This window comes from Malaclemys terrapin, chromosome 14 (assembly GCF_027887155.1).
Source record: "Malaclemys terrapin pileata isolate rMalTer1 chromosome 14, rMalTer1.hap1, whole genome shotgun sequence".
Taxonomy (NCBI): Eukaryota; Metazoa; Chordata; order Testudines; family Emydidae; genus Malaclemys; species Malaclemys terrapin.
The window spans coordinates 22,904,812-23,048,990 of record NC_071518.1 but is presented as its reverse complement, the minus strand read 5'-3'; the positions used below and the strand labels follow the sequence as shown (position 1 = coordinate 23,048,990).

The 144,179-nt window shown below is 41.7% G+C and overlaps 3 protein-coding genes across 9 annotated transcripts; 1 reads left to right on the top strand and 2 right to left on the bottom strand.

The window, feature by feature from the left end:
* Positions 1–16,920: 16,920 nt before the first annotated feature.
* C14H19orf12 (chromosome 14 C19orf12 homolog) lies at positions 16,921–33,504 on the bottom strand. The gene is made up of 3 exons (XM_054049187.1): positions 33,357–33,504; positions 21,270–21,446; positions 16,921–18,451 (listed from the first exon to the last, which is right to left on the bottom strand). Exons 2-3 carry the CDS (start codon positions 21,427–21,429, stop codon positions 18,186–18,188), a joined length of 426 nt encoding a protein of 141 aa, XP_053905162.1. The 5' UTR covers positions 21,430–21,446; positions 33,357–33,504; the 3' UTR covers positions 16,921–18,185.
* A 42,889-nt stretch (positions 33,505–76,393) lies between these two features.
* LOC128848735 (uncharacterized protein F13E9.13, mitochondrial-like) lies at positions 76,394–119,432 on the bottom strand. Of its 7 annotated transcripts, none has more exons than XM_054048848.1 (8): positions 119,347–119,432; positions 118,970–119,045; positions 117,189–117,271; positions 103,912–104,092; positions 91,754–91,904; positions 89,387–89,514; positions 80,952–81,125; positions 76,394–76,484 (listed from the first exon to the last, which is right to left on the bottom strand). In XM_054048848.1, the coding sequence occupies exons 2-8, from the start codon at positions 119,040–119,042 to the stop codon at positions 76,399–76,401; spliced, it is 876 nt and encodes a 291-aa protein (XP_053904823.1). In that variant the 5' UTR covers positions 119,043–119,045; positions 119,347–119,432; the 3' UTR covers positions 76,394–76,398. The 7 variants fall into 7 exon arrangements, with proteins under 7 accessions (XP_053904823.1, XP_053904827.1, XP_053904826.1 ...); XM_054048852.1 differs by lacking the exons at positions 118,970–119,045; positions 119,347–119,432 and adding exons at positions 112,497–112,572; positions 116,349–116,640 and having other exon boundaries at positions 117,189–117,262; XM_054048851.1 differs by lacking the exons at positions 118,970–119,045; positions 119,347–119,432 and adding an exon at positions 112,497–112,572 and having other exon boundaries at positions 117,189–117,274.
* A 119-nt stretch (positions 119,433–119,551) lies between these two features.
* Positions 119,552–134,236, top strand: CCNE1 (cyclin E1). The gene is made up of 12 exons (XM_054048846.1): positions 119,552–119,828; positions 120,134–120,184; positions 120,314–120,404; positions 120,722–120,790; positions 127,937–128,079; positions 128,165–128,300; positions 129,741–129,887; positions 131,199–131,294; positions 131,649–131,783; positions 131,869–131,980; positions 132,062–132,219; positions 133,569–134,236. Exons 2-12 carry the CDS (start codon positions 120,171–120,173, stop codon positions 133,689–133,691), a joined length of 1,224 nt encoding a protein of 407 aa, XP_053904821.1. The 5' UTR covers positions 119,552–119,828; positions 120,134–120,170; the 3' UTR covers positions 133,692–134,236.
* The last annotated feature ends 9,943 nt before the right edge of the window (positions 134,237–144,179 follow it).

Here is a 144,179-nt window from a genome sequence, read left to right as displayed (position 1 = left end):
AATAATATTCTGCTTATAATCTAGAGTGGCTCTGTGCTAACTTTTCCCTCCTGCCTCTCAATTGTCCTGCACACCCCAGCTCTACCATGCCTGGGGCTTTCCTCAGCAAAGATACAGATGACTCGCTTGCACTATACTGAGTGGGGCTGTCTGATGTGGATGACTAGGGCAACATTTCCAAACTTTAACAGCCTGCTTGGAATACTATTTACGGGAACAGTGCAAATAATCATTTCACGTTATAGTCCGCACCAGCAACAACCAAAAAGCAGCCACCCTTAACAGTTTGGTTTCAGATGGAAGAAATGTCTCAGCCAAGTGAGGCAGATGCTCCCCGGAATTAGAGCAGCTTTGCACCTCTCATCAACAGAAAGCTGCCCTAAAGCCAGCTTAGCTACCTTGCAAGGACTTCCTAAGACTTCCTCAGGCGCTATATCCATGCTCTGCCCTCCGGAACTCCCACAGCCGCTGGACAACCCAGCAATCCCTGGCTCCCACTGGCAGCTGGTGCAAGCTAGAGCAGTCTTCAGAAGGGTTTATTAGCACTGGGGAATACTTTGTCCAAAAGCAAGAGACCCTCCTTTAGCAGCTGATGGGTGGATCCTTACATACTATTAATTCTGCTGCACCTGGCCCAAGCCAACCACAGCCGGTTCAACAGTGGCAAGAAGAGGTGTGCTCACTTAAGCCCAATCTCAGGCTGCAGTTTTCAGGTGTTAGGATGGGTGTGGAAGGAGTTAAACAAGGCTGCATCAGGCCAGATTATACCAAACCGCTAGGAACTGAGTTACCTAGAGACCTCCCAAGAGCTCCTACCTTCAGACTGCCACATGAACCACTTGGGAGTACAAGCAACATGGTCAAATATGCTCTTGCGTGCACAGCCTGGTGATATAGCTGAGATCACGCTGCAAGTAGAAGTGCATGAAAAGGCTCTGGTTTGTATGCTGGGTGCTTTTGCTCCCTCACCCCGAAGCTGCCACTTCTTTCACAGGGAATCAAGAGCATGCAACAGCTTAGGACAGGAAGTGAAGGGACATAAATAGTGCTCTGTGTTTTTTGCTAATGCAAAACAACAAACAGTGTATGCCACCGAGCCAGGTCCTGCTCCTAGCATGATGGAGGGGTGGCTGGGCCAAAGCTGAGCCAGCACTGCACCCCTGTATACCAGGTCACAGTGCCCACCACTGGCAGCCAAGCTCCACGGGACAAAAGCTGCAGCTGTGGGGTGAGAGCAGGACAGGCTCGTTCTGCAACCAGTGCTCAGTTTGTGCCAGGACTGAGCCCTGGCACTTGGAGGCTTGGCCATTCAGAGCCCCAGCATCTCTGGGCTTGCCGCATCAGTTATAAAAGTAAATCGTTGCTTGAGCCCCAGCACTACTCTCATTACAAATTAAGCACTGTCTGCAACCCCCACACCCAAGGGCTTCCACCCCGCAGGGGGCAGGACGAAACAAAACAACCCATTCCCACAAAGTAAAATGAAGAATTATAAAAAGAATGTCACAGGGCTCTGAAAAGGTCTCCAGTAGAAACTGCTGGGGCAAACAGTCCCAGAGCTTGAATGACAGTGAGCAGCCGCAACTCCCATTAAACCCAGCAGGAATTGAGTGTTCAGCTGCTCTTGCGACGTGGAAATAGTTAACCCTTGTGAGCAGGTTGTCCCAGCGAGGCTGCCAAAGCCGCAGCTTGTGCACTACTGCCACAAGTTCAAGGAACTTGTCTTTACTTTGCAAATTCTAGTCAAAATGAATTATGTGCCTCTTAAGAGGACTAAGATTTTCCATCCAATTCTAATTTCTAGGGGAGGGCAAAAACAGGACCAAACATCAGACTTTTGTTCTATCAAAAACTATTACAATTTGGTGCCTACTCTTGGACTCATGAATAAACTGCATACTCTGCAGTGTAGTAATTATTCAACACTTGGCTTTCACCCCACTGCTAAAGATCACTTTGTAACTCACTGCGGGGAGGATCAAAAGCACACATCCTCCAAGGCAGCCAATCCTTTTTCTTCTCCTAACTAAATATATTTCAACTCCTGTTATTATAGTTATTTCATCACACCACATGTTTTGCTTTTATATTTTTACCCATAAAAACGATTTCAAAATGTTTTTGTGTGACCACTTACACAAACAGGCTTTGAAAAAGGAAAATGTTAGCTCGGGTGGGCAGGCCTCTCATCTTCCCGACAGTGTACCAAGAAAGAACTGCTCACATCCCTGTTATCAGAAGAGTTACATCCAAGGTAGAACAAATGCGCCTGTGTATTTTTCATATACGATGCATCTTCCATTAGCAGCTGAAGATTCTTTGGTCTTGTGGTTAAAGCATTAGATTGGGTGTTAGATCTGGGTTCTGTTCAAAGCTTGCCACATAAATAAACGGACGGAAGTAATGAAATCAAGCTCCTTAACTTCTTGAGCACCAACACACTAAGGTGGTGGGGCTCGTGACAGCGCCTGTGTCCCCCCGGTGCCACATCAGTCTGGCAGCAGCTCAAGGAGCAGCTGGTAATTGGCCACGATAGTATTTTTAAGTGCAAAGCCCTTCATTGTGCAGTATTATGTGATGCATCCAGACAAACCAAAATACAAACGTGCAACATACACAATATACCACAGGCATTAAATACTGCCCCAGAGAGCTGTACCGGGGATTGGGGCAACCATCCACAAGCCTGGACACTTACGCAGGGAGTGCTGTGGGCAGAAGCAGCATGACTCGGCTGCCGCAGTGCCAGTGGAAGTGACAGAGTTTTCTGCTGTAGATGCAGGCTGGCAGGCCCAGGATCATACTGGAACAATAAATACTCCAGACACAACCATTCTGAATACTCAGTCATTCCGCAGCAAATTCCAGATAGCCCAAACAAACAGTCTCTAAGGCCACACTTCACTCCAATGGCAAGTCAGTTTATAGCCAGTTCTAAACAATGGACTTAAGTAGAACGTCTCCTGTGGCAGGTGGGCCGCAAAGGAAGCCTTTATCCTGTGTGGCCTTGTCTGCAGAAGGCCCTTTTCCAGAGTAAATTCCCACAGTGCTACTCTGCTGGCGGTTGTAAGGCTGGGAGCAATCGTGCAGCCACAACACTGGCTTTGCAATGGAGCTACAGAGATGCATCATCACCAAGACTTCACACAAGAGCAGGAGTCCACCGGCATAGGTCAGATTGCGGGATGCAGGCCCAGGGCCTATAGGAGGCATTACAATCTGGGTGCAAAAAGTGTAAGTATTTATCAAGGGTGGTGCCTGACTAAAGCCGCCCTGCCCATTCATCTACTATGTGAAGTGTAATCTGTGATGTCACCGATGTTCATATAAAACTGTAGTAACAGCCATTAAAAAAGCCGTTCCAGTGGAGCGACATCATAGCTTTGGTTTACGTTGATTTTTATTCCATCGTGGCACAATGTATCAATAAAGTGAAAAATCCAGCAGAAATGCTTAGTACTGCTGCTTGAGAGCGCAGGGGGCTTCGTTTTTTCTGTCATTAGGGTATTGCTAATGAGGAAATAAAAAATGGCCTATCCCTGCTTAAAATCTATTACCTTCTATTGCATTGTCTTAGCACACGGGGTCTCACTGCTGTCGCAGCCTGGTCCTTACCTCTCTATAAAAGTGTAACAGGGTAAAACAGGCGTCGTCACACCTGTTATGTCTTCAGAAAAAACAGCTATTCTTGTTTCAGGCCAAAGTCTTAAAGAAACATACCATGATGCCCCAGGAATTTTATATTTTTATAAAACTTTAATATTCAGTGTGTGAGTATCACTAAACACAGAAGAGCTCCCTTCCCAGATCCATTGCTGAGTTCTATATTACATTCTAGGATTTAAACAGGAAGCCAAGATTTTCAAAGGTGATTCATGATTTTAGGTGTCCATCTCCAGATGCAGTCGAGGGGTTGATTTTCAGACGGCTTAACACTTTCTGAAAGTCAAACCCGTTTAAGGTTTCTCAAATTGGGAGCCTAAAATCAGGACACCCAAAATCAATAGTCTCATCTGGAAACCTTGACTGTAGTCCTGTCAGGCTATTTCTCCCTCCAGAATATTCAAACTTTCCATTTCTCCCCCACTACCACCCCAAATCTCTCTGCCTCTAGTTTTAAAGGCTATATTTTCCTGGAGCTGGGCATCCACAACTCTTTCCATTTATACTGGAGAGCGGAATATTCGTAATTTCCTAAAGTACCATGTGAATGGCAGAAAACATCTACCTTAAAACTGAATGAATCTTGTATTGTAAACATTTGTGTGATCTGAGGGTTCACTAGCACTGTCCATTCATGGAGAGGTAGCAAGAGCATAGTTTGGTAAAAGCAGATATTTGGGGCATTGTAGATATCAGTAGTTAGCTCTCATACATTGTGAAAGGATTTAAAGATGCTGATTTACTCAGAGAAAACATATCAATGATCACAGGACCAGGGAGCATCTCACTTTAAGACAAACCTCTCCTTGGACTCGTATAAGCAAAGAGTAATACAATGATGGCCTCTCAGTGTCATGTTCATTGTATCTGGGCTTGAGACAGTCATATGAGCTTTGTAGTCTTTAACTACACGACTATTTGGATTCAGATGGCATGGAAACATCAGGGTAAAGGACTTCTCTACTTAAAACAAGCCATAAAGGTATTGAATATAATTCTTATTTTCAGGCTGACTCTGAGATCCAGCTGGAGGACATTATATAAGAGTTCTCAAGTGACTAGAGAGGTCAATTTTTCCTATCATTTGTTTAATTACATGCTTGTACAATGGAAAACTTTCAGGGAGGAAGAGCAGGCACAAAAGCAATGGGTGGGTTTTCCTCTCTTACAGGAAAGACATTTCCTATAGCGTCAAATGTGTTGCAACATCCTTGTAGTTTGATTGTTTTGGACAGGGTGTGTCACATTTTACATACAGTAGCGTATGTGTTGGAATATTAACACCACAGAAGTGACATGTATGTTAGTGTGTGTCTATGACACGCATGCCAGTCTGACCAGAAGAGGAAGGAAAGATTGTGGAGAACGGAGTTTCAGGGATAAGGAGGCTTGGCTGGGTTGAAAAGGTTTGAAATCATGCAGTCAAAACAAAGTGTTCACATACCTCCCTAAAAAGTGTCACTTTACATGTACAGATGTTTATGAGTCTGTTATAGTGTTTGAACTCTGGATCCCAGGTTGTTTAGCTCAGGCATGAGAGGTTCATAGTTTTAGATCCAAAGGTCACCGGTTCAACCCTCTCCACTGATACCCTATCTGGATGCCTTGAGCCATAGCTGCATTAGATCTGAGCCTGGTAAATGGTGCTATATAACTTTTAGGATGAGAGTGGGAGGAAAAGAATATGCACACAGAAGCTGGGCTGTTATAAAAACCGGGAAGACACTAGGAATGCTAGATTTACTCTGTGCTGTTTCACATAAATACCTGAGGTTTATAAAGACATGCCAAAACTAACCAAAAAAACCTGTGGCAGTTGCCCTGATATGATGAATATAGGCAGCCTGTGATGGGTTAATTCATTCCCTTATTTCTATGTAAAGGCCCAGTCTGATTTTATTTCCAAAACAAAGCTAAAAGTATGCATAATAGAAACACACACTTGCCTTCCTCACAGGGCTGCTTTGAGGATTAATTAGCTAATATCAGTACAGCTCTTTGAAGATGGAAAGCAGTACAAAAGTACCCATTATCCTGGCTACTATCTATTAGTAGGATTAGAACAAAAAGTCTAATCTTCATCCCTGACTTCAGGGGGATGTGCCACAGCCATTGGCAACATGCACAGTTCCACAGGGCCTGGACTGTGGACATGAAAGGCCTGACCCGAGATTAGGCTCAGCAGCACCACGGGCTCCCACAGAGTCAAACTTCAGAAGGGGAAAAAAGCCTCAAATATGCAAACAGCTGCTATGCAATGGAAGGATGGTCACCACAGGTCTGGCACAAGCTTCCCAGACTGAATGGCTCAAGCTAGAGAACAAGAAAGCAAACTCCTTTTATGGGACTACCAACAGGACCCAGCCAAAACCGGTCACTGAAGGGCCCAATCCTCATTGAGCAGTCATGGACACCCGTGCAAAGGGGGTGTACAATATTACCAGAGCAGATGGGAAGCATTTTATACCCACTTTGCACTGACGTGACTACACAAGGTTGCAGGGCTACAGAGAATCAGGCCCCTACTGAACACAAAGTTTAACTAATTGACAAGATTGGAGTGGGAAGCTGGAGAGGACTTTGGAAAGGTGATTCATGGCAGTTTGCCTACCTGAACTGGTCCTGAGGGCATGTAAGAAATCGCTGGATTCTCTTAAGCCAATCTAGCAAGTCTCATTCATGCTAGGAAGAGCACGGTTGTGTCTTTTTATAACTTGGAGGATGAGATTATAGGGGGCTGAAGGACTGAGAGAGAGCTGTAACGGTGAGGAAGGAAGTTTGGGAGAGCCTCCGAAATTTTGGCCTTAGGGTCGAATGTTTAGATGAAGGGAAGAGCTGGCTAGAACAATGGTAGACATGAGTTAAAAGTTGAGCCTGGGGTAGGAGCCATGGGCTGCCCTATCCAGGCAGGAGGATCAAACAAAAGTTGCGAGCTGGATTGAGAGTAATAATATGTAAATATACATTGGCCTTTGGCATTTTCAGCTGGGTGAAAATGAAAACTGAGCTGAATATACAAACAAATGTGAGGGAAAATTACCTACAGTGCTGCTTTTCTGAAGATATCCTTTAGACAGAATCCACACTCCTCTCTGTGAGCTCTATAGCGCAAGACTGGCAGAACTTCAGCTCTTAAAAAATGTTGACATCCAAGGGAAGCAGTATCAGGGTTGTGAGCCAGGTGCCCTTATTGGCCAGCTGCAGCAAAGGTCACCTCCAGTATCCTTGTTCTTTAAACCTATAAGTGTTCATCGGGTTGACTCAGCCCAATTTTCATGATTAATATGCCATAACTTCTTTCAAGACATGGAACTTCTGTGTGAAATACATTACAGCTGAGATAAAAATATAAATCCCTTAAGGACAGTTTTATTAGATCAGTTTTGAGCCAGAATTACAATGATTATTCACTCCCATCATTTCATATTTCATAATAGCAGGTCATGTTATGCTGTCATCAAACTATACAGCAGGAGAGTATCTGACATACGCGTATTCAGAAGAACCACATTAACTTAAGATAATGGTTCCACTTTTTTACCTCTTGCACACAGACTGTGGAGAAAAAAAGGTTAACTGAAAGGACCAAAACATGTTCAAATTCCATTATATAGATTCCTTGAGGCCTAAGTATAGAGGGGTCCATACTGGCTTAGATCAAGTATAATATCCATTTAAGTTTGGATATAGTCTCTCAGGAAACAATAACAAGCCTTTGCAAGTAGCTGGACTTATGGGCTATTCATTTTTTACCCCTCTTACTAGTATGAACCTATGCTAACATTTATATATTCTTCCATGTCTTGACATCTTGATTGTAGAACTGGAGGGAAGCAAATAGCAAAATAATAATAAGAACAAGTTCTTACTAGCAATCTTCATCAGCAGATCTTAAAGTGCCTTACAAAGAAGGTCAGGAGCATAATCCCCATTTCACAGATGGAGAAACTAAAGCAAAGTACACAAAGAAAGGAAGTGACTTGCTTTAAGTCACTCGGCAAACGATCAACAGAGGCAGGAATTGAACCCACGTCTTTCAAGTTCAATACCTGTGCCTTATCCACTAAGCAATGCTGTCTCCTTTGATGAGGCCCAAAATGTGAAGAGAGAGATCCCTGTGGAAATGGAAACCACACTGTTCATTAATAATCACACAGGCAGAGAAGTTCAGATACAGGATAAATATGTTTTCACCAAATTTTGAGACTTTTTTAACCTTTGTATAAACTCTTCACATACAGCAGCATGGTTCTGGCGACATCTGAGCCATCAAATTAAACTGGAATGTCGGAATTTTTGCAAACTTTGGAATGGAATTTATGTATTTCCTATTATGCTCTTGTAGCATTCATAAATCATATTTAATGGGAAGTATTAGCACATAGTTACTGCAATTATGTGATGAATGTTTGATTTCTGGCTCACAGCTTGAGAAATGCATTGGATTTCTGTGATCTCTAGAAAGGTAAAGAAGAAACCTCCTGTTCTAATTAAAGGCTAATAGCTTTAGTTCACTGCAATGCAAAGACATTAGTTTAAAAAAAAAAAAAATCATCCCTATCAAGCTGAAAGTCTGCTGTTAAATTAGACTTGAGCTATACCCCAAATCTGCATTCTCCTTTATCATCCAGCAGTGTCAGTCTCCCCAGCTAGCGCTACCAGCAGGAGTGCCTCTACAGTAGAAAAAAACAGCCTCATTATTCCAGCAACAGCCAGCAATGGGACAGCTGCACTGGTGCTAAGCTGTTCGTGTAGACAGAGCTCAGGGGTTACCACCGCTCTGTCAGGACAACCTATTCAAAGCAATAATGACACAGTGGTAAGATCCCTCCTCCCCCCAGCTCTGTCTAGACTAGTGCTTATACCATTGCTTCCACTAGTGCAGGGGTTCTCATAACAAAATATTGGTGATCTCAGAGCGCGGCCACCAACTCTTGCTGGTGGCTGCTCCTAAAATACTTAATTAACTTTAGGAAAAACAATAAATAGACATGTCCAAGGGCCAACCCATCTCTGTCCCCACCTCCCATGGCCCTTCAGCGAGAGCCTGCCCCGGGGAAGGTGGGTCGGGAATTCACTGGCTGCCTGCGGAGTCCCAGGTTCCCCATGCCCCAGCTGGGCGGGAGCAGGGGAGCTGCCCAGGGGCGGTCCCAAGCAATTTAACATCACAGCCACCTCCACTGATGAGCCACTTCCGGTGCCGTACACACCGGCCCCAAGTGTCTCCAGAGGTGCTGTCTGGAGCCCCCAAGGAGGCTGCACGGTGCAGGGCGCCACTCCCTGCTGGCAGCACCAGTGCAAACACCGAGGTGGCGCATCTCGCTTCCCTTGTTAACAGCGATTCAGGAGCAACAGCTGGGCACTGCAGGGAGGGGCTACTGCTTTCCAGGAGGGTAGACTAGGGGTGGATGGGGGCTGTGACTCAAGCCATTCAGGGGGTGGACGAATGGCTTTAAATTGTGCCTCCCACTATCAACATATACAGTTGGGGGAGAGGGGGAGATGCAGTGCCCCCCATGCCTCTCCTCCAATCTCCACCCATGCTTCGGAGGCTGCTGTGGCCGCCTTTGAGAAACGCTGCACTCGTGCCCTTGCAGCACTGATGGCAATTGCTAGAATAGGGATACTAATTTTTCTAGTGCAGACATGAACCGGTCTCAAGAGCATGCGTGCATTTAAAACATTCATCCAGTCACTGCGTCATCTGCCAAGTAAGTGTCAGCTGAGAGTGGGGTTAATAGCTTGGCACTGCTTGCACTACACTGCGTCCTTCTGCCAAGAGAGGAGCTGGCCCAGTTTTTCAGAGTCCTTCACCATGGGAGGGTTCTTTCCTAAGAGAAGCAATGAAAGGTAAGCAACAGAGTGTAAAGATTGCAACTGCCCAGCGTGTTAGTGCACCAAAGTGTGCACACAGGTAAAACTGCACGTTTGCGCCAGGATAAGACACCACTGAAAGTCAGATCCTCTAAGGATTCGCCAGTCTCCTAAAGGGTAAAGCAATCAGAGTGCTAATAATCACAGATTGTATCAGTGGAATTGTGTTTTTTTTTTTTTTTTTTTTTAAATCTGGGAAATAATCTAATATTAAGAGTAGAGTGATAACACTGTGCCCTTCAATAGCTCCTTCCAAACCCGGACCTCCTGGCACTCTATAGCCAGCAATTAATGATTAACAATAAGAATACCAGAAGGCAATATTGGGTCAGATCAGTGGTCCATTTAGCTCAGTATCCTGTCTTCAGATGGAATGAACAGAACAGGGCAATTTATTGAGTGATCCATCCCGTGTCATCCAGTTCCATATTTTTGCAGTTGGAGGTTTAGGGACACCCAGAGCATGGGGGTGTGTCCCCGACCACACTGGCTACTAGCCATTGATGGACCTATCTTTCATGAACTTATCTAATTCTTTTTTGAATCCAGTTATACTTTTGGCCTTCACAACATCACAGTCACAACCCTCTGCGAAGCAGGTCAGTGTTGTTATCCCCATTTTACAATCAAGGAAACTGAATGAGGAATTTAAATCACTCATCCAAGGTCACACAGCAAAGTATTGCTACATCAGATCAATTAGCTGCCTTCAAAACTTTACCCCAAAACAAGTACAAAAGATTCCTCCAAACTGCTCAGCTGTTCAAACAGGGAAGGACTTGGCAATACAAGCTGCATGGGGGCAAAAAATGAGCTAGTCATAACTTCTAGGAAAGACTGCCATTATGTCTCATCATTCAGTCACTACGATAGCTAGTGCAGGGGTCGGCAACCTTTCAGAAGTGGTGTGCCGAGTCTTCATTTATTCATTCTAATTTAAGGTTTCGCATGCCAGTAATACATTTTAACGTTTTTAGAAGGTCTCTTTCTATAAGTCTATAATATATAACTAAACTATTGTTGTATATAAAGTAAATAAGGTTTTTAAAATGTTTAAGAAGCTTCATTTAAAATTAAATTAAAATGCAGAGCCCCCGGATCGGTGGCCAGGACCCGGGCAGTGAGAGTGCCACTGAAAATCACGCGCCATAGGTTGCCTACCTCTGAGCTAGAGCAACAGCATAGGAGGACAGCGCCCCACTGTGGCAGCCAAAATTCCTACTTGTGCAACATCTGGAGGAGATGATAAATGCAGAAGTTCTGCAAATGTTTTTCAGCAGCAAAGCCAAGCTACGCTGACTGTACGTGATGTGCGAGGGACAGAGAGGGTTCCATAGAAACAGAAGTGTTCAGAGTGAAATTAATCAGCCATTTGCCTCTTCTCTCTTTGAGACTGAGGTTTTTCCATACTTGCATGGCAAGGGTGATGAATGGTGATGTGACTAACACCAGACAGATATTTCCATATCACTCCATCCTATGAGCACCCACGCCTTACTGCTTGTGTCTGCTGGTTAGAGCACAGGACCAGGAGTCAGGATTCCTGGGTTCAAATCTCAGTTCTTTCACCAACTTGCTGTGTAACTTTGAGACCTACTTTCCACCTATAAAATGGGGATAAGAATTGAAAAGCTGCATTTGTGTCTTAGGCGTCAGATATTCCAGACTCTATATTTTTACAATACCTCCATGGACTTTATACGGTTTGGGATTTTTAGACATCAGTGGTTGAGTGTGCTCAAATGTCACCGAAAAAACAGTCCTGCCAAGGCAAAATCTGAGCTACATGTAAGCGTCATAATTAGAGGGAATTTGTTACCGTGTGTGTCCGTGTGCACGGAGTTAGCATTTCTTTGGGATGCTTTTGAAAAATAAGTCACTAGGAGGATCATTATAGGGAAGTGTTCCTCCAAAGCCCGTATCGGAGTAGCCCCAGTTCTCTCCCAGTGTTACTATTCAACATTCATATGAAAGTTATTGGGACAGATGGTGAGACAACAGAGGCTAAAATTCCAGCAGTTCACAGCTTAAACACCCAGCTCTCTATCTCCTTTATGTCAAATATAAATAGAACCATCTCCCAGCTCTCTCAGTGCCTAGCTACAATCAGCCCCTGGAAGATGAGCGAGTGGTTAACACCGAATCAAGACTGAGGTGATGGTCATAGGAAAACATAAATCCTTTGAAAAACCTGCCTCTTCTGTAACATTCCCCACTATCAAGGGCATGCGCCCTCAGATTACTTCGCAGTACTGATGCCCAAACAGACATGCTGTCAAAAAGAATCCATCTTCCCTCTGCTCACTACCAAGAGATAGAGCCCCATAGTATGGGGCTCTATCTTGGCTAGAGAGATCCATACACTATGCCTGGAGGAATCTGCACCAAAAAATTAAGAATGCGGTGTCCTTCCATGACTTCTAATACAAACACGGACAAACAAACCAGCACACAAACCACCCTATAAATGAATACAACTATTTACCCTGCAGCCTGGGAAAAAAAGAAAGAACGATTGTTCCTGTTCTATTTTTTTTAAACACATGGGGAAGTGCCGGGGGGCAGGGGAGGAAGAGATTAACACACTATAGAGATCTAGATCACTTGAAAACTGGGTGCAAGCAAACAATATGTATTTTAATATGGGCTAAGGTAAATGTATACAGCTGGATACAAAGATACTTTCAGGATGGGGAACTCTATCCTGGGAAGCAGTGAGTTTGAAAAAGATTTGGGGGTTGTGGTGGATAACCAGCTGAACATGAGCTCCAAGAGTGAGGCTGTGGCCAAAAGAGCTAATGCAATCCTGGGATGCATAAACTGGGAAATACTGAGGAGTAGAGAGATTGTTTTACCTTTGTATTTGGCACTAGTGTGACCGCTGCTGGAATACTAGGTTCAGTTCTGATGCCCACCATTCAAGCAGGATGTTGATAAATTGGAAAAGGTTCAGAGAAGAGCCATGAGAATGATTAGAAGACATGCTTCATAGTGATAGAGCGCCATCTTGTTAGCTTAACAAAGAGAAGGTTAAGGGTAGACTTGGTTCCAGTCTGTAAGTACCTACATGGGGAACACATATTTAATAATTGGTTCTTCAGTCTGGCAGAGAAAGGTGTAACAAGAACCAGTGGCTAGAAGTTGAAGCTAGACAAATTCAGACTGAAAATAAGGTGTAAATTTTTAACCGTGAGAGTAAAACCATTGGAACAATTTATCACGGGTCACTGATGATTTTTAAATGAAGATTGGATATTTTTCTAACAGATCTGCTCTAGAAATTATTTTGGGAAAGTTCTCATGCACCCACTGTTTAGAAAGCAGGGCTGGTTAGGGCCTATAGAACACCACTGCTCCCGAAGCCTTCGCAGAGGGAGTGGAAGGAAAGAGGCATTCAATAGATAGAAAGCATTTCTCTCCCCCCGAGCTTTCTGCCATGTTGCTCGGTCAGGGACGGATCCAGTAATGCACCAGGACTGTGGTTTTGAAGGGTTTGCGTATACCTCCAGCTTTGTCAGACCTGACTTTCTGTATGTTACTTTGAAACCCACAACCATTAACAGTTGTTACCTCAGAGGGGAGGGAGTCTGTCAAGGATTAGGTCTTAGCGTAAAACCACCAGTTGCGAAGATCTGACCTACGCTGTTGGAAAGCTGTCATACACGACTAGTATAACCGTAGTCAGTCAGTAACCCAATATTTAAACTTGTAAAGTAATAGTTAATTTTTACACCTTACGCTCACTAAAACTAATGAAAATTGAACAATAAATACACGTAGGCAAAACCAAAGACTGAACAATTATCTTTTAGTGGCTTTCCAGCTTCAATGATGATTAGGCTTGGAAGGATTTGAATTTTCTCGGTAAACATCAATTTCCCCATACACACACACAAACCAATGGAAAAAAATATTTCCTTTGATGATCATCAAAATTTACAGATAGGCAAAGTAAGAAAAATGCTATGTGAAAACTTAAGAGTTTCATTTAAGGACGTTTACTTTGAGTATTTTGACATATGATGCTGATAAATTATGTTTTAATGGTTTTTGAATCTCAACGTCTACTGTCAGATAATTATTGTCACACCGCTCCAATTTCTGGTAACTGAACATTTTAATTGATAAAAAACCGCAAAACTGCTCAAAATCCATAATTTTGCACAACTATGAAAAATTTAAGTTGACAAAAATAAAAGTGTTAAAAATAAACTGATATCTGTCAAAACTTATTAAAAAAATAAAACCCAATTCTGCCAAACCTACTTATGATCAATGATTCTTTGTAAATTGGCAGCAGCTTAGATCTGTCCAGTTATTTAGTTGGTTGTTACTTAGCAAGTATGCTAAGTCCAGTTGGGTTTATTAGTCATTAGAATGGTAAAACTGACTTCCTGCGCAACTAAAATCACACAAATTCACAATCTCTACAGATGGCATATACTTTTCTAAATAGCCAAGATGGGTAGGGATGCAACACCATGCTCTAAGTGTCCCTAGCTTCTGATTGCCAGAAACTGGGAGTGGACAGGGAAAGGATCACTTGATGATTGCCTGTTCTGTTCATTCCCTCTGAAGCATCTGGCATTGGCCACAGTCAGAAGACAGGATACTGGGTTAGATGGACCATTGGTCTGACCCAGTGTGGCCGTACTTATGTTCTTAATAGTCACCAATAACCAAATTTATCACGGACATAAGTCAATGCAAGTCATTGGTAGGCTAATATTTGTAGCCTTGTAAAGAGTTTTATGAATTAATAGCAACAAATAAGATATACTGCAGTTTCCTGGGGGAAGGAATTAGAAAGCCCAGAGATTGCTGTGTCCATATGACAATAAAGAGTCTGGTGGCACCTTAAAGACTAACAGATTTATTTGGGCATAAGCTTTCGTGAGTAAAAACCTCACTTCTTCGGATGCATCCGAAGAAGTGAGGTTTTTACTCACGAAAGCTTATGCCCAAATAAATCTGTTAGTCTTTAAGGTGCCACCAGACTCTTTGTTGTTTTTGTAGATACAGACTAACACGGCTACCCCCTGATACATATGACAATAGACATGGATTTAAGAAAAGCTTCAATTTCCCCCCACTAGATGGCGTATCTCAATGACTAATCTGCACTGGAATTCTGAATCTTTTAAAAAGCAAGATCTTTCCTCCCTTTGCTACAATTTTCCATCATGTTTGCTTTCCACTTTAAAGCCAGACAGCTTAAAAAAAATAGGGGGGGGTGGGGAAAAAGGATAATTTTAGCTAAAAATACACCATCTGCCTGTGGAAAAAAATCTAGCTTGAGTCTGTCACATCTACAAGGAACCAGGTTAATATCCAGCATTGGAGCAGATGGTTTCTTTATATAAATATGCCCATCTCCCCATAGTGACTCTTCTTCAGCTGCTTCCTGAAACTGCTGGCACTGCTTTACCTTGTTTCCTAGGTGATGACTGTCTCTTACACTCAGCCCAGACATTATGCAGCTGGAATGGATTTTAGAAGTTGCCATCTCCTGCCCATGACTGCTTCCAATCCCTACAAGGGATGCTGTGGTGGACAGACATCTCTGTGCCAAAGAACAGCAACAGATGGATGTTAATAAATTAGCTTACAACTGCCCTTTTGCTCCAGATGATCAAGTTTGCGGAGGAGTTCTGAACCCAACCAAATAAATATAGTTGCAAGCTCAAGGCTGCAGGATTGTAAGCGGGAGGGCTAGGGGATGAAACTGGATCTTCTGGCAACATTCAGCAAAGTTCTGCTAACGTGGATTGGGACAAACATTTAAGCGGGGCTACTTTGAAAAGGGACTCTGTAAAAATGGCATTGAGGGCTCCATTCTCCATATCAAGTGATCTCAATTTACAAGTAGAAAGGTATTTTTCTCACTGCCAACCCCAGAAACTCAGGTTGGGCAGAGATTTGAGCTGCATGCTTTGCTTCTTGTGCACTATCAAAAGCAATAATATGCTCTGAACACCAAATTAGGTTTTTGGCCCAGTGGCACCCGTGCAGTCTCATTACATTCAGGAGTTTATTTGCATCAGTGCTTCGAACCGGACAATGATGCTGAGAAAGAAGAGAATTCAGCTCACTTCCTTTTGGCACTGCAAGAGGTTTTGATTTTGGTCATCTGCTCACCTAAAGACGACTCATCTGTGTTCACTGCAAGCCAGTGTTATTGTGATTAAGTTATAGGCAACACCCTGGTGTGTTCAGCCATTGGGATCACTCAGTCATCTGAACATTCTGACATCACAAGAGAGAGCACCCTATTGTCACTGCATTGGGAGCAGAGAGAGATGGAGAACAGGCTGAGATTATTGAAATGCAGAATAAAACAAAGTGATGTTCTTAGGAAACTTCAATTTGTCAGATGCAAAACGACAGCCCTGGAGCCCAGCGTAATCCATTAAAGATCAGTCACACTCTGCCCCAACAGTATGGGTGAAAAGAGGAACCTGTGGGTAGTCCAGTCTACAGACTGAGCTTTTCCAGCTGCTAGCAAGGATGCTTGTAACAGGTTCTGATTCCCAACAACAGTCAACTGAAGCTAATATGATTTAAGTGTTGTCCTGAATCAGAGCCATCATGAGGACACCTGTCTACAGGAGGCAGTGGGACCTAGTGAATAGCGTGCTGGATTGGGACTCAGGGGACCTGGGTTCTGCCACTAATCGGTTGGGTGACTTTCAACAAGTCACTCCACCCGTTCCTTAGTTTCCCCATGTGTAAAATGTAAAGCATGTTGAAGCCATAGCCATTTTTGTTAGAACAAAAGAACTGAAGCCAGCATCTCACTTTACATGGACTACTTTACAATCAGATGTCAAATTACCCTGAAGTGACTACTGATCTTGGCTGGATTTAAATTGATGATCCTGACATGAAAGGCTTTGTGTCTCATGAATTATCCAATCATTGTCATCTGCAATCCCTCTTTGGCAATGTCTCATTTTAAGTGTTGTGACTATGAAGGCAACTACTTCAATTTACAGTTTTCTACAGCTTGCCCAACTTGTGCACAATGATATTTCTAAAACAAATACCAGATTGTATGAAAACATGTAAGATTACATTTATTTGAAAATCTTTGAAGATGCCAACTGTTGCATTACAAGTACCCTGCAAATTAAACTGTACTCTCCTGCTTTGGTATTATTATGCACTCTGACTGGTCCATTTATAATCTACTTCTGTTCTGCTTTCCAATAAAGTGGAAAGAACTACGGTACTAAAGACAGCGACACACAACCTAGCCCATGAACTCTGCAGGGGAAGATCAATACAGGCTTACTCCTAGCATGTTACAGGTGTACAAAGTAAATTAGGTAAACCCAACACATTTGGTAAGCTGTCAATAAAAAACACCTTTCTCCAGTCAGATTCAAAATTTTAGAAGCCTGACAAAAAAAAGTCTTTATTTTGATTTTGCTACTAGGCAAAGAATATAATATAAAAACAATTTCGTTTCTTGTACGTTTTTACATATAAAAGAAGGCACCTTTGTACATGTGAGCTTGTCTAACAATGTTTCAATATAAATAGTGGAAAATCAGAAGATAACAAGCATAATTCCATCTAGAGTCTGCAGCTTCAACATGTGTAGGAAACCATCCCAAATCATTATTCAATAGATAGTCTGACATAATAAAACAACGTGCCTCATATTTGCTCATATTTCAGTTCACAGTTTTGATGTACTTGATTTGTTTTAAAGCAAAACACATAAAAACATGATACTCTGCCAGGGTGCAGGGGTACATTCTTTTCTATCACAAGACATACATATACTGCACTACTGCAGCACAGAAAAAGGTTAGTTCTGGCTTTAAAGATAATTAATTTGAATTGAAGATTTGTTGATTATACTACTACACCTTGAAAATACTTTAAAGAAATGATAATTAACACCTGCAGTTCAGATTCAACACATTTCAGTCAGAGCAAAGCATTTTTCTTCTACAAGCCAATGCTGAGATGACAATCCCAATTCTGCGATTGGATGGGAGATGCCAGCCACCACCATGTTAGCAGCCTTCTAGGTCTAGCCTTTCCATACAACGATAGCAGGAGCAAACTAGCTACGCACATTTTGTCCACTGTTGCAATAAGGTTCAGCTAGGCATTTGTCAGACTTGTATGTGAATAAAAGACTCAATAATTAGCATAAAGTTGTAGCAAGCAATGAAGAAAAGTTTGAGAAGATATTTACCTTCTCAGCAGAAGTCCCTTCATTCTTGCAACCTTTACAGTCCATGAGTAGACAGTGGGTAAAATTTTCAAGAGTGCCTAAGTGACTTACGTCACTCTTAAAAGTGGAACCTAGGAGCTTAAGTCATTACAGTGACTCTGAAAATTTTTCTGAGTGATAATTGGTGTGAGAAACATAGCTCCTTTAATGCTTTATGATCTTGATTTCAGTTTTCAATACACAGTAGCTTAAACGGCACAGCAAGGCAGTTTAAGATAAGACAGTACTATAATTCTAGATTCACAAAAACCAAAATAATATTTATATCTGCCTACTGCATTTACTTAACTTTATAATTAGCTGCACTAACTAGTAATCGTTATGTTAAATAAAAGATCACAGTTGTCAAAATAAAATTCCCTTCATTGTAAAGTGAAAACACACACTCAGAAAAGGTTTAATCCCCATACCGTATTTCTGCTCTTAGCTCATGTGAAAGATAATTTATTAACACTGCTGCCAACTTCTGTTGGAGGGCGGCATTTCCCATTACAAGTGCAGTCAACTGTGCAGCATCAGTCCAGTCTAAGTTCCTGATAATAGCAAAGGCATCATCATAGAGCTTCTGTTGCTCAGCAGGAGGCAGTTCCAGTATAATCTGAGGGATTGGCTTAAACTGTCCAGCAGTCATCCAAGCACCAAATAAACCACCAACTGCACCCCCTAGAAAATCAATGAAGATGTAATTAGTCAGTCTCCACTTTTTTTATTATTAAATTTCAAATCCTACCCAACAATAGCCAGGCTTCAAACAACAACACTGGTGCTGCTAGCTCTATCAGAACTCAATGAGGAGAGTTGGGAGGCCAAGGCACATTTACTTTAATGGTTATATATAAAACTAGTTAAAGCCAGAAAGAGTTTCCATGATTTTAAGTCAGCGCCCATCGCAAAACAATTCTTAACACAATCAGTACTAATAACTTAAAGCCCTAAATCAGTGAAAAACAATCATCCTTTATGGCACTGACTGGTCTCTTCAGGAGACGACAGAAGATCACAGATTCTGGATAAGACCGTTTTTTTAAATAAAGCCCTCTGGTCAAGGAAACTAGGAGACAAATCATACGTTGGTGGCCAAAGTTAATTTACTTCTCTCTCTCCTTACAAATCCACAGCACGGTACCTGTTTTCTGCCTCTGTTAAATAAGGCTTATTACTCTTGTTCCTTTGTAAAGTCCCTGCATGGCTGGTGCTTATATGATGCCAAACAGAAAACAAACCCAGCAGTTTGGGGAGTACTGATTTAGAGACAGTCACCCTATTGATTACTGAATCAGCACTTTCTCACTGGTCAGGCAGTACCATGGATTCCAAAACATGCTCTTATCTTTGGTACAGAGCTGATCCGTCCCATCCCAAGAATACTGGGGTGGGAGATCCTATGGGGCTGTCAAGGTGGTCACTGTGCCTACCCCAGGGGGAAGTTTCAATAGTAAATGCTATAATGGGTGCTCCCTTTCAAAAGAGAATCAATCCCAAGCTGTAAAGTAATTCTCTAACATAAAACAGCAAATGTAAAGTCTTTAATAATTGACACCACCACCAGGAGAGTCCTGGTTAGCTTAGCTGCCTTAGGTTTGCAAACTGGATTCAGAACCACACTGCTCAGCTTCCAGAACCCTCACACTCAGGGACTGCTTCTAGAACATCATTTATATGCCCATTTACCCATTTCACACGACAAACATTTTTCAATTTGCAAATTTTACTGAGCTTGCAACTCTTCTGGTGATGCTAGTGAAATGCTTGAAAGCCTATAATGGCTGCATTCATCTGCATCAAACCTTTATGAGAACATCAATATCTGATTTAGAGAGCACCACATGCAAAAAATCAGATGTGGCTCTTAGACTGGAAGGCTTCTTACACAATCATTTGGTCTTCTTCAGTTAACATTCACCAATCCACTCCCCTCAAAGGGATCCAAGCAACTGATCTAAGCACTGGAAAGCAAGATAAACTGCACATTTCTCAGGGGGCAGATGCAGTAGGGAAACTCACCGTATGACTTCCTCACAGCCAGGGATAATGATAACTCTCCTATTCAGTTTACAGTAAAAGAATAACACAGCCAAGGACCCATCTACACCATGGTTTGTGCATATCCCTGCTAAAACTTAATTAAAAGTGCCTCCATAACCAAGCTAAAACTTTAGAATGTTCAGGACAAGTGTTAGTTCAGTCACAAGTCACTTACTTCTACAATGTAAGATTCTAGATAAAATCAGAGTTCTCTGACTCAGTTACAGTGGTATATAGACAAGGACACACACAAGCACCCAGTCTCCCTTCCAAACAATGCACTTGTTGCACTGTCCCTAGCAGCAATGTCAGGAAGACAGTCACTTAAACTGGGGTATATAGGACAATGCACCTTTTAGTTTTAAGGTAGCTGTCCCTTTTTATTTTATTTGTGGCTGTAACAGGTTGGTTTCATTTGATGATTTCTATAATTCCAGTTATTTAAGTATATGGACAGCTACATTCTTCTTAGTACTTCCTACTGGTCTGGATATTATAAATTTCTTACAACCATTTGGTTTTACCTATTTCTTACTGGAAAGTTTAGTAGCATCTTTGTTACAAGACTTTTTCTGATAATTAAGATGCATGTTTGTAATGCTGGTAGCTTTACAGTTACTCTTTGCATCTCCGGCTGTGCTGTTACGTGTTTATTTTGTATTTCTCCAATGCCCTTTTGTGGTATTAAAGCTATGAATGAAGTCACTTGGGCCCCAATTATTCAAACTCATGAGCAGATGTACAACTTTACTCATATAAGTATTCCCATTGAGGTGTATGGGACTGCTCATGTGAGTAAACTTACATGCGTGGCTCAAGTGTTTGAAGGATTAGGGCATAAGTGACATCAGTAGTAATCTAGCTTTAATGCCACAAAAGGTTATTAATAAAGGAGATATCTGGAATTTTCTCTTCTGTATCTCTCATTGCTAGTAAGCTCAGGGCTTTAATATAATTTTTGTTATACAGAGAAACGCTAATTGACAGGGAACATGGTACTCTGAAAAAACTAAAATACATCCAGCATGACAAGCAGCACACTACAAAATGTTAAATAAATAAACCTTACTGTCAGAAGGATATTTTTATTAAGGAAGGATCCTAACTCCCCTAAATATGGTTAGACTGGGAAGATTTCCTCCCCCTCACTTTATACCCAAATGAAATAAATTTCCTTAAGGGGTAAAACTGGGAGTCTCCAACCCATTTTTCTCTATCTACCAAAGGTCTGTAGGAAATGATCTAACAATAGTTCCTCCAGGGGGCTCCATATCAGCCATGAATTTAAGCCGAAGCACTCTGCTCAGAGTATCTTTTCACTGTCAGAAAGTATTATGAAAACCTGCTTTACCTTCTATTTAAACCACATCGCACATCAATTCTTTAATTCCTTAGTTCAACAGCTCATCTTATTATGAGCCAAACCATCTTTCCTTATATGGTACTGTGTATTTACCTATGGCTATTCCAGGTGGACCCCCCATTAAGCCCCCGAGAAATGCTGTTGCACCCGCTACTAGCGCTCCTTGTCCAGAATGCTTGACAGCAGCCTTCATCTTCCTCTCCTCAGAGATACGGCACAAAAGGTGTATCACATCATTAACGTCGAGCGGCATCTTGGCTGGTTAGCGCCCTGAAAAGATATTTTAAGGTCAAGTTTATAAAAAAGGATCAGTTCTTGGAATAACATTTCTTCTTCCAAAAGAAAACAGAGACCAAAAGTTTTGCAAGTAGCCAATGAAGCAAATTAAACAGGAAAGTAGGTGACAGGTGTTGCATACTTCCAAATGTATTTGGTTTTGTGCAGATTTTTTAATCTGGTCACAATCACAGCAATGAAACATTTTTAAATGTTCTGCTTATTTGTACAGTGTGTTGTCTTTAGCCTTGAAAAACTCATGTCCATTCAGTGTTGCAAACAACTACATGTGAAAAAAGATACAGGCAATGACTCAATCTTACATCAAGATAGGATTAGCAGATTATAATTTACAGGCATCCTTAATTCTGGCATTTCCTAACTTCGCAACACTAATAGCATATTTTTCAATGAAGGTTTGTGTATGTATAATATACATTTAACAAGTCAATTCCTTACTTTCTTGTAAAGACAAGCCCTTAGATGTAGAAGTGAAAGTAAAGAGTGTCAGAGAGAAGTGAGATTTTTTTTCACCTTAACTTTAAATTTGAAAGCCATTTCATAATGAAGAATTCGATCCCTTTCTGTAACATTTAAAAGGGCAATGACAAATGTTCATATTGTGCTAGTACACAAGAGTCCCAGTCAGGGGATTTGACCTTACTGAGCTAGGTGCCGTTAAAACAGACCACCAACAAAAAGCAGTCACTGCCCCAAAGCACCTTACAACCTAGGTGTCGATTCACTGCAGCTGCCTCATCCAGGCCATGAGTGAGGGCGAGTGTGAAAAGGAGCCCCCAGAGCTGCAGGAGGATGCCTGTGGTGAAAGAGGTAGATGTGGAGGGTTGGTGATGTGGAACTGACAGGGGGTTAGGGAGTAGGTGAGATACGAGGCTGAAATTAGTATCAGGCCAGGAAGCTACAGAAATGACATGGGTTGGAGCGTGTGCCTAATTAAACGACACAGGTGAGGGCCAAGGGCAGATGTAGGGCTCAGGGAGCATTATAATTAACATTTGTAAGTTTTGGGAGGAAGCCGCTGAGCCACCAGCAACACTTCCTGCAATTTTAGGCAAATATTAAATCTTCTGTTTGCCACAAGATGCTAGTGGGTATGTATAAGGCAGGGAAAATAGTTTAATGTATATTTTTAAATATCACTGTTTCTCTGACCATGTGTTCTTTGTCTGTGTCTAAATAATAAAGACGTTTCCATGCTCTATGGTATTGTGTATATTGCTCAGATGCACTGTACTGACACACACTGCTCCTACATCTACATCTACCCTTGATTGTCTCCTCACTGAGACTGTTGCATAGAGAAGTAGACTGAAGACTGAACTTTTCATCCTGGTGCAGTGATAAACTAAAAATAGTTTCTAGATGAGGAGCAACAGCTGGCAGCAGGGTGGATAAAAATCAATGATTGATTAAAAACAAAATCAGATTTTTTTGATAAAATGCTTTTTGTGGAAAAACCTACCTAAAGATAGTTTTAATTAAAATACATTATAGCTCAAAGATATCTCATAATGGAATAGGGATTATAAATTCTAATTCTATACTATGAGAATATATTCATGTAATGTTTAAGAAAAGTTTTGTAAAGGAGTTCCAATAGTTCATGGATTAGGGACCGAATCTTATAGAATTCCAGGGGCTTCTGTATAGATTATTTAAGTTAATCTTTCTATCTACCCAATGGGACTCAGTGCTCAGTCTAGAAGCTACCATCAGAGATGCTTAGTTTTGCAGTTCTCAAACTGTGGATTTGTGTCTCCAGAGATAACATGCTTGTTAACAGCAAAAATGTTTTTAAATAAATATTATAGAGAATATGTGAGAAATAGACTTCAACCCTATTGTCCCTCTGCAAATTTGTGTACACAGAATCAATCCCTTACCTCTATCTAAAAGTGCAAAGTTTCAAAAAGTTCAACGAACAGATGATTGTTGGGGGTGGAATAGATCTGGACAAGGAGAAGTCTGGAGATAAATGTGAGAAGGGAGGGACAGACAGTAGAAACAAAAGTAAAACTGTTTGAGCAGCATATTCCAGAAATCTTGAGGTCTTTCTGAATATAGCCTTAATTGATTTGAGATCTACCGTACCATTCTCTCACTAGAAGGGAAAACCTATAATGGCAGCGGGCCATAAAAGAGACCCAGTTTGGGAATAAGAACCATTCAAGAAATATGTTTGCTGATGGTGTTTTAAAGAAAGTCACGCCAGTGAACTGGTGGAAGTCACTTAAGCACTTGGATTCAGAGACTGTTGAAGTGATAATCTCACTTTTAACAGCAGTAGCTTCTTCTGCTGGTGTAGAAAGAATATTTTCTTCCTTTGGACTAATTCAGTCCAAATTGAGAAATCATTTGGGACCTGAAAAAGCAGGAAAGCTTGTTTTTCTTTTCCAGATTATGAACAAAGAGGAAAATGAAGGTGAAGACGACTGAGTTAGCAGCAGAACTCAATATTTTAAGTTTATCATGTTGACCTGGCTGACAAAGTCAATTTAATGTTTGGTTTAAAAAAAAAAAAAATTAATTTAACTATTTTAGTTAAAAACAATTTTAACTAAAACAAACCTGATTTTAAAAAACTTGAATGTTTAATTAAATTCAAAAATTTATATGTTTGTTTTGTTAAAATATTATATGTTTGCCATTGAAGAAAAAAATTCAGAATACACAAGGTTGTTGTTTTAGTTAAAACAAAACAATTTAAATGTCTGTCTGGTGATGTTCTCCTCCTAATACAGCGTAGCAAGAAAATCCTCCAAATATTAATGATTAACCTGTTGAACTGAAGATAGTTTACCTCCCAATGACTTCATAAATATCTGCTTCACTTTCCTTTGGTAAATGAAATAACCAAACAATCATTCATTTTCTGTTATAGCTGTAAAACTAATCTGAAAATTTTTCAACATAAATCACTTTAAAAATGTATAGTGTGTACCTTCTAAAAATGAAACCTACATCTATCTGAGTTGTGAAGAATACGTATTAAGGTTGTAACAATCAACAAGAATGCACTTTTATGTAGAAATCCATGTTAAATTGTGTCTTCCTGACTAGTGATTTAAGTCAATTTGATTTAAATAAAATCCACCCTGGCTGGAAGGGTGAATAATATGAATTATCAGGTTTCATCTTGTGAAAGTTCATTGCTGAATTCAAGGTAATCAAATTTCACCCTGAATGAAGGCCTGAGAATTAGGGATACAGTCTGGACTGATACATAGCACCCTCAACTACTGCCAACTTCTCTTGTTGATGGGCAGGAGGAGAGCACAGAAGCACATGTATATACATCCTGCTGACCTCTATGCAGCATCTGGTACTATCAGTCATCAAATAGCCCTGTCAAAGGCCCAAGGACCTCAGGAGTGAATGGAAACACCTGGAAATGGCCTTCCCCTTAGGCCAAATCCAGAGATTCATGAAGGACACCTGTTTAACTCCAAACCCCTCACCATGAGGTATTCCACAAGACCCCTTGATAGGAAACTATTGCAATGCTGATGAGATGACAAACTGCTCTCTAAATCTCCTTTATGTCCAATTTAAACAGCACACAGCCCCAGACGTGCATTTTGGGTGTCTTTTTGGCCTCCTCAAGGATTCCGTCCTGCGTGGCCATACTATGACAGTCTGCACCCCTATGTTCATTCCTTTTTCAAGGCTATGATAAATTCTATACAACGTATGCCTTGTGAGGTATCATTTGAAAACTCACAATTTGCTGATTATTATTGTCCTGGTAAAATGTGCGTAGCAAAACTGTATGTAAAGTTCTAAGATTATACTGTATGATATTACCAGGAATCCTATAAATCCATTTGCCACAAAAAACAACCGCAGAAAAACACAGAGAATCTTTAGTGTTTCTGTTTTGTGAAAAAATAAAAACATACATTAACTATTAACTAAATTTTATTGAAAGTACACGTGTCATTTATTCAATGCATGCAACCTCCCCCTTTTTTGGCTGATTTTTGAAAGAGCTTTAAATTTACAATGGAACTCCATTTGTCCAATCTAATTGTGACCAGGGCGAGATCGGATAATTTGGATAATCAGGAGAACTGGCAAAGAGCTTTCTATCCCTTATTTTAAGATGGGCGGGGGGGGGGGGGGGGGGAGAAAGAGCTGACAGCCAGAGCCCCAGCAATTATTTTTTTTAAGTGTTATTTTTCAGTTTCTTCTCCTTTAAATTTTTTCTGCAATTTCGCTTAAAATGTTAAAAAATGCTACTGTGTTGTAGATATCAGTCAGCTACATCAGTAGACAAATGATGAGGAAGTAGACAGAGCAAATCTGCAGCTCTGTGTATGTGACACACACAATAGGAAGAATTCTAAATTACTCCAAGCTAGAGAATTTGATTTTAACCCTCCCACCCTCCCTAAAAAAAAAAAAAAAAAAAAAAAAAAAAAAAAATCAATCCGATAGCTTGGGAGGTATATATTGAACTTTAAATTTATGTTAAATCTGGGTCATGAAATACATGACAGTTGCCTTAAGAGTAATCTCTGGGAATGAAGAGCAACGGACAATTACAGGCATAATAACCAGAGCCACAGTTGTTGATCCCATTTAAGTTCTACTTTTTAAACTAACATTAATTCAAAAAGGTTAGGTAATACACAAAAAGCACGCTCATTAAAGCCAAGGCAGACAGCTCACATACAAATGAAGTTATGCCTTTAAAAAAAAAAAAAAATCAAATATGCTTTTTTGTTAAACATCAAATGTGTGGTTCTGAATATTAAACTCTAATGAAGCCTCAAAATCAGGTTGTTAAATTACACAACATTATTTGCTAAGAGGTTTTAAGCCACTTCTACAACAAGATCCCAATTCAAATATTTCCATTACACAGACATTACGATGCCCTGAAAGAGGCAGGTAGGACTGCCAGATAATTCTTCCATAATATAGGTACTGTAATAATACGGTACTTTTATTATAAAAATGCACTGATAGATCCTGGAAGTTCTGAAAGGTCTGCACCTAAAATGGCTAAGACAATCACCTCAACTGGTTATCCCATCCAAAAACCTTTACGTGTGAAATTTACTGTATTTCAATAGACAAAGTTATTCATATAAAGACACATTTCAAGAATTCTGCCCTTATTACTTCTCTTCTGGCTATATTCTTTATTACTATGGACACCTGAATGAAAATAGGAAGGTACTAATTATAAAAATGTCATATGTGAAGATATCCACAATGGGGCTTGAGTGCACATGTAGCATATTGAGAGTCACAAGCCTTCCCTATTCCACACACCAGTTCCCTTCCCAGGCTCACCTGTCCTGCCAAGTTAGATGTGAATTCTAGTAACTGAAACTAATTCTGCCACCTCATCAGTACTATGCTAGATCACTGGTCAGTGAGCACATGTGGAGTGATTCAGGAACAAGATTCACAGAACTGCTTATTTACCAGTTTTCAAAAGTGGATTATGTAACAGCTAATCAGTTCCTGCATTGTAATTCAAACATTGTTTTTAAAATAGTTGAGAAAAGTCATCCAGTTAAAATATTAACACTTCTGCAAACAGCATGTCTGCAGCAGGCTGTATTGCTTTAAATCAAAGTGATTTAAACTACTGATTTTAATCATGATTTAAATCAACAAACAGGAAACCTTGATTTACAGAAGTAATTTTAATCTTGTGTTGCATGTGAACTCTCTGGTTATTTTCCTAAACAGAGGTTAATTCTCATTCATTGGTAACCATTAAAACATGTTGATTTGTAAACAAATACCATTGTCACAGTAAATTTGGTAAAACTTCCTTTTGGTAATCAGGATACACAATCTATACATTTAAGTAATTATATAACTTAACAGACATTTATTCAGATCCTTCATTTTGACATTCTGTTATGTTAGAAGTTGGTGAAATCATTCATTTCTTATTTACTAGATCATTTTTTATTTGGGATTCATGTCAAGCTGCATTTGAAGGAAACTGGAACTCAATTAAAGATGTTCAAACCCAGCATTTTAAAATTATTGCTATTAGTTAAGTAAAATTACCTTCAAGGTGCTGGATACACAAGAAAAAAAAGAGTAGATTTATCAATCTATATTTTGAATTTACAGCTAGCTGACTGAAAACAGAGGAAGCATTATCTTAGTGAATTGACAGACTGTTTCTGGTCAACAAGGGCCAAATTTCAAAAGAGATTTAGGTGCCTAAAGATATAAAGAGGCACCTAGTTGGATTTTCAAAAGTGCCTAGGCACCTAATGCCCATTGAGATCAACGTAAGCATATGGAACCCCAGAAGATTCTTGGGGTCAACGTTAGTTTCTTTTCATCTTAGCTCTCTTTCCTTCTGCCCAAGACCATCTCAGGCCCCTGCAAAACATGTGTCCCTCCCCTCCCCGTCCCTGCGCTCCTCCTCCCCCCACTTCAGGGAGTGTCCTTTTTACCACAAGCAAAAGCCATTGTTCTCCAGGTGCCCAACTTGGGCCTCCTCACTTGCCAAACTCATGACAAGTACACCCAGGGGTTGAGCCAACTCTCAAGTGTTGGTAGATGGATAGCTAGCTATCTAGAGCCACACTCCCTCTTGCCACGGTGCATTCGTTAAAACCCCATTCTGAATTAACACACCATATGCATTCAGAAAATAGCTTTACAATACTTTGAAAAACCTACAGAGCATACAGCATTCATAGGTTATCAAAGCCAACTCCAAATCCATGACAGTCTTCAAATCAAGTATTTGTATACGATAAACCAGCAGATTCCCCTGCTCAATTAGCAGCCACCTCTACTCGTGTGACTGTAAGGCAGTGGTCACCAACCAGTCGATCATAATTGACTGGTTGATCCTAGAGAATCTCCCAGTCGATCACGATCTCCAGCAGCACAGTATGTCTGCCGCTAAGGCAGACTCCCTGTCTACCCCTGGCCTCATGCTTCTCCCAGGGCGGGGGTCTCCCTCCGCACGCTGCTCCTACCTGCAAGCACCGCCTCCACAGCTCCCATTGGCTGGGAGAGCTGCGGGGGCGGTGCTTGCAGAGAGGGGCAGCTCGCGGAGCCATGCCCCCTCCCCCCCCGGGGCACACTGGCCCCTTCTGGGAAACAGTGTGGGGCGATGGTAGGCAGGGAGCCTGCCTGAGTCTCGCTGCGCCTGCCGCCAACTGGGAGCCACCAGAAGTAAGTGCTGCCCAGTGGAAGGCCGGGCCCCAACCCCCAGCCCTGATCACCAAGCCAGCACCCTATACCCCCAGCCCCCCCCAAAGCCAGCACCCCATACCCCCTTCTGCACCCTGAACCCCAAGTCCCAGACCTGCTCCTCCTCTCACAGCCAGCACCCCATACCCTCTCCTGCACCCCAACCCCCTGCCCCAGGCTCAGCCCAAAGCCTCCTCCCACGCTGCAAACCCCTCCGCCCCAGCCCAGAGCCCGCACCCCACCTCCTGGCCCCTGCCCCAGCCCCAGCCCGGTGAAAGTGAGTGAGCGGGGCGGGGCTTTGGGGAAGGGGCAGGGTAGATCCTGGGTTGCCCTTAGATTTTAAAAGTGATCTTGGGCGTAAAAAGGTTGGAGTCCACTGCTGTAAAGTGACAGTAAAAGTTGGACCGAGACTCTCTGGACAATTGCTGGCAGATTCAAGTCAAGTCAATATCTAGTAGTAGAAAACATATATAGGGACCTATGGTGATCTTCAAATTGTATCCTGATTGAAGTAAAGAATAAAAACTAAAGGTAGGCAGGGGAACTCAACAGCCCTCCCCATTAGATCAGCTCTAATTTCTATATATCCCTTTTATGCATTTCCAATATACATAGACATTTTAATTTCATAATCTATCCATAAAATGGCTGTTATTACAGAAGCTTTTGAGACATCTCCCCTAGTAACTCTGAGTAGATGACTGGCCTAGTTGTTACACAATCACCATATGATCCCAGAGACTAGACTGTTAGCCACAGTGACTCAACAGTCTACATAACCTTCATGGTTATCTGAGGGCAGAAGTCCACAAACTGCTGTAGCAGAAACCGCCAATAAAAGAATCAAAGAGTAAAAACATACCTATCTACAAAAGGAGGATCTTCCTCTCTAGAGCCCACAGGTACATTCTGCTGCCTTGAGTGGGACTTGTGCACCTAAAATTCCTAAATCATTTACTGTAACCTAAAAACCACTTGGCAAAGAGTCCCCTGTTCTTTGCAAATAACACTCACCTCAGACCACACACACTCATCGCATCAAACTTATCACACAGGAAATTTATCCATGAAGAGTAACATGTAAAATACCTACAGAAAGCTTGAAGATATTCATCAAGATTCAGAATCATTGCAAGATGTATGTACAGGTAACATTTAAAGTATAATGCATTTATTCTGAAAGTATGCTTTATGCTCTTGGAGTAGAAGGGCTTGTCTACACTGGCAATTTACAGCGTTGCAACTTTCTCGCTCAGGCGTGTGAAAAAAACACCCCCCCTGAGCACTGCAAGTTTCAGCGCTGTAAAGCACAAGTGTAAACAGTGCCCCAGTGCTGGGAACTACACTGCTCGTTGAGGTGTTCTTTTTAGAGCTGAGACCACACAAGCCACGTTAAAGCCCCAAATTAGTCACCAGTATCTGAATGATGACTCATTCAGGCAAGAGAGAGCTGTCATCCTTCCCTAATCAACCAGTGAAGTAATGAAAGGTTCTAATCCCTCCCCTTGCCACATCCCAGAACAGTCAATGGGAAAACCAGCAGAGACAAGGAAAAACAATTAAAACCACTTGAGGGGAGAGGGGGGGAAATTAGGAGACTGCCTAAAAACAAAAGAAAAAAAAAAAACACCAAAAAAGCTCACCTGTTCTAGAGAATTGGCAAGACTCTCCTTGCTGCAACACATCAGATTAACGTCTATTAAGTGCTGCATCCTCACCTCCCCACTACACCAGCCAGACCAATGGTCCATGTAGTCCAGTGGGAGTGCTTTCTAGTAGTTAGAGCAGCAGCTTGGGAGCCAAAACACATGGTTCTATTCCAAATTCTACCAAGGTCACACAGCTCACCAGTGGTAAAGTTACATCACTTATTTGTGCCCCAGTTTCAACATCTGCAAAATAGGGATGCAACCTGTGATGGGATGGATCACAGAAACCCCCTTGGAAGCTGCCACCTGATGTACCAAGACTACCGCTGCTTCTGTTTTCCCTGCCAGCTCAGGACTCCAGCACCCTGTCTTGCTGGGCCAGACACTCCCGTCTGCTCCAACACAGACCCAGGGTCTGAATCACTTGTCCCAAAGCTGCAAGTTTACCTGAAAACAGCTCACAGAAGGGTGCTTGTCTTTAGCACTCCGATGCCCAACTCCCAATGGGGTCTAAACCCAGATAAATCCATTTTACCCTGCATAAAGCTTATGCAGGGCAAACTCATAAATTGTTCGCCCTCTATAACACCGACAGAGAGATATGCACAGTTGTTTGCTCCCCCATACTCTGAGTAAATTACTAAATAAAAAGTGATTTTATTAAATACAGAAAGTAGGATTTAAGTGGTTCCAAGTAGTAACAGACAGAACAAAGTAAGTCACCAAGCAAAATAAAATAAAATGCGCAAATCTAGGTCTAATCAAACTGAATACAGATAATCTCACCCTCAGAGATGCTTCAGTAAGCTTTTTCTCAGACTGGATACCTTCCAGGCCTGGGCACAATTCTTTCCCCTGGTACAGCTCTTGTTGCAGCTCAGGTGATAGCTAGGGGATTCTTCATGATGGCTCCTCTCTCCCTCTGTTCTGTTCCACCCCTTTATATATCTTTTGCATAAGGCGGGAACCCTTTGTCCTTCTGGGTTTCCACCCCACCCCTGGAAAAGCACCAGGTTAAAGATGGATTCCAGTTCAGGTGACATGATCACATGTCACTGCAAGACTTCATTGCCCACTTGCCAGCACACACACATACAGGAAGACTCACAGGTAAACACAGCCATCTGCAGACAATGGTCCTGGTTAATGGGAGTCATCAAGATTCCAAACCATCATTAATGGCCCACACTTTACATAATTACAATAGGCCCTCAGAGTTATATTTTATATTTCTAGTTTTAGATACAAGAGTGGTACATTTATACAAATCGGATGATCACACTCAGTAGATTATAAGCTTTGTAATGATACCTTACAAGAGACCTTCTGCATGAAGCATATCCCAGTTACGTTATATTCACTTATTATCATGTTTTTATAAACCATTTAGGCTGCACAACATCACACAACCTTTTGTCCAAATCCATCCCTCACTTCTTCTGAGGTGTGAGTAATATCTTGCACGTGCACAAACTATAAAACCATGTGATCATAATGTAAATCTCATCCTCCATATCCACATGTTCCCTTCTCATCTTGTGCCTAAAATTGACTCTAAGGGTACGTCTATACTTACCTCCAGGTCCGGCAGTAAGCAATCGATCTTCTGGGTTCGATTTATCGCGTCTTGTCTAGATGCGATAAATCGATCCGGGAAGTGCTCGCCGTCGACGCTGGTACTCCTGCTCCGTGAGAGGAGTATGCGGAGTCGACGGGGGAACCTGCCTGCCGCGTCTGGACCCGCGGTAAATTCAAACTAAGGTACTTCGACTTCAGCTACATTATTCACGTAGCTGAAGTTGCATATCTTAGTTCGAAGTGGGGGGTTACTGTGGACCAGGCCTAAGCTATTTGACATCCTCTTATGTCTTCTGGATGCTACAAATTTATAACAACTTGTAATCTCTGATCAGCCAAAATGATGGCTATCAGTTTACAAACCTTGGGGGTGAAATGGCAAAGGAAAACATCTTAAGGACCCAGCAAGCAACATCTTGAACAGCCAAGGAACACAAAACTGCACTTATTATACATCAAATAAGTTTTATTTAATATTCAAGTCTAAGGTTTTAAGTGTGTTTGAAATGTGATCTTTAATACTTTCTTGGGACTTGACAAAAGGTTAATAAATAATCTCATTTCAAATAACTACACCCACAAAAAGTTAGGTTTTGGTTTATCTATTTGAGAAGGACATTTTCATGCCTACTATGAAAAAATCCAAAACCAAACATTACAGCTCCACTTTTTCCAGCCCTTGGGAAAGTCTAGCAGGAAAATCTCCCTCATCACGTGAAAAGAAAAACAAACTCCCCATCCCCAAGCCTTTGGAGCTGTGATTGAGGCCAGACACACCCTGTTCTACACCAGCCAAAAAGTAACGGGGAAGCGCACAGCTCCAGAGGCTGCTAAAGCCGATCCGGCAGGGCTGGTTCTTGGAGTCAGTGGTTGCCCAAGGGCTGTGGCCCCCATACCAGGCGCTCCCTAGGGCGGTGGCACACACACATCTGGCCAGCGGTGACAGCAGTCACCGCCCGCCCGCCGCGATGTGCGCGCAAACCACCTCCCGACTGGGGAAGGCCGAGGCTCCGGCAGGTCCCCGCGAAGCCGAGCAGGGCTCTGGGGCCACGGACCGGGAGGGAGGCGGAGCGCGCCTTGCCCCTGCGGGCCGGAGCCCTTGGCTGTGCTCAGCCGCATGTCAGCCGGGACCATGGGCTCCCCCCCCGCACCCGGGGCCGCCCGCGCAAACCGCGGCTCCCAGCGCAGGGCGCTGCTTTCTCTTTCGCCCCCGCCCCTCTCTGCCCCCTCCCCCGCCCCTCTCTGCCCCCCCCGCCCCGTACCCCGGGGTCTCTGTACCCCCAGCCCCGTACCCCCCGCCCTGTCCCCCCAGCAGCCCCGGGCCTCTTGTACCCCCAGCCCTGTACCGCCCGGAGCCCCTGTACCCCCCGCCCGCCCCAGCAGCACCGTACCCCCCAGGAACCCCGGGCTTCCTGTACCCCCAGCCGCGCTGCGGCCCTGGGCTCCCCTTGCTGCAGCTCGGGCTACCTACCTCGGTGCGCAGAGCCGCGAGGCTAGAGAGGGCCGGGCCGCCGCAGGACACGGACGCGGAAGGGCCCAGGAGGTTTCAGACGCGGGAACGGCCCGGTGCGAGCGGCGCCGCCACTGGGAGCCGGCCGGCGGCGCGGGGGCCGAGGGGAAACACGTGGCCGTTGATAGGTTGTGTCTCGTCCCCGCCCGAGCGCCCTGGTTTGCTACAGAGGCCGCGCGGGCGGGCGGGCAGAGCCGGCCGCTCTTGCCCTTGAAGGGACTCGGAAAGTAGTTCAGCCGCGGGTGTCCTCTGCTCTCCCCACAGATACTGGAACTAGGGGCGCTACCGCACCGCCTGGCTTGAAGTAGTTTCCATTAGACAAAGGGTTTAACAGTTTGGTTCAATGGCTCTCAGCCCCCCCCCCTTTCTTGCCCCCTGCTCCAGGCACTGAGCCCCCAGCAGCAGGACCCTCAGGCTGTCATCCTTAGCATGATTGTGTGTATTGCCCCAGCAGCCTCAGGGAATGCGGGGATTTGCAAAGCTTGGGTTCAGACAGGTCCCCAGCCTCAGGGAGCAAACCCTGGGTTGTTGTCTGCTCAGCCTTCAGAGACGAAATCACCCCCAGGGGAAGCACTCCAGCAACAGCCAGCAGATACTGGCAAATATTTAGTTCAACCTGTATGAATCACTTTACTGCAAACTGTGTTTGCTATAGCACCTGAGCGGGCAGGTGTTCATAGTGCATATTGTTGGCATCCTCTCATCTATGAATCTAGACAGCCTGGTGTAGATGGTTTGCAATGTCTCATGTGACTGAATAGGCCAATCCGAGATTGGCATGATCCTTGGCAGTTATTGCAAATGTATATATCTTAGTTGGGAGCTGCTTGCTTCCTATGGGCTCTTTTCTCTTCAAGCTGTAGGAACCAGCTCCTGTCATGGACTTTGATACCCTGATGGCGCTACTTGTTATGATCACTTGCCAAGATGTCCCATTGGTCGGGATCAATACCAAATTCCTTCATATCTCACTTGCATGTGTCTTTATAGCGAAGCTTGAGATATCCTGTTGTTCTTATTCCCTCTGATAGCTCCCCTTATAGCATGTCCTTAGGTGTGCATCTGTCTTCCAACCTACTCAGATGGCCCAGCCAGTGCAGTTGTCTTTGCTTGAGCAGGGCTGTCATGGTTGGTAAATTTGCCCTTTGAAGAACCTCTGCATTAGTGACTTTATCTTGCCATTTGATGTTGAGTATATGGCATAAACAACATAGGGGGAAACTGTTTAACCTTTTCTCCTGATGAGCATAAGTTGTCCATGTTTCCCTGCCATACATGAGAGTGCTGATGCAAGCTCGGTGCACTAGCATTTTGGTCCTGATGGTCAGCTTTGAGTTGTTCCATGCTCTTTTAGTTAGTCTGCTAAAGATAGTGGTGGCAGCCTTTCCAATGCGAACATTTAGTTTTCCATCCAGTGAGAGGTTGGTGGTCACTGTAGAACGTAAATATCTGAATTTTTGGACTACTTCTAGCTGGTTTGCATTTAGGGTGACTGAAGGATCTTGTGGAACCCCCTGTCCTAATACAACCGTTTTCTTGATGTTGATGGTGAGTGCAAATGCCTGACAAGCAGTTGAAAGGCAGTCCGTCCATGAGTTCTTGTAGTAGATCTTCATCATGGGCTATGAGGATCAGCATCAGCGAATAGAAGTTCCCTGATTAGTGCCTTTTTGACTTTGGTCTTTGACTTAAGTTGTGACAGTTTGAAGAGTTCCGATCTGATCTTGTGTGGAGATACACTCCATCTTTCATGTCCTTAAATGCACAGTTCCAGAGTACCGAGAAAAAGATTCCCAAGAGTGTAGGGGCAAGAACACATCCTTGTTTCACTCTGCTTTTCATCTCAAAGCTGTCCAAAATGGACCTGTCAAACTGGACAGTTGCTCTCATGTTGTTGTGGAATGAACGTTTAAGAGTTAACTGGGTTGGTGGGCATCCTATCTTTTCTAATATTGCAAATCAGGGTGGATAAAAATCAATGATTTTTTTAAATCAGATTTTTTTGTTTAAAAATAGTTTTAATTAAGATACATTATAGCTCAAAGATATCTGATCATGGAATAAGGATTATAAATATTTATTCTATAGTGTGAGACAATATATTCATGTAATGTTTAAGAAAAGTTTTGTAAATGAGTTCCAATAGTTCATGGATTAGGGACCCAATTTTATGAGGTTCCAGGGGCTTCTGTATAGATTATTTAGGTTAATCTTTCTATCTACCCAATGGGACTCAGTGCTCAGTCTAGAAGATACCATCAGAGATGCTTAATTTTGCAGTTCTCAAACTGTGGATTTGTGTCTCCAGAGATAACATGCTTGTTAACAGCAAAAATGTTTTTAAATAAATATTATAGAGGTGAGAAATAATAGACCCTTCAACCCTATTGTCCCTCTGCAAATTTTTGTACACAGAATCAATCCCTTACCTCTATCTAAAAGTGCAAAGTTTCAAAAAGTTCAACGAATAGATGATCGTTGGGGGCGGAATAGATCTGGACAAGAAAAAGAAGTCTGGAGATAAATGTGAGAAGGGAGGGACAGACAGTAGAAACAAAAGTGAAACTGTTTGAGCAGTATATTCCAGAAATCTTCAGGTCTTTCTGAATGTAGCCTTCATTGATTTGAGATCAACCGTACCATTCTCTCACTAGAAGGGAAAACCTATAATGGCAGCAGGCCATAAAAGAGACCCACTTTGGGAATAAGAACCGTTCAAGAAATATGTTTGCTGATGGTGTTTTAAAGAAAGTCACACCAGTGAACTGGTAGAAGTCACTTAAGCAGTTGGATTCAGAGACTGTTGAAGTGATAATCTCACTTTTAACAGCAGTAGCTTCTTCTGCTGGTGTAGAAAGAATATTTTCTTCCTTTGGACTAATTCAGTCCAAATTGAGAAATCGTTTGGGACCTGAAAAAGCAGGAAAGCTTGTTTTTCTTTTCCAGATTATGAACAAACAGGAAAATGAAGGTGAAGATGACTGTTAGCTGCAGAAGCCAATATTTTAGGTTTATCATATTGACTTGGCTGACAGAGTCAATTTAATGTTTGTTTGGTTTTTTTTAAATATTTAATTTAACTATTTTAGTTAAAAACAATTTTAACAAAACCAAACCTGATTTTAAAAAACTTGAATGTTTAAATTCAAAAATTCACTTTTGTTTTGTTAAAATATTATGTTTGCTGTTGAAGAAAAAATCCAGAATACACAATGTTGTTGTTTTAGTTAAATAAAACAATTTGAATGTCTGCCTGGTGATGTTCTCCTCCTAATACAGCATAGCAAGAAAATCCTCCAAATATTAATGATTAACCTGTTGAACTGAAGATAGTTTACCTCCCAATGACTTCATCAATATCTGCTTCACTTACCTTTGGTAAATGAAATAACCAAACAATCATTCATTTTCTGTTATAGCTGTAAAACTAATCTGAAAATTTTTCAGCATAAATCACTTTAAAAATGTATAGGGTGTACCTTCTAAAAATGAAACCTACATCTATCTCTGAGCTGCGAAGAATATGTATTAAGGTTATAACAACCAACAAGAATGCACTTTTATGTAGAAATCCATGATTAAATCAAGTCTTCCTGACTAGTGGTTTAAATAACGATTTAAATCAAATCCACCCGGTTGCAAATAAACCTGCTTTGCTGACAATGCACATGTAACACTGGGCTCGAACCTGGAACTGCTGAAGCTTTGTACATGAGCCTCTACTGCATGAGCTAAAAACTAGCTGGCTCTTAGCTAAGGCTGTAGTAGACTTGTTAATCTTTAGATGGTCTAGGCTATAATGGCCCAAACAGTGTAATAACACTAAAATGTGAGCAGTAGTGATCTGAATTCTTTACGGCTGAATATAGCAATATTTTTCTATAAAACAAGATATTCAAAGCCAGAAATAACATACTCTGTTTACACTCCTATGCAAAGAAAAGGTCACTAGCCTAATCAAATGTTATCTCTCTGGTATTTTAAAGGTCTTAATTCTGCAAACACTTGGGGCTTGTCTACATGGGAGGTTTAAATTGCACTAACTTTAACCAGTGCATACTGAAATGACCTTCATATATATGCCACACTCTTTCAAAGCACTCTAATTGACCAAGTAATATGTATTCCATAATCCAATTTGAAAGCGGATTAAGTTAATTGTGGATGAGTTAGTGTGGACTAATGTTCGTGTGCCCATACTGCTCATTCGCACTAGGATGGCAGTTCGCCAACTGCTATCCACACAGCTTTGCATGTCATCAGGATCAGCCTGTTTACCTGTGTCCTCTCCACTCTTCTGAGGTCATGTTACCCAGATGTCACCTTCCCTGTTCAAATGCTGGCCAGAAGCCAGGACCGGTCCATTTGCTCCTGGATTCACATACCTCAGCATTTGAGCAGGGTATTACTACTACTGTACAACCTGTACTACCATACAATGACACGTGCACCTTCATGGAGCTGTGCAGAAATCATTGAGTTTCTCACCATCTGGGGAGAAGCAAGGGTGCAGAAAGCCCTTGCAAAAAATCACGAGAATAAAGCAGTGTGTATGGACATCTCTAGAAAGATGGCAGAGAAGGGTTCCAGCAGGAACCCTTTTCAATGCTGCAACAAGAGTAAAGAACTCAAAAGTCTACACAAGAAAACCAGGGACAAGAGAGACCTCTGGTAATGCTCACAGGACCTGCCCGTACTACAAGGAGCTGGACTGAGTAGTCTCATTGTGTAGTCCAGGAGCATTTATCTCACGTCCTGCCTGCCTGAGCAGGTCATCCTGAGTTTGTGCATTATTCTGTTGGATCTTGGCCCTTGGTTGGGAAGCTGTACCAAGCATCCGGAGAAGCATCTGCTACTTCTAGTCACACACAAGATCCTCAGTATTATTTACTGAAGAAATTAAAAAAAAAAATGACTTGAGAGGGTTTTCATGTGTTTTTTTTCTTAACCCTCCCCTTTCCCCAAATTTTATCTGAGCAGCTCAAACAAATAAACAAACAAAACTGCAACCAAGGTGTGTCCCTAGACCAAGCAGGCTCATCCAAGGGTACCTCTGCCCTCCCTTCATTCTGGTTTATTTCAGTCATCCATTTGGTGTGATATGGCGTGATAGTCTGATACACTACCATATGTAATCAAGCAAATGATGAACTAAAAGAATGTTGGACAGCTGTGTCACATATGACTTCAGAAACATCACAATGTTTCTTAACAACAGTAAAATCTATAAAAAGTTGTCTACTGTAAAAAACAAACAAACAAACAAAAAACCCCTAGGTTGTGTTTCCAAAGCATGGATTATTAACTGATTGTTTTTGTTTCTTTGCCACTGAAGCCTTATTATAATACCATCGCTCTGATGCTAAAGTAAACCATCTCCCATTAGACTCCTCTGTGGGAGGTGAGAGGAATGAATGAGGAAACCAATAAGAAATAAAGCTTCCCATCTCTGTGTCTTTCTTTCCCTCCCTGTGGTTACACTTGGGACTTCTTAACCTCCCACGCTTTATATGATCACATAAAATAACCCTCTGAGTGTAACATCTCAAAATGTTACAGGCCTACTGGTGCTCTTGATTTTTATGACTTAGATGCAAAAGGCGTTTAACAAAACAAAACAAAAAAGAATAAAGAAACAAAATGTCATGTAAACTGTTTAAAAAGCGAATAATTCCAACTGTAAGCAGCTTTCCAAAGGGGGGAGGCGTTCGGAGCACTGGAGTCTGGCAATATTCGGGGGAAGGAAACTAAATGCTCACTTAAAACTCCATTAAAAGACAAATATTCATAGTTTACTAGGGGCAGGTGACTGGAGATTTCATTAACTTGCTATATTTTTTCTAGGGTAAAATACCAGCAAAATGAAGATACAAATATTCAGTAATGATTAATGTATCCTAGTTAGGCTATGAGTATTACTGTAAATATATATGCACCATGGGTGAAATCTTGCCCACACTGAAGTAGTCAATGGGTGTTTTGCCATTGACATCCCTGGAGCCAGGATTTCACCCGGTATGTGTATAGCAAACTGCACCGGATGACATAGGTAAGATACTATCATTTTAGAAATATTCTAATTTCAGTACTAACCTATTCACTCTCACACTACATGTCAAAAATCCCATCAAACTTTTTGAATAGGCTGGCTAGAATATATAGCACAAAAGTCAGAGTTGTTCTTGTTGGAACAGAAAAGTATACAGTACAATAAATGAACTATGATTTCCTTTCAAACTGCTTTTATTACACAGATGGCTCCATCTGGTGGCTACATTAACACCTTCTAACCCTGCTATGTTGTTTTATATTGCCATTTAGAAGAAAGCTTTTAAACTGAACAAACTGACAAATATTTTCATTCTATGTAGTTTCTATCAAATTATGTGCTTTAATAAACATAGATTTGCCTAACTATACTTCAGAATCACATGGTCCAGTTTTAACCAATAACTAGTGCCACACCTGAGGCAGAGTTTAGTCTGCTTTGTTAATTCAAGGCACATTGTTCTGGTCTCTGGCTCCCTAGTAATTTTCTTCCTTGGAAGCATAGTATATTGTCTTCCTAACTGGAGGTGACATGATCTGTCAGAAATGAAAGGATAATCTGAAGTTGTTTCCTTTTGGGTTATTCTGGAGAGCATTTTGTGAACTTGACATATATCAGAAGTGTGGATCAAAAGTGTGTAGTGGAAGGACTTAGACTGTCACATATTCAAAACAAAGCACCTCGGGAACACCTACAGAAATGTACCCACACTCAAAATACCCATAAAACCCTGGATCTTCCTTGCAACAAAGGAACATTTGTATTTGTACACCAGTTAATTGCACATGCAAGTTGGCAAGTATGCAAGAACCCAGTTTGTGCATGCAAATGAACATTGCAAAGGAAATGGCACCTCTAAAAAATTGTCCCATAAGGCTTACTGGCAAAGGACAAGTAAGAGAGAATTAGAGAAGCAAGGTAATGATGCAATTTGCTGTATGCTGATAGTGGACTTCAATCATGGTCTTTTACAGTAACTTGCAAAGGTCTACTGAATTTAGCACTGTGTATTTAGAGAACTATGCGACTATTCCAAACAGTCCTGAAATTTAAGAGAGTAATCATATTGCTTATGGGAAAGTGAGGGAAAACCCATTTTTCAATCTTTTTTTCTTGTTTTTTCATTGCTTAACTTGAAACCAAAGTTTAGTCTTGTTTGCCTAATGAATGTCTAGATATCTTCTATGATATGTCTTCATCAGTACATATCATAGAAGCAGCAGGAATTTACATTTGTTTCCTTGGAACTCAGTGGCATTAGCAACAGCAGTTCAAGGCAGCCCCATTGTGAGATAAAACCTTTCCATAATCTCAAAGTGCTCAGTGCAGTGCTCCTGGCTCTTACAAATGTATTTCATTTCTGTTCCTGCTGCATTGTCTTCCTTTGTTCCCTTTTCCAATGTCAATGCATTACATTATTTATTTTCCCAGTCACACTTATAGTATCTTTCCCTTCTCCCGCCCGGGTTACCAGGAATTCTACAGCTTAATATGTAACAAAAAGAAAAGAACAATCAAGAGACAGGACCATGCACTAGCAACCAAGTCAAGGTTGCCACATATTTTGGCTATCGATACTTAATGTAAATATCGTAAGGGGAAGGGGTGCCTACTGCCATTATCAAGGATCTCTGCCCTTCTGCAGGGGATCATGGAAAAGAAATATCACTACTGCTGAGACCCAATCCTTTACTCAGTGACAATGTCAGGATCCAATAACCTGCTACTGCTTGTAGTAGAGTGTCCTGGCTCCCAAAAAAGCAGAGATTCCTAGCCCGCTCGCTACTGGGGCTCAGGCCTTTCAGACCAGGCACTTAGGATGGTTGTGTTTCCAGGGGGATCATGTGACCAAGAGGGAGCTTGGTGAGCATGGGCAGCACTGGCTGGAGAAGCTCTCCCCTAGATTTCCCCTGACCCTGGTGTTTTCCTGGGTATGGGTGAAGGGCTAGCCATGGGCAGACCTTTCAATCGTTCTCCATAGTCTCAGGCTTTCTTTTAAAAAGAAAAAAATAAATCTCTAGCTGTCATGCTTGTAAAGAAAACACTTCAAAAGCTGCCAGGAGTGTAACTAATATAGAGATGTCTACCTGAATTTGCAGAAAGCCTGAAACAATAGCTCTGAGAGGTGAACTTCCCTGATCATTTCAGTGGGCTCTAACTCAGATGCTATTGGTGATATTTTAAATGTCAATATTGTTAACTATTTCACTGCTTGTCAAAGCATGTCAGAAAGGAGAGAAGTGTCATATTATGAAGATCTTTGCCAGTGTTTCTGAAAATGTGTGTGGGAGTGGGAAGCATGGAAGAGTAGTCAGGAGGAGGGAGATGCCATGACAGATGTATTAATTAGGAGGAGTAGGTCTTTAACACCACATAACAGGACTGCAGGGTTGCAGTTGGCTTAAATTCTCTGAAGAGTGGCTGAGCTTTCAGAAGTTTGGGAGACACTGCACTAGATGGAACAGAACACCACACCCAGGAGATATGTGGGTTACACAATACATGTCTGAAATTTCAGAGTTCCTGAAATTTGGCTCTGGATTTTCATAAGCACAGTGCACTCTGGAACATCAATACAGGGAAAGCCTCACCAGGAAAGAAAAGGTGAGTGAAAAGTAGTGTCATGACATACGGAATCATAGTCCTTCTTAAAAAGAAGGCATTTATTATAGAAAAGAGTTACAACTGAGCTTCCACATGGCTTCAATTCCAGTTTTGTCTCTCTTGTTTACCAAGAGCTACACCTTGTCTAGAACTCTGTACAACGCAGAGTTATAGTTAGGTTCCTAATTCCATACTCAGGGATCCTCACATGTGGCCAGATTTTCCAGAAGTTCTAGAAGCTCCCATTGATGCTCACTTTTGAGTGGCTAAATAATATACTGCAAGTGACCCTATCATTAGTCAGGACACAGTAAAGGGACTACTGAGGCCCACTGTAAGGGGAAGCCTCAGAGGCAATTCTTTTCCTCTCATTTGACGGTAGATATTCATTAGACCAGTGGTTCTCAACCAGGGGTACGCAGAAGTCTTCCAGGAGGTACATCAACTCATCTAGATATTTGCCTAGTTTTACAATAGGCTACATAAAAAGCATTCGCTAAATCAGTACAAACTAAAATGTAATACAGACAATGACTTGTTTATATTGCTCTATATGCTATACAACTGAAATATTAATATTTTGAAATTATTAATATTAATATTCCAAATAATGTATTTTATAATTATATGGTAAAAATTAGAAAGTAAGCAATTTTTCAGTAACAATGTGCTGTGACACTTTTGTATTTTTATGTCTGATTTTGTAAGCAAGTAGTTTTTAAGTGAGGTGAACCTTGGAGGTACGCAAGACAAATCAGACTCCTACAAGGGGTTCAGTAGTCTGGAAAGGTTGAGAACCACTGCATTACACTGGGTTTTCTCACTAAACATAACTAAATGATACAATAGGTTTTGCATATGAAGTGAATCCTTCCTTGCTTTCTATGCACCTTTTGTAGTATTAAACAAAGAAGAGGTTTGCCTCATCAGCTTGTTGGGTGATTTCGGAGAACAGTATGAGAGAGCTAAATTATCCCACTTTTGCTGCTGATGCAATAAAAGGTTCTCGCTTGATCTCCTTCGCACTCAGGTGATGGAATGCCGAGATGGGCAAAATCAGTTTCAATGCCAAAAAGATGAACAACTGGTGCAGAAGGTCACAAAACACTATGAATTGCTTTATGTCACCCAAATCTTGAAGGATGATCCAAAAATATATGCAAGAGTTTTGGAATAATAGTGAGCTACACAGTACCACTACCCAGGGGACACTGTGCAATACACATAAAGCAACTCACATTTTAATGGGGAGTGGAATTATCTTTTGCATTAAGTGCAAAAAGAGTCTGTTTTAAAGAGAGAGAGAAAGAACGGGAAAGAGGCAGGTCCACCGTTAAGGAAAAGCAAGTTTATGCCTAATGTCCTGGAGAAATAGTTGAAGAATAATTCAACCCTATGCAAAGATGACTGTTTAAGGCTACCAAAGTCAGTGAGATTAGTAGGGAACTTTAGGACCAGATCCTACAAAGGGATCCACTGTACAGACACTCAGGTCTGCATGGAACCCATAGATTTTAGTGTGATTCCAGAAGGGTCTAAGAGTCTACGTGAGTGGATCCTTTAGTGGGATTGCAGTCTTAATTTGTTTTCCTGATCCTGATGTTTTAGATTTGTGATCTTGTCAGATCTCATAAGCTAAACAGGGACAGACCTAATTAGTATTTGAAAGGGTAATTACTTAGGAAGACCCAGGTGCTTACAGAAATGGTATTGGTGCCTTAGGCTGGCACTCTGGCACTCTGACCTCTCCGTCAGTATTGAATCAATCCCCATTTTAATACCAGGGATGGTATGGACATAGAACTATGATCCTGACCATTTCTGGTGATTGAAGACTCCATGGAACTTTTTTCACATTCTAAATTCTAGAGCAGATAACTCCATTCTACTTTCTAAAATTCTTTATAGTGTCACTCATTTATGCTGTTCTGCACTTGCTCTGCTAGACGATTGCTGAGTCATGTTACTGGTGCAGAATGACTACTGGGCTTCCCTCTCAAAAAAAGCTACGTGAACCCGAATGTTAAAGCCAGTATTCTGAACCAGCAGAAACAGCATGTACCCAGGTACTTGTGCACACACTATAGCTGAAAGTGTGCTTTTGGCTGCCTTTAAATAGAATATCATTAATAAACACACATAACTACATATATCTCCACATCTTTCAGAGGTAAGGAAAAAAGACTATTCCCAGATCACTGCCTCCCACTCCTCTCCAGAACATACCTGAGAAAAGTGTACACCAGAGTTCAACCTTATGGGCAAACTGCAAATAAAGTAGATGCTCTGGATTTAAGATTTCATCTTAAAGTCCTTATCACACATTCCTTCACCAGAATGTCTTGGTCTAGTGCAACATGGGCAGAGTTAAGATATTTGGGATTACTTTAACAACACATTTCCAGTGTTTAAGGGGTTTTTAAGTGTGTCCTTGACTTTGAATTTCCAGACTTTCTAGTGTTTGTGGTTTTTAGAGTAATACATGTTCTGTGAAGGATTTTCAGGTACATACTGTCACAACCCAATGGCCCCCTCCCCTTAGGGAGTCCCTTGGGAAGGTAGATCAGCACTGTATATTGCTAACACTGTTGCAAGCATCGCAAAGCATTTTGGGGAAGGTTAAAGGTGTGTAAGTGGAGAGTGGAAGATTCCTTTGCAGGTGTACGAGAGCCTGAGGGGGCAGAAGAGAAAGAAGAAAGCAGAGAACGGGTTAATTCAACACATCAGCTGGCAAGCTCAGTCTGAAGAGGAGAAGCTAACTCCAGCCCAAGGCCAGCTGCTCCCTGCCAAGACAGAAGGGGGGAAGTCCAAGCCCCCCGACCAGCCATGAGAAGAGAAGAACTAAGTTGAGCAAAGCTGCAGAGATAACGGCAAGAACAGCGAAAGAACAGTGAGAATGAATGAGACACTGAGCTGCAGAGATAACAGCGAGAGTGAATGAAACGGCAACAGCAAAGGGCAAAAGAGGGGAAAACAGTCTCTGCAGCCAGGAAGTTTTGTGAAACCGGGGAGGCCACAGAAAGCTTGTTTGGACTGGTATAAAGAGCACCAGGAACAGAGGGCCCTGGACAAAAACATCCCCAAAGGAACGCAGGACTTATAACCCTCCTGAGAGCCAGAGCAAGTCGGAGAGCACAGCAGATCCTTGGACGACCTGGGCCCAGGACAGCACTCCCGTCCACCTTCCTCTCCCCACCTTCTTCTAACGTTACACCCAGACTTGGCCAGTCTGGGTCGTGCGCGTGTGAGTATGAAAGTGGGTTAGGGCTTAGGGCATTAACGCTTTCTTTCTTCCCCTGAGTGACGTGGGAGCACTCCCAGCACTCTCTGCTGTTATTTTATTATTTTATCAATAAAGCTTTAAAATTTAGACCCTTGGTGTGCTTCGTCATCTCCTCCCTGAAAAGATCCGGAGGCATCAGCCTGATCAACTGACGCCTTCAGGCAGATTGGTAATGAAAATCTGTCACAATACAACCCTAGCTCCAAGTAAACACAACTTTTATTTAATTAATTAATTTATTTATTGCTAGAAATACAGTAACTCCTCACTTTAAGTCATCCCAGTTAATGTTGTTTCGTTGTTACGTTGCTGATCAATTAAAGTTGTGCAATGCTCCACTGTTATGTTGTTTGGCTGCCTGCTTTCTCCACAGCTGGCAGCCTCCTTACACCCCCCCACCCCCACTCGGTGTGCAGGCTCCCACTCCCTCCACTGCCTCCCAAACGCGACAAGCCAGCTGATTGTCCCAGGCGGGAGGGAGGAGTGAGGACTTGGTGTGTAGGCTCCCCCTCCCTCCCCTGCCTCCTGCCGGGGCAATCAGCTGGCTTGCGGCATTTAGAAGGGAGGGGAGGGAGCAGGGAGGAGTGAGGACGCAGAGGGGGAGGAGGTGGGGGGATGGAGAAGAGGCAGGTCAAGGATGGGGGTTTGGGAGAAGGGGGGAGTGGGTGGGCTGAGGGTTGAGCCCCCCGCCCCTGCTGCTTGCAGAGTAGGGAAAGCTGCCACTGCTGCGCAAGGTGCTTCTCCTAGCCTACAGCACCTTCAGCTTCCTTGCCTGCCTCATCTCCAGTGCCAGCAGGCTGTGCCTGTGTAGGGTAAGGCAGGGGCACCTCCCAACTGTAGTACAGTACCTGTATTAAATTGCTTGTTTAAAATGTATATAATGCCTTTTGTCTGGGTGAAAAATTTTTTTCCCTGGAACCTAATCCCCTCTATTTACATTAATTCTTATGGGGAAATTGGATTCGCTTAACATCGTTTCACTTAAAGTTGCATTTTTCAGGAACAGAACTACGACGTTAAGTGAGGAGTTACTATATGCACTAACAGCCTGATCCAAAGCCAAGGGGAATCTTTCCATTGACTTCAATGGGCGCTAGCTCTCTTGTGTGACATAGGGGTTAGCATGTGTTCTGCTCATTCCTTCCACACACACGCACCTCATTGCCAGATGATGAACAAGGTTGAATAAAATTATTTTGATACATTGAGAGCCTGATTCAAAGCTTCTTGAAGCCCATGGAAATACTCCCACTGATGAACTGAGGAGTTTCTCAAGCTTTCTCAGAGCTTCCTCATGCAGTGTCAATCTTTTCTTAAAGAGAGATTATCTCATGGGCCATCTCCCATCCCCTTTGCAATCCCATGGACGATTTCCCTTCCCATTTAGGATCACTTTGTGGCTACCACAGCAATTGCTTACCTGGGAAGGCATAAAAACATAAGAACATAAGAAAGGCCATACCGGGTCAGACCAAAGGTCCATCTAGCCCAGTATTCTGTCTACCGACAGTGGCCAATGCCAGATGCCCCAGAGGGAGTGAACCTAACAGGCAATGATCAAGTGATCTCTCCCCTGCCATCCATTTCCATCCTCTGACAGACAGAGGCTAGGGACACCATTCCTTACCCTACCTGGCTAATAGCCATTAATGGACTTAACCACCATGAATTTATCCAGTTCTCTTTTAAACTCTGTTATAGTCCTAGCCTTCACAACCTTCTCAGGAAAGGAGTTCCACAAGTTGACTGTGCACTGCGTGAAGAAGAACTTCCTTTTATTTGTTTTAAACCTGCTGCCTATTAATTTCATTTGGTGACCCCTAGTTCTTGTATTATGGGAATAAGTAAATGACTTTTCCTTATCCACTTTCTCCACATCACTCATGATTTTATATACCTCTATCATATCCCCCCTTAGTCTCCTCTTTTCCAAGCTGAAGAGTCCTAGCCTCTTTAATCTCTCCTCATATGGGACCTGTTCCAAACCTTAATCATTTTAGTTGCCCTTTTCTGAACCTTTTCTAGTGCCAGTATATCTTTTTTGAGATGAGGATACCACATCTGTACGCAGTATTCAAGATGAGGGCATACCATTGATTTATATAAGGGCAATAATATAGTCTTAGTCTTATTCTCTATCCCCTTTTTAATGATTCCTAACATCCTGTTTGCTTTTTTGACCGCCTCTGCACACTGCGTGGACATCTTCAGAAAACTATCCACGATGACTCCAAGATCTTTTTCCTGACTTGTTGTAGCTAAATTAACCCCTATCATATTGTATGTATAGTTGGGGTTATTTTTTCCAATGTGCTTTACTTTACATTTATCCACATTAAATTTCATTTGCCATTTTGTTGCCTAATCACTTAGTTTTGTGAGATCTTTTTGAAGTTCTTCACAGTCTGCTTTGGACTTAACTATCTTTAGCAGTTTAGTATCATCTGCAAACTTTGCCACCTCACTGTTTACCCCTTTCTCCAGAAAGGCAACAGCAGGGAAGTGTTTATGTACTTTTTAGCCATCTTGGAATGTGATTTAGCAGCTGGAAACAAAGAGAGTCAACACCACGTGACCAGCCAGCTCTCCATAGACTATCAGCAAGTGCTTTATAGATCACACTGGCTCTCCAGGAGCCTCAGTTTGGGGGACATACTAAATAGGAATTAGGAACTAATTAGAGGAAAACTGAAGCACATTAGTTAAATAAATAAAATAAAAAATCTTACATTTATATAGAATCTTTTAACTTAAAAAATCCCAAAGCATTTTACATACAAACAATCCACATACAGGAAATCATGTCACCAATGAAATGCAGCTATCTCTGGGATGGAGGGCATCACTCAAGCAGACAATCTTAAATTGGAAAGAGGACATTTTGGCCAAATTGGGGCCAGCCCTTTCTCTTATGAAAAGCTATATGGGATGTTTTTATGTCTGCACTGAGCAGACAGGAACTCAGTTTTCCGAACCCTGTTGAAAGACTCACATCCTGATGTGCCAATTTTTACACCACGGAAGGATAAAGGGCTGAGATTCTGCTGGGATTAGAATAAACAAGGTTTATTAATTTCTGTCAAACAGTAGATGTCTCCCTTTGCCTGGATTTGATCTGTGTGTAAAATGTGCATTAGGCTACATGTCTACAGCCAGCATTACTTCTCTTTTTTTCAGCTAACATTCCCATCATGCCTTGTTGAAAAATCCACAGGGGAGGAAAGATAACGCTGAGCACAAACCCTGAGAATAGAGCCCCATGAAAGCAACAAATTATAAACTCTACAGAAGAGATTTTCTTCAGAAAGATCATAGGTCTCATGCTTTAGTCATGGCCTGTTCCTTTGCCAGCAGGTTTGGAAAGAGTGATCTGTGAGAGCTAAGTGATTTCTTTCAAGTAAGCTTCTCACGATGACTACAGAAAGCTAAAGGATTACAGTACACAAACAATGGGAGAAAAGCTGCTTCAAATAATACATCCAGACAATAGGGTTGCAGTTATGGTAGCAATGCAAAATATGGAAGAGGATTTAAATGAAATGAGTGCTATTTGTACACCTCTGAGGACTCACGTGTGACAAATTTGGCAGCACTAATGTTTATAGCGCTTGTTGCTCCACCCCTTAAACAATGAGGCTAAACCCCATATGTACAGGAGTTGGTAGTGCACAAGCATTTTTGCTAATCACATTGCATGCAAAATCAGGAAGACAAAGGGAACTAGTAATGCTTATACTAGCATTGGGGAAATAATTAAGCATGAATGCAATATTGTATGTGGATTTGAAATAAAAGTGAAGCGCTCTTGGAAACAATTGTGTTGTTTTCAGTTGTGCTGGTTTTTCCTTGTTTCGCAAAATAATTTGCATTTCATTTAAATAAGGAACATATATTGTTGCGAGCTTTCTATTTTATTTACATAAAACAAAATGCTCATTTCCATTATTGTTTAGATAACCTGGCATCTGCAGAGTTTTTTTGAAGGTAAAGTTTTCTCCCTCCCCAAATTACGACAGACACCATGATGAGTAGGGGCATAGATAGATAGATAGAAATCCACCATAAGCCCTGCTGTACAGTAGGCTAATATCTTTCTGTGGGCATAACGAAGACATGGGACCAGATCATTGATTCCAGCCATGTTCTGCTTTGTGCTCCTGCAATCCTTGAGGCATTTGGTGTTGGTTGGACCATTGTGTAAATTAGAGCAGCCTCATGGACAGTTATGCTGGCTGGAGTGCAGTGTGTTTTGGCTGTGCCCTTTCTTTCCCCAGATGCATGCTCCCTGAACCAGAACTGGGGGGCAAAAGGCAGTGTCGTAGGGGATCTGCTGAGACAGCTAATATTTATACCAGCTTTATGGGCCCTTTGCACCACTGAAGTGACACAAATAGCCTGGATCAGGGTCAGTCTCTACGATTACTATTCTGTCCAGTTTTTGTTAGAGCAGGGAAGTGCACTGTGACTTTAATTCAATGTTACTGTGAAGAAGTGAACTGCCCTTTGAAAAAGCAACAGAGGGTCCTGTGGCACCTTTAAGACTAACAGAAGTATTGGAGCATAAGCTTTCGTGGGTAAAAACCTCACTTCTTCAGATGCATCTGAAGAAGTGAGGTTCTTACCCATGAAAGCTTATGCTCCAATACTTCTGTTAGTCTTAAAGGTGCCACAGGACCCTCTGTTGCTTTTTACAGATTCAGACTAACACGGCTACCCCTCTGATACCCTTTTAAAGGACAGGCTGGAGCCTACAACTGAGACAGCCTAGGTGTAATCAAGAAGGTCCCCCTTCCCCATTCTGGGGCTTGGCCTGGGCTATTTAAACATGAAGTTGGGTAGGAATAGAGAGGGATTAGAAGCCATGCAGGCTACAATGGAGTCTCTCAGGTTCAGGGGTCTAGCCTGAATAGGCCCAGAGACTTTGTTTGGGGACTTTAATTTTGGGAGCTCTGCACCAGGGTCTGAACTGTTGTTACAAGTCCTCCTTCCTTGAGTCCATATGAAAAGGGACAACACATGTCTTTTATAGTCACCTTCAGGAATCTCCCTTTATTGGCGTGGATATATGTTTGAATTCTCATCCTCACTAACCATAAATAATAGGTGATTTTTGGATCCTAAACCTTCTCTCATTCCTTAATGTATGTGTGCAAATAGCTCAGTGCTCTCCCTGCAATATTGCCCAGGTTTATTACTGATTCAAATCCACCTCTGCTGAAAGGCTCTTCATCTTCTCTCCTCTTGACTATTTTAACTTCCTTCTGTGACCTTCTCAAACTCATCTCTTCCATCCTCAAACAGCTCCACCAGCTCCCCATGTAAAACCCTCCATGAATTTGTTTCAAATCATCTCACAGGCCTTGTCCGTCTATTTCCGTCCCTGTTCCCATCACTCTTACCTCCCTTCTGTCCTTTCACACCTTATTGCCTTTCTTAGATAACAATGCTGAGCAATAACAATTCAGTACTCTTCATAAGCAGTAAATCCACACTATGAAAAAGAAACCAAATTATTCTGATCCTGCCAAAGGTGAGTTCAATATTGCTTAAAAGTTAAACATATACATATCCCTTTGCAGGATCAGTTAGCTATCTAAACCCATATTTAGGTTCCAAAGGACCTCTGAAAACCAGACTACTTGTACAGGTATAAAAGTAGGTATTACATTGCCTAATTTTAGTTTGAATATTTTAGCTGTAAGACAACAGAAATATATTAATCATTCTGGTTTCTGTCCCATGCAGAATCTTAAGCATTGGTCTCTTTCAAAATATTGATAATAATTTCATTTTATCCTGCTCCGATCTGTACACTGTCCTGAGACTTAAACAATGATCATTTTCCTCTTTCCACACAGCTATTGCTGCTTTTCCTTGTGCTCCGTTATCAGAATATGCCCAACACTTTCAATTTTCAGAAAAGGAGATGAAGTCATTTAACAGATGCTCTGTTTACAGAAGAATATACTGTAGTCTTATAGTTTCTTAAATCTAATCTTTTTTTTTTTGGTCTTCCTAGAAACAAAAGAATTCAAACGTTTTTTCCAAGTCAGAGCTGAAGGAATCCCTTTCAATAACATAAGTCTCTCAGTGGGGCTAACTGCTCTGTTTCACCACTGAGTAAGCTGAAGTGATTGGGTCTACTTCATGATTCCCAGATATCACTAGGGTGTGCTATAGATCATGAAATTTCAGTAAAGCACTTGTTAACAAGGCAATCTATCTGCTATACTAAATATTTTAAATTAATTCCAAAGATGAAAGCAATGCACACTGATCCAAATACACGTTTAAAACAACATTTAAAGCACTTGAGAGAGGTAATATAATAACACTTGTTTAACAATTTAAAACTTTTTGCTACATACGCTTGGAGAAACATACAATAGTGCATGGCTACAAAGAGTTAGTGAGAGCTAGACAGATAATCAATCAATCTAAAATGCCTACAAATCAATAAAACCTAAAAGAAGAGATCTAAATAGTGATTGAAAGATTGGAATGGAACATGTATATATAAGAAGCATAACCAATAAGGGACCTATTGTAGAAAACTTACTTTGGTGTGCACTCATATGGAGATTGGCATCAAATGGGATTATTCACCTGAGTAAGTGCTTGCTCATAGGTAAGGGCTGCACATTCAAGCTCTAAATATTAATGATAAATAACATGTAATTAATAAGTAGATATGAAAAATAGAACTGCTCTTACTTCCATTTACGTCAATGGCAAAACTCCTAATGACTGAAGTGGGAGTAGAATCAGGGCCATCCTGGGGGATTACATAGCTGAAGGTCGGTAATGGGAGGGGGAACTCACTAGCACTTGCATCTTGATTCAGCAGTACTTAAGCATATGCTTAACTTCAAGCATGTATCTGGATTTAAAGTTAAGCTCATCCTTAAAGACAGGCACGAGCTTAAGTGCTTTGCTGAACTGGGGCCTCAGATACCAATTCAAATCCAGGCTACAGTATGCTGATAGCACCAGAAGAGCATTGCCGTCTGATGGCCTGGTGGTTCAGTGGCCTATGTGAAATGGGTTTGGTGGCCTCAGTCCATTTCCCAGTGCATGATTATTATTTCTATTACTATGACACCTAAAGCCCCAGTCCTGGATCTGCACCCCCCTGTGCTAGGTGCTGTACAAACACAGAGCAAAAAGATGGTTCCTGCCCCAATGTGTACATCACAAAACCCATCTCCCTAATTAGCTCTCTTGCAAGTCATCTCAAAAGAGCAGGGCCAGCTCCAGCATTTCTGCCGCCCCAAGCAAAAAAAAGCCGCGATTGGAGGCGGCAGTTCACTCCTAGAGGGAGTGAGGGACCTGCTGCTCCTGAATTGCCGCAGGTGCCGCCACTCTCCCATGGCCGCCCCAAGCACCTGCTTGTTAAGCTGGTGCCTGGAGCCGGCCCTGCCAAAGAAGGCCAAACACAGAACATGCTTTGAATCTAAAATAGTTTCTCCCCTTTTGAGGTGGCCCCCCCTGCATCACAATTGAAACATGTTGGTGGAGCCGTGGGAGGAGGCTTATGCTGTCACTCTCTGAGCTGGTTCTGTCTCACAGAGCCTTTAGTCTCCAGGGCTCTCAATCCAGCTGATCTCATGAGTGTCAGATTCACCCCAAATGTCAAAAAATAAGATCTCCCTGGAAGTGTGCAGCTGAAACAGAAGAATTCGGGACAGATCCTCAGACGACGTAAACTAGCATAGCTCTGTTGACTTCAATGCAGCTACACTTGTTTACACCACTTGAGGATCTGTCCCTTAAAGTTTTAGCTGGATGTTTTCCTCACAGTTTTATCCCTGCTCTCCACCCTAAGCATTAATTATTCTTCCCCTAAGCTGTCGTTAAACCATATGGTGACAACTACTGCTACTCAGTGGTGGAACAAATAGGGACAGTTAGCAACTTCTGATCTACTTATACTGGAAAAAGACAACAACAAAAAATCCGATCCACTTTAACTGAAGTCTGAAAAGAGTGACCTTAATGGACAAGGGATGTGAAGCATGTGATATATTCTCTATCACTGATCTATGTAGCCCTTGCCAGATCTCTAATTATTATATGCATCTTCCCGTCCTGTGCCCAGGACATTTTCTCAGGTTTGCCTTGGATCATAAAACAATATGTCCTTTTCAACTGCATGAAAGACAGCACCAGTGGTTCTACTAAAGCTGGTAGGAGAAGGTAACATTTTGAAATGGACAATGTAAAATTCCAGAGTAGTTTGTTTTGATCATCTTCATGAAATTACCTTCTTTTAGGTTTAAAACCTGCAGTTCACTGTGAAAAAACAATGTTTCAGCATAATCTTTTCATTGCATAACAGAAGAAAAAGAGGCACCTGGAATTTCACCTCTACATCTGGTAGCATGGAAAGTATAAGGCTCTATCCACAGAGAATTTATTTACCGCTAGTATTTGGTCCAGTTCTCCATGACATTGCTAACAACACTATCTAAGTCCTTGATCTTGCAAATAAATGTACTTTACACATGTGTGCGGCATTCCACTGAAGTCAATGGGAGTTTTCACATGATAAGTTCAGCATGTGTATAAGTGTTTGTAGGGTCAGAAACATAGTCACAGCTGCATATACACTAGGGAAAGGGCTTGTTTGTGAGTTATGCTGCAGGTAGGCTCTGGTGTCTTGCTGATTCTTGTTGCTCTAGTTTTGCTAATTTTTACAATTTAATTTTTAAGATGCTTCCTTTCAATCTCCCTTACTGGGAAACTAAAGATAATTCTATAAAGCCTAAAAATAAACCTGGATCTGCTAAAAAATTCAGCATTTCACTCCTAGGCTTCCACCAGCTGGGCCCGTCTGCTTTAGATTTGACACAATTTATAAAAATGAACAAGTTTACATGAGGAAGATGAACAGATTCCTTTGTATATTCATTTTGCCAAAATACTGTGCAGGGCACTTATTACTGGAAGACGTTTATTTTTGTTGATTTCTTTCCCTGTATCCCTTTAACACTATGGATGGGTTACATTAGTCTTCCTTCCGGAAAGTATGTCCAAACGCACACTCTTTTGCACTCATATTCCCTTCAGGTTTTGCTCATCACATTTATTAAGCTACTTAATTCTCAAGGATCTATGGTAGATACGGTGAAGACCCCCTGAACACCAGTTAAGAATAAAGGTGTAATGAGAATAAATGACACACACATACCAATTTCCACAAGTCCTACACAGAGTGTGACCTTTTTACATAAACATCTACTGCATAAATAAATCAGATCTATTAATAGGTACCCCCCCCCAAAATCAAACAATGAAAGTATAACAGTTAGCAGACCAGTTAAAAGAATCAACCTATTAAATAAATAAATTTGCTCTACACCAATTTATGTCACAGCTGTACTTAAGGCAAAACCTTTTAAAGGAATAGATTTACTGTGCATACATATCTCCACTGGGTATGTGTAATTATACAAAGGAAAGGCATTACTTTTTTAAAGTGGATGAATGGGTGATACTTTTTGATTTACTGCAAGAAACAGAAAAATGGTAATGGCATGAAATAAGCATTTGCAAAACTGTTTTGGCAGACAGAAAATATTTGATTTACCTAGGGCATCCATCAGGTTCTGTATTTCAGATCAAAGTAGATAAATGGCAAGGCAAATGGATATTTGGGGGGGGGGGAATCTACTGCTTTTCTGTCAACTCTGCAAGTAAGTTAAATGTTTGAAGGTGAAAAAAAAAAACGGCTCTCACATGGACCGAATAAAGTAATGATTCATCACTAATCTAGCAAATATGGGAGTTGTGTATTTACCTGGAAAGGTGAGAATTTCATGGACGGAAATGCTACACAGGGCCCCATTTGTCATTGATGTCCTGATTCTGAGAGATTTCAATGAGGGTTGAAGTGCTCAGCATTTCCAATGCTTAGACCCTCAAAGGAGAAACATTTTACCTCCTCCCTTTGGCATCAAGTTGGTTCACAATTATTTTCCTTCCTATGACTTTCAGTTCTGGCTTGAACTCATATGGGTTTATGAAAGATATTCTAATTCAGGGCAAAGGAGCCCTCTCCCCCAAAACAGAAATCTGTGCTTCCCTTAGTAATATATATATTTTTAAATAAGACAAAGGGCCAAATTCATCACTGGTCTGATGGGGTGAACTTGCCTTTACTTTTCTCAGCTATACAGAAATAAAGGTCTTTAAGGATTTTATACATACGAACATAAGAAAGGCCATATTGAGTCAGATCAATGGTCCATCTAGCCCAGTATCCTGACTTTTGATAGTGGCCAATGTCAAATGCTTCAGAGGGAATGAACAAAACAGAACAATTATCGTGTGATCCAGACCCTGTCATCCAGAACCAGCTTCTGGCAGTTGGAGGTTTAGGGTTGCATCGAGCATGCTGTTGCATCTCTGACCATTTTGGCTAATACTCATTGATGGGCCTATCCTCCATGAACTTATCTAATTCTTTTTTGAACCCAGTTATACTTTTGGCCTTCACAACATCCTTTGGCAATGAGTTCCACAGGTTGACTGTGCATTGTATGAAGAAATACTTACTTGTGTTTATTTTAAACTTACTGTCTATTCATTTTATTGAGTGACCCCCGTTTCTTGTGTTGGGAAGGGGTAAACAATACTTCTCTATTAATTCATGATTTTATAGACCTCTATCATATCCCTCCATAGTAGTCTCTTTTCTAAACTGAACAGTCCCAATCTTTGTAATCTCTCCTCGTATGGAATCTGTTCAATACCCTTAATCATATTTGGTGCTCTTCTCTGTACCTAAAAATAATAGCTCACATCCTCTTCCTCACATCCTCTGCAGTGAAGACCCATGCTAAGAATTCATTTAGTTTCTCTGCAATGGCCTTGTCTTCCTTGTATGCTTCTTTAGTGATTGTTTGGCATGCTTCCTACTTCTGATATACTTGAAAAAAATTGCTGTTAGCTTTTGTGTCTTTTGCTAGTTACTCTTCAAATTCTTTTTTGACCTGCCGAATTATACTTTCACACTTGACTTGCCAGTGTTTATGCTCCTTTCTATTTTCCTCAGTAGGATTTGACTTTCAATTTTTAAAGGCTGCCTTTGTGCCTCTAACCACTTCTTTTACTCTTCTGTTTAGCCACGGTGGCATTTTTTGGTCCTACTATTATTTTTTTTTACTTGGTATACATTTAGTTTGTGCCTCTATTATGGTGTTTTAAAATAGTTTTCATTCAGCTTGCAGGCATTTCACCCTTGTGACTGTTCCTTTTAATTTCTGTTTAACTAACTTCCTCATTTTTGTTTGTTTTCCCTTTTTAAAGTTAAATGCTCCTGTGGTGGGTTTATTCAGTATTTTCCCCCTACAGGGATGTTAAATTTAATTGCATTATGGTTTCTATTATCTAGTGACACAGCTATATTCACCTCTTGGATCAGATCCTGTACTCCACTTAAGACTAAATCAAGAATTGTGTCTCCCCTTGTGGGTTCCAGGACAAGCTGCTCCAAGAAGTTGTCTTTAATGGTGTCTAGAAATTTTATCTTTGCATCCCGTCCTTAGGTGACATATACCCAGTCAGTAGGGGGGATAGTTGAAATTCACCATTATTATTGGGTTTTCTGTTTTTGTAGCCTCTCTAATCTCTCTGAGCATTTCACAATCACTGTCATCATACTGGTTAGGTGGTCAGTATATTCTGACTGCTATACTCTTATTGTTAAGGCATGGAATTTCTATCCACACAGATTCTATGATACAGTTTAATTCAATTAAGATGTTTATTATATTTGACTCTATGATTTTTTTAACATACAGTGCCATTCCCTCAACAGCCTGATCTTCTCCATCATTCCTATATATTTGGTACCCTGATACTACAATATCCCATTGATTATCATCGTTCTGCCAAGTATCTGTGATGCCTATTATATTAATATTCTCATTTAATACCAGGAACTCAAGTTCACCCATCTTAGTATTTAGTCTTCTGGCATTTGTATATGAATACTTACAAAATTTGTCAATATTTAGTTATCTGCCTTCATGTGATATAATTGAATGAAACTCTCTTTTGTTTGACTGTTTCTCTTCAGTTCCTACCTGTATGTTATCAACTCCTATCCCAGGGGTTGGCAACATTCGGCATGCGGCTCGCCAGGGTAAGCACCCTAGCAGGCCGGGCCAGTTTATTTACCTGCTGACGTGGCCCGGGACGGCGAACTGCGGCCAGTGGGGGCCGCGAGCGGCCAAACCTGCCGCGTCAGCAGGTAAATAAACTGGCCCGGCCTGCCAGGGTGCTTTCCCTGGTGAGCCGCGTGCCAAACGTTGCTGACCCCTGTTCTATCCTATCCTCTTTCCTAGGATATAGAGTATTCCCTTTAGCAAATCCTCCCTTAAGGGATATCTCTGTCTGAACTGTGTGCTCCTCTGCACCTGTCGACTTTCCCCCAGAAAGGCTCAGATGATATGGGGAAGACTGATAGCCAACTGGGAGGTGCAGCTCTGCAAGACTGTTCCATGCTGTTCCTTAAACAAAGAGAAACTCCTGTGCTGGGGCTCACTGGCAAATTGATTCTTCTGTGCTTCTGTGAGGAGGCCAGGAGGTGGCAGAACCAAGGACCAGCTGCTCTCTGTGGCAGAATTCCCCCGGGGAGCTCCCCAGTGCACAGAAGAGCACATCTGCTGTTACACCACTTCAGCATACATCCCCCACTCATTTGACCATCAGAGAATGAAGTCGGGCCTGGGGTCAGGGACTCACTACTCTTCCAGCACTCTTTGAAATGTCTTGAATCACCAGAGGGCAGTAGGAAGTAGCCCCTGCAATCTACGGTGCACAGGGACCTCTTATGTACTTGTCTACTGCAAAGAGGTGAAAGAAGCAACCAGGTCCAATTTATTTTGCACAGATGTGTAAAAGCCCAACCACACATTAAAACTTATAATAACAAGGCAGAGCTGGCCAAGCTCTAGGATATGCACCTTGCACACTTAGAGCAAAAAAAAAAAACCTGGTTCACTTCAGTGGAGTTACACCCAGGATAGCCTTGGCCCTGTGTGGTTTTTCCCTGGTGCAGTTCTTCGTTTATGCCCTAAAGAGCATGAGGTGATTCAGTGATGGTTTGAACAAGATTCCTGTCTAAAAATCTGGGAGGTCTGTTACAGTGGAGGAGTGTGTTTGGTAGATCCTTCTACATCACTATAGCACAGAGGATTCCCTTGCCTTCCAAAGTGTTATTTCACTGTTCATGCCATGGAGTTTTAAATGCCATGTATATCCCAAAGCTTTAATACTGTGGTGCTCAGACAGTGCAAGGGAGCTCTACTGAGGTAGTAGGCCAGATCCTCCACTGTGATCTGGCCCCTTTGCACTATTTCCTGGCAAAAAGGGTCTCAAAAGTAGCTGGGTCTCACTTGCTAGAAAGAGGTCATACAAGATGTATTAGGGCCGAGAAGGCACATGCCAGAGCTCTCCTTTGCTCCCACAGTCCATGTTGGTGGACAGCCCCTAGGGCGTTGTTCTAACGAGCATGCTTTAGAACAGCCTTATATGCCAGGGTCAAGACTGGCACAGAACTTGTCTCAGAATCAAGGAACCACATCTAATTCTTTTGTAACCCCCCCTCCCCCTCACACACACTTCAGCTGTGCCTGGTATCTGCTGGGCACAGCTAAGACTTTGGCACACACACAATGAAGTCTGAAAAATTTGGGGTCCTGTTTGCAGGAAGAATCATAATTTAGATGCCAATAGTACTCTGAGCCTACGTATAAAATGAGTGCGCTAAAACAGTAATCTGGGTAGTAAGGCTGGATTGTATTTCTCCTCCTATAATAAATCTGCATTGTATGTGTATATTAAAGCCAGTCCCTTGATGCATCCAGTTTCAGTGATAAAAACTTGGTGAGAGGGGCAAAAGTTATTGGGCAGGGATTGATATGCTTGCTGGTTGTCCTTGATTGGCAACAATGCTACATTTTCTCCTGAACTATAAGAGGTGCCTTTGTGATTTGGGAGCATGAAGAAATTCAGTACTTGACAGATTTATATAGTAGGAATATGCTAATGTCCTTTGACCCGCTTAAGAATAAATACAACCTACCAAATTGTCATTTTTATGGGTATTTACAACTGAGGCACTTTGTAAACCTAAGAACTAATATTCCCCAAAGGAAATCTGTACTCTTGAATCTTGATAAATTATTGAAAATACAAGCCACTACTAACCCTGCAATCCCTCTCGTCTATATTTCCTGGTTTTAGTTACATAGGAATTGTCATAGTGGACTGGACTGCTGGTCTATTTAATCAGCTATCCTGTCCCAGCTATGGCTAGTGTTTGACACTTCAGAGGAAGGGAGAATCCCATATTGCACCCAGCTAATAGATCAATGCGAACAGTATTCTTTCCTGAACCTGGCAGGTGACCAGCATCTGCCTTGAATTACTCACATCATTGTCCTAGCTTGCATATTGGTAGTGTAGAAATGTTACACTTCTACCTCGATATAACACTACCCGATATAACACGAATTCGGATATAACGTGGTAAAGCAGCGCTCCTGGGGGGCGGGGCTGTGCACTCCGGTGGATCAAAGCAAGTTCAATATAACGTGGTTTCATCTATAACGCGGTAAGATTTTTTGGCTCTAGAGGACAGCGTTATATCGAGGTAGAGGTGTACTAATGGTCAAAGAATTCTCCAGTCCTGTTTTGAAATTCAGCTGCAGCATCTGTCCCCGTGAATTGCACAGGTTGACTATGGTATGAACAAGAGTTTCCCTTTGTGGGTTCTTAATTTACTGCCCTTTACATGCCAAATGGCCCAGGGAACCTCCACTTGACTACTACACCTCAGTCCCACTCTGTCCCATCCACCCACGTGCCATGCATCACACTGAAACAAAACTAGAATTTAATCCTTAGATCTCTGCCAAACAATCCTCTATGCTGACAGTCTCTGCCTCCTTATCTACCTGGGATTTCCTAAGAAAGGTTGAAGAGAAGACAAGCGGGTATCTTTGTGCCTTTGAAAATCTCCCCCTACAAGCTGAAAGGGTGGTTATATCCCTACCCTATTTGAGGGTGAGGCTAGAGGTTATCAGAAAGGGTTCAAAGGAGAAAACAGAACTCTTGGACTGGGTTCTGGGCTTGATAAAGGTTCATATAGAAACAAGGGATGGATTTAAACATGGTCACCCTTAACAAAGAGTTTATCCTTGCATTTTGGCAGCAGTGTAATGTCCTATGGACACACTGTAGCACAGTAAGAGAGAAGGGTCAGCACACATCCTTCTCTTTTGGAACCTCAGTCATGAAGCCAATACCTCCCAGAACAACATCTAGAAACCATAAGTCAAATGTTATTTCCCACCAGATGCTTCCCTTTTTTTTTTCTTTATTAGCGATTAACCAGAAACAAAATCAAGATCCTCTCACCCACTGAACTTTCAGGCAGTTTGGATCCCAGATAAAGCCTGTGATAGAGAGCTAGGAGCTGGCACTCTGATCACTCTGGCACTAATTGGCTCCCCAAGAGAAGTCTGATTGGGAATGAAAGATAATTAATTCGCTCATCAGAATGGCAGGCTGAGGGAGTTAAAGGATTGATTAGCCCATCAGCTGAGGACTGATAAAAAAGGCATAGGAAGGACTTATAAGGCAGTGGAAGAGGGATAGTTGAGTATGCAGTCAGAGGGGTCTCCAGGAAGGGAGAAATCTTCTCCTCTTGGGCCTTGGGAAAAGGGCTGAGGATAGAAGGGATGTTGTACATAGTATTGCTGAACAAAACTGTAGGAGGGAGCATAAATAAAAAGCACAACCTGGATAGCCAACCAGGAGGGTCTGAGCAGGTTTCTATAGTGCAAGAAGGCAGAAGGGCCCATCGCTATTCTTCACTTCACTTCTAGATGCATCTGCTTTTCTATTTATTTGTACGCATCTGGTGCAAAGAGTCTTTTGTCTATCACAAGAATGTCTTTATTAAGTCAGTTTCTGCCCTTGTAGTATTCCTAATTCCACTGTATAGTATGCTTTAGTCTATGTGTATATACAACGCAAGGGTGAGAGGCAAAGGGAAAGAACAGGAAGCTGGGATAAAGCTAAACTATCAGAGGGCACTTTTGGGGGTGGGGAAATCTTTCCCTGTGCCTAACATTAACACAGACTCCATCTGGAGACATGGCCAATCACTGAGCCTCTTTGCCTCAGTTTCCCCATTTGTAACATGGGAATGGTAATACTTATCATGCCTATCTCAGACCTCATAGGGGTGTGGTTGTGGGGATGAATTAGATGTTGTTTGTGATGCACTAGAATGGTGCTAATTATACCCCACAGTGCCACACAAACCTGTTGTTATCTCACTACGCTCAGCAAGCTGATTAGCACACACAAATGGAGGGAAGGGAGGTTGCATTCACAATTTTTAAACTGTTGGTTAAGGATTGATTGTAAACAATGGGCCACTGAATTTGACCCACTGAGTATGCTAACGAAGGGGATTCTGCACCCTTCTGAAATTTCCTCAGTCTAACATTTTGCGTATGCCCTTGATTTTGTTTTTGCAAGGTTGGATGCTGGTTTCAAAAACAATGAAATCCTTTCAACAGAGCACATCGTTCGGAGCAGGGACACACGATAATCTAGCATCCCAATCAAGTGAATGGCATCTCTGTCCCATTCATTTCAATGAGAGTTTTGTCCTTTGGGAAAAAAGAAATCCTGTGAAATGCAGTGGCTCGCTGCCCATAGGCTCGACTTTGTGGAACTATGCATTTTCCCCCGCACAGAATTTGTGGGGAGAGGATGGGGAAGGTTAAGTGGAGAAGGGTGGGGAGTCATCTCAGCCGAAAGCAGCAAAGTCACTTTTTTGATGGCTTGAACACAAAACCAAGTCTGAATAAAACAAATCCATTTTTAATCATACCAAAACGATTCCCCTCACATATCTCTGCCTATCTAGAGAGGTTCCACAAAGAGAGCTCCCCACAGCTTTACCAGCACTTCTGCAACTTCAAATTGTAAGCAAATAAACAGAGGTTGGGTCGCCCGAGGTGAAAGGTTATCAAATTTGTACGGAGGAACATGTGTTTCCAGTTAGCTGCCTGGTTAAAGGAGGAAAAGATTTTATCCTTTACTCTCTAAGATTTTGCTGGAGACCCCTCTGCTGCTGTGCTTCAGCTGCTACCTCTGTTTTCTGTATGTGATGCAGATTGTACATAGGATGAAAGGCAGTGACAACTGTTCACTGAATGTGAGTAAAGCATAGGGGAGGAAGGAAGTCATCTATAATGAGGACAGGCATATTTCAATGACCCAAAGGCATCAATCTAAAATAGCATATAGAGGAGAGGAGTGGTAGCACTGTCAGCTGAAGAATAATCTGAGATAAGTATTTAATAGCTCTGTCTGGGCTAGAACAAGTGAGTGTCTGAAAGTTTCTTGTTGAGAGAAGAAGTCAGGAATATGAATGGGGCTAAGTGACAATGTTTTCAAGCTTGGATTGACTGAGCATAGATTTATCAATAGAAGATTCTGAACTATTCATCATGTTGGAGCGACACGATTGAGGTGGTTAGACCCAATATATGTCCCTTTTTTCAATTAACTTTTTTGGTAAATGAGTTTTCTCCCCAAAGTAAACGTTTCAAAGGGTCAAATCATCCCTCTAATTGGGAGAGGGAAAGGGGGCTGAGATTGGGAAAATTCCATAAGGTTCAATGTGCAGAATTTCCTGTAAGACATTGGGTAGATCCAGGGTAGCCATGAGAGGATGAGATCCCCCATACACATCTGCAGAGACAGGGGCTGTCTGCAGTAACAGCTGTTCTTAACCATAGCTCCAGTGGGTCTCCTTCCCCCGGCACAATGGCTCCTGTAGATGCAAGGCAGCTATTGGGTACGTTTCCTGCAGTGCTTCAATAACACCCGTGGAGGGGACCCAGAGAAACATAACACTCCAAACCAGATTTCTGCACTGGGCTCTGCAGGGACAGTGCAATGCAGCATGGATTGTCCTCTGCTCCATCCCCCAACCCCAGTGGAGAAGAATTGATGTTACAGAGACATGAGAGACCTAGCTGCAAGAAGACATCCCAGTCCAATGATTTGCCCTTTTCAAATCATCAGCAATACTAGTCTAAGAAACCTGTGTGCACAATAATCATGAATGCAAGGAAACAATTCAGATAGGAGACAGCTCAGCTGCAAGAACATAAGAGTTGTTATACTGAGTCAGACAATGGTCTATCTTGACCAGAATCTTGTCTCCAACAGGGGGAGTGCACAGAACAGGGAAATCATGTAGTGATACACCTGTCTTCCACTTCTAATTAATGACTGAATATGTATAGTTGGGATTATTTTTCCCAATGTGCATTATTTTACACTTACAAAGGTTTAATTTCATCTGGCATTTTGTTGCCCAGTCATCCAGTTTTGTGTAATCCTTCTGTAAATCCTCGCAGTTTGCTTTGGACTTCACTATCTTGAATCATTTTGTTTCGTCTGCAAACTTTGCCTCTACACAGTTCACCCCCTTTTCCAGATCATTAATGAATATGTTGAATAACACAGGTCTTAGTACAGATCCTTGAGGGACCAGCAGTTCACCACTCTCCATTGTGAAAACTGACCATTTATTCCTACCCTTTGTTTCTTATCTTTTAGCCAGTTACTGATTCATGAGAGGCTCTTCCCTTTTATCCCATGACTACTTACTTAGCTTAAGAGCATTTGGTGATAGACCTTGTCAAGGCTTTCTGAAAGTCTAAGTACACTATATCCACTGGATCACCCTTGTCCATATGCTTGTTGACACCTGTGATGGGTTGGACCCCACTTCTGAGATGCCTCCTGATGCACTGGGATTTCACTGAGCCTCCCCTGCTCGATCAGCCTGGGCTCCCTCTCCCTGCTTTGCTGAATTAGGCTCTCCAGCCTCGTGTAGCGTGAGCGCACACACACACACACACACGGCCACACCCCGCTGCAGACACAGACTGGAGTTAGCTCTGTGCGAGAGGACTCCCCCAGCACTCAAGTGCACACCCCTTTTGGGAGATAAATCCAAAATAATACTGTCTTGAGCGGTATAGAAAAATCTGCACAGTGCAAGCTCATAAAAATCCGCTCTCTTCCTCAAGTGGGGAAAGGTATGCACACTTCTTGCCCCCTGCAGTTAGAAATTACATAAACTGGGTCATATTATAAACAAGCAATAAGTTTATTAACTACAAAAGGTGAATTTTAAGTGAATATAAGAGATAACAGATAGAACAAAGCAGATTACTGTCCAAATAAAACAGAATACGCAAACTAAACTCAATATACTTAAGAAATAGGTTACAAATGTTATTTTAGGCAGGTTGCAAAGTTTCTGTGGTTCAGAGTTCCAGTTATATTCCTTTTCATCTGGACCCCTGTCTCAGTCTGGACTCCCCCCTTGCCTTCCCTTCAGGTGGCTTTTGCAGTCTTTCTTCTTGGGCAGATAGCCATGGAGAGGAGACTCATTTGCCTTCCTCCCCACCTTTGAGGCGGGAATCCTTTTTTTTCTCCCAGACTTGACTTCCCTTCTCTTCCAGTGGAAAGTTACAAGAAGCCCCAGGTAATGTTTAGTATCAGGTGACAAGACCCATGTCTCTGCAGGGCTGTGACAGCACTGCTCACAGACTGTCTCCAGCGTCCACAGGAAGACTATGCTCTTTCACAGTCCATTGTCTCTGCTAAAATTCCCATTAGCCCTGTCCGGCTTTTCCATTGTTGTACCTGAAGCACTGGTTGGGGGTGACACCCAAAGTAACACATTTCAAATACAGATACATAGTTAATATTCCTAACTTAAGATACAGAAATGATACAGGCATACAAATTGGATAATCACATTCAGTAAATCATAACCTTTCCAATGATATCTCACATGAACCATCTTGCATAAAGTATATTTCAGTTGTCATTCATATCATAAGCATATTTTCATAAGGAATATGAAATGTAATGTAACAGCACCCTCAAAGAATTTTAATAGCTTGGTGAAGCATGATTTCTCTTTATAGAAGCCATGTTGACTCTTCGCCAACAAATCATGTTTATCTATGTGTCTGATAAGTCTATTTTTTACTACAGCTTCAACCAATTTGCCTGATACCAAAATTAGGCTCATTGGCTGCAATTGCCAGGATCGCCTCTAGACCCTTTTTTACAAATCAATGTTACGTTATCTACGGTCCAGTTACCTGGTACAAGAGGCTGATTTCAGTGATATGTTAGGTACTATAGTTAGTAGTTTGGCAATTTCATATTTGAGTTCCTTCAGAACTCTTGGGTGAACACCATGTGGTCATGGTGATTTAGTACTGTTTAGTTTATCAATTTGTTCCAAAACCTCTACTATTGACACATAACCTCTGTCGTCTAGTGACCCCACTGCCTGTTTGTCAGGCTTACTGCTTCTGATGTACTTAAAACAAAATTTTAGTTAGGTTTTGTGTTTTTAGCAAGTTGCTTCTCAAATTCTTTCTTGGCACTCCCTTAATATGCATTTCCATTCTACTTACCAGAGTTTGTAAATCTCCCTATTTTCCTCATTAGGTTTGGACTTCCAAATTTTAAAGGATACCTTTGCGCCTCTAATGGCCTCCGTTACTCTGCTGTTTAACCACAATGACATTCTTTTGGTACTCTTACTGTCTTTTTTTTTATTATTATTATTTGGAGTATACATTTAGTCTGAGCCTCAAGTATGGGGTTTAAAGAAGTCTCCAGGCAACTTGCAGGCATTTCACCCTTATGACTGCTCTTTTTAATTTCTGTCTAACTAGTGTCCTCATTCTTGTGTGGTTCCCTTTTTAAAAATTAAATGTTACTATGGTGGTGGTTTTTTTTTTTTTTTGGTATTTACCCCTCTACATTATGGTCACTATTACCAAGCGGTTCAGCTAGAGTTACCTCTTAAGTGGAGTACAGGATCTAGTCTATGATTAAATCTAGAATTGCCTCGCCCTTTGTGGGTTCCAAAAGAAGCTGCCCCAAGAAGCAGTCATGTATGGCGTCTAGAAATTTTATCTCTGCATCATGTCCTGAAGTGACATTTATCCAGTCAATATAAGTATAGTTGAAATCATCCATGACTGTTATGTTTTGTAGCCTTTCTAACCTCCCTTAGCATTTCACAATCACGGTCACCATCCTGGTCAAGTGATTGGTAATATATTTCTACTGCTCTGCTCTTTTTATGTAAACATAGAATTTCCATCCATAGAGAGTCTATGGTATAGTTTGATTCATTTAAGATTTTCACCTCCTACTATTTTTTTTAACATATAGTGCTACTTCTGCACTAGTATGGCCTACTTTTGCCATTCCTATATATTTTGTACCCTGGTATCACTGTGCCCCATTGATCATCATCATTTCACTAAGTTTTCAGGGTGCCTATTATATCAATATCCTCATTTAATGCCAGGCATTCTAGTTAGAATATAGACTTCTAGCATTTGTATATAAGCACTTATACATTTTCCTCAATATTTAGTTACTATGTATTATGTTTAAATGGGATTCTTTTACATTTGACTGTTCCTCATTAGCTCCTACCTGTACTTTACCAACTTCTTTCCTATCCTCTATACTAGGATATAGAGTTCCTCCTTTACTAAATTCATCCCTATTGGATGCCTCTGGCCAAACCGTGTGCTCCTCTGCATCTGTCAGCTTTCCCCCAGACCTTAGTTTAAAAAAAAAATGTCTACACCCTTTTTAGTGTTACATGCCAGTAGTTTGGGTCCATTTTGGTTAAGGTGGAGCCCATCCCTCCTGTATAGGCTCCTTCTTTCCCCAAAGATTCCTCAGTTCCTAATAAACCTAAATCCCTTCTCCCTAACCATCATCTCATCCACTTATTTATCTGTCTTCCTGGCCTTGCATGTGAACTTGAAGCATTTCAGAGAATGATACAATGGAGGTCCTGGACTTCTTACCTAGCAGCCTAAATCTGGCTCCAGGACCCCTCTCCTACCTTTCCCTAGGTCATTTGTACTTACATGTACCAAGACCACCAGCTCCTCTCCAACACTACCTAGATAGCCTTACAGATGTTTTGTGAGATCTGCAACCTTTACACCCTACAAGCAATTGACCATTCAGTTCTCCCAGTCACCACAAACCCAACTAATAATGGGGATTCTAATAATTGAATCCCCCACTATTATTGCCTGTCTCTTCCTAGTAACTGGTCTCTGGCCCTGGATGGATATCCCCAATGCAAGAAAATATCATGACAGCATCTGGAAGATGGGTCCCAACTATTGGACTGTTTCCCTCTGCTCCAGCTTGATGTTCTCCTGCCATGAGACTTTCATTCTCCTTAACAGCACAGGGGTTGTTAGATAGGTGGTAGGACTGCTCTACTATGACCCTACAAGTTTCCTCTATGTACCTCTGTCTCTTTTGGCTTCTCCAGTTCAGCCACTCTGGCCTCATTAGCCCGAAATGTCTCTGAAGGCCGTGAGTTGCTTGCACTGCACACACACACACCCCACCTGCCCATGAGGCAGGTAATCATACATGTTGCATTCAATGCAATAAACTGGATACCTCTCTGGGGGAGGGAACTCCAGTTATTAGGAAGAGACAAGTATTAGTAATGGGCGATTCAATCATTAGAAACAGATAGCTGGGTTTGCCATGACCGGGAGAACTGCATGGTGACTTGCCTGCCTGGTGCAAAGGTTGCGGATCTCTCAAGACATCTAGATACACTTATGTGTAGTGCTGGGGAAAAACTGGTGGTCATGGTACATGTAGGTACCAATGACATAGGGAAGGGTAGGAGAGAGGTCCTGGAAGCCATATTCAGATTGCTAGGTAAGAGTTTGAAGTACAGGACCTTTATGGTAGCATTCTCTGAAATGGTTCCAGTTCCGTGTGCAGGGCCAGGTAGACAGGCAGAACTGCAGGGTCTCAATGTGTGATGAGACAATAGTGTAGGGAGGAGGGGTTTAGATTAGGAACTGGGGAAACTTTTGGGGAAAAGGGAGCCTATACAAGAAGGATGGGCTCCACCTAAACCAGAATGGAACCAAAATCCTGGCACTTAAAATTAAAAAGGTTGTAGAGCAGTTTTTAAACGAGGGGCTGGGGGGAACCAATAGATGTGCAGAGACATCCCTTAGAGAATCTCCATTAGTAGATCCTCCCCTATGTCCTAGTAAGGAAGAGAGGATGGAAGATGATAAAATACAGGTAGGATCTGATGAGAAAGAGTCAAATGAAAAAAGTCCCACTCAATTACATCATGGAATGGCAGACAGCTAAAAAGTGACAAGTTTTTAACATGCTTATATACCAATGCTAGAAGTCTAAATAATAAGATGGGTGAACTAGAGTGCTTTGTATTAAATGAGGATATTGATATAATAGGCATAATAATTGCAGAACTACTAACTGTAATCTGTAACCTATCATTTAAATCAGCTTCTGTACCAAATGACTGGAGGATAGCTAATGTGATGCCAACTTTTAAAAAGGGCTCCAGAGGTGAACTTGACAATTACAGGCCAGTAAACCTGACTTCAGTACCAGACAAACTGGTTGAAACAACAGTAAAGAACAAAATTGTCAGAGATATAGATGAACATAATTTGTTGGGGAAGAGTCAACATGTTTTTTGTAAAGGGAAATCATGCCTCACCATTCTGCTAGAATTCTTTGAGGGAGCCAACCAGGGGGATCTAGTGGATATAGTGTACTTAGATTTTCAGAAAGCTTTTGACAAGGTCCCTCACCAAAGACTCTTAAGCAAAGTAAGTTGTCATGGGATAAAAGGAAAAGTCCTCTCATGGATTGGTAACTAGTTAAAAGATAGGAAACAAAGGGTAGGAATAAATGGTCAGTTTTCAGAATGGAGAGGTAAATAGTGGTATCCCCCAGGGGTCTGTACTGGGACCAGTCCTATTCAACATATTCATAAATGATCTGGAAAAAGGGGCAAACAGTGAGGTGGCAAAATTTGCAGATGATACAAAACTACTTAAGATAGTTAAGTCTCAGGCAGACTGCGAAGAGCTACAAAAGGATTTCTCAAAACTGGGTTACTGGGCAACAAAATGGCAGATGAAATTCAATGTTGATAAATGCAAAGTAATGCACATGGAAAACATAATCCCAACTATACATATAATACGATGGGGTTTAAATTAGCTGTTATCACTCAAGAAAGATCTTGGAGTCATTGTGAATAATTCTCTCAAAACATCCACTCAGTGTGCAGCGGCAGTCAAAAAAGCGAACAGAATGTTGGGAAACATTAAGAAAGGGATAGATAAGATGAAAAAATATCATATTGCCTCTATATAAATCCATGGTAGGCCCACATCTGGAATACTGCGTGCAGATGTGGTCGCCCCATCCCAAAAAAGATACATTGGAATTGGAAAAGGTCAGAAAAGGGCAACAAAAATGATTGGGGTATGCAATGGCTGCCATATGAGAACAGATTAACAAAACTGGGACTTTTCAGCTTGGAAACGACTAAGGGGGGGTATGATTGAGGTCTATAAAATCATGACTGGTGTGGAGAAAGTAAATAAGGAAGTGTTATTTACTCCTCAAAACCAGAACTAGGTGTCACCAAATGAAATTAATAGGCAGCAGGTTTAAAAAAAACAAAAGGAAGTATTTCTTCATGCAACGAAGAGTCAACCTGTGGAACTCTTTGCCAGAGGATATTGTGAAGGCCAAGACTATAACAGGGTTCAAAAAAGAACTAGATAAATTCATGGAGGATAGTCCATCAATGGCTATTAGCCTGGATGGGCAGGGACGGTGTCCCTAGTCTCTGCTTGCCAGAAGCTGGGCATGAGCTGCAGGGAATGGATCATTTGATGATTACCTGTTCATTCCCTCTGGGGCACTTGGCATTGGCCACTCTCAGAAGACAGGATACTGGGCTAGATGGACCTTTGGTCTGACCCAGTATGACGGTTCTTATGTTCTTATCTCTACAGATTTAACAAGGATTAGTCAAAGTTTGTACATTGTGTGACAAAGTTCCTCCTTGGCCTTGGTGGGTCCTGCACTTATAGGCAGATTTGCTTGCCTCAGAGATTCACGGCAGCCCTCAGTTCGGCCACTTTTGCTAATGGCTCAAACCTGCCATCCACTCAGCTAACCTCATCACTGGCCAGCATGGGGGAAACGGAGAACAATCCCCACAGTCTCTATGTCTCACCTAGTGGGTCGGGGACAGGCCAGATCCCTTCCCAATTTAGACCTTCCCTTCTGGCATTTCTCACAGACCAGGTCAACTCCTCCTGTGTCCAATCAGGAGTTGGGGGGATAGGGGGGAATCCGGGCCCACCCTCTACACTGGGTTCCAGCCCAGGGCCCTGTGGATAGCAGCTGTCTACAATGTCCCCTGTATCAGCTGCGTGACAGCAACAACTCCCTGGGCTGCTTCCCCATGGCGTTCCCCAGCACCTTCTTTATCCTCACCGCAGGATCTTCCTCCTGAAGCCAGATCATGCTTGAACTCTTCACTCCTCCAGCAGCACACCTTCTCACTCCCTGCTCCTTGCACACACACCCCTAATAACTGATGGGAGATCCTTTTTAAAACCAGGTGTCCTGATTAGCCTGCCTGCCATAATTGATTCTAGAAAGTTCTTAATTGGCTCCAGGTGTCTTGATTAGTTTGCCTGTCTTAATTGGTTCTAGCAGGTTCCTGATTGCTCTAGGGCAGCCCCTGCTCTGGTCACTCAAGGAACAGAAAATTGTTCATCCCGTGGCCAGTATATTTGCCTTCGACCAGACTCCTGTACCCCAGTGGTCTGGGTCTGTCACAATAGATTTAACTACAGAAAGTAAGTACTATTAACCAATTTTGTAAGTTTCACAATTGCAATGCTTATAGTGTCACATCAACTCCTTGAACCCCATTTACATTACACTGGTCTACAATTTTTGAGAAGTCGTCTGCTTCACAGATAAAATGTGCTATTTATTATGTATTTTGATGTGCTGAATTCAAATATGACAACTGATTGGCTACTGTTTCTAAGATATTTAAGTTTTTACATTTTATGTCTATGTATATTGTGTAGATAGAGTTTTAATCATAAATTGTAAACCTAGGTTTTTTCATGTGTTTATAGTTGCTTTACATGATAATATTTCACCTGTCCTGTTTATGTAACACTTTAAAAATCAGCAAAAGGGTTATATAAATAAAATGTATTATGAAACAAAAGGCAAAAACTATTATGTACATAGTTTAGTCCTATTCAGTGTCTACTCGGCGCTTCTTGGCTTGTCTCTTGTATTCATTAAATGGAGCATCTCTTGTGACTGTCCAGCAATAGTCTGCAAGCATTGATGAGCTCCATTTGCCCTGATAGCGTTTCTCCATTGTTGCAGTGTCCTGGTGAAATCGCTTGCCGTGCTCGTCACTCACTTCTCCGCAGTTTGGTGGAAAAAAATCTAGATGAGAGTGCAAAAAATGTATCTTTAGTGACATGTTGCAACCAAGGCTTTTGTATGCCTTGAGGAGGTTTTCCACCAACAACCTGTAGTTGTCTGCCTTGTTGTTTCCGAGAAAATTTATTGCCACTAACTGGAAGGTTTTCCATGCCGTCTTTTCCTTGCCACGCAGTGCATGGTCAAATGGTCAAATGCATCATCTCAAAAAAGTTCACGAATCAGAGGACCAACAAAGACACCTTCCTTTATGTTAGCTTCACTTAAGCTTGGAAATTTTCCACGGAGGTACTTGAAAGCTGCTTGTGTTTTGTCAATGGCCTTGACAAAGTTCTTCATCAGACCCAGCTTGATGTGTAAGGGTGGTAACAAAATCTTCCTTGATTCAACAAGTGGTGGATGCTGAACACTTTTTCTCCCAGGCTCCAATGACTGTTGGAGTGGCCAATCTTTCTTGATGTAGTGGGAATCTCTTGCACGACTATCCCGTTCGCGGAGAAAAACAGCAGTACTTTGTGTATCCAGTCTGCAGACCAAGCAAGAGAGCAACAACCTTCAAATTGCCACAAAGCTGCCACTGATGTTGGTCATAGTTTATGCACCTCAAAAGTTGTTTCATGTTGTTATAGGTTTCCTTCATATGGACTGCAATTGATGGCAAAACATTGACATTATGCAGTAAAACAGCTTTAAGACTCGTCTTCGATGAATCAATGAACAGTCTCCACTCATCTGAATCGTGAACGATGTTGAGGGCTGCCATCATACCATCGATGTTGTTGCAGGCTACAAGATCACCTTCCATGAAGAAGAATGGGACAAGCTCCTTTTGACGGTCATGGAACATGGAAACCCTAACATCACCTGCCAGGAGATTCCACTGCTGTAGTCTGGAGCCCAACAGCTCTGCCTTACTCTTGGGTAGTTCCAAATCCCTGACAAGGTCATTCAGTTCACCTTGTGTTATGAGGTGTGGTTCAGAGGAGGAGGATGGGAGAAAATGTGGGTCCTGTGACACCGATGGTTCAGGACCAGAAGTTTCATCCTCTTCCTCGTCTGACTCAAGTGAGAATGATTCTGGTGCATCAGGAACCGGCCGTCCTTCTCCGTGGGGTACTGGGCGTAAAGCTGATGGAATGTTTGGATAATGCACAGTCCACTTTTTCTTCTTTGACACACCTTTCCCAACTGGAGGCACCATGCAGAAGTAACAATTGCTGGTATGATCTGTTGGCTCTCTCCAAATCATTGGCACTGCAAAAGGCATAGATTTCCTTTTCCTGTTCAACCACTGGTGAAGATTTGTTGCACAGGTGTTGCAGCATATGTGTGGGGCCTACCTCTTGTCCTGATCTCCAATTTTGCAGCCAAAATAAAGGTGATAGGCTTTCTTAACCATAGTGGTTATACTGCGCTTTTGTGATGCAAAAGTCACTTCACCACAAACCTAGCATAAGTTATCTGCACTGTTCACACAAGTACGAGGCATCTCTGCTCACTTTGGCGAAACAGAAATGTGTCCCTTTGCAAAATCAAACACTGACAAATAAGAGAGCATGACACTGTATGATTTCTAGAGCTGATATAGGGCAATTTGTTCAGCAGAGTGATGTAAGCTTCGTTATGATTGCATCATCCATGACTTCTAGGAATAGCATGATGCAATTCATATCATGTATGACGCAATACCAGCTTCAGATTGCATCATACATTGTTTTGCCTAAAAAGCAAGTACTGTCCAAACCCAATCATAGATTTATTCATAGATCCAGTCAAAGATGTATTTTAGTCATTTCTGGTTTAAATTGAGATCCCTTCCCTTTATAACTCACTTATCCTCCGCCATTCTCAAGTCAAGGGTCGTATATACTGACCCAATAACATATCTTGAAAACTAGAGCCAATCAACAATTTTAAGCATCATTTTCGTTCTCAGATATCCACAATTAGTAAAATTTGACTACATTTATTTCAGAAGCATTTTGGCTGTAGAGTAGTGTTAGTTGCCCAATTTTCCCAGGTAGCCACCTAAATTATAGGTGATATTGAACTTCTATGCATGGGCCCTTACCCGCACAAACAGGTAATTGTGTACCTATTATCTGCTCACAAGCAAATGTGTGAAATCCAGGTGATTACAGGGCTGTGTATAGTTGAAGCCAGATTTTCACATGTTCTCTTTGTCTAAAGTTTCTTCAAACAGTTTGGCTCATTATTTGTGTCCATTCTATGCTCAGAAGAAAGTGCAGTATCTATGCAAGAACAAATCCAACAAGAAAGAGGCCACTGACATTTTAAAAGGGCAAATCGAAAACAATCAACACACAACAAAATGCTTCAGTGTAGGCTAAGGTTGTACTTTAGGATACTATAACGAAGCTAACAAGTACTGTAATGTTTTAATGTAAATTAACACAAGATAATCTCTTCACATATTTAAGTGATGCACTTCAAATTAATTAATACATATTTAATATAAGTCTTCTTGAACAGCTGTTATTCCCTTCTAGAGTTTCTACACATAACACTGGCTGCTTTGTGCTACAGTAAAGTTATTCATGCTCTGCAGTACTCTGCGAACTTGTGTAAAATTGAGCATTCTTCCCAAAAGACACAGCCGTCCTGATAACTTAATATTTTTACATTAAATATTCAAGCATTTTCTAAACAAAAAGGTCAAATTCTATTTACAGCATCTGTGTGCAACAGACAAGCAGATGCTTAATGCTGCTAGACAAATACTTTCAGCAGAAAGAATGATAAAGAATTGGCAATCAATCACCCTCTCTGGCTTTAAAATCAGCTGTTGTTTGACCAGGGTCCCTAAATCCTGCAGTTACATTTTTATATAATAATTTAGGGCCAAATTATGGCCTTGGTCCTCTTTTAAGAACCGTACACTGGGGTGTGGAGCTGTAGTATCATTGAGTGGAAATTCTCTGTCTGAGACATTCAGTGCATATTCGGAGCATTGCACAAACTCACTAGAAGGTTTCTCTCTTACAAGGTTACGATGTACCTGATGTTATTTCATTTTAGACCTTATAGACATTACCAAAACGTGCAGATTCCTTGGTTCCTAAGAATAGCTATTGCAGAACTAGGGCATGTTGTGTTCCTCACTTAGTTCACAGCAATGGGATTAAACACATTGAGCCTGATTCTCCTCTCACTTAACCCCCTTTCTTTAATCTTGTAACTCACTGATGTCATTAGAGTTACTCTTGACTAACATGGTATAAGTGAATAGAAAATCAGGCCAAGTAATTTTATTTTTCTTTGTTTCTAGTAACACTACAGTAACACATTAGATTTTCACCTTCACAGTAATTAATGTGACTTTTAGCAACCGTAAGCAGTGTCTTTAAAAACAATCATCGCTGCACAGTCATTATCAATGTATTTGTTGCACTTTCCGATTGACTGCTTTAAAATGTTTCCAACACTAGATTGATTAGTAGCTGGTGCTCTTTGTTCACATGCTAGTCTTTCTATTGCATCATTTTCTTAACAATGAATTTCAAAGTTGGTGATAATTCCACTAGAAAATGTGTGACACTACAAGAACTTCATCTACTGTGCAATCAGGTATGGAAATATATGCAAGTTGTGAATTGCTTGAAACCTCCCCAGAAACACAGAGGTGGGGAAAAAAATCATTATTAACTTTAAAACATGGAAATCAGTTGTTTTTACTGAATTCTAAACACACTGCTTTTTAATTTTATACAGCATGTGCCTTTGTAAACAGGATAAGTACTATATAATATGGGTCTCATAATTTAGTATTAAGGACTTACAAAAATAAACAAAGTGAACATCCTGGCTAGCATATAGATTTATATGTTACAATATGTAGTGTGTAAATGGAATGGATGAAAAATAATTTAACATATGAAGGACCCCATGCTTCCCAATACTTCTGCACACAGCCTGTGCATGCAGACTCTGTTTGGGGGCTGGGGATGTATGAAAAGGTAAGAGTATCATCTTTAGGACATTGTCTACTCTTCCCTGCAGATGTTCTGTAGTTCTGGAGGGAATAGACCAGCCAGTCCCACCAAATCGCAGGGAAAGGAGTGCAAATTACTGCAGACACAGAAATTTGTAACCATACACACATGTTTCTGAAGCATCTGTGCTTTCTACAGACCACAGCAAGTCAGAGGACTCAACAGCCTTTGGTGGAACCATTGGACAGACAGGTAAGTCCAGGGAGAAGGAACCATGGAAGAAGGCTTAAGTTGAGCTTCACGCTGTGTTTTTTGGAATTACCTGTATCTTTACAAAACAAAACCTCTGGGAGATGATGTTTTTGCTCTACAATGAGTGTGCTGCTTTTGTTTGGAGATGGATGGAGACTCCACCAGCTTACAAAGGGTTTACACATTTATCCTTTGATATACACAACATCATTTACATTAGCATTAATGGAAGCTACGCACAGATGACACAGATGTCAAGAGACAGATCCCAGTGGACAGATTTCACTCACAGTCCCAAAGAATGAAAACACACATACATTCATGACACTTCAGATTCTGGGTTTTATCCCGTTTAGAGCCAAATGATCAAAAATGAAAGTAAAATCTCTCAAAATAGAATCAGAACTTGTCATTTTTATTTACATTTGACTGTTTTTTTTCCATAAGATAGTTCATGAAGTAAAAACATTTCCAACCCAACGAATCTGCAAAATACAATATAGATAATTATAAACATAGTATTGTGCACAATTTCTTCTCTTTCATTTGGGTGCTCATATAAAAACACCTCTCTGAAATGTATCAATGTAGAACATGTCTGGGTCCACACCATTCTCACTAAAACATCACACAAGATTTTCACATTATGAACCCAAATAACAAAAAAGATTTTTTTTTAATCTTTTAGCACTTCTAATCATTCTCTGATTTTACATAAGCACACAATGACTTCTAGATTTTTTTTGGCTAAGGAAAATCATTTGTATATGTGATAATTTTAGTTTTAAGAGATGATTGAATCTATCCAATATTGTTTTCTATGACAACGAATTCTTTGTGAAAAATGAAAATCTGTGTTTACCCCTCAGTACTACAAGAAAGGCTTCCATCATAATTACCCCTGTGTGTATTAGGAAGGATCTTGGCAGTCTGCAACACCACTAATACTAATCATGAGAAGTGCAGAGCTGTATTAACTGATCTGGAAACAGCATTAAATCTTCTTTCCAAATGTTTTTTATTAAAATATTTTGTCAAAATTTCAAAAAAAAATTCCAGAAGCTCTATTTAAAATATAATTAAATATTTACACTTACTCTTCATTAAGTAAGTGAATCCATTTCCCAGTTGTTGTTTTTTTAAATTTTGGTGGTGGTAGAGCATTTTCAACCTGATGCTGTAATGGCAGTAGACCGTACCACCTACAACTGCCTGAAACCTCAGGAAGTACTAATGGCTTCAGACAGATGAACTCCTGGGGAAGATATTGGGACCACCAATGGAGGAAATGCCATCGACAGGGAGAAAAGTTATTAAATCATGATTAAGCAACGGCAACCACAAAGGGAAGGCAATAGGAAACCACCCCCTGTATTTTCTCCCATGAGACCAATCATGGCAGAACAAAGGCAACGTGATCCATGTGTGGCACTGGATGGTGAGATACCTCCCATGCCAAAAGGCTTATCAAATTATCCTGGGGAGGAGATTCCAGCCATCAAAAGTACCAGCTGCAGTTAAGATGGTGCTGTACCAAATCTTTTGGGAAGTACAGTACCTGATGTTTGCACCAAGGAAAAGAATAACTTGAACCTTCGTAAAAGAATTATCAGAACAGGAAGATGGATTGTAAGGAGTATGTATGAAGGGAACTTTGCCACTGTGATCAAAGATGTAAGATAGATATATATGGAATCTGAGCTGTGATGGAATGGTAGAGGTCATTTTGTGATGATGGATGGGTATGTGGTGTACACTCCTGTTCCGAGAAAGTGAGAGAAAAGGGGTTGCATTTATTTTATTTAAGGAGACACCAAAGTGTGTGCTTGGATATAATCCAATCAGCGATACAATCATTACAATTCGCCTTCAAGCAAAGTCAGTTAAAATGTTGATCATACAGGTTTATGCCTCTATGCAGCTGACAAGTGAACAATTTATGGCATTCTATGAATGATTTGAAGAGACACTTACTAAAAACACCAAGTGAAGACCTCACCCTTGTAATTGGAGATCCGAACACGAAAGTTGGAGCTGTAAGCTCTTAAAGAAATAAAGGGAAACGATGGTCTGGGTTTACAATATGAGAGGAAGATGTTTAGTTGAAGTCTGTTACTGTAATCATCTGGTCATTACGAACACTATCTCCACCCAACATCCTATATGTTTACATATATGGAGGTCACCTGACGGTGTAACAAAGAACCAGATCAACTATGTAATGATACAGGGACACTGGAGATAAAGTGTCCAAGGGACAAAGACGTCCCTGAGTGCAGACTGTGGGTCAGACCATCAACTGTTACCCTCAAATATAAAATTAAAATATAAAAAGATAAGACGTTTGGCAGGTCTGCTGTGTCTGCACTTGTCGCAAATCAACAAAAACTACATGTAAAGAACAGGTCTGAGTCACTATCATAGGTGAAAGAGAAGAACAACCCAAATGAATTTTGGGATAAAATGAAAACTATCATGCTTGAAGCTGCCAAAGCACACATTCCAAAAAGCCAGTGTCGGACCGCATCATAATTAACAGAGAAGGTGACTGAGCTGCCAAAATGACTATGCAGAGTGGGAGTGGCTTGGAGACTGAAGAATGCAGGACAGAAAATACACTGTAAGGAACTGAGCAGACAGATTGAAAGGCAGACTAGAGGAGACAAGAGCAAATACATTAGAGCAAAATGTGAGGAACTTGAGAATTAAAATAATAAAACAAAAGGTATGTTCACAGTGGTCAGACATTTTAGTAAGAAGTTTTCCCTGCAACCAAGCATAATAAAAGATCGTGATGGCAGTGTTTTTTATTGAAGGTGGTGATTTCAAACACAGAGAGATTACTGTGCCAACCTCTATGCCTCATCAGAGCCACTTACAATACAGGATGATAGAAAAGAGAGTACAGACCCAGAGCCATCAATCCTGAGCGAGGAAGCGGTGCGTGCTTTTATGAAAATGAAGCCTGGGAAAGCACCAGGGGTAGATAATGTGCCAGCAGAATTGCTAAAAGTGATCAGTGATGGTGGTATTGATCTCATGTGGAAAATTTGCAACGATGCATGAATGACTAGAAATTGACTGGATGATTGGACAAAGGGAATTTTTCTGCTCTTACCGAAGAAAGGAAATAGAACAGTACAGTGACTATTGTACCATCTCCCTGATATAGCATGCAAGTAAAGTGTTCCTCTGTATAATTCAGGATGGCAAGAAGCAAATGACAGAAGCAGAACTACCATCACCACAAGTTGATTTCAGAGAGGGTCAAGGCACATATGATCAAATTGTGAATATCCAGCAATCCACTGATTAGGCATTTCTCTGGCTACGCCAAAGCATTTGATATCATCCATCATAACACCCTCTGGAGGATACTGGCAGACATGGGGATTCCAAAGCATCTAACTGAATTCATCACAAGTCTCCACTGTCAACAGATTATGGTGCAAACAGCAGTAGGTTTTCCACTGGCACATGGGAGACAAGGGAGCATTCTGTCCCCAAGTCTTTTTAACATGTATGCAGAATTTATTCTGAGATAAGCCCTGAAAGTTTTGATAAAGTGGAAGGAACTCAGAAATGTTTTTGTTGCAACCATCAATGGAATTCAACAAATGTTGGAGTCTGTTAAAAACTGTTAATGAGAAATATGGACTACTGCTGAAAGGGGCAAAAATAAAAATGCATATATCTTGACACTATCAATAACATCAGGATGCAAGTGGACAGCAAGATTAATGGTCAAGCTGTAGAGGTAGTAGATTAATTTAATTACCTGGGATCATACATATTCCAACCAAGAAGGCTATTCTAGAGAAATCGGAAGAAGACTAGTGATGGCTTGTTCAGCCATGGCCTCCTTTATAAAAGTGTGGAAAAACCATGGCCTCTCAAAACATACAAAGGTTCAACTGGTGAAAAGTTTAATTTTTTTCCATAGCGACTTATGGAGGTGAATCTTAGGGAACTAATGTGGATGACTAGAAGAAAACTGAAGCCTTTGAAATGGGGTGCTGGCATAGACTCTTATGTTTGAAATATTACTGGAGAAAAGAGGACTCTCTGCTCTCGGAAATCAACAGGCACAAACTTATGTAGTTTGCTCACATTAGCCACAGAGATGGAAATAATCTTGAGAAAGTTATCATGGAAGGAGTTCATGATGGGTCATCATAGTAAAGGACCAGCAAGGAGATAAATAGATAGGGTGCCACTCATAACTGGGAGAGGCAGCTGCTGAGTGTCTGAAGTTAGTGATGGATCAAGACTTCCAAAAATTCTGCTATGTCGTCACCAGTATTCAGACATGAATAAATGGACTTTTCTAACTTATAGCATTTTTACTGTATTTTTTGACAGTTTGATTATTATTTTATTAGATGAAACTGCTTTACAAAAACTCATTCATTATGTCCTACAACATTTTTTAAAATAGGTATTATCCTGATTTTACAGATGGAGAAACTGAGGCACACAGAGGCTAACTGACCTGCCCAATTTACAATTCTGGTGGCTGCAATCTTAGGGTGTCCTATTATATTCCACGCATAAAACAAAACTCAGCTAATTCTTAAGCTGAACAAATTCTTTACCTGTCGTAAAGAATATATTCCTGAAAATTTCTAAGAGGTAATTTAGTATTGGAACATGGGAGTAGAGAGCTGCAGAAATGTGCCTACAAATGAAACTGAGAACAACTGTTTTCTTTAAAATGCCCCCTGATTTATTGGCTAGCCATGGAGAAGATTCCCTCCCTCCCCCCATTTAATATTGTATTAACCAATTCCAATTCCCATGCAACTCCCATGAATGCTAATGGAGGTTACTTGTGCATGGTACTTATATCATATTGGATGTGTACGGTAACCCCACAGAAGTTCTGCTGTGGCCAGATTTTATTCTGCACAAACACAATACTATATGATGATAAATTCATTCTCTCAGTTTACCTATATGATCCATAAATTTCTTTACTCGGTCAGGATCAACACTATTTGCCCAGTAACCTTCTTTCTTGAAATATGAACCAATTATTAAAGCATTTGCATCCAGGTAGCTCCTTGCATTCTCCAGCGTCACTCCAGACCCAATCAGCACTGGAATCTTCACAGCATGTTCAACTTCTAAGGTGAAGAAAGCCACGCATGTAAATCCAACATTAGGATTAAGCCTGCTCTAGAATCATTCTCCCTTCTCCCACCCTTAAAATTATAGAGACAAAATTAACCAGCCTTGACTTATCCAATTTCCAACTGATACTTTGCTAAAAAATGATACTGACTATCCGCAACACATGGTCTTGGTTTCTCTGGTAAAGAATTACATGGCTTGTCTATTGAAACCACTTGCAATGACTGCTAACAAAAGAAGAAGAGCTCTGTGTAAGCTTTCGAGTTTGTCTCTCTCACCAACTGAGAATAAATACAAGCTATTACCTCACCCACCTTGTCTCTCTAATATTCTGGAACCAATATGGCTACAACAAAACTGCATACTAACAAAACTGCATTTGTTTTGTACAGCACTATTCAAGCAAAGGAAACAGAGTTGGGGTCACATGAGACCACCATTGGCCATGCATCACATGGCAGTTTCAGTGCTGAGGAAGAGGCAAAGCCCGGGACTGAAATAATTAATGGCCACTCTTGTGACCCCCACTCCACATGGGGCAATGAGTGAATACAGTGGCCTCACTTGCGCTAGCCCTTTCTTCTCCTGCCCCCACAAACCAGGCTGCACAAAGATGCCCAAGAAGTAAGGTTGCCAACCCTCCCGGTTTTGCCGGGAGTCTACTGAAATCACGCTCTGTCTCCCGGAGGCTACTGCAGCCAAACTGGGAGATTTTAAGCGCTGACAGTCTGGCGGTGCAGCTGGGCTAAGGCAGGCTCCCTACCTGCCTTGGCTCCACACCGCTCCCGGAAGCGGCCGGCACATCCCTCTGGCTCCTGAGGGGAGTTCGGGGGGGGTGTCTCCGCATGCTGCCCCCGCCTAGGAGCCGCTGCAGTGGGATATGCTGGTTGCTTTCGGGAACCACCCGAGGTAAGCGCCATCCCCCTCACCCCTTCCAGCACCCCAACCTCCTGCCTCAGCCCACACCCAAACTCCCTCCCAGAGCCCGCACTCCCTCCTGCACCCAAACTCCCTCCCAGAGACTGCACTCTGTACCCCCTCCCACACCCAATCCCCTGTCCCAGCCCACACCCCGCATCCCAAACCCCTGCCCCAGCCTGGTGAAAGTAAGTGGGGGAGAGAGAGGAAGGGGAGATGGAGTGAGTGGGGGCAGGACCTCAGAGAAGAGGCAGGACAAGGGCATGGCCTCGGGGAAGGGGCAAGATGGGGGACGAGGCAAAGGTATTTGGGTTTGTGCGATTAAGCAGTTGGCAACCCTACCAAGAAGTCTCTGCTGAACTGAGCTTTTGAGGGAGCTCCCTTGCACAGCAGAAGTATAATGATTCTTCTGCATCTTGGATTTCCTTGTTACTATTATTTTTACAGCAGTACCTAGCATCCAAATGAGATCAGAGCCTCATTTTGCTAGGCGCCGTACAAACACATAGAAAAAGGCAGTCATTTATATTGCAATAGCACCTAGAATAGAACCCAGATCACTCAAGTCAGAACCCAGTGTCGTGGGGACAGAATTTATTCCGATGGGAGTTACTTAAATATCAAAATAAGGATTCTTAACTGTGTTATCAATTTCTCTTTCATTCCAAAAGGAAAAGAATAAAAACAAATCTTTCTATATGGTAATTAAAGTGTAACAGCAACAAGAAGACAACATTATTCTTGTTTCCATTTATGTCAGCACAGATGGGGGTTTTTTGGGTGGAGGCAGTGAGATTATTAAAATGGCAGAACTATTCAATAATGCTGTGTTCATTACAATTCTTTAGTTATCAGTTTAAATCACAATAATGGTAGTTAGAGCAGTGTATATTTCTACCAGGTCTCTTTGCTGAATTTATGCTATACAGACGACTAGAACAAGATCTTCAGGGAAGACGCAACAAACCAGTGTTATTCCCCATGAAAGGAAAACTGAACAGTCTCTCTGGTTGATCTTCTAATTTAGGGGAAGGGAAGCAAACAGTGGTCATGAGGACTATTTGGAAACTCCATCTACTTTATTTGCAGGCCAAAGGCAGTGCTAGTAAAGATTGTTTTTGTTTTAAAAGGGCAGTGGGACATAAAAGCAGCACATTATTTTATCTAGAAATAACACATCACTTAACAAGTCGAACCTTCACCAGGTTGCATATGGTGAAATTCACCCCTGGGCAGAAGACAAGGCTTATGCAACACTGAAGTCCTTCTTCAGCCCTTGTGCAGTCCCTGTGCACAAGGGTGAATTTCCCTCAGATTTATTCAAGTGACTGTGTTCACTGTGAGACTGAAGCATTCTGAGGTTTTGGGTTTTTTTTTTTTTTTTTTTTTTTTAAAAATATGACAGAAATCGATACAAGGCCCAGAGAAAGTAGTTTGTTGTTCAGATCACAAATTTATTATTATGTTCAGTTTCTTTTATGGAGAAAGGACAGATGATTAACAGGAGTCTCTGAAAGGCACAAGTCAGTATCTAGCTATGAAAAAATAAAGGCCCAATTTTAATAGGTGCTGAACTTCCTCATGACCATTCACTTCAAATTGGTTCTCACAAAAATGACTCGGTGCCTTGCAGGACTGGATGCTCTATTTGCTTCCTCAAAGAAAATGGTGTTGAGCATTATTTCTGACCTTTACAGGCATATAAAAATTGCTTTACTTGGTGATAACAAGCTGGCATAGGTGGTTAAAGCATCAGGGAGCTAAGGGAAAGGATACACACGTAAAGTATAAAACTCTGCAAGAAAATGCTGTTTACTTAAAAGTTTCATAAGAAGTGTAACTTGTTAATGATGCTATAGGAAAGACTAATTATTTACTGCCATTCTGCTTCACCAAGAGAAGAACTACCTATACAAATGCTACTGAAGCTTTCTCTAGATCAGATGTGCTAGCATTCTTCCATCTAAAACAAACACCATCTGTCACATAATGTAAACACAGAAGAATAAGACCATCCTACAGCAGAAGACAATTTTAAGCAAAGCCTTGCCCTGAATTAGACACATCAGATTAGTCCGGCTATAGCCCTTTTCATGCCTATTTTATATCCTGACAGGAGTCCTGCTCACAATAATAGATTCATTAGCTTTCTACTATATTACCAAACAAAAACAAAATCAGAATTTTATTTATAAAATGCCCTATCTATTAAGAGTACCATATCAGCTTTACTTAGGCTCAAATACAGATTTAACATGACATTCTTTTCACAGATATGCATTGCAGTATTCAACTGCTCTCCCAGGAGAATTTGGTCACAAGTCTGTATTTGTTTTTATGAAAAGTGCACAGGACACATTGCAGGCACTATATAATTATACTACGTCAATAAGTAAACTGATGATGCAGGAAGAGTAGAATATCTAAGCTGACATATGGGCCTGAGAGAAGCCCTAAGAAGCAAAGACTAAGACAATGAAAACTGAAATGTGCTATTTCAAAGGCTTCCTTAAATAACAAAGGATCCAAGCATCCTGCTGTAATCTGTGTGTGAAACAGACCCTCCACACACAGATCTGTCCCTTCCGGTGCAGAAGGTGGGGCCAGCCAGAAAGTGCCAGGATAGGAAACATACATCATCCCTACTGCCCACTTTGGCATTACATTGGGTTACCAAATTGAGTGTAAAGTCACTCAAATTATTTTAAACAGATACTTTCACACAGTGTAAGACATAATGTTGATCCATATCAAATGGTTTACATTTTGGTGTTGTTTAATAAGACTCGTGCTATACCACTGCCCAAATTCTAACTTTTTATTTTTTAAATAGGCAACAGCATTATGGGAATCAGTACGGTATGATGTTTCTGCGTAGCAGAATTAAACATTAATTATTATGTTTGTTAATTGTCTCTAAACTCAAACCTTGTTTGTAACTCTCAAGCCAACTCTTCTCAAGCTACTGTACTTTTTCAGATAATTTTGTGACTATGTATTCTATGTGACAAGATCTCAAAGTTTATACAGTTATACTTAGACATTCCTCTGCTTCAATATACTATAATTAGAGGGCACTGTGCTCTTTCTTGGGACAGTATATCTGCATACATGTCTAATAAAAATCAGATGAAATAGCATTTAGTTGCAAAGCATAATGAAAGCTTTTGAACTAGGATATGCACAAGTTGCATGAAATAAAGGCCAAAAATTCATAGCTTTAAAATAAAGGCAAACAGTGTAAAACTAAACAATGCCCCAATAACTTGATCAAATACTTTTCTTTAACATTTTTTTCATATGCAATAATCATTGTACCATACACACCACTGTGTTTATGGTATATGCTGCACTGTAACACATTTTAGTTATTTGAATTCAAAGGGCTTTTTTTCATCATTATGCTTAGTGCTTGTAAAAGGTGCAGATTAGTGACAGAAGTCCTCTCTTTATCTATAGAACAGGTACAGCACGGGCAGCAGCAATGTGCCCCTACCCCAACATAAGTGAACCACCTATGTGCAGAAAGGTAAATTGGTCTCCATGTCCCTAGTGTGAACAATGCCAACAAAAGTACAAATTATTACTATCTATGCTGGTGGTTTTTGTGACCTGGGCACTTGTCCAGTGGTTACTGGACTACGACCACTAACTCATTTTCCCACAGTTCATCAAACAGTCATCAGATAGTAAAAACTTTTTAGTCACTTCCAACCTGGACTGGATATGGACTGGAGATCTAAAGATGAAAGCACCTATCCTCCAAAAGCAAACCTTGAGCTATTTAGACTTGGACAAATCTCCCACCATAGACATTTTTATAATATAATTTTGCCTATCCGAAAGTTAAACACATTCTCAAATGGAAACAGTCTGCTAAGAAATTAAGTGCAACATAAAATGCTCAGCATTCTAGGCTTCTTAATGGCCTGGCAGGGACAGAGTGCAAGAGCACAGGGGACTCTGGGTCGCTCACTTCCTAGACCAGTGCTGCTTAGGTACTTTGTAGAACCCAAGTAGCTGGGTACTACAGAGAGGCCAATAGTCACTGGCTGTACAAGCAATGCCTGCCAGCTGCTGTGTGGAATGGACTGGTAGTTGACTCAGAGGAGCCTGCTTGCCTGCACTCATAAACAGAGGAAAAGCAACATATGTGTAGTCCTCTATAAAAGATTTACAGAGATTAATACATGAGAGATCCTCAGGATATCATGTGAAAGGACTTTTGGTCAGGGCTGGTCATGGCAAAGTATCACCACATTAGGCGGCTTAAATTAAGGTATCAACACAAACTAAAAACAAAATTCTAGCCCCTATACACAGTTTCCTTGTTTGACAGAAACCCTTCTTTCCTACCTCAAATCACAGTCAATTCAATACATCAGAGAAAGGCACTCGCATTTCTGTATTGTTTCATAACAAATCTGAAAAAGGATATGGCAAAATCTCAACTCCCTTTTCAATTCTGCTTTCAAGAGACAGCTGATCAGATCAAAGCTTAAGTTGGCATAAAATGTTTTAAATTATACATTTTGTAACATGATGAAAGGTGTCCAATTTTGTCTACACTTAAAGTCTTCATTGTAACACAGTACTTCTAACAACACAGAAACTTGTGAAATGCAAAACTTCACTCACACCAACACTCAACTTTGTGTACTGTAGGTCTGATTCCTTTAGAGAGATTACCAACACTAATGTGCTTAAACTGTCATTTCCTACCCTAGAATACTGATTTTTCAAGAGGTCCCTCCTCAATTAACAATTCAAAACTACCACCCTTTTAAATGAGGGATTGCCACACTGTCACAAAATCTCAGCACTTAGCTGCGTGATCCAACCAAAACAAACCCAGGATAATAGGTTTGTTGTATTCATGACAAAAAAGTGAAAGCCACACAAATGAGTATACTTTGTGTCATTTCTCTTGTCTCTGTTCTTTGGACCCAGAAAGAGAATAAAACTGGCACACGTACACAAATCCTAGAATCCATAGTTTGGCTTGGTTGGTATCCCACTGTAAAAACTACAGGACAAAATCTGCTTTCTGATGCGTGAACTGGCACCCACCAAAGTCAAGGGAAGCTATGTGCACACATCAGAGAACAGAATTTTGCCTTTTGGTTTTTATGACTTTTTGAGACTCATTTGATTTTTCCATTGAAGAAGGGGGAAACAAAAAACTAATTTAAGGGTGTGGATGATACAAAGGCTAGGTCTGTCAAGCTTTATATTCACATTGTTTTCAGAAGGTTCTGTTTCATGAAACAATTTTTGTTTAATACTGAGAAAATCTATTACTTTAAGAGGCCTATCTCCATAGAAGGCCAACTTTCCACTGCAGTTTACCTAATCGTGGGCTAAAATGTAGTCATTTATCATCTATTCTTTGGCAAGGGCTTTGTTTTAATTCTGTATATACACATGAAAACCTATTTTGCCCAGTTTAATATGCCTTGTAACAACATAGTGTTGAACCTGTATTATATGGATAAATACTGGAAATTTCCAATAACTATGTAACATTCTGAATGTGGTCTGATGCACAGGTCTCGAGGCTAAATATGTAAAACATGTAGTATGTTTTTCACCTGCCTTTTCTTCTTTAGAATTGTAATAAGGAAGGATGAATGACTGGCTGTCTTTAGACCAGAAAGAGCCATGTTTAAAGCAGGAAGAATGGAACCCATAAAAGCAGACTTCTTGTTTCTTCAAATAATTTTTGCTAAAAAGGTGCTAAAAATGTTCCCTGTCTTGGTTGAGCATATGATGATTACTTTTAGAGCCTGATCCTGGGAGGTTATGAACACCAGCCATGTCGATGGGAGCTGACTTCAAATGAAAGTTGCGGGTGCTCAGCATTTCTCAGATTCAAGCCATTCATCTACATGAATATCAGTCCTTTGCAGAATCAACTGCAACAAAGGAGGAATCCAATTTGTTGAAGACAATTCCAGCCTGTGCTAATATAGTAACATTAGGCACCATATAGGATATCTACACAGGTCAGAATTCATGGGTCAAGTTGTTCTCCCTTAGAAACAAATACGCCATTTAAAAATAATTTAAATGTCACATACTTTTCCATTTATCAGCGAAAGAGAATTCTTTTTCAAATCTTAAAGGCTACACTTCCCCTAGTATTACTGCACTGAAATGTCTAAGGGCATGGCTACACTTGCAGATGTAGAGCGCTTTGATAAACCAGTCTTCATAGAGCGCAATAGGGAAAGTGCTGTAGTCTGTCCACACTGACAGCTGCCAGCGCACTGGTGTGGCCACATTAGCAGCCCTTGCAACTGCCACAAAGAGCAATAAATTGTGGTAGCTATCCCAGCATGCAAGTGGCTGCAACATGCTTTTCAAATGGGGCAGGGGGGGTGGAGTGTGACAGGGAGTGTGTTGTGTGTATGTGGGGGGGGAGAGAGAGTGGGTTTTGGGGGGATGAGAGCATGTCAGCATGCTGTCTTGTAAGTTCAAACAGCAGCAGACCTCCCCCTCCCCCCAGCCTCTCTCTGTCACATACAGCATTCCACAGTAATGGTTACTTTGTCTCGGAGCAGATAAGCATGCCAGCTGTCAAATGGAGCTTTCAAAGGGCATATCCAAAACTTGACTTAAGGGGATTATGAGATGTTTCCGGAGGCTGATCAGAGCGCAGTAATGCAACACTTTGCTCACACTGATGCTGGGGCGGTCCAGCAGGGGCGCATCAAACATTATTCTACTCGCCGAGGTGGAGTACCAGGAGCGCTTTAGCCGTGGAGTCAGAGTGCTCTACGTGCCTTGCCAGTGTGAATGGATAGTAGCTAGTGCAACCAGGGCTCCTTTAATGCGCTGTAACTTGCAAGTGTAGCCAAGCCCTTAATCTCAGCAGATTCCTGTCTTCCTGCTGGAATATCAGTTTCACAATGAGAAATCCAATTATAAATATTCTTTCCATGTTAATAGTTAAGTATTTTTAGTTAGCCTAGTCATTAGCCTTTTTTTTAAAAAAAGGCTATGGAGAATCTCATTCTTAAATTAAAATCATGTAGTAATTGAGCCTTCCTTTTCTTACAAGATGCCAATATGAGTAACACTTAATTTTACCAAGCATATTTTCCCAATACTTACAATAATTTTAGCTTTTACGCTTTAAAAATTGTTTTTAGAAACATGCTACTGTACATCCAACCAGAACCCAAATCACTATGGTTTGTGCTAGACCAAATCAAACTCTACAGTGAAAGAAAGCTTCTCTGTTTTTAGAACAGAGAACGTATAGATTTCTCTCTATATTAATCCAGAAAATGATTCACGGGTTGTTGCCCGACCTTCGTGTGACAGCTCTCACCTTTCAATTCTTTAGGATCTGCCTGCATTCCAGTAGCTGTTCCAGTCAATACAATCCCGTCAGCAAGGAAGAACTCAGCAGCCTTAGCAGTCTCTGATATACTGACATCTGCTGTCAGAGCGTGAGCGCTGTAAAGAGCAGAAACATAACCTGCTGTTACTTTCAGCATACATACTTGCTATCCACCTTGTTTAATGTTAGACTGCTTTTCTTACAACTCATGAATGTATTTCAGTTCCCTATTGTCAGAACAATTGAAGATTGGCTTTTTGAGTGTTAAGTGCCCTTTTTTACAGTTGAAATTAAAAACACAATGTGAGGAAGAAAAAAAAAGTTTGGCCATCCTAGACCCCATAACCCACTTGTCTCTTTGTCTGGGTCTCACCCTGTCTACACGGTGACTGCTAAATGTGCTAGACTGTCACCCCGGAGTACCAACTGAGCTGGCAGCTTTTGTACTGAGCGCCTAATTTTCATAGATGCTGAACTCTCCTGATTTCAAGTGGAGTTGTAGGTGCTCGGATCTTCTGTAAATCAGGTCCTTGTCCTCTAGGAACTGGACCAAGAGCATCATCTCATTTCATAAAGGCCAACAAAAAGTACTAACTTTCAGTCATTAGCAAGCACTATATCCTGGATATTTGTCTTTGGAGAAAAAATGAGAGCAGCTATCATCTTCAAACGGTATTTGCTTCATGCATCCAAAGATGTGCCATTCAAATTTAAGCAGTAACTGTCGGTAAGATGTGTAAGCTAGCCTCTTTTTCCAAAACCTACATCTATCTACAGCAACTTCAGCTTTAGACAGCTTCAAAAATTTGAGAAAGTTTTAGCCTTTGAAACATCAACTTTTACATTTATAATTTCCCCTTATCTTTTCTACAATAGAATCAGGAAATATGATAGTTACGAAAGACAGTATTATACAGTAACCTGATGCTCTGTACTACCATAACAGGGTACTAACCACAAAAGACCAGTAGTCCTGGGACTAGTGTCTTTCTTTTTGGGCCAACCAGATCTGGGAATGGAACAGATGGAACTTGCTTCACTAATATTGAGAGGCAGTGCCTCTTCTGGCATATTCACTCTGCCATGACCCTCTCTAGTAGTGTGACTGTGCTAAAAAAAGAATATCAATCTATTTTTTGCACCCAGAAGAAAGTCATTGTGATGGCAGGGCCTTGATGAGATAGTGCATATATAAAAATATAGAGGGAAAAAACAGAGTGAAAGGAAACTGAAATCCCTGAAGCTAGAAACAGAGGATAACCTGGGAAACAGTTTGTCAAGTTAGAGAATTGGATACTGCTAATTCTTGGTGCCAGGCATTTTGTTGTTGTTGTTGTTGTTGTTGTTAAGGAAAACACCTCAGCCCTTTAACCCCTACCCTTTAGTTCAATAATCCTGTGAATATTTGTTTCCCATAAACTGGTTAGATGACATTCTCCTTTCCACTATTAACTAAGCAAATAACAAACACCACATTGCATCAGCCGATGAACAGCTCAGTGTACATTCTAATTATCAGTATCTCATATGACAAAGATGAGAATATGTGCACAAAGTACCACGTTCTGGGACTTCTCAGGAGAAGAAGAAACATCACTGCGTGGATGTTCAGAATATGCAGAAATGAAGCTATAATGAAATGTTTCTTTTTTAAAAATCAGATATTAAATATGTCCAAAACCTAGTTATTTCCATGACTTTTCCCACACTCTAGACAAACATCTTTCTTGAATTCAAGTTACTTGATACGTGCAATTCGCAGCTTTTTGGTTCTCTCTTTTTCTGAAATAAAATTCAAAGAAACATCTAATAACGGAAAGGACTGTGTGACAATTGTGATGAAATGTCAGCTGGAATTCACATAGCTGTCGTAAGATGCTGCTGTCTGATAATCATAAAACATACTCCATATCCACATACAGCATTGATTTAAAATTGAAGAAACCAATATTAGAGGGAGGGGAAGGGATAAGAGCTTTTAATGTGGCAAAAATCTCATGATTCGTATGTGTCACATTTGGTAGCCACCCATATAACTTGAAATAGCCATTTTAGATGCTTAACCTCATGAAACATGATTTATTTGTAAACATAATAAGGAGATACATCTAACTGATATAAAGCATCACCTTATGTCACACATAAGACATTTACAAATTCTGAAAATTAAACAACTGCAAATTCCACAGACCCAGAAAGCTGCAGTTTATAGGTGCAAGTTTAATAGTTTTGCAAAACCGTGTGAGCAGTAAAGTTCTCCCAATATTCACTTTCTGAGCAATTAATAAGATGAATGTAAAATGAACATCAGATCATTTTTACATTAACACATACGTAAACAGGGCTCATATTTACCTGTGTTTCTTTTTAATATCGGCAAAAATTTGAACATGCTGTGCTCCAATTTGTTTTCGGTATCTTAGCAGATCACCTGCACAGGCATTTATCATCCCTTCATCAGCTACATGAGAAAAAACAAACCCTTCAACTCGGATAAAATCGAGACCTAGAAAAGAAATTTGAAATCTGAAGATGAAATTGAACTGCAAAGAGAAATTACATTTCTCCTAAATTTCATCCTGTAATTACATTTTTGTCTATTCTGATGCAGTATTGAGAGGTTCTCAGACACTGGCACAAAAAGCAAGTCTTTTCTGATAAGCAGTTTGTCAAGCCTAGTTAAAACATGTTAATAATTTTAATGCAACCCATTACTGTGGCCTTTGGGTGCAGGGCATACATCAAGAGCAACACAAACTGAATTTCCACAAATGGACCCCCACACACTTTGTACCTCCCAGGCCCACTACAAGGAAAAATCCGTAAGCTGGATGGTGAGAGATATCTCCTAATTGCAGCTAAGGTACAATCTTTGGATTTCGATGTACAAATTTCAAATTTTAAAATCAATTTCTAAAACTTTCTGCAGTTTTTATTTAATTGGTCAAATTTAGAGATCTGGACCTGCAATCCTTACAGAGGTTGAATGACTATTAAAAGTGAAAGGGAGTTTTGCTTGAGTGCAGAATCGGGCCCAATTAAAAATGATTTTCAGTTGTGAATTTAGAACATTACTGGTTAACCCAGTAAAATGGCAGTTCTCAAACTTTTGCACACTGTTTGGCACTATTTAAGACAATGACTTTCATTTTTCCCTTTTCCCCAAATTCTCTCCCCTCCCAGTATACCAAACTCACATCTGCCTTGCATCAACTATAATGTTTAATTCTATGAAGAAGCAACAATAGGTAGTAGTAAAGGAACAAGATGAATCTAAGGTAGTTATATGGCTCCCAGTACTGTAGTATCTGAGAACCTCCCTATCTTTAGCTTATCTATCCTGTAAAGTAGGAAAGTGCTATTATCTCCTGTGATGGGGTGTGCACTCCACACTAGCCCTGCAAGAGCTGAGTTGGACCAGGTGGAACAAATCACCTAATTAGGCTGCAAACAGGGGAGCTTTAGGCTGGGGACAGTTAATTAGAGAGTTCACCTGTGAGAGACAGGAAGGGCTTCTATAAAAGACAAGAAAATGGAAACACAAGGGGTAGCAAGGAGAAGTATTTGAGGGGGCTACAGAAGCAAGTTGCCTAGTTATTCCCTGGGAGGAGGGAGTGAGACTGGCAAACCCAGAGAAGTGGGGAAGGCCAGGAGATCTAGAAGCAGCTCAGGGAAAGGCAGCAAGATACAGGGACTGGACTTCAACTGCTGTGTAGAGGGAACCTGAGCCAAACCTGGACTAGAGGGTAGGCCTGGGTTCCTTTGCCAGCTACTGCAGTAGTGGCACTGAGTGGAAGTGAGACAGAAGACTGCTGGAGAGCAGGACCCTTGATTCATCCACCTGAAAGGGAAACCAGGATAGTGACCTGGCTGGAGGGCGGAGTCAGGAGGACAGCTGTGGCTCCTGAGAGCAAGAGAGGAGCTGCAGAGGAGAAGCTAACTGGGTATAACGGCTGGAAGGGGTGTTGGACTGACCAAGCTAATCCCCAGAACGGCCAGGAGGTGGTACTATCCAGTGGTTGGTAGAGCACTTTGTCCCATCCCCATTTTACAAATGGGGAACTGAGGCACAAAACAGCTAAATGACATTGCTTTCTGTTTTGTCTTCTGAAAACTGTCAGGTTCAATCTTATCTCTTGTGGTCAGGAGTTCCACAGAAGGGATCTGACACCGAGAATGTTGTCCCCAGCCCCTTAAGAGATTGTGCAGTAAGCAGTCATGTTGAGTTGCGGCGGAAAAGACTGTCTTAAAGACAGTGAGGCCCTAGCCTATTAAAGGCCATGTAGATAAGGACTAGGCCTTGGAATTGACACTGGAAGTGTCTGGGTATCAGTCAATGATTGGTCTGCTTAATAAACTACGAGTTGCGTGTTATGCAAATTGACATTTCTGTGTGAATTTCACCTCAAGTCGAATGAGTTGCCGTTGTCTATCTCTGCAGTGATGACTGCACAAACTTCAGTGGCACCATGCTCATCAGATGGGAAAGGGCTAGATGAAGGTGAAAGAGGACAATCCCTTTTGCAAACTGCATGTTTTAAACCGTGAAGAGTCCAAAATAAGACTCTACACTTCCTGGATGATGAGTGGCAGATACTCTCGGCAGAGGACAATGTCAATATTCCAGCAGCTTCTCAAACTGCTTCCTTCAACCTTTGCAGCATTAATTTAATCTTCCCTGGATTAATCATGAGTCAGCTGTTTTTAATCCACATTTATTTCTTCTAAGCACTGCCATCTGGTAACAGCGATGACTCAGTTTGTTTAACAGTTTAGTGTTGTCAGCATACTGACCAAGCATCTCTTTCACAAAGGCTAAAATCTTGATTAATATTAGGGGAGAGGAGTATATTTCACCAGCCCAATAAAAAAAAAGATAACAAGTGTGTTGTGAATTCAGATTGCTGGCTATACCTTTGATCATTCCTCTAGCTAACAGTAAGAGCCTGGCCTCCTCTGTGATATGGTTACTGCTCCATTTTGAAAAAAAGTGTTTGGTGTTTCTTTGGTTAATTTGCAAAGAAAACCCGAGTTACGAACCACGCTATGAGGAAAAGCACAACAACAAATAACAGCACTGGCTTATGGAATCTAGCAGATATTGGTACATGTGCAATGGTTAACTTTAAGAAACCAGGCACACTGCCCATCTAGAAAAGGCTGACAGCATGCTGATCTGAACATGTACTGAACATTCCTGAGCATATACAGAAAGATGCTTGCTGATCAGCAGAGGCAATAATACATGTATTTTTGTCTCCTCCACAAATGTTCCTGAGACCTGGTTATATGCATCATTCTATGTAAGCCTCAAACAGATGTAGTTAATTAAATCAGGATCTACAAACAGGAAAACATGGTAAGAATACATGGTTTACCTGCTAATAATGAACCAATTGAGAACTAACTGTAGCAAACAAATTCAGACACAGAAATTCTTTGCTTCTCCACAAAGAGCATTTTAAGTTTAATAAAAACAGAATAGAATGAAGATGACATGGTGTTCTGAAGAGGGTATTAAAATCAACTCTTATATGGTTGTGTTTTAATAATGTGAAAATGCATTGGATATAAAGATATCCTCCAAACAAAAAATGAATGGAGAACTACACAACATTGTATTATCTCCAAGTATTATGGTCTATGTTGTTTGTTTACAGATATTACTATTTTATATTTTTAAAAAATTCCATGTTAAAACAAAGTGAAGAAGTCAAGCGATCAAGTTAGGAAATGCCAAAAGTAATTTAATTTGGCCCCCTCATATGTATGGATTATGTTAGCCTTTATTTACATGATCGAATACTTTTTTTAAACAGGAAAAAATGTTTTTACATAGTTTTTTTTTAATATAATTTCCTAATGAAAAAAATCCTCAGATATTCCATCACATAGATTCATACTGACTGACCCTCAAGTTGGGTGAACAGCAGAGTTTGGACCTTTAGATCCACAGCACAGACCTCAAGACCTGAGCTAACAGAATAACTGATAGACATAGCAGGCTGTGTCTGGATCAGGTACTGGAGGATGAAACACACATGTTGCCAGTGGATTTCACAGCTATTTCCTGAGATAAGAAGAACGTAGCGACTCAGGGCTCCAAAGTTCAATTCCAGGTTCTGGAAGAGAGAGTTCTCTACTGTCATAGACCCTTCTACCGCATCTGCCTCTGCTCCTATCTTTTCACCACTCTGCTTTTATCCAACTCCTCCTTATCCCCTTCTGCTCTCCCCAACTCCTATCACTCAGTGCTCCCCATCACTACTTTCCAGCAACTGTCCCTGCCCTCTGCTTCTCCCCATCTGTTAACTCCTACAAGCCATAGCTAATTCTTCACTCTTTGTCCTTCTCCCCACTCCCTGGGCACCAGCAGGGAGGCACTGAGCGCACAGGAAAGACAGTTTACTTACTTTCAGTTTTGGTGCTCAGTGCCAGAGTGGTCCGGAAGAGCAAATTTGGGGAAAATCCTTCAGTCCCTCTAGCCCCATGCTTAGTCACTCTCTGAGGATGGCATGAGGGTGACCAGATGTCCCAATTTTATAGGGACAGTCCCGATTTTGGGGCTTTTTCTTAAATAGGCACCTTTTACCCCCATCCCAATTTTTTACACTTGCTATCTGGTCACCCTAGATGGCACACATGCACTCTGATCACAAACTCTTGTGAAGGGTTGGAGCATGCTCACTACAGACATAATCTTCGGAGAATTTAGCAGTGAAACTAACAACTCTCTACTGAGCATGTGCAAACTGCGATTTTTTTAAAAAGAGGCTATTAACTTGGTCTAATTAGGACAGTTTTTCACAGAACTGACACAATGGCGACCCCTCCTAACAAGTTAGTCCCTGCTCCAAAGCATAGATGCTAGAACATCTAAAAAGACACTCTTAAAACTAATTTGTTAATATGGCAAAAATGTATTTTTCTAATCTCATTCTTGGAAATAGCTCAATCATTTTTGCTGAAACTTTCCAAAACAATTCAGCCTGAAACGATTGCCCGGCATAGAAAATTTCAGCCTGAAGGGTTTAAGTTTGGGAAATTTTAAGAAACAGAGAACAGGGTCCTGTAACAAGAATCTTAACTATAGATGGCACTATCAACTCCACATAGAAGTACACAGCACTTTCTTTTGCTACTACAGTTATTTTTCCAGACACCGCTTAGAACAGATGTCCACCACAATTGCCAACTTTCATGTGGTAAATAAGCACCTCGACTTCCACAATAAGTCCAAAATCAAGCTAATACCATTTCAAAACAAGCCAATCCCTAAGAACCCCAACAATGTGACTAGATCCCCCTGGTGTACAGTTTGGGACTGTGGTGGGCCCACTGTGCATCACTGACTCTCTTCCTCGCTTCCATTCCCCACCCCCCCACTGGCCCCTGCTTGCCCTCCTTTGCCGGAAGCCGATAAAAAAAAGAAGAAGCAACAAGCTACAAGCCAAAAACTAGCCAACAAGCAACTCAAAAGTCAATTAAGCCAAAACCAAGCCCAATTTCTCCATTTTTTCCACGGGTTTGGTATGTCTGATGTCCACAGTTGTTTATCTAACCATTGTTGTTTTCTGCATAATCAGCAGACGACATTGCATTTTCTTGAGGCTGCTTGAAAACAATGCATGTTGTCATGCACCTTGATCTCTCTTTTACAGAGCTGTAGAATTAATAAATATATAGGTCTGTAAAGAAACCAAGTTCCACCAAGTGGGTGTATTTATGATCGGCTTTTTTCCTTTAGTCCATGTTCCTTTCTGTGACCATTACTCTTACACAATAAAAAAAAAAGAGGAGAAGGTGCCTTCCTTTAACTTTCTTAAACGTAGCACCATATGACTGCCAATGTCAGATTTATCTGAGAATTCCTTTGAGTTAAAATATTGGGGGGAAATTGAGATGTTCATCTCTCCACTTCATTCCTCACCTACATACAAAATGTTTGTGTGAGTGACAAAGTGCTGGTACTTCTTCTGATTTCCCTCCACTTTCTCAAAAAAAAAAAAAAAAAAAAAAAAAAAAAAAAAAAAATTGGGGTGGGGTGGGGGAGTAATGCCATTGTATGTACCAAGAAGCCAATTGCTGGTTTCCAGCACAATTCTGTTCAAAGGCATTATTACTGACAGAGAGTAGACGGACACATTCCCCAAAGGGAATGAAATGGCTGCATAATAGCAGGAGATGTTGCTACTGCTGCATCTGCTTTTTCAAGTACCACACCTTTAAGTATTTTTGTAACAAAGACTAAAAATGTGCAGTGCTCTGTTTATTAATAGTCACCTCTATTGACCATTAAAACTTCAGCATTACACAATCAAGTCACTACTGCATCGCTACAGAAATACTTATCAAAGATGCGGTATCTACAAAGCAACATTCACTTTAATTAAGAGTTGTTGAAAGGGGCTCTTCAGATTACAGTGATTCCCTCTTTCTTCTTGCTTTCCTGTTCACTGAGCTTGAGACAATCATTTTTGCAGTAGCTGAATGAAATGCATTAAACACAGGTCCTTCAGAGCTCCAGTCCCCCAGTTACAGAGCAAGTAGTGCAGAACAGCAGCAGAGATGTGCAAAACTCTAACAGTACCTTCAGGAATTCTCTCCCTCATTAATAATGACTAAGAAGTCGTAGAAATATATTGTTCCTTCAATATATTCTCCTTTTGGTATTGCAACATGTCCCTAAATGAACCCTAGTTCACTTAAAGCATTCGGTTCAGGTTTTTTGAAATACAATAAATTGATGTTTTTGCAAGCACTTAAGCACATCAAGTATCCTTACATGGAAACTGTACCTTAAAATTAAAAGAGAACGGGATTTTGTTAGTTAATTTTTATTGCAGCCATAGCTTTTTCTATAGGCTTTAGGGCAGCAATGAAAATGGATTAAGCTTGCTAGTTTACCAACCAGATCAATAGCAAAAATGCAGTTTCCACTTTTTAAAATGTTGAAAAGAAATCACAGTTCAAAAACACTTCTATTAATAAAAACTCCCTTAAAAAAGAGACTATTAAGATTTTCAGAGAGAAATTCAACCAAATTACAGCTGTCACTCTAATAGACAAGTCTACATTTTTTGAATGGTGTTTTTAATTTTTTTAAAACACAAAGTTAAAATAAACATCTTTTAATTTTGTGGGTCTTACAAAAGAAAGTGCCAGGTTTTTGGAACTATACATGCAAAAATATGTGAATATACTGCTATTGCATGGGCAATCTGGGTAAATGCACATGCAAACTTAGTCTGAGCAGTTTAAATGGTCCTTTATATGTGTGTCCTGTGATTTTAAATGCATCAAAGAAAGTGTGCGCACATATTTTTGCATGCACACAATTCATTGACATGGAATGGTACCTGCTGCCTGCCTGGCTCTGGAGCAGTAGACATTATTTCCAGAGTTGAGCTTTAAAAAAAAATCAGAGAAGCTCAATCACCAACAAAAATATTCTGATATGACAAGAATCTTAGTAATCAAAGTTACTGTCATTTGTATTAAAATTAAAACAATGATATTCAGATGAACTCCATTCAAAATACAGGGAGAAAAGAAAAGTGTTTTCTCAACAAAAAGGATCAAATCATTAGGGGAAAGTTTCTAAAATATTACAAAAGCATTAGAAACAAAAGCTGGTAAAAACAACCATTTAAATGGTATGATATTATAAGAAGATGCATCTGCTCTCCACTCACGATGACTCTGTAGCTAAAAGACTACAGTGGTTCAAAGGAGCCTGAGAACTTACCTGCAACAATGTGGATTGTGAACCATGGAAGAAAAAGGCAATACAACAATGCAAGAAGATAAAATAGATCGTGGAAAAGATACTTGCAAGCTAGAAAAGAGCATGCCGATATAACCTGAGATTTGTTTGTCACTACTTAAAGGTAACGATAGGAAATGCAAGCTTTCAGTGTTAATTCAGCCATTAGCTTTAAACCAAGAAACAAACATGGGGAACACAAATTGTTTTAACCAAACTTTCAGCAGGGAGGAGGAGACAATACAATCTTTGCTAGCCTTGCTGTTTCTTATACGATTCATGTAGCAAGGGAAGTTGAATTTATATTTAACTTTTCTAAGCACAATTTAAATAGTTAAATATTTTGGTTAAGAGTAAAGACAGTTACATTTTCCTGTAACTGGTGTTCTTCAAGATGTGTTATTCATGTCCATTCAACTTAGGTGTGGTATGTTTGCCACATGCACCGGTGCTGGAAGTTTTTCCCTTAGCAGTATCTGTAGAGGACCGGCTCTGGTGCCCCCTAAAGTGGCATGCGTATGCCACGGCATATAGGGCACTGCCAGCCCCCTCCACCCTCAGTTCCTTCTTGCCGGAAACTCCGATCGTGGGGAAGGAGGGCGGGTTGTGGAACAGACATGAGCAACACATCTCAAAGAACACCGGTTACGGGAAAAGGTAACTGTCTTTTCTTCTTCGAGTGATTGCTCATGTCCATTCAACTTAGGTGACTCCCAGCACTAGCCCTGGAGGCAGGTAAGGAGTTCAAGGACATGTAGATTGCAATATAGCTCTGCCGAACCCAGCATCGTCCCTGGCCTGCTGCGTGTGTACCGAGGATGATGTTGCGGCCCAACAGATGGCCTGGATTGGGAAGTGTGCCAGGAAGGCCACTGAGGATGCCTGTGCTCTAGTCGAGTGGGCTCTGAAAATCGGTGGCGGAGGGACTCCTGCTAACTTGTAGCAGGTCCAAATGCAAGAGGTGATCCAGTTAGAAATCCTTTGTGTGAACACTGGGAGGCCCTTCATCCTATCAGCTGTAGAGATGAAAAGCTAAGTCGATTTACAGAAAGGCTTTGTCCAATCTAGTAGAAAGCCAGAGCCCTTCTTACGTCCAAAGCATGAAGGCGCCTCTCTTCCTCTTCATGAGGAAGTCTCATGGGACTTAGGGCAGAAGACCAGAAGAAACATGTCCTGGCTCATGTAGAGAGTAGACACCACTTTGGGAAGGAAAGTTGGGTGGGGCCGGAACTGGACCTTGTCCTTACAGAAGGCTGTGTACACTGATTTCTGAGGTCAGGGCTCGCAACTTGGAGACTCGCCTCCCCGACATCACCACCACCGGGAAAGCTACCTTCCATGATAAGTGAGAGAGAAAGCATGAGGCCAAAGACTCAAAGGGCGGGCCCATGAGCCTGTACAGAACCAAGTTGAGATCCCACTGCGGGGCCGGGGACCGGACTTGAGGATAGAGCCTCTCAAGGCCTCTAAGGAACCTGACCATCATGTGATGGGAGAACACAGTCTGCCCCTAGATTGGCAGAGGAAAGGGCGAAATGGCCACCAGGTGCACCCTGATAGAGGAGTGCGCCAAGCCTTGGTTCCTTAAATGAAGCAGGTAGTCCAAGATCGACTGCACCAAAGAATGCGAAAGGGAGATGCCCCGCTCGGCCGCCCAGCGGGAGAACCTCATCTACTATGCCAGGTAGGTCTGCCTAGTCCAGGGCTTTCTACTCTCGAGGAGGACCTTCTGAACCCCCGTCCGAACAGGCCTGTTCATCTGGGTTCAGCCATGCAACATCCATGCCATGAGGCAGAGGGATGTGAGGTTGGAGTGCAAGAGTTGGCCATGATCCTGTGACAACAGGTCCGGTCAGTTCAGCATCGGCCAGGGAGGGATTGCTGACAAGCTTGATAGCGTCCCAAACCAGTGCTGGTGAGGCCACGGCAGGGCAATCATGACAAGCTGTGCCTTGTCCCTCTTGATTTTCACTAGGACCTTGCTGATGAGAGGAATTGGAGGAAACGCATACATCAGGCTTCCTGTGCACGGCAGGAGGAAGGCATCGGAGAGGGAGCCCTTGCCCAGGCCCCATCTGGAGCAAAACCTGTGGCACCTCCTGATGGCAAACAAATCCACTTGGGGAGTTCCCCACCTCTGTAAGATCATGCTGGCTACCTCCGGGAGAAGCACCCACTCGTGGTGAGCGGAGAAGTCCCTCCTTAGGTGATCTGCTAGCATGTTCCCGGCCCCTGGAAGGTGGCAAGCTTCTAGATGGATTCCGTGATCAATGCAGAAGTCCCAGAGACGGAGTGCCTCTTGGCAAAGGGCCGAGGATAGCGCTTCCCTTTGCCTGTTGATGAAGACCATCGAGGCCATGTTGTCCGTGAGGACTCTGACCACTCTGCCCGACAGGTAAGGTAGGAAGACTGTGTATGCTCTGCGCACCGCCCTGAGCTCTTTGATGTTTATGTGTAGGTGCACCCCCCATCTGAGGTCCAAGGCGTCCGAAACCAACTTGATTGAGTGAGGAGTGTTGACAAAGGGAACTTCTTCCGGGATTTCCCCGGGGTCAGTCTGCCATCGCAAGCACTGTCGCGGGGATGCCGACAACCTTCTCCAGGTGGTCCCTGGACTGGGAGTAGACGGTCGCTAGCCATTGCTGCAGGGGTCGCATCCGGAGTCTGGTGTGGTGCACCACATATGCACACGTCGCCATGTGACCTAGTATGCGGAGGCAAACCCTGGCCGTGGTCAGGGGAAATGTGGAGACTTCCATGATGAGGTCCGTCAGTACCCTGAATCTCTCTAGCGGCAGGAATGGTGCCAGAGCCTGTCCCGCCGCTAGGGAACCTTGCTCCCACGACTAGGGAATATTGAGCCCGAGTGGTCGCTCCCCTGCGACCAAGATGGGGCTGATTGGTGGCTCTGTCCCGATCGGTACCAGTCACCCCTCCCAAAGTTGGATGTGGCTGACCTTGACGAGCATCTGGATAGGGGCCTTGGCGCCCGGCAGTGCTCGGTGGATCCGCGGTGGCCCCTGGCTGGCGATCTATGCCTCACACTTAAAGAGCAGCACCAGGATGTGGAGCGGGATCGGGCACTAGATGCAGCCGCATGCGGTGACGCTGCCCTGAGGGATCAGCGATAGTCCGGGGAACGGTACCGTTGGTCCCTTGACCTGTCCCTGGAGTGGTACCAGTGCCATGGAAATTCTGGGCGCCGAGAAACTCCTGCCGGGAGGCGCGTGCCTCCAGAGGTCTGCACCCGGTTAACGGAGAGCTGCACCTTGAGCCTCTCTGCCCTTGTCCTAGGTCCAGAGACTGGATGGGGCTAAGAAGCTTCTGCCTATCACGGTCAAAAGTGTGTCAGCTGTGAGAGGGCGACCGCTGGCAGAATGTCCCCCGCAATGGTGAGCGCTGCCAGAAAGGTGGAGACTGTGGTGGTCCCAACACGGGTTTACCCTGGGACCTCGCAGAGGCCGGAGTAGGTGGCACCGGGAGGGACATAATGTTTTGCACCGCCTGGAGGGCCTCCAGTGTGGATGGCACCTGGAGCGGATGAGGACCTCCACCGCTGCGGGCTGGGCTACACCACTCGACCTGAGCTGGGGCCCAGGATCCCGAAGGGGGTGAAAAGGCACCCAAGACAGGGCCTTGGCCTACACCAGACTTGTCCTTTCCCTTGCGGGAAGCTGGAGACCTTCCTTGCCCCATCTTCCTGGGCTTCTTGGCTGGAGCCATGGAAGGAGGCCGGTGCAGGCTCATAGGCAGTACTGGTGGGGCACTGCACATCGAGGTCATGGTGCTTGGCACTGAATCGGAGCACTGCTCTAGCATCGGGGTAAAGGTAGACTCCATCAGGAGCACCTTCAAGCAAATGTCACGCTCCTTCTTTGTCCTGGGCTTGAAGGATTTGCAGATTTTGCACTTATCACTAATGTGACCTTCAACCAAGCACCGTAAACAACTATTATGTGGAGTGCTAATGGGCATGGGCCTTTTACAGCGATCATAGGGTTTAAATCCTGGGGACTGGGGCATGCCCCATTCCGAGGCGAAGTCCCTTTAGGGACCTACTAAGTCTCTAACTTAAGAAATAGGCTGAGCTAAACTGGAGGGAAACTACATACAGTAATATTTGCAAGAGGCAAAAGAGTTTGAACAAACAAAAAGCAACAGCTCTAGCTGAAGCAGCACCAGTTCCATGAAATGTCACTGGCGGCAAGAAGGAACTGAGGGTGGAGGGGACTGGCGGTGCTCTATATGTTGCAGCATATGTGCGCCATGCCAGGGGGTGCCAGAGCCGGTCCCCTACAGATACTGCTGAGGGAAAAACTTCTGGCACCAGTGCATGTGGCGAGTACGCACACCTAAGTTGAATGGACATGAGCAATCACTCGAAGAAGACTATCTTCTTATTAATTACCACATCAAAACATTAATTTCATTCATTTCCGAAAATGAAATGACAGTTACAGTAGCTAGCAAGAGTATCCTAAGATATAACTGAAATCAGATGTTTAACCATTGTGGATTAAATTGATCTTTATTTGCCTCTCACTGGAGCAATGAATAGGGATCATCTCTTAACATGAAGTTGGCATCTTTTGTACAACCCTCTTCCTGCCTTTTCAGGCGAGAGAGAGTACTGAAGGATCTGTGCCCTTCCTGTCTCTTTCTTGAGGGTGTCTATGTTAGCACAGAAGTTTCAGAGAGGAAATATTACATCAATTACCAGTACCACATTAGGAGTCATTTCTATTACCTGCAGCAAGAGCAACAGCTACAGCCTGTTGATTTGCAGAACACAGAATCTGGATACCCAATGGGAGACGTGGGCAGGTGTGTTTCACTGCAGCACTAATGACTGCCATTGCTGCAGTTATTTCTGGCCCAACAGAAACGGTGTAAGGAAGGTCATGCATATTTTCCACTATCAAGCCATCCTGTGGAGATTATTATAGAGAAATCTGATTAAACCGAGAAGGGCCATTTCAAAAAAATCATAGCTATTTTGATATTAGACAAAGACCTGTATTAAAAAGAAACACTATATTTAAAGGTTTTTCTTCAAAGAAGGGATTATCTACAGTAAATTGTTGATGCAAATACCCACTTGCAAAAATGCTTTAATCAACACCATGATATCTGTAATCACAAAATGAAATAAATGTGATTTCAATTACACATTTTGTCAATTAGATTTCCTTTGAATCTGTGCTACAATGTGAGCTATAGAGGAACAGGTTAAATCATAAATCTAATTTAAAATATATACTGTAGAGTCAAACCTCAATTATTCAGATGGAATAGGGTATACTGGGTAAGTTTGGACAATTGCATTTTTAGATAATCAAGGAAATTTTCAAATTAATTAATATCAAGACACTACACTTATTTTGGATAAACAAAGGTTGTTGTTTTTTTAAACTGTATCAGTGAAAATGTTTTCAAATGACTAAAATTTGAGGGAGAAAAGGAGGAGTTAAATATCTATCTACAGTATTTTTAAGATGCCTATAACTTTGTTATTAAGCTTCAACACTGCTCATATTTTGGATTCAAGATTGCTTAACAGAAGATGTTGCCATTTATTGTCTACTATTATGTCTCATTTGGTAGAAACACATATTTGGTAAACAATGGAGTGGCTATAAACTATTCTGCTGATTCAACCTGTGTGATTTACTAAACATCTTTGTACATTATGTGGGATGTTGGTTGTTTTTTTAATTATCAGTATGGTATACATTAGAAAATTGTCAATAGCTGAAAATCATATATAATTATGTCCAGGACTAATAAGTTTAAAAATATATCCTTGAAAGATCAATTCAAATCTAATGTTTTGCATTTACATAAGGATTCTTAAAAGACTTTGGAACTTCCTAACCTATCTTCACTTAAATCTAAAAGTACAGAAGGAAATAATTTGAAAAAAATACATAACTCCTATTTTCTTTACAACTCCATAATTAGGGGAAAGGGAGATTGTTCCAAGAGGACTTAGCCTATCAAGGGTGTCCTAACTGAACTAAACATGTTTGGAAGGCACCAGAGACAGCATTTCAACAAAGAGAATTTTACCACAGGGACGATAACAGGTGAAACAACAATCAATGATGGTGCGACTAATAGTAACTTAAGAATGTAGAACCAGGAAGAAAGACAAATATTTTAAGGAAACGTATTTGTACATTTTTTTCATTTTAACGGTATTTTTTAATGCAGAAGCTATTTTTGTAAACAAAAGATACAATATCATAAATGTGCAGCCAGCATGTGATGGCTAAGTTAAAGACTAAACATCTGACATCACAAACAGACACCTAAAATGAAGGAATGGGAAAACAAATTTGAACAGTCTCTTGAAACAGTGTGATAAAACCAAATACATGAACCATACTAAAATAAATATGATATAAAATAACATAATAGGATACTGCTGATGTCCCGAAGTGACTGACAGTTAAATACCTAGATAAATAGGAGACGCATCTCCTTAAAGTCAACAGGTCAGTTTTATTAGTTGGCTAACAAATGGTTATTCAGCAATGGATCTAGTCCTAAAGCTCAAACCAATTAATGGAGCCATTCACTGTCTGATGTTTCTTCACTGGGAGGACTCAGCTTTGCAAGTCAAGGATCCTCCAACCACCTAATCTCCCATGAGAAACAGTACGGGTATTGATAAAGAAACCTCAAATCTGTTCTTAATCATGTCCAATTCAGCTGCACCACTTAACAGTTTAACACCTTCACTTCTCATCCTGTGCTCATACTTTGTGATAAAGATGACTGACTAACCATTAATCAACATATGGGAGTCTCAGAATTACACAATTAAAAACATTTCATAAAAATCTCTGGGATGCAGCAAATCATTGTTCCAGAAATTCCAACTTGATCAAATGTTCTCTAGTCTACTCATTCAAGAAAGCCTGCTGAACCCAGCTGACGTCAAAGGAAAGGTAAATCCCTCACCCTTTTCTCATACACACTCACACTCTAATGTCAATCTACTTTAAAAGACAGAATTTCTTCCTGGTCCCAAAGTTCCTGATTTGTAGACCTGTGCAATTCCATTTTGCAGAGGATTTAAGATATTTCAAAATTTGGTTTTATTCAAATTTCACAACTCTCTTCAAAACAGACTGGAGTCCCAACTCTGGGCAGTCCTCTCAGTGGGTTACCCCAGAGCTGTGGACCCTGAAAGCTCTGGGACCCTGGCTGAGCCAGGAACCTCATAAGTTGGGAGTTGAAAACCCTAAGAAGACCCGTTCCATGGTACTCTGCCAGGCAACCTATGGAAGGACCAAGGAGCCTGGGAGTTTAGGAGCTGTTGCTCCCAATGCTTGCAGGCGCTCGGCTGCTGAAAAAACTAGGAGCCTGCGCTGCTGCAGAACTGGGTGGATGAGCTGGTAGGAAACCAGAAATATTTCCATTGAAAATTTGTCAAAGTCTCTGTAAAAAGTTTTTCAAAATTATGATAGACTAGCAATTGCCTGACCGAAAATGTTCCATTGAAGAACTTCTGACCAGCTCTGTGGGTCAGTTTATTTATTTATTTTAAATAGTCTGGCCCTGGCAGAAATGTTCTTGTGCATAAAACAAAAACTTCTTGTACTGAAATGCTACTGGCACGGTCTCTCTTTGCTTAGCATGGTGTATATGCTGTTGAGTTCTTTGATGGCTGCTCAGTCCAATGCGAAAGTGACAGTCCCATCCTCAGGTAGGGCACATCTACGCATTAGCAATGCTCTGAATCAGAGCAGCAGATTCTTTCCTCCTCTGATGTCGGTCATCACAAAGCTCAATCCAGTCCGCCTCACAATGCCTCACTCCATCTACAAGCTGACTCCAACAACCAGAACAGCATTTCCCAATCATCCACAGAGATTCCAAAGGATACTAAATCATCCTGGCAAGCACCCTGAAATCTATACAGCAGTCTGCCTCTCTTTTTAGACCCTTTGCAATCTTCAAAGTACGGCACACTCTTTGGGATCCTGTTATCTGGCATTCGGTTGACATGTCCAAACTACCTTAGTCTTTTTTTACTAATCAACATTGCCATGAATAACATACCAGCACAATTTAACACTTCCATATTTATCAGCCTGTTGTGATATTATTCGAAGAATTTTACACAAGCATCTGATATGAAAGCTGTTTAGTCTTTTGATATATTTGACGTAAGTTGTCCATGTTTCTGAGCAATATAGAAGACTGAATAAAGCACATCTCATAAATACAGATTTTCACTTTAGTTGAGAATTTGTTATTGTACCAGGCTCTGTCTTGCAAAAGACCAAAGTTCCTGGCTGCTTTGCCGATTTTTCTAGTCAGCTCAGCATCAAGATCTACATTGCTGGTAACAGTAGAGCCAAAGTAGCAAAATTGAGCAACAACATCCAGATGAATACCATTTAAGGTGATATCTGGAATTGGTTCTGAAGAGCCTTGGTGCATGATAGGTTTTCTTCAAGCTTATTGCTAGCCCAAAGATTTTACATGAAACAGAGAACTTAGTAATAAGAAGTAGGCAGTGTTTCTCAAAGCCGGTCCGCCGCTTGTTCAGGGAAAGTCCCTGGTGGTCTGGGCCGGTTTGTTTACCTGCAGCATCTGCAGGTTCGGCCGATTGCGGCTCCCACTGGCCGCAGTTCACTGCTCCAGGCCAATGGGGGCTGCAGGAAGCAGTGCGGGCCGAGGGATGTGCTGGCCGCCGCTTCCTGCAGCCCCTATTGGCCTGGAGCAGCGAACCGTGGCCACTGGGAGCTGCGATCGGCTGAACCTGCTGATGCGGCAAGTAAACAAACCAGCCCGGACCACCAGTGGCTTTCCCTCAACATGCGGCAGACCGGCTTTGAGAAGCACTGATGTAGGGTATCAACACTGTGAGCCACAAGAGCTGCATCATCTGCAAACATGAAATGCTGCTTTGCACTAAACTCTGATCCATCACCAAGCAGATAACAGCCACCAGGAGGAACCAGAAGGTGGCCAACAGATAGACTATAGAAGGATTCCTTGCTCCCACTGGCAGCATCATATCTCCCTCCAAAATGGTGAGGCAGTCAGTCACCTTGGGCAAGCAGTTTCCAAACCCTCCAATCTCACAGAAGGCCTTTTCCTGGATCACAGGCAATGAGGTGGCTGCCCACTGCGAGATTCAAGTCACCTGCCAGAACCTTGAGCACAACGAAAACGATCACCATGGAGGGAGAAATTATGCTATATTCGATTTTTATTTGCCTGAGCAGCAAGAGGGCAAAAGTCCTCACAGTTTTAAGAATAACTAATACAGAACACCCTACAACTCAAAGGCAAAAACCAACCCCCAATTATGTTAAGAGTTTATACTGTCGTACAAGATGTAGAAGCTAGTAGAGCCCTAGAACTGTAATAGTAATAATTTATTGTGTTGTTTGTGGGGGGTTTTGTTTATAATTAAAAAATACTATAGATAGTTCGAACTCATGAGATGGGAATTCTCTTCTTCATCCCAGAGTTACAGAAAAGTCTCTTCTTCACTGCAGAGTTACAGGAGAAGGGCTAGAACTCCTGTCCTCCCAGGGTGAGAAGCCCCCACTCCCATATTGCTATTGTGGTAGGAAGGGTTCCCAAGTCCTGATCAATGCTATGGAGTAAGAAGAGAAGCATTAGTTCAATGAGCCCAACATCAGTGTCTCCTATCCCTCTCTCAATTCCACCCTGTTAGCCAGTCTCACCAATATACCCGCCACCAACATACAGCCTGGGAAGATGCACTGCTTTGTGTATGCACTGACCAAGCTCAATCCACCCCAAAAGATCATTCTCATGAACCATAAAACAATCAGGAAGAACAGTGTCTATGGCTGTTCCTATGAAGAAAGCAGACTTGAGGGACTGGATTGTGTAACAGCTGGCATTTCACAGCAGCTTCTGAGAAGAGAGGAAGCAGACGATGTGCTGACCCACAGTTTGAGAGGGAAGTCACAGAGGGCTATGTCTAGGTCTCAAATTAATGCTGTCCACACTGTGCTTCATGATGGGGGGGGGGGGGGGGACTACTGAATGGCTCAAGTGGTAATTTTTGATTGTGTGGTTTGTAGATATCACAGTAGGTGATCCAGAGAATACAAATATTTTTATATTGATAACAGTCCAGATAGAAAATTATCACTAAAATTATTTATGAAAACTTCTGAAATTCTTCTATGAGCATTAAAAATACACAGTATGCCATTTATTCATTAAAAACTAAAAATGAAAGCCTCTCCTATTACCGTTCTGATGAGCCTGACCATATGTGTATACTATTTATGGAGGCATTACCAAAATCAGTAGGACTTTGCATTTTATTATTGTAACAGCTCCCGCCACAAGATACGAAAACACATTCGCTCCAATCAAAAACGTACATGCCGTTATGCACAAAAATTGACCTTTCCCATTAACCCACCTATAGCCAGACACTTCAAGAGATCTGTTCCTCTGCCAGAGTGCCCCTAAGCCCTGGGCAATGCCACAGGTTCTGGGTATTACTTTAATAACATGTTATTCTTTGGGTACCATCAGATAGGACTGTGTTCTTTTGCACATCGTGTTTTGTTTAATTAAAAAAAGAGAACATATGTTCTGCAATACAGTGAGCTGAATTACAGATACATTAACTCCAAGCTTTCTTTCTTATTTTTGTGTCAAAACTATAATACTTACCACAGATTTTTGTGTTTTTATATGAATTCATATGTATATAAAACAGATTTCATTATTATCAGACAGCTAATTAAAATGGTGGCGTGAAAACAGTTATGCTGCATTAAAGTTCTTGGAACTTAAGCTTATAGAGCAGAAATCTATGGCAACAGTTACTGTATTACATCTTCCAAAACAGAATTTATTTGGATAGGAACAGATAAAACTCTTGTAATTATTTCTCTAGCATTTCTTTTTAGTTGAATATTAAGATTATTTATGTCTTACATATTCAGACAATTGCCTCCCTTCTCATGTAAAATATTGCCTGTAATCCCTTTCATACTGAGTGATGTGTAAGCGTGTCTTAAAGCTGTTACGTGCAAAATAGTATAACAACAAAAAGCTCTCCTTTTGTTACAATTAGCCATTGGGTATTTGTTCTTAAAAAAAAAAAAATACCCTTCTGACTACAAGGGGAGTCTACCATTTTCCTTAATGTTGATATAGTTACACAATCAACAGTCTAGAAGAAAACTAACTTTCACTTAGGAATCATCAGTTATATCTCCTTTCCAGCACTCAGGTGTGTTCTGGACAAATCAATGCCTCTAGCTCTGCCTCAGCCGCTCCCCTATAAACAGGAAATCAGTTGGCACATTATCCTACAACAATGGTCACCAACCGGTAGATCACGATCAACTGGTCGATCCTGGAGCCTCTGCCAGTCGATCACAATCTCCAGCCACTAAAAGTCTGGTGGTGCAGCAGGGCTAAGATAGGCCCTACGCCATTCCCGGAAGCAGCCAGCACGCTGGGGGGGCCGGAGTCTCTGCACACTGCTCCTGCCTGCGAGCACCGCTCCCGCAGCTCCCACTGGCCAGGAACGGGAAACTGAGGTCAACGGGAGCTGCAGGGGTGGTGCCTGCAAAGAGGGGCAATGTGTGGAGCCACGTGCCCCCGCCAGGGGCCGCAGGGGCATGCTGGCCGCTTCTGGGAGCGGTGTGGGGCGGGGGCAGGAGGGAGCCTGCCTTTGCCCTGCTGTGCCGCCAACTGGGAGCCGACCGAGGTAAATGCCGCCCGATGGGAGCCCGCACCTCTCCCGCATCCCCAGCCCTGAACCCTCTCATGGAGCCAGCATCCCGTACACCCTCCTGCACCCCAACCCCCTGCTCCAACGCTGAACCTCCTCCCAGAGCCGACATCCCACACCCCCTCCTGCACTCCAGCCCCCTGCCCTAGCCCTGAGCCCCCTCCCAGAGCCAGCACCCGGTACACCCTCCTGCACCCCAGCACTCTGACCCAGCCCAGAGCCCCCTCCTCTACCCAAACTTCCTCCCAGAACTTGCACCCCTCACCCCTCCTGCACATCAACCTCTGACCCAGTGGGTGAAAGGAGTAATTGCAGCACTTTCCTGCCTCAGACTCAGCCCGGAGCTCCCTCCCACACTCCAAACCCCTCGGACCCAGTCCAGAGCCCGCACCCCAACCTCCTCCCCCAGCCAGGTGAAAGTGAGTGAGGGTGGGGGAGAGCGAGCGGGGGGGGGGGGTGGAGTGAGCGGAGCGGGGCCTTGGGGAAGGGGTAGGGCAGATCCTGGGTTGAACTTAAATTCAAAAAGTGATTGTGTGTAAAAAAGTTGGAGACCACTGTCCTACAAGAACTACTTTCTGTTTGTAGGAATAATCTACCCTAAACACAAGGCCAGCTTTTCTTCAAAAGCTCTACTTGAACAAAAAGATTTCTTCTTTATCTAAGGTAAGTAAGGGGTCTTTTGTGTACTACTCTGTAACTAAATCAAGATATATCAGATAATAATTGTGCAAGATTCCACCACACTGTAGTGTGGATGGGACTTAAGAAACTGGCCAGTGCAAGGATTATTCCTGGGGGAAATAAAAATTCTGTGCCTAAAAATTTTGTGCACAATATTTTAAAATTCTGCATATTTTATTTGTCAAAATAACACAATATAATCATGCCAGTTTCAATTATTTTGACAATTTATTTCAAAATACCTGTCAGCAAGTATATCTGTAACAATACAGGCAACAAAAAATATTCAGAAAATGTTTTTTTGACAAATAGATTTCTTACTAGGCATATTAATATAGACTTCTGAGTAATTTAAATGAATTATTACAATACAGAAATGTATTCCCCCAGCCCTCAGAAGTAGTGCAAAGGCTTGGGGGTGTCAGCGGTAACGTCCCTGCACCCCCACTCAGCCACCCGGCTGCCCACATCCTCATGTGTCCCTGAACCTCCACTCCCGTTCAGCCCCTGGCCCAATGGTGTCACCCAAATAGCTCCTGTGGCCTCCGCTAGCCCTTCTGAACCCCAGTCTAGGTGACCTCCTAGCAGCACCATGTGATGCAGTCTGTCTCCGTCCTCCCCCCCCATGTCCTGTGCCTCCTCACCTGGCCCTGCTGGCAGGGTGCTCTGAGGAAGGCAGCCATTGCTGCCTCCCTCTCCATGGCTGGTTGCTTGGCCGAGAGTCATCTGCCCTTTCTTTTCATGCCACAGCAGTCTCTGGTGGGCGAAAGGAGTAATTGCAGCACTTCCCCGGCAAAATCTATTTTCTACCAGGTAGGAAGGGGAATCTGCGAGGGACATGAATTCTCTGTGTGCAGGGGCTCAGAATTCCCTCAGGAGTAAAGGATACTTACAAAGATTTCTCTCCGTGCTAAAGTGCAGGTTCCACTAAGACTCCAACCATCATTCCTTGCCATATCCATGCAGCAGCTTTTAACAGCAGTTAAAAATATGGTCAGGTGCTCATTTTTCACTGCCAAAAAACTAATACAAATTAGGCATATAGATGTAAAACTTTCCAAGTACAAAGGAGGTAGGAAGAACCCCAAATTCTTTACAAGGAGCCAGTGCGACAAGAAAGACTTGTTTGGGAAACTATATGGGTAAAAAGCATGACAACAACATAGTCAATGTTTCTTTAGCAATGTCCTCATGCTGAGTATTTTGCTGTATTTTTAAATTGCCTGTACTTCATTTTAGTATTTAAATAGTCTCAACTAGGTGATGAAAGTAACTGTTAATGAAAGTAAATGATGTGAAGAAGGAAAACTTGAACCTTTGTTGTTTCAATGTAGAAGCTTTCTGTGAGGCTGAGTTAACATAAGTCCAGTGATTTACATTGTGAACCCTGTATTTTTGCTATAAACACTTTCTTAAAATGAAAGCAGAACACTGGAAAAATTGCAGAGACCTTAAAGTCTCAGAAGCTGTCACTTATAAAATCTTGTGTAGACAACCTGGTTATTTGGCAATACAAGAACATGGTATTTGATATTTTTCAGCACAGATGGCCTCATATCTGAGCACTCACTTGTCTTCATTATTGTGCTCCAACATTATAAATCCTTCATATTTATTATGTTAAAAAACTGCTAATGGACTGGGCAAGTCACCTTCTAAAGATGCAGGACTTCTTTTAATCAATGATGTGTATATAGAATGCTTTGAAAATTTAAAACTGTCTGTAGCTTTGTCTACACTAAGCAATTTTAACAATTCCCAGCCTTGAAGTCACGGAAGCCTTATCTACAATGGGAGTGGTGATAGCCCTAGTGAGAAATGCTTGCTAAAAGGTCTATTGTAGATAGAGTTCATAAGCGATAGTGGTAACATCCTGTGTTTCCTAGTGGGTGACCAAAGTATGAATCTTAAAATCCAACTTCTGCAGTAGGCTTGATTGGGCCTGGCATTGTTGCTGTGTAAGTGCCTCTTCCAAAAGAGGAAGAGTCGCTTCAGTGGTAAAGTCGGCCAGCTGATCTTGTCAATTTCCTACCATGGTAATGGGCATGTTAGGAATGCCTATGATAGATGGTGCTGCATCAAGATCAGCTAGCTCAAAAGCAGTTATGTCCAATTAACTTAGCCAGAGAAACGTTACAATATTGTGATGATTCTTAGCATGGAGGAAATAATTATATGCAAATGATGTAGGGGATCAAAGGGGGAAGGCCTTTTATGAAGACCCATAGCTATTGTTCAGGACTTCTGATTCTATCCCATAGATACTAAATTCTTGATTGGCTTGGGTATACAGGGCACTCTTGCCTATGTAAACAAGTAATTATCAACAGGTAGTTGCCAGACAGCAGTTGGGTAGATTTGAGCAACACTCCCAGTGTCTGAGGCACTAAAGAACATCCATCTTCTAGTGGGAGAGGAGAACCATCAGGACCCTTCAAGAGAAGTGAAGAGGCAGTCTAACCATTCACCCCAAGTCCCCATGGGGGAGAGAAACAATAGATTCCTCGCCTCCCCAGAGGAAGCTGAGCTTGGAGGAGTTGAGTGCTCTCTCAATATCCAGAAACCAGGAATCCTTTGAAGTATTATGAGAACCAGTATACCACTCGAAGTGCTAAAGAAAATGGTGCAAGTGATATAGGGTAGCAGAAGGAAAGCATTATCAGGGTTCTCAGCACAATTTTATAACAACCTCCTTATTGATAGTCACAGCTATTTCTGACCCTCGTTATCAAAAGAGCAGGTGTGTGGTTTTCGTTGTTTTTCAGAGTTCTCATGTGTTTGGTGTTGCAATCACAATGTAATAAGGTGTTTCAACTGTAAAGCCTATTTCAAATGTTCAGCTTTGGAATTACTGCACTTGTGAATGCTACGTGGAATGTTTGTGCTCTTACTTCTACTTAGGAGTGAATATAAGATTTAATATGCAGAGAAATTACTGCATTAACCTTTCATCTATCTACAGAGCGAGTTTTAAAGCTTGCAAGTGAAGAGTTTAGCAATTTTGATACTGCAAATTATAGCAGCCCAGTCAGTCCAGGATTTGTTACATTAATTGAAGAAGGGGAATTGAGGATCCAGCAAAGAAAGGCAAAAACTAAAAAAATTTTTTTTAACAAACTCATATATTAATACTAGTGACTTATCTAAAATTGCTGAAGGCCTAAAACTGAGGCCAACGAAGGGAGTTATATTTAAGTGTATATATTTTCTTCATCAGATTTTTTAAAATGTATTTTTGATGCTGTTTCAGTTTTGTCCCTAAAGGCTTCAATTATAACTCCTTACATAAGGGAAACAAAATTCCCCCTGCTAAATGTTCGTTTAAGCTCCAGTAGTATAGTCAAATAATGGAATGTGTGACAGCGGCTTTAAGAGAACTACAGATTACTTTTGTACCCAAACCCTCTACCACAATGTTAATCTGTAGCTTCTCTACCCCGGCCATTCTACACAAAGCCCTACTGCTAGTCTTTTTCCTCTCCTGCCATTCTAACCACATAACACTCTAGTTGCCTTAATTCTGTCACTTATTTCCTGTCATATTTTCAGTAAGTGCTCAGAGTGGTTTGTGCTATAGAATGGCAGATCTCAACTGGGAGTCCGCAAGCAGGTTTCAGGGCCTGCGCTAGACTCCCTGGGGTGCAGGGCAGAGACTAAGGAGCCAAAGCCCGCGTCCCACCACTTGGGCCTCAAGACGAAGCCCGCACCCTGCCAGATTTACACTAAGTAAATACAACAAAAATAATGTTCAGTTTTTTTATTTTTGTGCCTATTTTATCCTTTTTTATATTATATATGTGTGTGTTTAACTGTATAACTATCAATTTAATACATCTTTTAATCTACTAAATATACAGAAAAACAGTTGTGGTACAGGTGGGCTGTGGAGTTTTTATAGCATGTTGGGGGGGGGGGGGGGCCCTCAGAAAGAAAAAGGTTCAGAACCCTTGCAGTAGAAGATGGAAAAAACCCCAAAAACCCATCGATCCCGCCTCAACTATCTTATAGTCTGAGGCATCAGTCCAGAAAACTCTGCATGGGTAAACTCTGCGAAGCCAATGGCCCTCTTTGTAGGCACAGAGATCTACCTCCATGGAGCAGTTCACATGGTTTGGGCGTAAGTTTTTAACATCTCAAATTCTACTTTGGTCTCTGCCTTCAAGGCCACACATAACCTCGTGCCCACTTACAACTGACATGTCTTCTACTTCTCGCAGATTTCTTCTTAATACTCCCTTTCATCTCATTCTTTCACTTTCATGCACTCTGCTCTCCTTCCCCACTTTTACCATGACTCCTTTTAGTTTATCCATCCAATACTCTGCACATTCTTCTTTACATTAAATGTTGTTCTGCATCTCATTTCTAGCTTTCTGTAATTTAAGATTATGCTCTTAGATTCAATCTTACTCTGACTGTAAAGTACCATGTGAATTTATGATACTATATAAAAATAAACATATTCAAAATGTTATGCAAAAATAAAAGTAGTTCATGGAGTGACTATTTATCCATTTAAGCCCTGTTTAAAGTCCAATCACTGAGACCCTGCATCATTGCCATGCTAGAAACTTGCACTCCAGTCAAGTCAAAGCAAAAAGTGCAGCAACATATGGATACAGAGCACAATGAAATGTTTAAAACATACCCTGACCTTTTAGAAGGACATGCACCCTGTTAAAAATCTGCTGAACTATGGAAATTACAACAACACCTGAGGTCCATAGAAATTCAGTCACTAGTACCTGCATTTTGTTGCCTTTGGCTGAGACTGGCCTTTCAGATCTTCTCTTCTAGATATGCAAAGTAGAAGAGCACTTGCTGCCAGGGGTATGTCATGGAAGGGTTATACTTAGCAGAAACAGACACAGGTGCTTTTTGTACCCTGCATAATATATACTACAAAGGGGCCAGCACAACCAGAACAGGTTGAATCTGCTTAGAGGGGAAGTGGAGGTGCTTGATCTGCTGCCTGGGCATACTCCATTCTCCAGTGAGTCCACAAAACAGAGCACTTTAATTACATTAAAATACAATCTGTAGGGAAAACAAATATACCACTTTGTCAGCTTTGTTGAGCAATTTTATCAAAGAACAGAGTTGACTAGATTTTTGGCAATAACCAACTTTTCTTAATCATATTAATTAATATTTGTGTTATCATAGTGCCTAAGAGACCTATCTGTGGAACAGGAAACCATGTGGTAGGCACTGTACAAACACAAAACAAGAGATGACAATCTAACTTCCTTAACTGGTCTGATTCTTCTAGGAGTTGATTGTAGATATGCTTATGTGATTGGCTCTGAGCTGCAAAGTGCTGATCCAGATTCTTCCAAAGCTCAGAAATACTGAGATCTAGACTATTATAGAAATTGAGGCCATCTGCAAAATGTGGATCTAGGATTCAATTTCGAACACCTTCTAACAATCTGCATGTCAGTCTGGATCCAGGTTTTGGCAAGAATTCTAATATAAATGTGATCTTGAAAATATTAGCTCCACAGAACCAAGATCTGTTGTATTCTGACATAGCAATATCTTTATTCAAAAATTAAAATAGAAGGATGAAAAATGAAACTTACAACTCCAGCATCTTTGTAAATCTCAGCCTCATGACAGGCTTTATCAGTGATCTGGGTCAATGGCAAACTGCTCCGTGGCGTCCCTGCAAAGAACAATAATGTTATATGCCATGATACAAGCAGAAATCAAAACAAAGCCAGAGTTAGATTAAGATTATTGCAAGCATTGACAGAAATGCCAAAGTAGGCACAAACTGCCAGAGTAAATAATGTGAGTAGTAGGCTATTGCATAATGTCTCATACCTTAATGGTATCTTGTCCCTAGTAGAACTTGATTGACATGCTTTTACTACTGAGTTCCTAAAACTGGTTTAAAAGCCCTTATACTTCAGGAATATCAAACGTAACCTTACACTGAAGCAGATCAGCACCTAGCTTGTCATTCTTGCCTGTAATTGTGATCACCTCATTCTTTACCAGTGACAATGCATGTATTTCAATCTGTGGCAATGTCACAGACAACTACTCTGCACCAGTGATGGGAAATTAATACGAAGAAGACCAAAGGAATTGACAGGAAGGGATCCTCCAATGATTCATGAAAAGTGGAGGTTAAGTCTTGCATGCCAATTTTCCCAGAGGCACACAAACAGGAATTATGCACAGGAGAAAATGTAAAGACTGCATTAGTGCTAAAAGGAAGGTTCTCAGTACACAGGACTGTAGCCAAGACACGGAGATAAAATAACTCTTTGATGAGTAACAGACAAAAAGCAGTGAAGTCTGTTGTTTTTCTGTCTGTTCTCCTTAAAGGTAAGATAGAGTCCAAAAACTTTCACGTGTCCTCTGACATTTTCGTGCCTAACTTTAGGCTTTATTTTCAGAGGTGCTGAACACTCACAATTCCAACAGAAGAGGCATTCTGCATCTCTGAAAATCAGGCTGTAGGTGTCAGAAATTGGGCAACCAAACTCAGAAGGCACTCTAAAAATACTGAGCCTATTGAGTGCTCACCTTCAATTTGTCTGCCACAGCCATAAGATCTCTCTGGGCAGGGCCTGAAGAATTTGCCTGACACTGACTAGCTAATATTACAGATGCTCCATTGTGAAGTCAAGGGCAAATGTCCCAGTGAAAAACCTGCATGCTCATCTCAGTTATTGGGCTTCCAGCTAAGTCACGGTCACTGTATCCTGACAAGAAACCCTGATCTTTTATCTCCCTCCCATAAATTCTCAGTTCCCCCCAGTCACTCTCGGTCATCTTCCCTCCATGGGAATGGTGAGCTCAGCAACAAGGTTAACATCCAATATTCCCTAAAAACAACAACAAAACAAACAAACAAAAAAACCCCCACACAACAACAACAGGGACTGCGGTTCTTCTGGCTCCCTTCCCTAGGGCTCAGTGTGTGGCAGCTTAAAAGTCCGGCTCGGCCAGGGACGGATGGGGATCTCATAAAATGTCACCTACTCTAACGTTCTGGACAGCAGAGCAAATCCAGCCAACAAACTTGTGCAACTTAAGTAAAGTCCAGGGAGCGCACTCCTACGCAAAGACTGGCTCTGGTTACACATAACAGCACCTGCTATGTTGTGATCATATGGTGCATAGTGCATTTCTACCTTGCTAGATTCCAGACATATGGAGGTAGGCAAGAGGCAGCAAGGTGGACAGTGTGGAAGAATGTCGATATGCTAGCTCCAGCCCACTTCTCTTCTGTGCCTTCTTGGATGTTGAGAAATAGCAAACATAGGTCAGTGAGGTATTTCTTAAATCAGACTCACTGGACACAGGTTTATCTGAGCTGCAATCAATATAAAAACTCTTTTATTTTTACCTGGCAATGCCCCCACATGCACCATCCCAATGACAACTGATTTTAATCGCCCAAAGAGCTTCAGAAACGTCATGACCTATGGAAAAACAGACAGGGGTGTCAGTCAGCTCTGAACACTCCTGTGGTTCGTTCCTGAGAGGTACAGCCCAGGGTGACTGCGGCAATCCACGGGAAGGGAAGAGGCGCGATTTAAAGCCCAGGAGCTTCCCGAAGTGGAAAGTCGGGATGTGCTGACCTAGGGCAGGCGAACAGCCCACCCAGGCAGGCGCTATGAAGCTCGGCCGGGCCGCCTGCCCCAGTCAGTTCCCCGCGGGCTCTTCCCCTCCCAATGCGGGAAGCGTCCGGCCCTCAGCCCTGCCCCGGCCGCTCCCCGTTACCTGGTGCGACCCCCTCGGCCCGGCCGCCTTGTTTACATCCAGGGGAAGCCACGCTGCTTCCTCTCGCTTCCGCGTCTGGGCCGCCGGCTCCTCCCCTGCGCCCGCAGGCCCCGCCCGAGCCGGCTGTCCGCCGAGCCGGGTGGCCGAGCAGCCTGAACCCCGCGCCTCTCCTCCTGCCCCCGGGCCCAGCCCCCTGCGCCCCGCCGCCTCCCCGCGCAGACCCCGCCCCGGCCGGGTCCCGGCGGTGCCCCGCGCGGGGCCACGTGTGCGGGCCGGGCAAGGGAGGAGGCCCCGCGCCCTCTAATTTAAATGTCCCGCTCGGCCGGGGCCGCTCTCTGCGCAGGGACGGGAGCGACCGCGCTGTGAGGCAGGAGGCGCCCAGCGGAGCCCGCCCGCGCCTCGCTCCCCGCCCGCCTTGCCCTGCCCCGCGCCCCGTCCGCAGCCGCACAGGGCTCGCGCGTCCCGGGCGCCCTCTCCCCGGGGTAAGGCGGGGGTGGGCGGTGAGGATCGGGTGCTTGTGCCCGGGGCTCCCCCTCGGCCATTTCCTGGAGGTGCCCCAGGGAGGGGGAGGGGGAGGTCCCGGCCCCATCCGATGCCCCCGGCCCCAACGCACCCCGCATCCGACCCCGGCGGACTCCGCTCAGGTCCCCCCGCCCGGCGATGAGCCCCCCCCCCCCCCCGCGCGTCTGGAGCCCTTTGTGGGGCTGGGGAGCTGCAGCTGCTGCCGCCTTCGCCTTTGTGAGGCGGTGACCTGCCCCCCTAACCCTCTGCCTTTCTCTCCTCCTAGGGTCGGAGCCAGCCTCACCCCGTCCCATCCCGGCACCATGCGCAGGGAGAGGTGAGTCTCTCCCCAGCCCTCTGCGGGGCGTGTGGGGGTAGAAGTGGGGTAGGCCACGGTCTCCATTAGGCAGATCCCAGAGGAGACTCCCTGAGGGGTTTATGGCCCTGTATCTCTGTTTCTTGGCAGTGATTACGTGGATGAGAAGGTTCCCTCCAAGGGTGAGGGTGCTGCTGATCTTGCCATGCGAGCCCGAAAGAGGAAAGCTGATGTGGCCACTGTAAGTACAAAATGGCTCACTTTGATCCTCTGGGGCCAAGCCCTGCTCTGTCATTCCAGTGTAAATGTGGATTTTCTCTGCTGAAATATTTGGACCATGGCCTCTTGTGCCCTTGCTGGATTGTGAATGTCCATGTGGCATTTTGAGTGTACAGTAACTGGGTCAAGTGCTGTGCTCTGTCACACGGGCGTTGTGATATTCTATGTGCCTGGAGTAACAACTGGATTTACACCAGTGTGACTCAGAGCGGCAGAGTTTGGCCTGGAGTCTGTATTCTTGTTAGCACATGGCTCTCTTTTCTTTTCTCCCCTCTGTAGTTCTTACAGGATCCTGATGAAGAAATTGCTAAAATGGAAATGAATAAGAAAAAGCAATATGAAAGCCAGGTAATTGATTTGGCTGTGGATGCATAGTTACTGATATTACTGTAGTATTTTTAATTTGTATAGTTTTCTTGGAACTTAGAGCATTTCACCAACTCTATACCTACATCACCACTAGCTTGCTGCATGGTAATGGGGGAGGGGAGACTTTTGGCCAGGAACACTAAGAGAACCCCCCTCAATTTACGCAAGGTAACATGGGATCTTTAACATCGTCGTAAAACAGATGAGGTCAGTCTGAATTCTTGTGGTATTACTCTAGCATGACTAAATGTCCTGGGTTTGCATGGGCTTCATGTATTAAGGCCTTACTTTTTCGTGAGTAGATAGCTGCACAGAACCCCATTTACTTCATTAGAGAGTTGTACACTGCAGGACTGAAGCCTAGGACACATGTCCTATCCACTTTCATATAATTGACAGTTTGGACCCTCTTGCAGCTGTTGCCCTACTTTAAATATGAATGTGGAAAAGAGGACATCTGTATTCCTCCTCCTGCCCATAAATGATTTGTTGTTGCTGTAACACTGAATGTTGTCTGAGTGCCAAAAAATCAAAAGGTGCACAGTTAGGATTTGGAAATTTTAGGTTCTATACTAGGGGATGTACACTTCAGTGGCATTGCTGGGACTGAAGCTTCTAGGTAAGGCATAGTCCTTGCTATAAAGGCACTAGGGGTTGTTCAGATAGACTGCACTAAGTGGCCTAGGAGGAGTGGAGATGGGGAGGAGAAACAATGTCCTTAGCAGGCAGTGCTAGCTTTCTAAATCTCCCTGTGATAATATTAAGAGAACTTAATTTTGATTTTGAAACAGTAGTATTCTAAACTTCATTTGTTTGTTCCATTCTACTTCGATTCTTCCTTTGTTCCACAAACTTGGGTATGCTATCAGTTATTGCCCCATACTTTCATACACAATGTGAGATGTGTACTGAGTTTGTGAGGTTGCACTTACTGTACACCTTTAAGGTATGTGCAGATTAAATTTGGCTGAGGCATGAAGAAATAGAATATACATACATGCTCTTCCTTGTTAGGACTTCAGCTAATTAATGCACATGTAGGAGGATATTTAAGCTACAAAAGTCATAGGTGGGGAATACAGTACCCTGTTCATTCAGTAATAGGGTTACTTATGCATAGGGCCCTACCAAATTCACGGCCATGAAAAACACGTCACAGACTGAGAAATCTGGTCTTTTATGTGCTTTTACCCTATACTATACAGATTTCACTGGGGAAACCAGCGTTTCTCAAATTGGGGGTTACGACACAAAAGGGAGTTGGGGGGAGTGTCACAAGGCTATTTTAGGGGGGTTGCGGAATTGCCACCCTTACTTCTGTGCTTTTCAGAGCAGGGCGGCCGGAGAGCGGTGGCTGTTAGCCGCGCACCCAGCTCTGAAGGCAGCGCCCTGCCAGCAGCAGCACAGAAGTAAGGGTGGCAATCCCATACCATGCCATCATTTACTTCTGTGCTACTGCCTTCAGAGATGGGTGGCCGGACAGCGGTGGCTGCTGAATGAGGCCCTAGGTCTGCAGGCAGCAGTGCAGAAGTAAGGGTGGCAATACCATCCCATGCCATCCTTACTCCTGCGCTAGTGCTGGCAGCGGCTCTGCCTTCAGAGCTGGGCTCCAGGCCAGCAACTGCCTCTCTCCAGCTGCCAACCTCTGAAGGCAGCACCGCTTCCAGCAGCAGTGCAGAAGTAAAGGTAGAAGTAGTGCAATCCTCCCTATAATAACCTTGCAAAAACCCCCCCTTCCCCCCCCCCCACATACACACCCCTTTTTGGGTCAGGACCCCTACACTTACAACACCATGAAATTTCAGATTTAAATAGCTGAAATCATGAAATTTATTATTTTAAAAATCCTATGACCGTGAAATTGACCAAAATGGACCGTGAATTTGGTAGGGTCCTACTTATGCATAATGTGGTACATCTAACCAGAAGTGGCAACTGCAAATTTGAAGACTGAAGTACTACATAACAGATGGACATCATTGTTTGGAATGGTCTATGCTTGTTGCAACCGCATATACTAGTTATCGCTGAACATATTAAGCAGGGCTCAAATGGTGAGCATTTAATGAGGGGATCTCTCCTTCCCGTCTGTCTTCCTTTTATGCAGTATATTAAACTAATTTCTCACTTTTGACAAGGGAGAGCTGTCTGTCCTTCATTACAATTCCTTTTATCCCTCCTCCCAAAAAGCATCCCTCAATTTGAGGTGTTTTTTTTTTTTTTTTAATATTACACAGTAGCTACTTACTAAAATAAACTCTAATAACATGTACCCAGGTATTTATCCCCTCTCCCCAAAATGGCAGTAGAAATAAAGTTGAAATGTTTAGCATAAAATGCTCTTACTGTAACTCTTATTCCAGAACTAGAAATGGAATTACAGTCCTGTCTTAACCTGAAAATCAGATTTTTTTTTTAAATAGATTCTGGGATAGTTCCTTCATGAATGATTGTTATATTGAAATGCAGTTATAGCACCAATTCCTGAAGTGTAAATTAAAGACTGTAAAGCCACTTGGCACTGATAAGGCCCTGCAACTCTGTAGTTCATAAATAAGAGGTACCTGAGTATCAGTCTGTACATTGAGAAGATTCTGTGGATACTTTGTTATAAAAGTTATCCTTTGACAAATCCATGAAGCTAACATTTGGTTGCCCAGCAGCAGCTCTTCGGTCTGTGGTGTGACACAACCTATTCTCTGATCTAAATTGCCATAGGCCACTAATGATACTGTGTGCAGTTCCACCAGGAGTAGAGCAAGCTAGTATGTTTTCTACTGAGAAAGCAAGATGGTGCACAATAATAGCATAGCAAACTTCAATGTTCAAGTAGCCGTAAATCCTGTGCAACATACACCATGTGGCTTTTTGCATTAAATAAATTATTGTATACTAGTTGAAGCTCCATTTTGCTCCGTGTATAAAGTAGCACTGTCACATCCCACTTGTGGCATGTTAATACCCATTTCATTAGTTTTTCTGTTGAACATAAGGCCTGAGCTTTTAATTAGGATGCAGTTACCCTTTATGTGATGAAAGGGTGGTTCTATTCGGCTGATGGAAGCAGAGTACTGCAGAAGTTCTGTATTTGGTTTTGAAGTAAGATAACAGGCACTGTTCACCATTTTCAGTCTAATTTTGGTCATACCTAACTTGAGTGTTGATACATTAGCAGGATGTCTTGTGAAACAAAAGACCTTTAAACTGGGATTATTTTTTCATATAACATACCAAAGGGAGACCCGGATGGTGAGTTTAGTAGCCAATGTAATCTTTGATTTATAAATTATGTGGATTATCAAATTTAGGGTTGGGAATTGAAGCGTTAATCACAATGATTCCTTCCCTTGTCTGACTTCTTTAACATTTCTCTTCACTTTTTGAAGCTGGCTGGTAGAACTGCCTTGTATATCTTTCCTGTGCCATAATACTTGACTCTAGTGCAGTGGTTCTCAACCTACTTATCATTGTGGGCCACATCTACTGCCTGTATGGCTCTGAGGATGTCACATGGGTCGCAGCTGTATGCTGATTGGGTTGCAAGCGGTCAACGGGCCTGCTGGTTGAGAACCTAGTGCCTTCAGTGAATGAAACTAATTAGAATTACATTACGTGTCACTTTCTGTAGGCAAATTGCAGGAGAACAGCATTATTCCTAACACTTGGCTTCAGGCACTAGTTTCTAGCACTTGCTGGGTTTGGTGGGGGGAAGGGCTAAGTATATATCCCTCTTTCTCTTCTGATCCCACCTTCATGTTTGGTAACTTCAGCTTCCATGCTGACAGTCCATCCAATCTTCTTCTTCTGATTTCCTCTTTCCCTCAGTAGTTCTGAGTCAACCTCCTACGTACAGCCTGGTCTAGACTTTATTTGGAGCTGTGCATTGCTGATTGTTCACTCATGGATAGATTTCTTCATCTGCCTTCTGCCTTTGCTTTTTTTTTTCTTTTTTGTCCTATGACCGCCAAGCCATTAACTTTCTTGAATTCTCCAACTCCTCCTTTCTCTTGATATAGGTAGCATATAAATATAATACAGGTTTTTTACCGCAGCCATCATAGCAGTATCTGAGCCTTGCCAAAGAACTTCATGGACCTCACATATAAAACCGCTCCTCTTCCACGCTAGATTCTTTGGCTTCCCTTTCTTGCTGAATCATGGTCTTGGCTTACATCCCACTTCAGCTCCTGCCCCAGCATTGCGGAGTGACTTTGGAGGAGCCCATGAACCATAGAATTTCCTTTGCTACGCTACCAAGATTTTCAGCTGCATCTGCCATCCTGAATATGCGGGTCCCTGCAGAGGAGCTGATTGCAGCTCCAGGATTTGGGGACTAGTTAACTTTATGCAAACCTAAACTAAGCTTGGCAAAAATTGAACTAGTTTTTCCACCTAAGCCTTTACCCATTTTTTCACAAATGGCAACTTGACAATCCTCTCAGTTGATGTAATACAACTCTTTTGATACATTTCCTCATCTGAAATTGGTGCTGTCACAAAATCTGTAGCCGACTCCATTTCCCCTGCAAAAACCCTTATCTAAGCAATAATAATCCCTTACTTCAATGACTATAGCCTCTTCCTCCTCACTAGCTTGCTGGATAGCCATCTTGCTTCTCTTTAGCCTATCTAAAATGCTGCCTCTAAAGAGAATCTACCTTTCTTGCTGCTCTGACCACACCTAGCCCCTCACCTGTCATTTCACTCTTAAACAGCATTTTGCTCTTAAACCCTAGCATGTCCTCTCATTCCAATCCTGTTGAGGTTTGTTTACTTTTTTTATTTAAAAACACCCACTTTACTTCAGTGCACTGATTAATTGCATTGCCTTTTGTTGTTCCCCTTTGCCCTCATTTTGCCTACATGTTTAGATTGTGAGCTCTTTGGGGCAGGGACCTTGTCTTTCTGAGGTGCTGAGCATGTGCCACATTATACAGAAATAATATAATTATCCTTCCTTACAGCTCTTATCTAACACGGTCTGTTTGATTAACTGCGCTCAAAGGACTGTCATCCATGCCTGCCATGTAATTGGAGAACAAGGTGTGACTAAAATCTAACTTAGAGGAAGGACAAAAATTAACTTAAGTGCCACTGTGACACTTCAAACTTTCAGTTCATAGGGAATCTACTGTCATCTTAATCAGATTGATACATCTTTCCCCCCAGTTGAATAGTAACACAAACAGCATTGGGATCTTGGACACAGCTGTGCACATGGCTGTGATAGATTTGCATGCACAATTTTGAGACCTCTTTTTAAAGAGGAAAACTGCCTAGCTTTTTCAGGCAGTGGCTCAAATAGTACAAAGCAATTTTCACTATAAATAAACCAAAATGTGGTTATGAGCATTCTGAATCTAGTGCTGGAAAGTGTTGTCAGTTGTGACAAAGGCAGACGAAAAACCCAGGTTTGGAAACTGATTCATAAGTCTTTATTTTTAACTTGTAAAACAAGTGAATTCTATTTAAAGCAGGTTGGGGACTTGCTGAAGCTTTTTGACCCTGCCACTGATACAAATTACATCCCTTTTTTAATAAGATGGCTGCCTCCAGTACTAGGCTCAAATGCCAAGTTTTAGTTAAAAATAAATGTGCTTATTCATAGTGATAGGATTTTATTACTTTGTGAACTTTCAGAACATTGGGCTAAGCAAAATGGGTTCTGTCTTTCTTTAGGAACTGAGGTGATAACTTTATACCAATGTCTTGCTTTTTTTAAACTCTAGTTTGCCAAGATGAGCCTTCTTTAAAGGGAAGTAGCGTTAGGTCTGTGTCCTGTCCCAAATACATAAATAACAAGTTATAATAGCTGGAATGCCAGGTGTCTAACATTTGCAGATTTGTTAGTATCTATTCTGTGTATGAATGGACTAGTTATGAGTTTGTTCGTTCTTTTCTAAGAGGGAACATCCTTGGGCAAATAAAATGTATACAAAGTAATTTTCATATATCTGAAGTGATAGCAAAGTGTTAGCTTTGTGCTTAACCATCTTCACAAGATGAGCGGTCAATAACCTCTTAATCTTGAAAGACAAAACAAAATCAGCATTCCTCCTCTGTTCCTTACCAAGGACATTTTGCACAAAAGCAGGCTCTTTGTCTGGGAATCCCATTTGCCTATTCCTCACCTGAGTCCTAATCCTTGATTGTCTTTTTAGCATATGTACAACATCCCTCATGTGTAGGGTTACCATACGTCCGGATTTTCCCGGACATGTCCGGCTTTTTGGGCTCCAAATCCCTGTCTGGGGGGAAATCCCAAAAAGCTGGACATGTCCAGGAAAATCGGGACATGCGGCGCTGGGCCGGGGGGTGCTGGGCGGGCCGGCGGGGCTGGGCCGGGGGGTGCTGGGCGGGCTGGGGGTGCTCGGCTGAGCCCGGGGCCGGCACCCCAGGGCCCGAGCCGATCCAGGCTGGAGATGCCGGGGGGGCCAGACTGGGCCGCGCCTTCTCCCCTCACACCCCCTGTACCTGCTTCAGGCTTCCCGTGAATCAAATATTCGCGGGAAGCAGGGGAGGGGGCGGGGACTCTGGGGAAAGGGCGGAGTTGGGGCGTGGGAGGGCACGGGCGGGGCTGGGGGCGGGGCTGGAGCCCCGTGGAGTGTCCTCCTTTTAGAGGCTCAAAATATGGTAACCCTACTCATGTGGCATGTGACCAGCATTCATCACTGAATTTGGTCCGCTGGTTTTGGATCATTAGTGCCTGGCCTAGGCCAGGGACGCTGGCTGGGATTGTGATGCCATAAACCAAGGGATTAGAACTTCAGGTGGGGAATAAGCAGATGCAACTCCCAGACAAAAATCCTACTTTCATGCAAAATCTCCTTCCATCTGAAACATAGAGACAGAACTCTCTTTATAGAATACTTGTCTTTCTATGGGACATCTGCGACCCTTCAATCCCAAAACATGGAAGGTAAATGACTTGTTTAATATCAGCAATTGAAAGTCTTTCTTAGTGTGAAAATACACCTTTAAACTTGTTCTGAGTTTTAGCTGCCTACAGGAGTGATCACCTCTCTGATGTAATGTGTCTTGTGTGGAGTCTGTGTGCATTAATAGCCCTAGAAACTAAAAAAAAAACCAGTTATAGTGCAACATTTTTTTTCTTTCCTTTAATAGCCATCTTGGAATAAGGATGTCCAGAAAAGTCCCCATATGCTGATTCCCACACCAGATAAAGATGAGCCAGTTAATATTGGCTTCTCTCATTTTGTACACCTCAGACTTAGTCCAGCTAGAACTTCACCGCTACCAATTCTGGGGTAATTGTATTTCATTCCCCCTTCTTTGTCTGTCCCATTCACCACTTAACAGTTGATACTTAACACGTTTATATTTTTTCCTTAGCTGGGCAAATAGAGATGATGTATGGAAAAACATGCTAAACAAAGAACAGACATATGTGAGAGATCAACATTATATGCAAAAGCACCCTCTCTTGCAACCTAAAATGCGAACAATTCTTCTAGACTGGCTAATGGAGGTGAGCTTTGCTGTTCTTGCTAACACTTTAAGCATGCTATAGGTAGGTATAGAGATGTCTTGAATAACATGGATTTTTCTAAATACCTAGTATGATCTGCATTTTCATGAACTTTACATTATGCATAAAGCACCAGAATATTAGTGGAATTTGTTTACTCAGTGCACATCCAAGAAATTTTACCAGAGTGTTGGCACCAAATAAGTAGAACTTAATGGCTCCAAGTTTCAAGTGTGCAATTGATAAACTATCGTTATATTAGATATGAAATTATCAAACTTGAACTCTATGAATGTGAATGATTACTTCTGCCTGGAACTTGCATGAAATGTTTTATTGCAGCATTTTGTGTTCTAGACTAAAGCAAAACAAATGAAGATGAAATTATGGTGGAGGGGAAGTGACGGTGTGTGTAGAGAAGTTGGGAACCCTGATGTGACACCTAATGTTTCATAATTGTAATAGTTTCAGCGTATACTACATGATATACAACTGTTTCTAACATGATAATCTTAGAATTGAAAAGATGCTATTTTTAAACATTCTTGTTGCACAGTATCTTCCTGTTGGCCACCTACTGGCTTAGAAGACTGAAGAGTTCTGTCTCAGTCACAACCAACTTGTGAGAATTTTTTTTTCTGTTATGAACTGTGGGGAAGCTATATATTTTTGAAAATGAAGACCTGATGCTCTGGTCTTGTAACATACATACTTTCCCACATGTGTGGGTTTTTTGTTTTACACACTACAGCCTTGTCCCACTAATGTAAGTGCCGTTCTACACTGACATAACTCCACTTCCATAAGAGCACTTCTATTGGGCTTATGTCAGTGTAGTTAGGATAATGCAGCGTCTGTGCAGACGTGTGAAAATTGACAAGAAAGCCAGGCAGTTAGAGCCCAGCTGCCTCTGTCTCCCCACTCCCAGTTGGGCTACTGCCCAGAGGCTCCCTGCTTAGGGAGCTGAAAAGCCCAGGTAACTGCTCCTCCACTCCTGACTGGGAGCAGGGAGGCAAAAGCCTGGGGTGCAGCTGGGCTCCCAGAGAGAGTTGTGTGGAGCTGAGAGCCCTGTCTCTAAGCCCCTCATGCTGCTCCTCTTAAGTTGGCATCAGTCACTGCAGTAATTATTAGAATTGAAGGGTCACAGATGTCCCATGGAAAGACATCACTGCGGCGGCTGCAAGTTGACCTACCATAGGTCATCTTAGGGCTGTAGTGTGGACATGCCACCACTCTTCTTACCCCATATTTGATTTCAGCTCTCTTTATATATTAAAAGCTACTGTATGAAAAATATCCCTAGATTTGTCTTATTAAATGTTATACACTGTTTGAGACAGAACCCCCATTGCAGGTACATGAATTGTTTTGATACCTAAAAGGACTTCTATGTACTGTGTGTTTTCCTTATGAATATGCATTACCGTTTATCTCTTGCAGGTTTGTGAGGTCTACAAACTTCACAGAGAGACTTTTTACTTGGCACAAGATTTCTTTGATCGGTTTATGGCAACACAACAAAATGTTGTAAAAACACTGTTGCAGCTTATTGGCATCTCATCTTTATTCATAGCTGCAAAGCTTGAGGTAAGTCTTTAGCTTCTGCCTAAACATGAGTGGCAAGGAAATGCTTGCTTCTGTTGTGTGCTGGGCGCATCTTTGCTTTATGGCAGTCATTAAGGGGAAAATAATTTTTGGAGGGGTTTGTGGGAAGAAAGAAGACTCAACTCTTGCTACAATTCCCCCTCTAACCCATTTTACTCTATATAAGGTTACATCAGAATCTGCCATTCATTTGTACTCATAGGAAATACAGAAACTGAGGTCAAGTTAGTTACCTTGGATTTTAAGGTTGGCCTCCGTATCCAGAGACCACTTCTAAGTACTCTACCAATAAAGAGCATAACTGACATTGGAACTAGATGACCTAACTCAGGAGTTATCCCTCAATTGTTTGAATAACTCGACTATTAAAATAAATGTCTTTCCCTGGTTTTAACTCTTAAAGGTGAAGATGAATAGAAATCTTTGGAATGTGTTTGATTCTTTAAGGTATTCTTTGGCACACATCCTTGCTCTGTTTCTAAATCATAAGGCCTCATCAGATTTTTTTTTTTTTTTTTAAGTGCGAGTAAGGTAAAGCTCAATTGAGTGGAAGGGTTGGGGAAGTCAACTTATCTGAAAAAACATATGTTAAAAGAGCATTTAAATTGTTGAGCTAAACTGGGGCTAATGTCTGTTTCTTCCGCCCCCCACTGCCTCTTTTAGCAAGCCAGATTTAGGATAGATATATCCTATAACCTCTAGAGGTACATCCTCATACCACATCTGCATTGGACACCAGGTTTATAATCCTACATTTCGGAAATTAGAATAGCTCATTGGCCATGTTGTTCCTAATAATATTTCTTTTAGAGGGCTAATCCTCTTGTAATGTGACACAAAAATAGCCCCCCACCCTCCCCCAGGCTAAGATTGGAACCTGGCCCCTAGAAAATGTGGTGGCACAATATTCAGCTTTTAATAAAACATTTTTTGGGATATGCAGGTGTTATCTCTCCATGTATGCAGTAGGAGTATGCAGAGGTGAATTTGAGGTGGTGGAATAACTGACATGAAGATCTTCTTATGAACTATAAGAGCATGTATTGTATCCCTTGCAGCCAAATTCTATTTTGCACTTGTACTGATTATGGAAAATGAAGACTATGAACAAGAAATTTGCTATTTGCAAAGCCATTTTTTATCACTACCATGATTCATGAGCGTCAACGAACACTTGGGCTCCCATGAGATTTTAGTTTTAAACAACTTGAAATGTTCAGTTTTTTTACACGTGGAATTTGTGAGGTGGTGGAATAACTACTTGAATTATATTTTTGATCTTTTATCTTTCAGGAAATCTATCCACCAAAGTTGCACCAGTTTGCTTATGTTACAGATGGAGCTTGTGCAGAAGATGAAATCCTCAGCATGGAATTGATCATTATGAAGGTAGTAATAAAATAGTATTGTTTACATTTCTGTAAGGACCAAAACATTGTGTGGTGGACTACAGCAGAGAGCTACAATTAGTGTTGTAATATTCTGGTAGAGTAATATTTTCCTGTAGTTAAAACTAGTGCCCTATAAGATGGAGTAAATGCATACTTCTCAAATGTTACAAATAAGATGGTTTGGTTAGGTTTTTTACATGGGGAAGTTCAGTTTCACTAGGAAAAAGAACAGTGTTTTCTTTGGACTGCTACCATAGATGGGAATGCAGTCTCCCACCAACACTAGGTAATGATGTAAAGAGTAAGCTACATATATTAACATTTTCGTTAACTTTATATGTATCTTTTTTAGGCTCTTAATTGGAACTTAAATCCACTGACAGTTGTATCATGGCTAAATATTTACATGCAAGTTGCATATCTAAATGAGCTTTATGAGGTGTTGCTGCCACAATATCCCCAGCAAATCTTTGTACAGATAGCAGAGGTAAGGGTGATTTCATCCCCAAACACCATGCATCTCATGCTAAGACTTGTCATTTGTAATATGAGATTGTCTTCTCCCTGTGTAGCTTTTGGATCTCTGTGTGCTCGATATTGGCTGCTTGGAATATACATATGGAATACTTGCCGCTTCTGCTTTGTACCACTTCTCCTCATCTGAACTGATGCAGAAGGTTTCGGGTAATTAACGCTTTCTAGTTGCAAATGTTTGTCTGACAAGTAGGTTAACCTAAGGCTCACCAAAGTATCTTTACCTTCCAGGTTATGAATGGTATGACATAGAAGAGTGTGTAAAATGGATGGTTCCATTTGCTATCGCTATCAGGGAAGCAGGAAGCTCCAAACTCAAACACTTCAGAGGCATAGCTTCTGAAGATTTGCACAATATACAAACACATATAAACAGCTTGGATTTGCTGGTATGCTTTTTTTAAATCTTCACTTTGTAATCTCTAGAGGCAAAAACTATATTCTCTTGTAGAGTGTAGGAATTTCAAGGCTTTTTTTAAATTTGTGACCTGATAGAGCAAATTCAGAAACTAAATGCCTTTAAGAAGTGATACACAATATATATTTAAGGACTTATACTTAAGAGTGCTGCTGATGACAAACTTGAGCTTAAGTTGCAAGTTCTTTTGGGCAGAGACTGTCCTCTGTTGTGCCATGCCTAGCACAAAAGGGCCACTCTTTAGGTTGTGGGCTCTTGGTGATGGCATAATACACTGAGCACTTGATACTTATTTGTATAGATTATGTCAGAAACATACTACCATCTTGCAGATACTTGTCAAAGAAATAAACAAAACCCCTCTAGCTTGATTTTCCCCTAACTTGGTATCAACTTTGGGATGCTTCACAAGGATTATAGAGCATGGAGTTTCCTCATTATGTTTGGAAAGATAGAATAGTCTAATTTTAGGAAAGAAAATGTGTCCCCAATTTGGGTGACAGCTTTTGGTTTATTTTTAAATGCTTTTTTCCTCCACCAGTGACTAAATTCTCACTATAGGCCAGTAAGATCAATATCTTATGGTCCCAAGGTTTGCTAGCAATTGACTAGTTGAATAAGTCAAGCAATAATGTTTTAAGGGTCAGAATATATTTGCTTGATGCAATTACAGCTCCATGTATCATAAACTGGAGTTAACTTTTATTCACAAATTCTTTTATATTAAAATGATTTTGATTTAAAATGTAGTAGATTATAAAAACACCTCTAAAGCTTAGTAGCAACTGAAATTCTGCTTTCTTATATACTTGTAAGGTCTATATCTAATATCGATGAAGGGAATTCAAAATGCTGCTAACTTTGATTTATCATGATTTACAGTGTCTGACTAGCGATATAATACAAGCATCTTATTACAGTAAAGTTGTTTGGTAGGTCAAAAATATAATTCAAGTAGAATGTAGATATTGTACTCTGGACTCACATTGGTAATACTTTTAAGGCAAAGCTGCACACTTGAAAATAACCTAAATTGAAGAATTAGCACTGCTGCGTTACTTTCAGACTTACTCTGCTATCAGCTGGTTGTTCAGAGGCAGTCTTAGCTTTGAAGAAATTTCAGTGGTATGGTGTCAGGGATAATAGGTTGGTGAAAACAAACTAGAGAGGTTTAAATATGTAAATGATAGCTTTGGAAACATAATGGGCATTTAAGTAATACCTCAAGTCTTTTGCATCTTTTATTAATATGCATGGCTGGAATATCAAAGTTGATTTTGTAACACACTAACTTAAACATTACCTTTTTTACTTGTTCAGGACAAAGCTCAAGCAAAACAGGCCACGTTGGCTGAGCAAAATAGGACTTCTCCTTTACCCAGTGGTGTCCTCACACCACCACAGAGTAGTAAGAAACAGTCCACTGGGCTGAAGCTGATATGACTGCAAACTGTCTACATCAGAGACAATTTAGCTGAAGTGCCTGTTTTTGCTGGTTCTGAATCCTGCTCCATTATGGAAATGCTGCCAGTGAAGTTTATAAGCTTTTATGGATTCTAAAAAGGAAACTTGCATTTTTTTGTGACAGAAGAATCTTCTATATGAAAAAGTTTTTATTAACTATTGATATTTTAAATAAATGGATCAAGTACACCAGCCACTTAAAAGAACACCGAAGAGTGCTCCAAATGCTGCTAAGGAAGGTGATACTTGATGTGACCAACTGTTCAAAAAAAAGGCTTGAAGTTAAAAACTGCAACTGTGTGTGTGCGTCTGTCTGTCTGTCTTTGGATATCCCGGGGTCATTTCACCTTGTGGGGGCAAATAGGCTTGAGAATGCTGTGGAAGACTACATTTTAGAGCCTCTTTACAAGCTGTTGGCTTACAACTTGATGACTTTTTAAAAACCCTTTACGTAAATGCTGCTATGTCTCTGTATATCAATTTTTAAATAAAAATGCTGTCCCAGACAGCTGGTTTTATGTGTATTTGTTGTATCAGTGTGGTAACGATAGCTGTTTCAAAGCAGAAAACACGGGGCTGTGGGGGAGTTAAGAAAGTAAGGATATCTTCTGTTACCACCAACTGCTTCCCTGCGAACTAAGTCTCTTCTTGGATACAGAAATGTGAACATCCAGAGAATGAAGCTGTTAATGCAACTGAAAACAGGGACTATTCATATTGTGTTTTTTCCCAAATATTTTGAATGACTACCTCTGGAAACTGATATTCCCCCTCCACATATTGCAGAGAGGAAGAGATGTAGAACAGCTTTTCAGTTCGTCGTTGCACATGTTTTTCAAAATGTCAGTGAGCAGTTTCTACTGCAAATGCAATGCTGAAAATTCTGGGAGGCTTTCAGCATTACTCATGCTAGTTTCCCATAAACTAAGCATTAGCAGCATGAAACTGAAGAATGGAATACAAGTTGCTTTGTGTTTTTTCATTAAATTTCTGGTGTTCAAACTAAAGCTTGCTGGTAACTATAGTGTTTGGAAGTAATTTAGTGCATGGAGTGGGGGGGGAAATCTGACAAAATCTAAAGCCCCAATACATTGAAAAAAGCATAAACTTGATCAAGTGTTAGATAATGCTGCTAATGGTTAAACAATTTATTTTTATCTTAGTGATGCTGTTCAGTCTCTTGAAAGATCCTTTTCTGAAAGGTTGTAAATTGGACGTTAAAGGAACAAGTGTAAATGTCTGCTGAACAAGTTGGCAGCTACCAACTTGAAGTTCTTACTTCTGGCAGCAGCTATGACTAACAGTGAGGCATGGACCCTATTGAAAGGAATGTTAGAAATGCTCGTGAGTGGTGAAAATGCATGTAGCTTAGTACTACTCTTAAATATCCTCACACTCATTTAAAACCCGAGCAAAAGTATTTCAGAATTGTTTCATTAAAGAGTAGTCTAGGCATACTTTGTAATTGATGAGAAATCCGTTTTTAATGCAAACCTTCCTGTCATTATTTCTAATGCTTTCTATAAAAGTTTCAGTATTAAATAATGAGCACCACATACCAAACCCCCATTGACTGCTTGTAATGGGATGTTACTATTAAGGTCCTAAATTAAAAGTATGCCCTCTCCAATTGTGAAAAATTGAAGACCGTAGCAAACACAGCAAATGTGACAGGCCCACTAATTTTCAGTTTCAATTAGAAAAAAAGATCTTTCTGGTTTGACATCCTAATGTTTGAAAATAAATGCATGTTTTCCATATCCACTGTGGAAAGATACGTGGATAGAAGTAAGTTGTACCTCATGGAACTCAATTTCTATGAGCAGTTGTCTCTTGCCAAAATGAAGCCTGACTTATATACTGATCCTACTTTAGGTTCTAACTAGAAGTGATGGTAACTTTGAAAAAAGTTTAAAATGCCTTATTTCTGAGGAAAGGAGACTTGTGTTCAGAGTACACTTAATCATAACTCTCCCCAAACCCTTCTAATTATCTGCCGCTACAGCCTAGGCCACGATAATACACAGCTGTTTTCATGAGTTAAACAAAGCAGAGTTTAAATTTTTTGGAATGTGTTTTGAATTCATTTGACTTGGGCATGGATTATATGTAGAGAGGGGTAGAAGATGGGAGTCAGTGTAGTGAGTGGTAATGAGCTATGTTACATTGTCTCAGAATGGAAAGCTCTCTGAATAACATGTGAAAATAACAGTAGATTTCTAGAAATTGATTGCTTGAATAGGAAATGGAAATATATCTTTCCTTTTTTTCCTTCAAATTTCAAAGTGCAACATTGTCTGGGAGGGAGGAGTAGGCTGGATGGAGTGAGTGTGATTGAGGAATCCTTTCACTTGAGTTTTCTAAAAGTTGTTGAACTTTTATACTATGTAAAGTGCCCATAAAAACACACTTTTAACCTTTAACTCTTTTAGGTTCTTGCATAATCAATGAAAATAATAGATAGCATATTTAAACCAAATAAAAGGAAGTATTTCTTCACACAAAGCAGTCAACCTGTGGAATTTCAACCTTTGGTGACTAGATCATTCACCATAGTATCTGGAATTCATCAGCAAACAGTCTGAATTAAATATTTGTTTCACTTTGCATATAATTGCTCCTTTCAGGTTTTAAATTAACATCTGTCTCTGACAGAACCTGCACCATTTTTAAATGTCAGCTGTCAATCTCTTGAAATATCCATTTAATTCTCAAAGAACTTTTTGTCAAGCACAAAACAGTAAACGTTACATAAGAAAGGCCCTACTGGGTCAGACCAAAGGTCCATCTAGCCCAGTAACCTGTCTCCTGACAGGGGCTAGTGCCAGGTGCCCTAGAGGGAATGAACAGGTAATCATCATGTGTTCCATCCCCTGTCGCTCATTCCCAGCTTGGACACCCTTCCTGCCCATCCTGGCTAATAGCTATTGATGGACCTATCCTCCACGAATTTATTTAGTTCTTTTTTGAATCCTGTTATGGTTTTGGCCTTCACAACATCCTCTGGCAAGAAATTCCACAGGTTGACTGCTTTGTGTGAAGAAATACTTCCTTTTATTTGGTTTAAATATGCTGTCTATTATTTTCATTTGGTGACCTCTAGTTCTCTTGTTATAAGTAGTAGTAATCAACATTTCCTTATCCACTTTCTCTACACCACTCATAATTTTATAGACCTCGATCATATCTCCCATTAGCGGTCTCTTTTCCAAGCTGAAAAGTCCCAGTCTTATTAATCTCTCCTCATACGGAAGCCGTTCCATACTCTAATCCAGGGGTCGGCAACGTTCGGCACACAGCTCGCCAGGGTAATCACCCTAGTGGGCCGGGCCAGTTTTATTTACCTGCTGACGCGGCAGGTTCGGCCGCTTGCGGCCCCCACTGGCTGCGGTTCACCGTCCCGGGCCAATGGGGGTGGCGAGAAGCTGCAGCCAGCACATCGCTCACCCGCGCCGCTTCTTGCCGCCCCCATTGGCCCGGGACAGCGAACTGTGGCCAGGGGGGGCCGTGATTGGCCGAACCTGCCACGTCAGCAGGTAAATAAAACTGGCCCGGCCAGCCAGGGTGCTTACCCTGGCGAGCCGTGTGCCGAACGTTGCCGACCCCTGCTCTAATCATTTTTGTTGCCCTTTTCTGAATCTCTTCCAATTCCAATATATCTTTTTTGAGATGGGGTGACCTCACCTGCACAGAGTATTCAAGACGTGGGCCTATCATGGATTTATAGAGAGGCAACACGATATTTTCTGTCCTATTATCTATCCCTTTCTTAATGATTCCCAGCATTCTGTTCGCTGTTTTGACTGCCACTGCACATTGAATGGATGTTTTCAGAGAACTATCCACAATGACTTTTGCTCAGGACTTCCCTTCCCATATATTTCAAGCTTGATTAGGTAAGTTTGTTCAAGTGTGGCTATAGGGCTCACAAAAGAACTGAGGTTTGTAATTGCATTCTGCAATACTTCTTTTGTTCTGGTGCCTGTTATTTCACAGACAGTAGGGGAATGTTGAATTTTTAAAATTACTTCCACTGCAATTTTAAAAAAAAAAAAAACTTCAAGGGATCTTAGCTTTAAAAAAAAGACTTTTTATAAAACACCTAAATGGTGGGCCAAAAATGAGTTGTCTCTTGAACTTCAAAAGTATAGTAAAATGGCCTGGGTATTTGTACAAATTGAGATTAAAAAGACAACCTTGACACTGAAGCTATGCCACATCTTGGTTAAGAAGTAAATTAGGCTTGCAGCCTTGAGTCCGTTTTACTAACCTAGAAAGAAACCCTTACCTAACCATAGGAAATGTTTTATTCATCCCAAAAAATGGAAGTATTCCAGGAAAGTGGCATCATTACAGAAATTAGGCTCCCAGTACGAAAAGCAAAGACCATGTACACACTACTCAACATAGGTATATCTCCATATATTATATTATCTCATAGACCTGGAAGGGACCCTGAAAGGTCATAGAGTCCAGCCCCCTGCCTTCACTAGCAGGACATCTCATGCATTTCTCTGTACTAGAAACTGATTCTTTTAGTTTCTGTGTAAATAGAAGAAAAACTTAGATATTCCAAGACTTGTCTCCCTTCTTCCCCTCCCACAAAATTACCTTCTTTCACAAGTAAGAACCTTCATTAGCCAACTGACTCCCCGTGATAGTGCAAGGAAATGAAAGCTAAAAAATTGAAATTGCGAATCTGCAACTGCAACATATTAGCTGGAATAAATGAGTTACTTGCACAAGTTTAAGTTTTTGCAACCCCTTCTAGAGCAAATCAGTTGACCTCTGAATCTGAGCCAGTAACTTTCTAATGTGCATGCAAGGAGACTAATGAACCAAAAATACAGGAAGTTGGCTGGAATTAAGCACCCACTGCAATGACCATATAGGACCAGTAAAACTGCAGGAAGTACTTTTCTTTTTTTCCATGTATTTATAAAATTGAGAAGCAGTAACAGCTGTGCCTTGCCAGGTCTACAATTATTGTGGTCTGATTCACTTGTGTGCACTTAATACATACTGATCAGGTAACTAGAATGACTAGTATGAAAAAAGTATTTCTCACCCGAGTCCTAGAGTTACATCATCAAAAAGAAAGGCAAAATGAGTAATATAGTACAGCAGTGGTTCTCAACCAGGGGTATACAGAGATCTTCCAGGGGGTACATCAGCTTGTCTAGATATTTGGCTAGTTTTACAAGAGGCTACAATAAAAGCACTAATGAAGTCAGTATAAATTAAAATTTCATACAGACAGTGACTTGTTTATACCACACTATATACTATACAATGAAATGTAAGTACACTATTTATATTCCAATTGATTTATTTTATAATTATATGATGAAAATGAGAAAGGAAGCATTTTTTCAGTAACAGTGTACTGTGACACTTTTGTATTGTCTGATTTTGTAAGCAAGTAGTTTTTTACTGAGGTGAAATTTGGGGTACATAAGAAAAATCAGCCTCCTGAAAGGGGTACAGTCATCTGGAAAGGTTGAGTACCACTGCAGTACAGTATTTTAATAACCCTCATACTCAGCTGTTGCTTTTTTAATTGGATACTTTACAAAGATGTAGAGGCTATAGTTGCTGCAAACGGGTGTTCCTCCAGTCAACATTTGTGTATGCTAATAATTATTGGGAGTGATGAGTTCAATAGGCAATAGTTCTTTCATATAACATTAACCTTCCAAGTACTTATCAGTTGTCTAAGTAATATTTTTGAGCTCCCAGTAAGGACCAGTTGTGAGACATCCTTTTGAGGCCACTCAAAGGAGGCAAGTCCCTTTGTCCTCTCAACCAGCTCTGCAAAATGTGCATTTTCTATTTTTTCAATGTTTAACATTTCTAGGGATATCTCCCACAACCCCAGTTACACACATACTGGAACATAGTTTTTAGCAAAGTGAAGGGAAAAATAAAAACTTCTGTTTTAAATCATAGTTTGTGAAGTGGCAAATCAGAGAGACAGGTATTAATTTTGGTCCAAATCTTGCAGAATGAGAAATGGTTGGTTTATCCTTAGTTGTTTTATTAGTATTCTGTGCTTCAAACTGTAGATTAATAATTGCTCTAGACAATGGTTTTTTCATATTAAAGTATTTTCACATGAGTAGTTTGGGTGAGTGCAAAAGGACTGCAAGGTAAAAGCAAATTGTCTTCTGACCCAAACTGAACATGAGTCAAGCCTTTAACATAAAGCGGACAGTTGGAAACAGTTATTAACATAACAAAATACCCCTGAGAATTCTCAATATTCATTTTGTTATACTTAAATATATTTTCCCCTCACCAGCGACAACAGAATAATTTATTAAATGTTTTGCTGCCTGGGCCACCTCTGTTCTACAGGGAAATGGTACAACATTCAGGCCATCAAAGGATCCTACTGGATTATCCGTGAGTTCTTTATGACAAGAAGACAAGATAGGTACCAAAGAAGAGGTTTATTTTCTACATATCATTTGCTATCCTATGTTTCAAATTACACTAGGAAGGCATGAAAGATCTATTTGTTAAATGACAGAAAGAAGCCACCTAGGTTATGCAGCTAAAACACATTATCCTTGTGAGCACCACAAGCTGTATGGTGTCAAGTATCAGAGGGGTAGTCGTGTTAGTCTGGATCTGTAAAAAGCAACAAAGAGTCCTGTGGCACCTTAAAGACTAACGTGTATTGGAGCATAAGCTTTCGTGGGTGGATGCCCACTTCGTCAGATACGAAGCAATGCGTCTGACAAAGTGGGCATTCACCCACGAAAGCTTATGCTCCAATACATGTTAGTCTTTAAGGTGCCACAGGACTCTGTTGCTTTTTACAAGCTGTATGCACTCTAGGACCATACTAAATAGTCAAACTACATAGGAGCATGCATCCACAGGGCTGTTTAGAGCCACATAGTGTCCTGAGAGCTCATGCAAGTGATGTAGTGACTGCTACTATAGCGTGTATATGGTTGTGCTACAGCTCTGTGTCCAGGCCTCATATTGCAAATATGAGATTTTGTCTCATAACATCCCTACAGATCATTTTCTTAAAGCCAGGTTACTTGGGTTTGAGGTGTTGGAGTGGCTGCACCCTGGATAATATGAAATGAGTGTGCATACAGTATGTATTACTACTCAGAGTAACATGTATTACTTCCTGGTGTTCTGTGAATGGAGTGGAGAGACTGGCAAGGCTTAAAGGGACAAGTACTCTAAGGGTCATATTTTCTAAGGGATCTCAAGCCAGGGGTCCTGGAACAATTTGTATAGTGGGGATGCTGAGAGCCATTGAACCAAACTCTGAATCCTGTATATAATGAAAAACACTTCAAGTCAGGGTGCTGCAGCACCCCCCACTCCCAGAGTTCTAGCACTTACGCCTCCATCTAGCCTTCAGATTTGCACGTCTGATTTTGTTTTTGTCACAGGGTGAGTTGGCCCTTTATACTTACTGAGCTCATCCTACTTTGGATTTATACATAAAAAATCTTGGATGTTGGAGCGCAAACATTTTGGTGTTCAGGTGTATGTGTGTGCAGTTGCACCCATCAGTCTGTTATATGTATTACAGACAATAAAGTCCAGGCTTGCCCTGAGGCCTTAGTAGCATTTTTCACTCTAAACTAGAAGACAGATTTGATTATTGCCTTTATTTCCCCTTCCCAAGTCTGCAGGGGCTGTGTGCTTAGTCCTTTGGGTTGGAGAAGAGGGAGAAAAGGCAAACCCATCAATCCTTTGTGGCCTCTGCTGAGTGGTTAGTGAGTGATTTTAACAGATTCAGAAAGCAGGTTGGAGGAGATAGCTGTGGGAAGACTTGGATGAAAGAGGGGAGTATGGAGATGATATGAGTATTATAGGCTTGATGGCAAAACTCTCAGTGACTTAACTGGGAGCATGATAAGGACCTAAGAGAGAAGAGTGTTAAAAGGCAAGGATTTTCAGGACCCATCTAGCCAAATTTTGGCCGGAGTGGGCATGGAGAGATTCCACCAGCAAAAACAATGAACAGTGAAATCATTTACATCAATTAAATACATTCTGTGTAGATTACTGACATGTTATTGTTACATTTCTAAAGGAAATATAATTAATAAAACTCACCATCATGCACCAAAAAGCTAGCCTTTTGTGCCCTTTGCTTTCTTATTGACTACACTATCTATCTCGTCTCGCAGACTTGCATTCCTTTCAACTGCTGTGAACAACATTAACATTTGAATTAACATAAAATCACTTTCTGAAATCTGTTATAATGTTGCTGTACTTTGCCTGATCATTGCAATTTTTCTGTCAGTTTGAGCTCAGTGAGTTTTTCCAATAGTTCCAAACATGGACCTATTATACTGCAAAAATCACATATTGGTTTAATGATTTCCCATTGGTATCTTTGTTGCTATGAACCAAAGCATTAAATAGGAGCTAGCATGTTAATGCCATATTGTTCTACATAATAAAGTTGAATATTCCCAGATGAATATGCTTAAAAGGGATTTTCTGTATAAAATGCATACACACCAGCATATTAGTAATCACTTAAAATCATTTTTGACATTTAATGTTGGCATCTAACATCATTTCCTTTAATTTTTCATTGCCTCTGAAAGCATGAATTATGACATTTGTCCTGGAAAAGGCTCAGTGGCCAAACATCATTTTTGCTTATAATGAAAGGAAAAGCAAATAAGATAATGTCGGAAATATCAACTTTAAAGAGTATATTCTGTTAATGCATTATGAAGAGAATATACCATGAAGGGTCCAAAACCCAGATTTTAAGTAATGTAATATATTTGAATATTAATAGATTGAACATTAATCCACTGTTATGGTTAAATTTTCAGCAAATTGACTATTTAAGTATGTTATTATCTCTATAAATCCTATAAGATCTCTTTGTGGTAGCTAAAGCATGAAAAATAATTATAAATCTGAATTTAAATACAATTGAATTTTCTTCAGAATTCCACAAATTTTCAGAGAGAGGCAAAAGATAAGGAACTATTGTTTAATTCCAATACACTTTGTATTTGCAGAGGTTGTTCATACCAAAAGCAGCAGATTAAGAGTGTTGGATGTCTCAGGGGACTGTCAAATAGCCTAAAATATTTTCTGTCTCTAGCTTGCTATTTCGGACTTCACTCTGGTGAGTCATGACTGGAAATCTTTACCATTTGACAGAGCTTTGATAGCTTATACAAAACAAAACAAAACTATGTACATTGGCTAAACTGGACAGTTCCTACGTAAAAGGATAAATGGACACAAGTCAGATATTAGGAATGGCAATATACAAAAACCTGTAGGAGAACCAGGGCCGGCTCCAGGCACCAGCTTAACATGCTGGTGCTTGGGGCGGCCAAGGGAGAGGGGCGGCACCTGCAGCAATTCGGGGGCGGCAGGTCCCTCACTCCCTCTAGGAGCGAAGGACCTGCCGCTGAACTGCCGCCGCTGATCGCGGCTTTTTTTTTTTTTTTTTTTTGCTTGGGGCGGCAGAAATGCTGGAGCCGGCCTTGAGGAGAACACTTCAACCTCCCTGGACACACAATAGCAGATTTAAAGGTAGCCATCCTGCAGCAAAAAAACTTCAGGACCAGACTTGAAAGAGAAACTGCTGAGCTTCAGTTCATTTGCAAATTTGACACCATCAGCTCAGGATTAAACAAAGACTGTGAATGGCTAGCCAACTACAAAAGCAGTTCTCCTTCCTTGGTGTTCACACCTCAACTGCTAGAAGAGGGTCTCATCCTCCCTGATTAAACTAACCTCATTATCTCTAGACTGGTTCTTGCCTGCATATTTATACCTGCCTCTGGAAATTTCCACTACATGCATCTGATGAAGTAAATATTCACCCACAAAAGTTTATGCTCCAATATGTCTGTTAGTCTATAAGGTGCCACAGGACTCTTTGTCGCTTTTTACAGATCCAGACTAACACAGCTACCCCTCTGATACTATACAAAACAAGTTGGTCAACACAGTTCAGTTTCTTGTGGAGACATGTCCATATCGCAATTGGCACTCTTGTTGGAGGTCTGAGCAGGAAGAAGTGAATAGGCAGGTGCTCCGCTCTCACAAAAGATGATCTCTAGAGGTCACAGTAGAAGTGCCCTGGCGGGAGCAACATGGAAAGCATTACACAGCTGAAAGCCTTTGACAAGGTCCCTCACCAAAGGCTCTTAAGCAAAGTAAGCTGTCATGGATCAGTATCAGGTTAAAGATAGGAAATAAAGGGTAGGAATAAATGGTCATTTTTCAGAATAGAGAGGTACATATTTGTGTCCCCCAGGGTTCTGTACTGGGACCAGTCCTATTCAACATATTCATAAATGATCCGGAAAAAGGGGTAAACAGTGAGGTGGCAAAATTTGCAGATGATACAAAACTACTCAAGATAATTAAGTCCACAGCGGACTGTGAAAAGCTACAAGAGGATCTCACAAAAATGGGTGACTGGGTAACAAAATGGCAGAT

Excerpts from the sequence above, each read along its gene's own strand:
- C14H19orf12 (XM_054049187.1), bottom strand. The coding sequence starts at position 21,429 with ATGCCGCTCGACGTTAATGATGTGATACACCTTTTGTGCCGTATCTCT. Across the intron at positions 18,452-21,269 it reads TCCACCTGGAATAGCCATAG|GGGGTGCAGTTGGTGGTTTA; the intron begins GTAAATACACAG and ends TTGATTTTCTAG.
- LOC128848735 (XM_054048847.1), bottom strand. The coding sequence starts at position 117,220 with ATGAGGCTGAGATTTACAAAGATGCTGGAGTT. Across the intron at positions 112,627-117,188 it reads TTTACAAAGATGCTGGAGTT|TTTTTTGGCAGTGAAAAATG; the intron begins GTAAGTTTCATT and ends AATTTGTATTAG. Across the intron at positions 89,515-91,753 it reads GATATTAAAAAGAAACACAG|CGCTCACGCTCTGACAGCAG; the intron begins GTAAATATGAGC and ends TGCTCTTTACAG.
- CCNE1 (XM_054048846.1), top strand. Across the intron at positions 128,301-129,740 it reads TTCTAGACTGGCTAATGGAG|GTTTGTGAGGTCTACAAACT; the intron begins GTGAGCTTTGCT and ends TATCTCTTGCAG. Across the intron at positions 132,220-133,568 it reads TAAACAGCTTGGATTTGCTG|GACAAAGCTCAAGCAAAACA; the intron begins GTATGCTTTTTT and ends TTACTTGTTCAG.